At 37.1% G+C, this 143,140-nt stretch overlaps 3 protein-coding genes across 4 annotated transcripts; all 3 read left to right on the top strand.

Moving 5' to 3' along the window:
• Nucleotides 1-71,033: 71,033 nt before the first annotated feature.
• On the top strand, nt 71,034-90,301 carry rpgrip1l (RPGRIP1 like). 2 transcript variants are annotated; one of them, XM_030137116.1, is made up of 26 exons: nt 71,034-71,111; nt 71,842-71,927; nt 72,259-72,403; nt 72,631-72,941; nt 73,243-73,342; nt 73,500-73,643; nt 74,110-74,215; nt 74,507-74,653; nt 75,284-75,357; nt 75,472-75,611; nt 75,859-75,965; nt 76,681-76,731; nt 77,568-77,744; nt 79,084-79,201; nt 79,717-80,169; nt 80,622-80,764; nt 81,144-81,480; nt 82,464-82,768; nt 82,915-83,010; nt 83,526-83,676; nt 84,293-84,390; nt 85,509-85,695; nt 86,883-86,967; nt 88,514-88,650; nt 88,774-88,946; nt 88,978-90,301. In XM_030137116.1, the coding sequence occupies exons 2-25, from the start codon at nt 71,849-71,851 to the stop codon at nt 88,875-88,877; spliced, it is 3,795 nt and encodes a 1,264-aa protein (XP_029992976.1). In that variant the 5' UTR covers nt 71,034-71,111; nt 71,842-71,848; the 3' UTR covers nt 88,878-88,946; nt 88,978-90,301. The 2 variants fall into 2 exon arrangements, with proteins under 2 accessions (XP_029992976.1, XP_029992974.1); XM_030137114.1 differs by having other exon boundaries at nt 71,062-71,107; nt 71,840-71,927; nt 82,464-82,753.
• A 671-nt stretch (nt 90,302-90,972) lies between these two features.
• Nucleotides 90,973-114,608, top strand: nox5 (NADPH oxidase, EF-hand calcium binding domain 5). The gene is made up of 17 exons (XM_030137117.1): nt 90,973-91,327; nt 92,613-92,761; nt 92,902-93,052; nt 95,043-95,253; nt 98,042-98,279; nt 100,253-100,406; nt 100,490-100,662; nt 104,567-104,749; nt 104,929-105,061; nt 105,401-105,543; nt 107,063-107,263; nt 108,169-108,213; nt 108,584-108,708; nt 111,130-111,214; nt 111,358-111,457; nt 111,546-111,712; nt 114,178-114,608. Exons 1-17 carry the CDS (start codon nt 91,219-91,221, stop codon nt 114,307-114,309), a joined length of 2,499 nt encoding a protein of 832 aa, XP_029992977.1. The 5' UTR covers nt 90,973-91,218; the 3' UTR covers nt 114,310-114,608.
• Nucleotides 114,609-116,891: 2,283 nt separating this feature from the next.
• Nucleotides 116,892-142,920, top strand: ambra1b (autophagy/beclin-1 regulator 1b). The gene is made up of 19 exons (XM_030136296.1): nt 116,892-117,198; nt 121,739-121,944; nt 123,797-123,855; nt 124,045-124,228; nt 124,831-125,003; nt 125,929-125,995; nt 126,280-127,805; nt 127,946-128,032; nt 129,360-129,545; nt 130,592-130,672; nt 130,848-130,948; nt 131,349-131,459; nt 131,765-131,953; nt 133,483-133,637; nt 135,713-135,852; nt 136,283-136,387; nt 137,095-137,282; nt 137,645-137,782; nt 139,162-142,920. Exons 2-19 carry the CDS (start codon nt 121,813-121,815, stop codon nt 139,737-139,739), a joined length of 4,200 nt encoding a protein of 1,399 aa, XP_029992156.1. The 5' UTR covers nt 116,892-117,198; nt 121,739-121,812; the 3' UTR covers nt 139,740-142,920.
• Nucleotides 142,921-143,140: the final 220 nt, after the last annotated feature.

The following is a 143,140-nucleotide window of genomic DNA, read 5'->3' as shown; positions in this document are numbered from 1 at the left end:
TTTTGAAGGAAGGCATCACAAAGCTATTTTTCAGGGGGAACCCACATGGCCAGTAGCAGCCCTGAAGTACAGTATGTGAGACTTGCTGTCAGTTTTCCACCTCACACACACCTGATTCCTCATCTCGTCACCATCTCCACACACTTTCTCTCTGCCAGATTGTCATATGCTGCTCCCTGCTGTGAATTCTATCCTTTCCGTGTCTCCTCATGTTTCCCCATGTTCCCTATTGTTTCTGGATTGTTGCCTGCCTTTTGGACTTTTTCTTTTTACCTCTTTCCTCCTGGATCATCTTACTGTTCAGCTCCGACCTGCATCACTTGGAATACTGTAGAAGCGTCTGTTTGGCTGCTAACAGTCATCAATATATTCACCATATATTTGATGTTTTTCCTATTCATCATCATGCATTTGTATTTGTATTTATATTTATTTATTTAGTTACAGGACAGTGTGTATTGGCATTAGTTACAAAGAACAAGATGCATGCACCAGATTTAGCAGAGAAGCTAATTTCTATCTGTTGTCCTGGACAAACGACTAATACAACAAACATCACTTAGATTACAACGTCATAATACACTGGAAGAAAACCGTTAAACATGACAGATCGAACGGCTTCATCCAAATACATAAAATACATTCAATACATATAATACATTCTAAAAATACACTAACTTTCCTAAAGCAAGGATAAGATATAAAAGACAGAATGAGAAAAAGAGAAGAAGAGAAAGAGAAGGGGAAAAAAAGGAACAAGAACAATAAATAAATAAATAGATAAATAAGCTAATTGTGCATTGAATGTCAACTTATCCACACAGTTTTGTAACATGTATTTTGCATATATTTCACTTCTAATTACATACTTTACACAGATGCTTAATCATATGATCTGTTAGCATCATGTGTTTACATTTGCTGACATGTTCATACGTATTTGGAGTTAGAGTTTGTCTTCTGTTGCGAACTGATCATTTGTTGATGTTAGTGGGTTTTGTTTCTACCATAATATAATAGTTCTACAATAGAAGAGAAGAAGGCGATGAAGAACTTGGGAACCAGCAAGATCTGAATGTAGAACCTGTACCTGGAAATGAGTGCACAGACTGTTGTCAAGTGTGAAGGCATCAGAGGTTCCATTCAAACAATACCAAAAAAAAAATCAATTCAATTCAATTTATTTGTAGAGCCCAATATCACAACAAGGTCACCTCACAGGGCTTTACAGAACTTGTTGAATATGAAAATAAGCAAACAGTCAAATAATTATTTAAGTAAACAGTCAACGAAGATAAAATGGATTAATGGTCCGAGCATCCGTCGGTCCTTAGACCCTCCTTCTCAGCAACGAAAAACTCCAAAAAACCCAGTGGGAAAAGAGAAACGGTATAAAATTAAAGAAGGTGTTTGAGTATGAACACACAAGTACTGTTTTTGGTTGTTTCTTTGGTTTTGTTTTTTTTTTTTATTTATTTATTTATTTTTTTGGTGTGTGTCGATTGTTTATGTTTTCTTTGATTGCTATTGTTGTTCACTTTGTCTTATAGTTTACTTTATTGTGTATTCATTTTGTTGCCCTCAAGGATGTATGTATATATGTATTTATTTATTTTTGAGTTTTCTGGTATGTCAGTATAGGTGTGTATGTGCCTGTGAAGGTGATAAGTGAGGTTAACTGATCCAGGGGACTTGATTTTTCATATATTATGTTGATAGGAAACTAAACGATAGACTGTTGTGTGGAGAAAGGATGGGATTAAATAAGTTATGCTTCCTCTCACTTCTTTTCGAATGTGCAAAGGAAGTCATACTTTGTTTTCATGTATATGGATACGTTTTTGTTTGTTTCGTTTTCTTATAATCTGTTTCATTTACGAGGACTAAGTAGTATTATTTTGTTTTGTTGCATATTCAAACTAAACTAAACTAAACTAAAACTAAACTAAACTAAACCAAAGTAAACTAAAACTAAAGTAAACTAAACTAAAGTAAACTAAAACTAAACTTAAACTAAACTAAACTAAACTAACCTAAAGTAAACTAAAACTAAACTAAACTAAACTAAAACTAAAGTAAACTAAAACTAAACTAAACTAAACTAAACTAACTAAACTAAAACTAAACTAAACTAAACTAAAACTAAAGTAAACTAAAACTAAACTAAACTAAAGTAAACTAAAACTAAACTAAAACTAAACTAAACTAAAGTAAACTAAACTAAAACTAAAGTAAACTAAACTAAAGTAAACTAAACTAAACTAAAACTAAAGTAAACTAAACTAAAGTAAACTAAAACTAAACTAAACTAAACTAAAACTAAACTAAACTTAAACTAAACTAAACTAAACTTAAACTAAACTACACTAAACTAAACTAAAGTAAACTAAAGTAAACTAAACTAAACTAAACTAAACTAAACTAAAACTAAACTAAACTTAAACTAAACTAAACTAAACTAAACTAAACTTAAACTAAACTACACTAAACTAAACTAAAGTAAACTAAAGTAAACTAAACTAAACTAAAACTAAACTAAACTAAAGTAAACTAAACTAAAACTAAAGTAAACTAAACTAAACTAAACTAAACTAAACTAAACTAAACTAAACTAAACTAAAAACCCTGTCCACTCCCACAGACGGACAGGCTGTAGATGTGACCAGGACTGACAGACATCCATTTGCTGGTGTAGTTCCAGTCTGTAAGGATGCAGTAGGGTGGGGGCACATGCAGACAGCTGAGGGGGTACATCTGGTCACATGAGAAGGTCCATCCAGACAGAAATATCTTTACTTTTAATCAGAATATAACTCTGTGGACACATGCCCTGTGCAATATAATACAGATATTTTTCTCTATATTTGGTCCTCTCATTCACATGTAAACTACATTTTAGGTCAGATTATGTACAGGTTTTCTAAATTGAAGGTTTTAAAAAATATTAAAATTTTGTTTGTGTGTATATGTGTGACCAGGGAAAACTGACAGACTGGAAATACACAGAAGATTTCTCTTTATAATCATGTTTCAGTCTTGTATGTTTCTTCCTGTCTTTTCTGCACTTTGTTTTTTGTATTTTGCTGCTGTTAACACTGGAATCAATAAAGTCATATCTTATCTTAAAACAATCCCATTTTGCTGATGCCTGTTATTGTTTTGTATAATGAACCTGCCCCTAAAAAAACATCAAATTCAGGTGTATAAATCAGTGTATGACCTGCAGTAAATCGACCTGCGCATGGATACCTTTAGAAACAGACGGGACCAGAGTTATGGACAAATCAAACCATGTATAGAATACACTTCCATCGCTCTAACCAACACATACGGTACGTTTATGACTGAACTTGTTGCTGCTTCACCTTCCTGACAGAATACAGCCTCCGCGTCTGCTACGTCCAGTATTATCCACAGTGTCCAACAGAAACAATGAGTGTTTGTTCTGGCTTATAGTCATTTTTGTGTTGTTGTGTAGAGATACAGGGGTTGGACAAAATAATGGAAACACCTTAAAAAATCAACAAAATATAATTTAATATGGTGTAGGTCCGCCTTTTGCGGCAATTACAGCCTCAATTCTCCGAGGTATTGATTCATACAACTTGTGAATTGTTTCCAAAGGAATTTTAAGCCATTCTTCAGTTAGAATGCCCTCCAACTCTTTTAGAGACGATGGCGGTGGAAATCGACGTCTTACTTGAATCTCTAAAACTGACCATAAATGCTCAATAATGTTGAGGTCTGGGGACTGTGCCGGCCATACGAGATGCTCAACTTCATTAGAATGTTCCTCATGCCATTCTTTAACAATTCTAGCTGTATGGATTGGGGCATTATCATCTTGAGGTGAAGGTGTTTCCATTATTTTGTCCAACCCCTGTATTTTTTATAAAACTAAGGATGTATGAACAGTTTTTGGTGGAAAATATCTATTAAGCAAAGTATCTGTGTCGGTTTATTGAAAAGAGGATAATCAACCAGAATTTTTTTTTTCTTTTTCTTAAGACTTTTGATTGGTTTAATTGATGTAATGGTTAAACCCTTTCATGCATACTGGTCACTACAGCGGACAGTTATTTTACAGCTATTCTCTAGTATATTCATGGGTTTTGCTGTTTTAGTTCCATACCAGCCAACACAGTGGACACTCATGCACTATCCCATCCACTGCAATTCATACCATTAATGTGTGTGACAGACTGCAGTGGGACGAATAAGAGTGAATGGTTGGATGTGAATGAATATTTTATATAGATGGAGTTATAGAAATGCATGTTTTACAGTTTTTTTTTTTCAGTGTTTTAGTTTTTATTAATGTCTGTTTTTTTTTTTATGAGAACATCAGCCTGTTCAGGGACTACAGGTGGAAATTAGCACTAGTGCTACAACCTGGCACACTACATCTCTTCTTTTTAAGGTTAATGTATATGGTGCATTGTCCTTGTCTAAATAAATAAATAAAATGGGAAAAAAAAAAAAAAACTTTGCTGTTCTTGATAAACCTGATCTGCAGTAATATGTTTTAGTATAAATTAATTGCTAATTGTTATTAGACTATAATTAACAGTTTTCTTAATCAAAAAGTTTTTTGTTTTTTTTGCATATTGTCTCCATGAATTGAGTAACAGCTAGTATTAGAGTATGATAAAATGTGATAAAATGGCATTAGTGGCTTTAAAAAGGTTTTTATTTCATGGTTTTCACACAGTTTATCACTTTCTGATAATGTGTTTTAAATATATGTTTCTTTGCTTCAAAATCAAATGCATGGTGTCCAGCTGAGTGGACATTTTTGTAACTCCATGAAAAATAGGGTCATAAAAAAATTCAGTTGCATTGTTTTTTTCATGCCTAACAAGGAATAAAAACACTCAAGAATAAAATATTGACTAAGGTTCTCATAATTCACGCATGAAAGGGTTAATTTGGTTTTTGATGGTTTGGCTGTTGATTTAGTTATTTTATTGTTTGAACTTGTTTCAGCCTTTCTCTCCATTTTCACACTCAACAGTCCATTACCCTGTATAGGGCACTCATAGAAATACTCCGAAATTCAAAATTTCAACTATAGTGTGTTACTGGAGGCCATAACAAGACTTTATTACTTTAAAGTGAAATTTTTCCAATTTTTTTATTGTTATGTAAAAAAATCAAAGTTGATGAAGTTACCATATTTGGTTCCTTACCCATAAGTGGCAAAAAAAGAGAAAAAGAAGAAAAAGAAGCAAATATTAAAAAAAACAAAAACAAGAAAAACACATGTAAGGTAAAAGGAACATGTATTTTAGAACATTAGAACATTAGACCAACATAAGTGCTGATCCAGACCCCTGTCCACATCCACATTTTCCCTTTGAACATCATTCCTTCCATTAGTACCATTACTTCATGGTACCTAACAAAGCAGGTCCACTCACTGTTCATGCAGAGGTGGACCTTACAGACCCTGTAGACCACATTGGACCTGAGATTGTTGACTCACTGTCCTCACTGGAACTGTTGCTGTCACTGTCTTGTAATGTAAGTGGAAATGACCAAAAATAGTCATTTGCCTGACAAAGGGTTAAATCTTCTGAGGTTTTCAACAGCAGCTCTATCAGCCACAGATCTGTTTTGTTTTTCTATCTAAATGTTTCTGCCCTCCAGGAAACTGGTCATAAAGTTTGTAACATTACCCCCACATGGGACAAACATCCTTTATTTATTTAAGTGAAATGATCAGATTAAGTTTGTAGATCAGTGTAGGTAAAAATCCTCATACTCAGAACTTACTGGGTTTATGTTCTCTGACTGAAGTGTTTACATGAGGCATTTTATTCTGATTATTAGTCAGATGTTAAGGCTAATGTAAACAGCACAGGGCCTTAACCTTTACAAGATTTTTATTTGATCCTCACCCATGATTATTTTTTCTTTAAATCAACCGTCAAGTTGATTTTGTGCGTAATAACTAAAGTGAAAGCAAAAATCCAAACAGTGATAATTTATGATTCATAATAGAGATGATCAGCCTGCCTTATATGATTGTTTGTAATCCACCACAGTGACTTTTTAGGAAATACATAAAGAAAGATGCAAGTCTGATTTATTATCTGGATTCACAGGTCATGAATTCATTAATAAATTCTCTGACACTGATAAGTTGATGTTGACTTATACCTGACATATTGACTGACGACAAGTTAATTTCATAAATTTAGGTTTTCACATTATGGCATTTGTAACATTTAACAAAGGTTTTATGTAAATTACATACAGTATTATGTTTCTGTTTTAGACTCACTCAGCCAGCCTGTCCCTGCAGATTTACTGCGGGCGAATGCGCACATCATTTGCATTTGATTTGTCACACGGACCAACAGTTTAGTTTTATCCAAAATGAAAGTGTCACAAAGATTTACATAGCGGTGCTGAGGACCTCAGTCATGCTGTGACACAGTCAGACACCAGGCACAATCTAATGCTTTAAATCTGCAGTAACTGAGCCCGAGTGGATTTGCAAGATAAAGAGGAGAGATGGTGTGAGGCCAGCAAGGTCTGAGAAAGTTGATCTAGTAAAATATGGCTTTTGACTTTCAGTAGCTGTTTTAAAGCTTTAATGATGAATTTATGAACCCTAATCTGCATACAGTATGTCTGTTGTCTTGTCTGTTCTACATTTACATCATGTTTTGCGATGCATTTTTTCATTGTAATTAGATTTAAACAAGGCTTCACATTAAATTATGGTCACAACCTCCTGACATGAATGATTTTTCAATATATTTTAGCTTCCCTTGACAGAAGAAAGTAACAACAGAGAGCCCTTCTTCCTCTAAACTCCTTTTGGATAAACTCAGGATGGTGCCGTTGTTGAGTAATACAATGCAGAACCACAGATAGAAGGTAACATTAAAAAAAATAATAACTACTTTTGAATAGAATAGAATAGAATAGATCTTTATTGTAATTGTCACATGAACAATGAAAATGTGTTTAGCAGCAAAGCCAAAACATATATACATACATTCATTCCCTGTAAAATAAATAAATAAATAAATATAAAAAAAATTCAAAGTTCGTATGATTTTGCATTATCTAACATAACTGCTGGAGATTCACTGTCACATAATTTCCTGATAATAATTAAATTAAAGCTTAACTGAATTGCATAAATTCCTGTCTCAGTCAGGTGAACATCACTGTGTTACAGACAAATGTTAAATTATCCTATAGGACAATGTTATTTTCTAATGTGTTACCTCTAAGACTGTGTAATATTTATGATCTGGAAATGCTTAAATATTCAACTTTAACTACTTGACTGTAGATTTAGGTGCTTTATACCAACCCTCTGGTTTAATTTAGCACTGATGAATTTCAGCCCTTACAGGTGGTAGAAGACATTAAACACCGAAATGTAAAAAAATAAATAAATCTTTTGTGTTTATGTTGTGACAATAATAAAGATTAGGGTCACAGATAAACAATGTTGGCCAATATTTTGATATTGTGATCGTTTTTTCTATTTGCTTGAATTGTGAGGATTTGAAACATGTGTTTTCCAAATTAGAGATGTTTTCTGGTTTAACTTTGAGTCATAACATGTTCAGTGTGTCAGTGATCTATGGGTTTATATTTACAGGAGGAAAGTTTACAGTTAAATATCAACACTCTGACCTACACTGTCCAGTTGGTGCTTCCGTTTGTCAGTCAGATGTCATCATATATTGATGTCACATTCGTCCCTGCTCCGTTCTCCACATTTCAACTTATTGTTTGTGACATTCTCCAGCTACATCAATGAGCTAAACTCGGGCAAACTCCCAAATCATTCACAGCAGAGCGTCACTGACTGACAGAATCGCTGTCAGTCACTGGCACCGACTGCTGCAGCCTGCCGCAGTCATGGAGCGATCTGTTTTCCCGTGTAAAGGTGTGCCCAGCAGGCCTGCAGAGAGCCAGGAGTCTGGCTCTTAATGAGCCGCAGGCAGCGGCCTGACAGACAGCGCTGATTAAAGAGGACGACCGGGCCTGGACACCATTAGTGCACACTATGACGCTCTCAGCTGCTGCCATATGGGAGGATGTCAGCTCTCAGAAAGTAGGAAATCATCGTTCAGTGACAGAAAATAACACTTTAAGAGAAAAGGGTAACACTCTATGTAACAGAGGTAAAGGGGAAGGTGCCGTTTAGGGATGGGCATCTTCTGGACAGTTCTTAAAATGTTTTTATTTGCCTTTTGCAGAATCCTGCTGCTTTTCTTTCACACTTTTTTGTTTTGAAAGAACTATCCGTACCATATTGAAGTGGACAGATACACCACATTCTTTTACGTTGCATCAGTTCATGTTGAATCAATCACACCATAAACACACTGCATATCCACAGATTGGTCCTTTAGCACTAGTAGTTGTGTCACATGCATGTTTAAATGATCATATCACATGTGATGTACACCCATGTTTTCCATCTAAAAAGTTGAGTTAGAATCTTTAACCGGAATGATTTCAATCAGTCTGGAAGGAATATAATCTGTGTAACTGTGTGTAATGATACTGGATGAAAAAGTCAGGATCGTCAAAGACATTACAAAATAATCCATCAAATATTTGATGAGAATCCAAAACAGTGACATTGTCATCTAGCAGAATTGCAATTCAACTTTTTCCTACAAGCGGCACAAATTATTCCAACCAAGACAGAATATTTTGAAAACAAAACAATAGGTTTTTAGGGATGCTTTTTTCTTGCTGCCAGCTCCGGTGCTGTTGTTTCAAGTTTGGCATTGATGAAGTCTGAATAACAAAGAAAAGAGGACAGGCAGGCAGATTTACCTACACACCAAACAGTTGGCTGCCATAACCGAGCCACTGTTTGCATCCCTGCTCGGCCTTTAATGGTTACTTAATATGCTCACAGTCCCAGACGAACACAGAAACCTCCAAAGTGCAGTAAACGTTTATGAGAGATGACAGGCGAAAATGAAAGCGCTTATACCCTCAATAGGAAAGCAATCACAGCTCCATTATGCTTAGCTCGCCCTATCTGGCTAATGCTCACTGAAATGCCTCCTGATTTATTTCATGAGCTGGATACGGCCGTTTGGTTTCTGTTGTTGGGATGATTAATGCATAAAATCTGCCATCTGTATGTAAATGGAAGCAGGGGTTCGTATTATTTATGTAAGCAGAATAAATACAGCCACTGTAGGCAGGTGACTGTGTTTTTAGCCACAGTCAGTGGATGAATGACAGAGCGATGGAGTATAATTGATGATTGTAAGTGTCACAACTTTGGTTGATGTGAACCTTTTACTGCAGTCTGTTACAGTGTGCTGACAGGGCTATTAACTATTCACGGTTTTCATGCAGCGTAAAACCTCCGTCTCAGACCGTATGAATAAATAGGAGAATAATGTCCCTGAAATCAGAGCAGTCTGCAGACAGAGAGGATCCACATCTCAGGTCCTTATTACTGGATCTGAATCAGACAGAGGAGACACTGACAGTTTGAAATGTAAAGTACAGTCAGTCACTCTGAGTGGCACCTTTATATGGATGAGATGTAAAACACATCTACCCTTAGACATAAAAAACTGTACAGCTGACTGAACAGGCTTATTAGGATGAGGGTTGTGGGTTTGATTTCTGTAATCTGCCATGGTCTCATGTCTTGCTCAAGTGCTCCGTGAGATTATAACCCCCAACACACACCAACACCACCACTATCATTATGTTATGCTTATAGATTAGGCCTCATGCATGAATCTGCATATGCATAGATTTGATCAACATGGGAGATTTTGTGTGTTCTTCAAACTTGAGGTCAGTGCACTTGTGTTGCATCATGAATCACTGTTTCCTTCCACTAAAAAGCCATAAAACAAGTTGTGATGCCTGTTCATAATATTGTTGATTTTACATTGTAACATGGCACTATTATACTGATTTTGCCATGTTAGTTGTTCTATGTTCTGTTCAACTTCTCTGTTCAATATATCGTGTTCTATATTTCATTTACTATTACATATGATTAGTTAATGTGTATCAGTGTGGGCGAGTTCAGTCTAATGCTGATGAGTCCATGCGTAAACACAGTGTTCATGATGAGATTAACTGGTTGCAAGTTAAAGGTTTTGTGGAAAGAGATGCAAGTTGTCTCAATGATCCCATAAAAACTAAAAAACACTGCTCATGTTTTCATTACTGTAAAATGAGCTCATGACACAGTGTCTTTTAATGTATTTGAGAGATACATGCATGTTCCTTTGTTTACATGCAAAAAACTGGATAATTTAATGGTATGAAGGTTTATTTTGACCAAACAGTTACATAAATGTACAGATATAGAATAGAATAGAATAGAATAGAATAGAAGAGAAGAGAAGAGAAGAGAAGAGAAGAGAAGAGAAGAGAAGAGAAGAGAAGAGAAGAGAAGAGAAGAGAAGAGAAGAGAAGAGAAGAGAAGAGAAGTGAAGAGAAGAGAATTTATTTGCCATTTGCACAAATACATCGCAGTACAGGCACATTGGAATTCTTGTGTGTTTCCCTGAGTCATGGAGTTAGAAAATGAATAAAAACAGAAACAAAACATAAACACAGCTAAAACTTGTAAAAAAATAGAACCAATGGCCCTGTAGCTTACCGGCCAAATTAAAAGCTTTGGGAAATGTATCCAGATGCCATTTATTATCACCATTATGTGTATTTATTATATACAGAAATAGCCCATGTTTTGGTCATATTCCAGATCTGTAGAATCATCAGATCTGTAAAAAATTCAAATTCCAACTTGATATCATTGATACTTACTGATTTATTGGATCAATCCACTTCCTATCTGTTATAATGGGGAAATTTTTAAAAGTCGCACCAAATCCAGAATCAGATCCGGATCAAAATCATTTCAATACCTTGTGTTGACATCATCATACAGAAGCTGTATACCAAGTTTGAAGTCAATCAGAACTGTAGTTTTGGAGAAGAAGATGATTAAAATTTTTTCCCCATAAGAGCCCATGTTAAATTTTCCGTAAGTTCCCGGATCCAGAAGAAGATCCTGATCAGCATGTGGACGTTATGTTTTGGTCATCTCCCCATCAGGGCTGGATTGTAGAAATTTACACTGGATATCATTTATATTTACTGAGTTATTGCATCGATCCACTTCCTATCTCTTATAATGGGGAAATTTTTCAAAGTTGCACCAAATCCAGAATCAGATCCGGATCCAAATAATTTCACTAACTTTTGTTGACATCATCATAAAGAAGCTGTATACCAAGTTTGAAGTCAATCGGAATTGTATTTTCGGAGAAGACGACAATTGAAAGTTTTGTAATGGATGACAGACGATGACAGACACCGCCGCTGGACGCCACATGACGACAATAGCTTACGCCTATCGGCCAGTAAGCTAAAAACAGGTATTGCACAGACGAACACAAATACATTGTTATATTGGTACAACATATTGGTAAATATATTGGTACAAAAACAGTTATTTTCAGCACTGTCACCACACAGCAAGAAGGTCCTGGGTTCAATTCCAACCAGGGACCTTTCTCTGTGGAGTTTGCATGTTCTCCCTGTGTTTGCTGGGTTCTCTTCAGGTACTCAGGTTTCCTCCCACCATCCAAAGACATGTACTACAGGTTAATTTGTCAACCTAAAATTGCCCATAGGTGTGAATGCAAGAGTGATTGGTTGTTTGTCTCTATAGCCCCTTTTACACAACACTTCTGTTGCAGGAATATTTCAGCTTTATGTCTGTGTAAATGAAATGATGGGATCATTTGGTCCCACCTTTATGGCAGCTTTGTAACGCCTCTGGAGGCAGAAACAGAGCTGTGATAAAGGTGCAATCATGATTCCAGAACTCTATGTAAAAGGAACACCTCTCATTCTGCAACCAAGGTGTGATGTTTTGATGACGTATTGCGTGTACGACCCCCATGCCGACGGGGTTTAAAAATGAGCCCAGGCCGTGTACAGTAAACAAACATATCAACACACCCAGAAAGATGTCAAACTGGGCAGACGATGAGATTTACGAGCTGTTGTCACTTCAGGTGCCGGATTCTATCCATGCTAACATTTGTGGAACAGTGAAAGATGGGCTGGCTCTGGAAAGGTTAGCAACACCGCTATACTTGAGTATTTCTGATGCGGAAGTGATACGTCACACTATACGCTGTGCTGTGTCACTGCCCCATTGATTCCAGAACACAGGTCTGAGTAAAAGTCCAGCCTGTCTCACCTCTGTTACCCCTTTGGCTTGGCTGTGGAAATCAGTCAATGGTGGAAAAAAGATGGGATCACCATCTCACCTTTTTTCCACGATCTCTGTGTAAAAGTGGCTAAAATGTCAGCCCTGCGACAAACTGGCGACTCATCCAGGGTGTACACCGTCATTGCCCATAGGTAGCTGGGATAGGCTCCAGCACCCCCCGCAACCCTAGTGAGGATAAAGCAGGTTCAGAAGATGAATGAATGAATGAAATCGTTATTTTCATCCAAAAATCCACCCTTAGCAGCTTTAACAGTCTAAATGTGGACAGTTAGTTTCTGCAAATATTCAGCTGAAATACTTTTCCATGACTCGTAAAACTTGCCAAAGGTCTTGTCTAGTAGGATATTGCTGTGACCTTGTGATTCAGTTCATCCCAGACCAGTTCAATAGGATTTAGGTCAGGTGTCGGGGCAGGTAATCCTGTAATAGTTACTGTTTTCTCTCCACCATTACCGAAACAGGCCATTGAAATTGATCCATGAGTGTCAGGGATCATATGCCACATTTCCATTACGTGGAACCAGCTCGGCTCGGCTCAGTATTCCTGGAGACTGTTTCCATTACAGGATGCTACTGACTTTAGCGATGCGGTGCGTTATTTCCGTGTCGTCTGCTCAGAGAGTTGCTGAAAACTCGCTCACCGCGTGTTGTCTCGTCTGAATTTTTACGTCGGCCACCAAAGACTGAACCTCTTCGACTGAGCATGGTGTAGTTTTGGGCTGTTATCATGTGGATTAACGTACCGCTATATTTACTGTCCACTTCCACATCTGTTTTTTGTAAAACAGCGGGTCACAGAGAAAACTGTGTGACCAATCAGTGGTCTGCAGTGTTATACGTAATGGTTTAGTATCGCCTGGAACCTTGGCGGAGGTGATACCAAAAAACTAGTACCGGGTACCAGATTCCAGGTCCTTTTTCGTAATGGAAATGCAAAAAGGCCGAGCCGAGTCGAGTCGAGTCGAGCCGGTACCATGCAGTGGAATCGCAGCATTAGATAACCAGATACCATATGGAGATTCACAAAGAGTGTTGGGAAGTACCTCATTACAAAAACAGTGAGGCTAACTTGCAACAACAGTGTACATGGGGTTAAAAACAGTCCAGATCTGACAAACTATACACTTGAATTAACAAGGTCCTTTCACATTTTTCACCACCACTTTGGGGGAGGATGAGGTAGAGGGTAATCAACAATTTGCAACTTCACTTTTATTTTAAGATTTGAATAAAACAAAATGTAATGGTCCTTTAATAATATATCCTTCGGGTACATGCTTACTTCTGGCTGACCAATTCTGAGGGGATTTTTGGTTTTTTTGTTTGTGTTTTTAATGAAGCTGTGTCCAGATCACAACAGGAACAGCTTTACTGATTATTTCAGACTATGAATTATGTTAAATATAAACCTTTCTATGAAAATTCATCAGATTGTTAAGATGTGGTAGCAATAGGAAAATGCTCTTGCAACAAGGCCATTGTCTGGAGGATTTTTATTTTTATTTCAGTTGAGGTGGCCCATCCCTGCTTTATATTATATTCACATAGGTTATTCATAGCCACTCTGGATTAAAGCTTCAGCCAAGTGTAAATACAGTCATATTTAAATCTCTGAGCAGTGCAGAGGAAATTTATTCTCCGATGGATTTCACCTCCATGTCATTTCTTAACTGATGTCAAGAACGCCGTTAGCTCATCCACCACCTCCCAAAAAAACCCTCCTCAACCCTACAACAGCCTGGCCAAAGTCTCAGCTCAATTGAAGTCTCATCCAAGGAGCTTACAACTGTAATTAAATCATTAAATTCTTGTCTACGCTTCACAGAGCCGGGCCAAATTGACTTCCCACCAACCTCATTTTCTATTTGAACACCAAATAATGATTTTCTGCCAGTCTAATTACAAAGCTCAACATCTGATCAAGTCAGCATCCGGCGGGGGAATTATCATATGGGGCCAGCATTAGACCTCATTACCAACTTGAGTGCAAAATTATTACATCTTGTAATTGGAAGGGAATATTTATCAACAGAGTCTTGGCCTGGCCTCGGAGTCGCTGCTCTGTAATCACATGCATGGGTGAGCTGCACAGTTTGCCAAAGTTTTCTGGAAAACAAAGCAGGGCTGGCAAGTTTAATTGATCTTTAACCAACTCAAGACAAAGACACAGGTGATCTGCCTCATTGGCTCTAACCTTCACAGTCCCCTTTACACAGTGGGAATGTAGAGCATTTCCTTTCAAGGTGTGGTCCTATTGAGCCTTGACCTCTTTATTATATATTATTGCAAAGCCATGTATTTCACACCATCAATACTATTCAAAAAATACAATATAACAGACAGGTATCCCATGTAGCAAGAATGAATGCCACTACTAAACGGCCTGATCACAATCAAGGGTACCAGAAAGGGTGCATGTATAGATAAAAATAATATTGCTCTATCAAACAATCAGACAGGCCATTTTATTTGGCTGATATTTCTCTTTTAAAGTCCAAAATATTTTTGTATTATGGTGTCTACTAAAAATTTCACAGGCTTGTACCCCTGTCAAATCAGAAATTATTGGGTGTACAGACACTACAGCCTAATAGCCTCCATATTTAATGCCTACAATGATATACAAATGTTTCAGCACTCAGGATAATCATGAGTTCAGTTTCCTAATATTATTAAAGCTTTTTTCTGGATGATACTACCCTGTCATAAGGCTCTAGGGCAGTTACTGGCTATGTTGGGCCTTAAGTAGATTTTTGTATTCTGTATTTGTTAATATAAATTATGTATCTTCGTTAGTATTTCTGTTTTCTTGCATGGTTAATCCACTTTCATTTTGGCCTGATCACAATCAAGGGTAACAGAAAGGGTGCACATATAGATAAAAAATAATAATGCTCTATCAAAAAATCAGACAGGCCATTTTATTTTTTTGATATTTCTCTTTTAAAGTCCAAAATATTTTTCGTATTATGGTGTCTACTAAAAATTTCGCAGGCTTGCCCCTGTCAAATCAGAAATTATTGGGTGTATGGACACTCCAGCCTAATAGCCTCCATATTTAATGCCTACAAAGATATACAAATGTTTCAGCACTCAGGATAATCATGCATTGTTTATTGCATAGCTGTCGTGTCCAAAGCATGCGTGCTGAAAAATTCCATATATTGACAGAAACAATAAAATTAGACCCACATATTTTGAATATGGTGTACAGACACTACTTGGTGTACGGACTCTACAAGATTGGAATGGAAATCTGGCTTACTACATGATCACATCTCTGTTAGATCTGTAACTAAGTCTTCCTGGTACAGGAGTAAATAAACATTTGTGAACAAGTTATAACAATATATCTATGAGGCATATACGTGATATTATTGATGGAAGTATATTGGTGTATGGACACTACATGAATTTTGGTGAACAACGCGACATTGAAAACATGCGGTTCGACGTAAACATACGTTTGCCACATTGTTACAGCATTTTCTGCAGCCAGGGAGCAGACCAAAATCTGTCTAGTTTGGCATATTTAGTCATAATAATACTGAAATAAGAGGTTCCCATTCTATTATTACAATTAAAGGGCTGTAAAAGAAGGGTTTTCATAACAAAATGGTTGATGGTCTTAATACTGAAAATAAGAATTGATAATCAAACAGCTGTTCAACAAAAATGATCAATAAATGAAAAGTAATGTGATGTGTGTGTTTTGTAATAAAAAAAGACACAGGAGTTGAGTAGTAATTATTTATTGTGTTACAAAACATTATGCACAATAATTTTGCTCTTTTATAACAATAAAATTGTGCACATGTTTTCACGCTCATTGGGTCGCCATGTTGTCGGTTTTGATCAGATTTTCTTCAAATTTGGAGGATTGCAAGATCTAGTAATAAGATGGCCAAAGAAACATTTTGGGAATGGTTTTGGGGGTATCTTTTTGCAATACTGATTAATAACTGATGCAAGTATACTTGTGGACATTGATTGTTATCAGGCTGAAAGCAAAAAACCTAATGGACACACCTCAGCAGGTCCTTTCACTACATACCACCACATACATCATCTCAACAATCACCAATATTTACTGAATAAAATGACAAAAGATAAAAATGTTACTAAACTATACATTATTCTCACCAAAACTACTGCTTATTGTCTAATATGTCTGTGACCAAATCCATTCCTTCTCCTCTGTCAGAGGGAAAACAGCTATTAAATCTAAACCAATGTATTTTAACTTATGAAAGACGCTACAGGTTTTCTTACTGAACTTGCTCAACCATCCAATCAAATGATGTGAAAATGTTGACATAATTATATGATTCATGTACCTTGCCATGTCTCAGACATCAAGATCAGGATCAGGATACTTCATAAATACTTTATAAATCCCAAAGGGAAATTTATAATGTTGCAGATATTCCGACGATAGAAAATTAATTATACTTAAATCAATACAATCACAAGAACTTACTTAAAAAAAAAAAGTAAAATAGAAACATAGACTGACTTATGAATATAAAAATATCCTTCACAAATTACACTGTTGCCCGTAAAGTTGGAATAAAATATGTTTTATCTCCTCTCATGAAATGATTGTGACAATATGATTTATTCTTAATAAATAAAGTGTAGCTGGGACTCATTGCAGCATGTACTCAAAGGTCAAAGGTGATTTCTACTGCTCAATTGAATGTGTGACTGTTGTTGTTGTTCCACTTATTTCTCTTAAGACATTTCAGGTTTTTCATATTTGTTCAGCTTATTCACATTTTTTGTGAAAGGATAGCTTGCGTGTCTAAATATTTTCATGTAGTTTTACTTTTTTACACTAAAACAAAGAGAAAAATGTGTAGTTGTCATTATTTATATGTTATTATGAACTAAACTAAAGTGATTAATTGTTAATATTCATTCATTCATTATTTGAACCCACATTATCCTCACTAGGGTCATGGGGGTCACTGGAGTCTATCCCAGCTGTTTATGGGCAAAGGTGGGGTACACCCTGGACATGTCGGCAGTTCATCATAGGGCTGACATATCGAGACAAACAATCACTCTCACATTCACACCTATGGGCAATTTAGATTAACCCATTAACCAAGGGGTGTCAAACTCATTTTAGTTCAGGGGCCACATTCAGCCTAATATGATATAAAGTGGGCCAGACCAGTAAAATAATATAAATAATAGGATAAGAACTTTTGAGTGAAAAAAGTAAATTCCATAATGAAAATGTTTACATCTACAAATTGTACTTGAATATAACATGAACAAATATGAACAACCTGAAAATTATTTAGTAAAATAAGTGCAATGTTAACAATATTACGCCTTAGTTTATCATTTATACATGTGAATCACAATTTAGAGATCACAGTGGATCTACAAATACACAAAACGTTAAATAACAGGGAGAATATTATCAAATTTCCACATACTTCTCTCAAGACATTTCAGATATTCACATTTTTTGTTAAAGACTAGTCTGTAAATGTGAACATTTTCGTGTAATTTTACTTGTTTTACACTAAAACAAAGAGACAAATTTACAGTTTTCATTATTTATAGGTTATCATGATAGTATTTTACTGGTTCTGATCCACTTTAGACTGAACTGACCTAAAATGATTTAACATCCTTGATTGTTAATATCTTCTGGGTAATTTTTGCATTTTACAAACTCATTCCAGGGGCCGGATTGGCCCCTTTGGCGGGCTGGATTTGGCCCCCGGGCCACATGTTTGACACCTGTGCATTAACCTATCCGTGCATGTCTTTGGATGGTGGGAGGAACCCAGAGTACCCGGAGAGAACCCACGCAGACACGGGGAGAACATGAAAACTCCACATAGAAAAGCTGATTGTTAATATCTTCAGTGCAAGTTTTGCATTTCACAAATTCATCCCATGGGCCAGATCGGACCATATGGGGGCCGGTTTTGGCCTTCAGGCCATATATTTGACACCTGTGTCATAAATGTTTGGCCTCTGATTTACTGTCTCCCAGAAATTACACTGCTATCTCTGTATATGAATATCTATAAGTTGCTACTTTAACTAAGTTTTGTGAACTTATTTTAAGAAGCCTAATTGCACTTATGTATTATAATGTGTTAAATGAACATAAAAGATAAGCCGTTAAAGAACATATTTTCCAAATGGCAAAAATGCTGAGCCTGAGCATAAATGTATTTTGTCTGTCAGCTCAGTTTTATGCCTTTATTACACAGGATGTCCACAAAGTCTCTTTTAAAAAAATATTACAAAAGCAAATGAATCGACAAATCTGTGGAAATTAAGTAGATATTGAAGGGGTTTGTGCCCCATTTAATCCACCTCTATATGGACACCATTAGTTGGGCTGGATTTCTTGCCATGTTGGCTGTATCATAGCCTCATCAATGGTGTCAGTGGTATCAATGATTTTTTTTACTTCAGGTCGTTGTCCTGTATCATTGGTTGATACATGATAACTTCAACATAACCATAAAGAAAAAAATCCAGGGCAGTGATATCTGGGGAACGAGGTGTCCAGGGAATTGGACCATCCCTTCCAATCCACCGGTCTGGAAATGTTAGATTTCGGAACCCACCAACATGCAGTCCCCAATGTGGTGGTGCTCCATCTACCTGGAAAATGATGGTTGGTTGAAGGTCATCCAGTTGTGGTGCCACATATTCAGTCAAAGGGTCAAAGGTCAACATTTGCAGTAATTGATCTCTTGTTGAAAAAAATGGACCAATGATTCGATTGCACATGATCTCACAATGAGATTAAAAACTTTGAAAATCACTGAGTACATAGAACAAATCTGATTAACATATCACATCAATTGCTTTAGTAATACAAGACTTTATGGACACCCTCTTAGTTCACACACAAAAATGTTTTTTCTTTATTATTCAATTTAATAATTTCTTCCTAACTCTAACCAAACATCCTTTTTAAACCCATCCTGTCCATTCACCCCAGTAGCCCAGAACAAAACCATGAAAGGAGGCAAGTGCATTAAAATGTTCAAACAGTAGCAGTTGAACTATGCTTCGATAAACAGACCTGGATACGATGATGTCAGTGCTGCTGCCAAGACTTTGTTTGCCATGAACCACAATGATAAGAAACAGTGTAGCTGTTGAAGGTTGGATATTGGTATTTTCTTATGAATTGTTAATACACAGAGTTAGTTAAAAATTAAACTTCCTCACAAGAGCAATTTAATATTTGAAATTGGTTTAATTTTTTAACTTAAACTGCAGTTTAATGTATGATCCACATCTGTGCAGCATACCAAAATCCCAAAGCCAAAAAACTTATGTGTCTTGCAAACTATTATTTAGGTGAATAGTTCAAGTACCAGCATCCTGTTCTCTTCTACAGTCATCCTTCAAAGTGCAACTGATGCAAAACTTTACTTTTATTTATAGATAAACTGACTTTTCCTCCTCACCTGCGGTAAAAAATAAGTATTTAAAAATGTTACCTCCTCCAAATTCATACATTTTTCACCCCTCCACATAGTTGTAGACTTTTTTTTCCTTCTTTTTTTTCTTAAGTGAGATTTTATACACAATAACCACCTGATTATGGGTGATTAACCAGTCTGAATTATCTTCATCACATTTGTTGAGGAAGGTCAACGTGGCTTTGTATGTTCTTGGCTTTCAGAGGCTTATGGGTAATGGAGTTGTTATAACTCGGATCAGCCTCACTAAGTGGATCAATACAAAACTAGATACTAATCTCAATTTCTTAAAGCTGCGATGCACTTGTCTGGAATATAAAGCCTTCAAACACTTAGCTTAACCTGCATTGTAATTTTAAACAAACGTGATGCCTCACCACAGAAATACAACAGTTTAATTTACACTGTGTTGTTCCTCATCTAGACATCTAGATGTTGATCGGGCTGACATTTTAATTTGCCTCAAGAGAGCTACTTATTCTGGTATTGATCAGGCATGAGCCTCTTGATCAATGTCCATCTTTTAACATGGGTCATTTATAAAATGACCATGGTGTGGAGTCGCCCCATGTGTAAAGCGACATCAGCATCTGTCTGAAAATGTCACTACTCTGGACTTTTCAGCACTTATAAAGAATATTGAAAATTATTTATTGTCTTTATCAGTGTAAAGTTAGACACCAAAACAAGTTTTCAAGACTATCATGCAAACAATCACATTGCAACTGTAAAAGTTAAAAAAACAGAATTTCACTCAGATTGTAAAGGTTCAGTGTATAATAATCAGCAACAGTCTTGCAGACCCTTACCATGCCCTCACCTTCCTCAGTGACCACAAAAAAGTGCAAGCAGTTGTCATCCATCACGATCAGTTTGTCCAGGCAGGGTTTTTGATGGAGGACATGAGAACTCCGGTAGAAAATATACAGTATTTGATCACAATTGTCCTACATACAGGATGCTTGGAATACATAGTTGAAGGAGTGTGTTCTTCTGTTGAGGAGGTAACTCTTTGTTTCACTGGTAGAATCAGCAAATTATAAAGTAATGAAAACACTTCTGAACAGTATATTCCATTTCTGCAATTAGATCCGGTTGAATCCGCTTAAATCCCCTTAAATTATACAGAATTCTACTTCTCACTAAACAATTCTGAAGGTATTTCACCTCAAAGACATTTCTAAGAGCATGGAAAATGAAAAAGATCACTATCACTATTTCTTGAGAGACAGAAATGCCCTGGGAAAGGACATCACTGTCCAGTTCGATCATCAGCCAAATTTAGTAAAAACAACTGTATGTCACTGTTAGTTACATAACTAGAAGGGTTTCCCTGTCCTATGGAACGAATGAAATGTGGAGTCACATGCAGATGTAGATTCATCTGAGGTGAGACAAACATGTTTCCATTACTTTCATCTGTTACACTTTCATTGTTGTTGTAAGCAACAGTTTTCATGAAACTTGGATGAAATGTAGGGCATGGACCTAGGATGAACTTATGAACTGGGCTGGGTAGCCCACTGACAATGACTAATGTCATAATTTTATTAATTTTACTAATTATTACCTCCGCCAAGGAGGTTATGTTTTTGCCAGGGTTTGTTTGTTTGTTTGTTTGTCTGTCTGTTTGTTTGTCTGTCCATTAGTGTGCAACATAACTCAAAAAGTTATGGACAGATTTGGATGAAATTTTCAGGGTTTGTTGGAAATGGGATAAGGAAGAAATGATTAAATTTTGGTGGTGATCGGGGGTGGGGGGGCCCATGGGGGGGGCACTGATCAGCCTTGGCGGAGGTCTGCGCTCTCTGAGTGCTTCTAGTTTCATTTTGTAATCAATATGATTGCAGTTAACATTTTTCCTTCATCTTTAGGAGTAAATTTTGCTTGCACTGTCATCTAAAGAATATACACTTAGAACTTAATTTTAATCAATGTTTAGCTCTAAAGTTGTTTTCGATGCCCCACTTTTAGATTTGTGAAATATTTGTGACATTCTGGTCATAATTTATCTATTTTAAACCATAATTAACTGACATCTTCAGTTCTCACTAAAGAGGAAATTTCAGACTTTAACTTAAAAACTTGGACGTGAAATGACATTTGACATCATTACAATATGTCAAAGTGTGACATGTCTTTGTCCTTACAGTGTTCATCAAAATGTACAATGATAAAGGTTAAGTCAGTAAGACATCGTTCAAGACAGCCATTGTTTCATACAGGTAATAGTCATATGTTTATCTATGATGTACAGTTTTTTTTTCATCTCTTCCAGATGTGGTCAGCGATTTTCCACTAGTATCTAAACAGAGGAGTCAAATGTATTCACATTCATTCCTCAGGTAGAAGTATAGACACTAGGGTTTAAAAAGACTTCAGTAGAAGTTGAAGTATCAACACAACCTTTTTACTCTAGTAAAAGTGTAAAAGTACTGGTTTCAAAAGTACTTAAAGTAAATGAAAGGGGAAAAAATGCCATTGGGACAAAAGCTTAGGCGGTGCCACAGGGGTCTATAGTGCACAACCCCACCTCCCCAAAAACCTGTTTCTAAAGGCCATAATGACTATAATGTTCTATTAAAATGTTAATGTTGAAACATCTGGGATGCACTAGTCTACCTGTTTCAGCTGCATCTAAGCCCATTGAAAATGAAGGCATTTTAGTCTAATGCAAATGTATTAAAGAACCATATATGTGTCCTATTGAGCATTAACATGTGTTTAATGGAGTGGAAGATATGATGATTAGTTGAATATAAGAATTGGAATGGTGCAAACAGTCAGGTGTGATGGATCACATACAAACCAGTAGGGTGTCAGAATGGTATATGTTTATACTTCTCATCCAACCACAATCAAATTCACTCTATCCGGATGGCGCCATTTATCTGGATAGTTTTCTTTTATTTCAATGACGACAAGCCGGAATGAAAATAAGCCCAAATGAAATAGGAGTATCGAGGATATTCTTAAAATGTAAGGAGTAGAAAGTGCAGAGAATTATGTGAAAACGTAAAGAGTAGAAGGAAAAATAATTACTCCAGTAAAGTATAGTTAACCAAAACTTACTACCTAAGTGAGGTAATGAAGTATTTGTACTTCATTACTTGACATGTCTGTGTCTAACGACTGTAGATGCAGTGGGTTTCACATCAAATCTGTCCACAGAAAACACAAGACCGAAAAGAGTAGCAACAGAAAAGCCATGAGTTTAAAACCCCCCCAAAAAACAACAACAAAGAGAGAGAAATATTTTTTTTAAATAGACAGGATCTGACTTTCATAAGTTTGACTTTAATAGAGCCAAAATACTGTTGTTGAACCACCTTCTGCTCATTGGCGTCCCTCTGTTCTACTGAAGTTATTTTCTACTTGCCTCCGTTTTTCAGGCCTCTCTGTCCTATCTCAGTCACCATATGTTGTTCCTGCTGAATACAGGACACAATATGTTGTTTCTCATTGGAGTTTTATTCAAAGCATCAGTGTTGGAAATAACTTCAGCAGCTTTTATGTCCAGCACAGACTCAGGGAACACCTCCAGACAAGAGAACTTACCAAACACCAACTTTTTTATTTTAAACTGTCAAATCTTTTTTTGGGTTCACGTTTATGATTTTTTCCATGTTCACACTGAGACCATTATTTTTCTAGATGGGTTTTTCCCCCGTCGGCTTTATCTCTGTACACATTAGAACACAAAAATGACTTCAAATCAGTACAAATGATCAGACAAGACATTATTTTTGGTGGTCTTTAAACTGTGCACACTGTGAATCGTCAGATAATATTGGACGTTGAGGCTTTAGTCTGTCATGAAGTTGAGTTGTTATGACAAGGTATGATATAAACTTACCTATAAGACAATTGAGAAAGTGTTGGTTTGGGTTTTGAAGCACATTCTTTATATTTTACACTTTTCAGTATAACACAAAATAGATGTGTTTGTGTCCAAATATGTCCATGCTCACATTTACTGCATCATATACTTAGTTATCCAGCATACCTGCGTGAATTAGGTTGTGATGGATTAATTTTCACATTTCTTAATTTTCCACAAATCAGAGATAATAAGGATTTTTTTTTTTCTTCTTAAGGCTTTCCCAGAAGTCAAACTTTCAGAGACCTAACACAGGGAAAAGTAATTGGAAGTGTGTGGACAGGGCATTAGATTTATTTAAGATTAGATTATTCTCCATTTAGAGTTTGCTTTTTACACATATGTTATGTTATGCTATTTTATGCTATTTTATGCTATTGTATGTTATGTTATGTTATGTTATATTATATTATGTTATTCTATTTTATGTTATGTTATATTATGTTATATTACGTTATGTTATTTTATTTTATGTTATATTATGTTATATTACGTTATGTTATTTTATGTTTTGTAATGTTATATTATGTTTTATTATGTTATGTTATGCTATTTTAGGCTTTGTAATGGTATATTATGTTTTATTATGTTATGTTATGCTATTTTATGTTATGCTATTTTACGATATTTTATGTTATGTTATATTATGTTATGTTATTTTATGTTATGTTATGTTATATTATGTTATGTTATGCTATGTTATGCTATTTTATGCTATTGTATGCTATGTTATATTATATTATGCTATTCTATTCTATTTTATGTTATGTTATATTATGTTATATTACGTTATGTTATGTTATATTATGTTATATTACGTTATGTTATTTTATGTTTTGTAATGTTATATTATGTTTTATTATGTTATGTTATGCTATTTTATGCTTTGTAATGTTATATTATGTTATGTTATGCTATTTTACAGTATTTTATGTTATGTTTTATTATGTTATGCTATTTTATGTTATGTTATGCTATTTTACGGTATTTTATGTTATGTTATATTATGTTATGTTATTTTATGTTATGTTATATTATGTTATGTTATGTTATGTTATGCTATTTTATGCTATTTTATGCTATTGTATGCTATGTTATGTTATATTATATTATGCTATTCTATTTTATGTTATGTTATATTATGTTATATTACGTTATGTTATGTTATTTTATTTTATGTTATATTATGTTATATTACGTTATGTTATTTTATGTTTTGTAATGTTATATTATGTTTTATTATGTTATGTTATGCTATTTTATGCTTTGTAATGTTATATTATGTTTTATTATGTTATGTTATGCTATTTTATGTTATGTTATGCTATTTTACGGTATTTTATGTTATGTTTTATTATGTTATGTTATGCTATTTTATGTTATGTTATGCTATTTTACGGTATTTTATGTTATGTTATATTATGTTATGTTATGCTATTTTATGTTATGTTATGTTATATTATGTTATGTTATGCTACACATAGGTTTAAGATGTCAAAATAGACTCAGCTGCTTTTATAATGGACAACATGCAAAAAACACATGCCCATAAGGTAAATCTACCTCAAACATTAAATAAAAGGTAGTAGAGGACCTTGTGACACAGTGTGGATCATTAGAGTAATTTTATCAAATCTCTCTGACACTTCCAGAGTAGAAATCATATATGAAGAAGAAGAGAAGCTTTATCCAGGGTTCCTACAGGTTTCTACAAGTTAAATTTAAGGCTTTTTCAGACCTTTTTAGACAACTTAGAACAGAATTTAATGCCCATTTCACAATCTATTTTATGGCCATACTGGCAAAAATGAGTGACTCCTAGAATTTAGGAAAATGTATTTATTTACTCCAATGCCTTGATTCCCATCAGTGTGAGTCATTTTTCACTGGGGGCTGCAGAGTTAGCGATAATTGGTTCCTAATTTCAATATAAATTGTCAGGTTGGAACGGGTGGAATTGAGTACAATAACATAACTTCCGTTGCAGCAGAGGGAACAAGTTTATGAAACCATAACTTAAGACCTACTATATCAAATTTAATACCTTTTAAAGACTTTTTTTCAGGTATTAAATGCAGATTTGTAAAGTCAAGATTTTTAAGACTTTTTAAGACCCTGTTTATTCACATTATGTACTCACATACATCCTCTTTAATTCAATTCATCCTATTAAAGTAACAAGACATAATGTAATACGCTGATGAGCGGCCACAACAGGCCATTATTTCTACTTGTTAAATCTGACATCACCACAACATAAAACGTCGTCTGCCTCCAAAAAAATTACAGCTTCCTTAAGTGAGACATCAGTTTCAATACGTAGGGGGATAACAACAAAACATGAAGTATGAAGATGTCAAACACCTCCTAAAATCCTATTTTCTATCAGAATCCATAAAGACCCTTGGCATACGCAGGAGGATAATGTGCCAACATGAGTCAGCTTATTTCATTTGTTTCTATTATTCACTTAAAAGTCTTAAATTCACTCATCAATTTCATCCACTTTGTCTCATCTTTATCATCACATGGACAGTGGTCAAATGACAGATGGATGTGTTAATGTAAAGTAATGGCACTGATTAACAAAATACATATCATTGGCCTGGTAGTATTGGATCTGGAAACACATTATAGCTTTAACATTAGGTGAAGGGTTAAGTCTCCAGTAAATCAGCCCAATCCCCTCAAGAGGGATGGAACCATGTCTGTGTGTTACACAGTATGTGAGCTAATTCTTCAGCCTGAATGGATTCATTTCTCAGAGGAGGAGGAGACAAAAGCAGAAATGCACCATGAGATCCTGAAAAATTCCATATCTAATGCTGTTTCAAGGCATACGCATGCTTAAATTGGAGTGTAATTACTGAAATTAAAAGACCTATCTGGTTTATTCTCCGCTCCTCAAAGGTTTTTCTGTGGTAATCTGTCAAAGTGACATTTATTATTTATCTCAATTTTTACTGCTTTTCCTAAAGTGGATATGTGGTGGGTAATCATGGATTTAGGAGGGAATCAGAGAACATGTATGACCTTTATCCCTTCAGTTGTTCCCCTCTGGGTTGATAGATTGAACCAGTTGGCTGCCATCATCACACAACCTGTCCATCTGAACTTTTTCCCCAGACTACAGACGCTGAACCCCGTGGCCGAGTCCAATATGGATTCACCTGCTGAGGAAAAACATGCTTTCAGACAGCCGGCCGCTCCTCTTGTCTGTTTTCATTTATTCATGTGGTTTGTGAGCAACAGTGTGAAACTTTGGCTATGTGGATGAGAGGCATGGGTCATGAAATATTCACCCAGACAATAAACACTCCCAGGATGTTCCAGAGGAGGAGGAAAACATGGGAATAAATAGAAAACGAGAGAAAACGGATCCTGTTTTTCCGGCCAGTATGAAAGACAAACAACTCAGCATGAATTCCCTTTGCAGTAAAACCTGCATGCAAACAGAAGTCAGAGAAAGAGTGGAACGGAAAAACAAACACAGCCACGGCTAAAATGTTTGCGGGCTTGTATGTCAGATTTTACACCTTAGAGAAGATTTTCCTTCCATAACATTCCTTGACTTCCAGTATCAAGACACTTCAGCTGGATGTAACACTACTGACAGACCTGTGTTCACAGATAGACAGTTAGTTTACAGACTGAATATCTCCAACACAAGCAACACTAAGTTAAAACTCCTGCCAAAAATCTGAAGTTACATAAACAATTTAAAGCCCAATAACAGAAATACAGACATGTAGCTATTTTATGAATTTCAGACATACATCAAATTAAAATTGCATCAACTACTCCCTCCTTGTTGTGATTAAAATACAAAAAAATACTGTCCAAAGCAATAATGCACTTTGTAGCAATAGAAACTTTCAGACTATACGTGCTGCCATGACTCATCACATCTTAAAGGATCAGTTGGGTGTTTTCTGTACCTTTGTATTATCAACAAATCCTATGGAAAACACTCTGAATTCATCCAGCAAACATTATCATCTGTGCTCTACTGTTCTCTGATTAAAACACATCACTGAGCTCTGACGTTTTACTAAGTCGTGGCTTTTCTTTTTCAACAGAAGGGCTCCCAAACTGTTAACATAGATTATAGACATGTTTTTTTTTTACATTTTTTCTTGTAAGGACAAGGAAAAGCAAGTGTAAGGCACAGAAGTTAAAATTATGTTAAAGGAATGTAAGGTTTAACAATGGAGTAAATTACAGGGAATAAATTAATTCAGGTATTTGTTAAAAAAAAAAAGTATATTGACAGTGTTTACACAAATAACTATTTACATTTATGTTGTAGAATAATTGTTTACACATATATACATTTCATTATTTTTATTTGTTGTCTATAAGCAGCTAAAATAACTTGCTGAATGTGCCTTTCTAAATCACTTAACATTTACAGATCTAGGTACTGTTAGTTCCTGACTGGCTGGTTTGGTCATGTGAGATGTGTTTTTCAGGAAGTGTTGTGGTTGCTGTTAAGGTACGTGTAAAGTCAAGCACTGTTGTAAGAAGAAATCCGTCTCCATCCTGCTGTCTCATTTTATAAAGAATGAACTTTTAACCACCAACGAACCCTCACGTTACTCAAGTGTTACTGATAACATTAATAACGGCTCTGTTCCACTAGTGCTGCTTTTTTCAGTGACCGTATCAGTTGAACCAGTGTTTTTTAACCTTGGGTTCCCCACGTGGGGTCACCTGGAATTCAAACAGAGTCGCCTGAAATTTCTAGTAATTGATAAAAAAAACAAACAAAACAACCCAACTTACTATTAAACAAGATATGGTGAGTTGAGAGAGATAATCACAATCCATAAAAGACATGATAAACTGTGAAGCTGAAACTGCAGCACTGTGGTTCTGTTTATCTGTCAAATGTTCATTGTGGTCGGTTTTAGATGCTGCAGCTCTTTCATAATTCATGGTTTGAGTTCTTGTTTGTTAAGTATTAATTGTCAGCCTTGTAAATCCAAGCTGGACTGACTGTACATATCCTGACCAAGGAAAATCAAATTCTCACTTTGTGCAGTAATCTCAGCCTGGCTTTTCTACCTCTGTCCATAAAATATACATTATATAGCCTAAATATTGCCTAAAATTAAAGTTCATTTGCAACATAGTATAGCAAATATTTACATGATTGAAAACTAATTAAAAATCTCCGTTTTGAATGTCTGGAGCCGCCAGAAATGTGTGATGTTAAACTGGGGTCACGAGCCAAAAAAGGTTGGGAACCACTGAGTTTTTTTTGTTTTCATTGTGTGAGAGCAGGAGCCACTAGGTATATTAGATAATGTTTCTAGTTTCACCTTCATTGATCACAAATCAAACATATCACAGATTTATTGATTGATCAGAATCACTCTTGCATCACTACATACTTGTACTATACTCTGTCATTACGTCACAACCTGGAAACAAAGTTAAGCTAGCAGGAAATCTCCATAATTATTGTAAATATTGGAGCAAATTTACAAATTAGGCTCTTTCTTAATAAATTATATTGATGTCTGATTTGCTTTACTCATGGATGACATGACAATATATTTACATTGTGTTGTTATGACGACCAGCCACACTGAGGGAGTACCATACCTGCAATGAAAATGCACTTAAAGGTTAAACATCAACTGACTTTATTATCCCCACAGAGAAATTTGGTCTCATTTCACCTGTTCTATTACGCACCTGTTACATAGCATTAGCATTAGCACATATTAAGAACAGGGACCTGACATTGAGGACGCTTGGAGACCAATTGTAGATTTTCATCAGTACCGTGGTCAGGGGTACTGGCAGGAGAATTAATCTGTAGTGTATGGACCTTTTTTAATAGCGCCGGAAAACCTGAGAGAATAGGTAAACTCAACACAGAGTGGCTCTCGTATCTTCTTGCTGTTAGGGAATGAGTGCTAACCACTATACCACCGTGTCGCAAGCGTGCTATTTGTCAAAACTGCACCTCCTCCTTCAACATTTCGACTCCCCCAGCACTCATCAGGATTCTGTTTGCGGATTTCAGCTCCGCTTTCAACACCATCCAGAGAAAACTGCTGATCCAGAAACTACACCATCTCAACGTCCCCTCCCATCTGATATATCTGATCCACAACTTCCTCTCCAACAGACAGTAGACCGTCCAGGTAGGCACAACAACCACACCTGCACTTACCGCCAACACCGGAGCCCCGCAGGGTAGCGTCATGAGCCCATTCATTTATACATTGTACACAAATAACTCTACCAGCTCCCCACCCACCACCATATTCCTTAAATATGCTGATGACACAACCATTCTTGGCCTTCTCACAGACACAAACTCAACAGAAATTATCACAACACAGTTTCTCATTTCACCCAATGGTGCGAGCAGAACCACCTTCACCTCAATGTCAGTACAACTAAGGAAATGGTGTCTCGCAACCCACTACCCCACCTCCCCATCATCACCAACAATGAAACAGTAGACACAGTAGAACATTTTAGATACCTTGGACTCTACCAATAGACACCAAGCTCACCTTCGATCACCACACAACAGACATCCAGAAAAAAGGTAATCAAAGACTGTCAGCAATACACAAACCTAAAGGACTCCATGTTGCCCCCCACTTACTCTTATTACTGTATACAAGCATTGTGCAACCCATTTTACTCTACTGCTCCTCCTGGATGTACGTGGGGTAGGGGCGGCCATTATATATGTGGGAGTGCGGTCCATAACTAATGTAACTAATGCTGTCGTGAAATAAAAGTGAAACTTAACATTCTTTCAATGTCCAGCTCTCCTCTTCTTTTCCCCTATTATTCAGCAGATCTTTCATTAAATGTTCACAACTTCTAACCTGTATCCACTGGACCACCTCCACTGCTCTACGGGCCCCCCACAAATGCTGGGCCCTATGAATTTGTCACGTTTACACCTCCCCCCTTTACAGCGCCCTAGTGCATGGGGACATTCGCAAATTCTGACAGTGCTGACAGTTCGGTTCAGGTGAACGTTAGTCCCAGTAATGTAGGATATAGAAAACTCAATCACAACCTCCCTGTTATTTCAGTTGGTTGGTTGTCCCCCCCAAGGATGAAATTCATTGAGCAGAAGCAGGGATGTAAAAACCAAAGGGGGGGTTGATCTCCCCCCCCCCCCCCCAACAAATCCCACCTTGAATATGCTCACCATCAAAAACCGCCATAAACTCTTACACGTAACCCGGACTGGCACAAAAACAATTAGACTACAAACTCCAAATGCGCAAGACCAAAACAGCAAGGCCATCACACACATCACACATGCAGTATCACAGGACACCATACACCCACTCAACCATCATTTCCAACTCCTGCCATCTGGAAGGACATTCAGCAGCATCAGATGCAACAAGGTCCGTTTCAGCAGAAGCCTAATACCAAGGGATGCACCGATCCGATACCAGTATCCGATACTCATTGTGTACTTGTACTCATAAAAGTAATCTGATACATCTGCACTGATACCACTTACGGCCATGTGACATTCACAGTTCAGTGCAGCAGGTACACGGCGGTGGAATAATGTGTGAAGAGTGTGGAGATTTTTCAAAATAAATGACGGTGATAAAAGTAACGCTGACTGCAAGTAACGTTAAAGACACAGACAGATACGGACGCAGCATTCTGTCCATCCTCTGTGTACATTCCATCCGTTTTCCAGGTGCTGGCGGATGCGTACCCAGACAGAGAATAGCACCGGGAACCGTGGAGGTAGAGGATCTGTTCAAAGAGCGACTGTGTGAGTCAGAGAAAAACTACTGACAGATTTATGACAGCTACCCAGGGCTGGGCCGGTTTCCGTCCTACTTATAATTCTATGGGGTAAGGAGCGGTGCGGAGTGCTGGCAGTGGAAGTGAGAACAAAACTTATCACTCATTTATCTTTTCTCTACCTGCTGAAGCTAAGCTTACCGGTGAAAACACTGCAATATTAATGTCACATTAGTGTTACCTCTGTCATCTCCATGTTTGCTATTACTGACTTTCTTCTTCTCAAAAAATTTTACTCTTCTTCATGGTATTTGTCCAGTATGATTAATTAAGAGCGGCGCCCCCTGGTGGATTAATTGAGAAATGCTCATTCCAACACATTAAATGTCAGTAGCAGCACTTTGTTCCAGTCAGACTAATGACAACGACAATAAAGCACATTTACAAAAGGAACTAAGAAATGGAATGGGATTATTAAGTAGTTGTATTGATACTCGGTATCGGCAAATACTCAAATGTAAGTACTTGTACTTGTACTTGGTCTGGAAAAAAGTGGTATCGGTGCATCCGTACTAATACCCTCAGCCATCTCCACCTTAAACAAAACAAAACAAAACCATACACACAATGCACTTTACCTGCTTCCCCAGACTCTTTTAAGTGAAAGAAAGGTCTGTCTATGTTTACATGTCCCCCTGGTTCCTCCCTATGTATCTATGATATGTGTGCCTTAACCTGCTGTCTTCTATGTTCCTTTAATATGTATGTCTAAATCTAATATTACTTGATGTCAGTCTGTCTGTTTAATATGCCAGATGCAAAGTGAGATATGGAGATGTATAAGATCTATGAGGATGAATTTCCCTAAGGGGACAATAAACAAACAAACTAACTAACTGAACCAAGTCAAGTGAAGTCAAGGTGAGTGGAGCTGATACCATCACTGCAATTGTGACATTAGTTACCCCATGATACCACTTCAGTGATCCAGCAGGTTCAAATTACAATACCTGAAACCTACACACACACACAGACACAAAAATAGGATATAACCATTTATAACTGTACCACCTGTGTGTTTTCTGCCTTGGTAAGTTAAAATGTCTGCTGTGAAAAAGATCTATAAAAGGAGTAGTTCTACCAGTGGCCAGAACTGCAGCTAGGAAAAATCCTATAGCCCAAAAAACATTTTATGAAAAAGACCAGAATAACAAATTAAAACAATTAACACCCTGCGACAAAAGCCCCACCTGTAAACAATGTTACAGTCACACCTTCAAGTCACCCATTGTTTTCACAGAAATCCTGGAAAATGTAAGTTAAAATGTGTGTGATCTGTATAAGAGGGACTCACACTATGAGGAAATGCATGTTCACTAGTTATGTTCTTATGCATTCAGATCATGTAAAAAAAAAAAAAAAAAAAGGAAAGACGATGACAGTCAGTACTTGTCATAGATTTTTGCAGAGATACATTTTAGAATATAAATAATTTTACACAGTTTGGTACATTCTTAGAATTTCTGTAGCTCCTGGAAATGGTAAAAAAGTGGCATTCAAATTAGATTTACTTATTAGGCTAACTTGTGTTTCCTGCTGTTTCATAAAGGAGATATTCCACACTTTGTAGCTACAACTGTAATCATTTTCAACCACAGTGCAACTCTATGGCTCTCTGTGCTTACATTTATTGACAGTAACAAACTCTGAATGTGTACCTCTGCATTTCGATAGACTCAGGTCATTTTCAGACCCTCATGTTCAGTTAATACAATTTAACACAAGGCTCATGGAAGCATTTCTAGTGAACAGAGCACCTGCAATACCTTTTTTTAAATTTTAATTCAAAATGAGCTCAGGCAGAAGCCATTTGTAAGAAACTCTCATACACTTCCCTTCATCTGAACCAATTATCATTTTATCAGAGGCAGAGATTGATTTTATAGACTGATAATGAAGATTAAGGGAAACAATCGCTAAGGAGATTAGTGAGGCTCCGTCTCTTCACAGGATCCACTGAAATATGCTTTTATGGAAGAAGATGCACCACCCTGATATGATTAGCCCCTGGGTGCGACTCGCAGGCTGCTGGGATATAAAAAAAAATATTTACCTACTATAACAGTGATTTTTCTAAACCACAATGAGAAGCTTTTTTAAGTCACGGCAGATGCTTGTTCTTCCTTGTCAGCTATTTGTTGTCTTTCTTGTCAACATTAATGGCTTTCATTCGGCGTTTTGCTTGTTTTATCTAATCACAAGTACTTATATATAAACCAACTTCAGTCATGCAAATAATGCTAGTGAGGCAGGCACAACATTATGAGACAGATATTGCCTGTATGAACAGCTAGAAGTCTTAATAAAGAACACTACGTCTCTATATCTTGCTGTAAATAAGGCCTTGATTTACCAGGCTGCTCTTTTATGCACACATTGACCTCTCAGCCTCGTCATCTGCTCTGGTGAAAACACGACGGACGCTACGAGACGCAAAACAGGCCAATTTCCTCCTGATCAATCGCGGCTCAGCGCTCCTCAGATTTCGCTGACAGCCGAATGTGCTTACAGAGGGAATCAAAAAGCTGACATATGTTCCCTTCATTTCTATTCCCTTTGAGGAACTTGTCGAATGAAATTAGCATCTGATGAATAATTGTTGTCAGAGGAAAAACAAATGTTTATCCGGTGATGTTGCTTTGAGCTGCATATGTTCAGGCATTCCTTGTAATTACAGCGCAGTTATAAAACAGAGGCAAAGAAGTCTGAACTGCAGTGTTATTTACAAACTTAATAAGCATCGTGATGCTCCGACAAATTGTAGAAAGCAAACAAGATGCTGTTTAGCTTAGACATTAAAAACCTTTACCTGCTCTGAAGAAAAACATGAAAACCAATCTCAGACAAGTCGAAAGGTGCTTAAAAATGGCTAGAAAATACAAACCAATTGAATTAAAGTGCAAGTACATAGCACTGTTTTTCTATTTTCACACTTGCACACACACTTCCATTCATTTTTTAACGTATTCATATCATTTGCACACTGTCATCGCAACGGTAAGCAGGAAGCTAGTGAACAGACTGACAGATGAAAAGATGAAGAAGACAAGGAAAAATAAAACAGATTACCTCTCTGTATTGTCCTCACTGCAATGCATCCCTCTGAAATCTCAAAGAATAAAGAAAAAACAAATATCCACTGTGAATTGTGTGCACAAGCAAAGTAGAAGAAGAATGTGCACGTCACTTTGTAGGTGTTTCTCTAAAAAGACTTAATGATGCACAGCAGTATACACATCATAAGATTATTTTATCACACAACGGCAAGAAATATAAATATCAGCTTTAACATGTAAGAAAAAACCCCAGTATGTTACACTGTGAATCACTCATAAGAAAGTTATGAAAGTCGTATATATGTGTGTGTGTGTGTGTGTGTGTGTGTGTGTGTGTGTGTGTGTGTGTGTATTTATCTTTTTTTCTGCCTTTACATTTGAAACACATGACTGCTCATTTTTCTTCAGATGTGTTCAGTCACAAAAGGTTTTGAGCCTAAACTTGCCAGTATTGCATCATCTGGTCACATGATCAAATAGAGGTTTAATGCAGGAGAACATCAACATGTTACCCAGCAAGGATCACTGATTATTTTACAAAAATACATGCGAAAATTTGGTAGCCCTTTATAGATTACTTTAATATTAAGTAAGTAGGCAGTAGGCTTTTTTTTCTATGAGTATGTGAGTGCAGGTGTAGTGTTCTTGTTTTGACATCACGTATATTAGATACTATATATGACTTTTTTATATTGGCATTGTTCTAATTTCAATAAAAAGAGTTTAAAAAAAAATACAAGCAAAATATAACAAAAGCCACCTTGTTTAATTTTACATTGCAACTATCTGCATCCCAGCAAATTCTCTTTTGCTCAGCCTAAAAACAATACATCTGGAAAAGAAGAATAAAAACAAAACAAAACAAAAAAAAACACAGGCATGAAGAACTACAGAGAGTTGTCATTATCGTAGAGTATGTTCCAGTTGGAAGTAGTGCAAATGACCCAATCACAATCAAGGTGCACAAGTATATTTGCATCAGTTATTAATCAGTATTGCAAAAAGATACCCCCAAAACCATTCCCAAACTGTTTCTTTGGCCATCTTATTACTAGATCTTGCAATCCTCCAAATTTGAAGAAAATCGGATAAAAACTGATAAAATGGCGACCCAATGAGCGTGAAAACATGTGCACAATTTTATTGTTATAAGAGAGCAAAATTATTGTGCATAATATTTTGTAACACAATAAATATTTACAACTCAACTCCTGTGACTTTTTTGTTACAAACTAAACACATCACATTGCTTTTCATTTATTGATCATTTTTGTTGAACAGGTGTTTGATTATCAATTCTTATTTTCAGTATTAAGACAATCAACCATTTTGTTCTGAAAACCCTTCTTTTACAGCCCTTTAATTCTAATAATAGAATGGGAACCTGTTATTTAAGTATTATTATGATTAAATATGCACAACTAGACAGATTTTGGTCTGCTCCCTGGCTGCAGAAAATTTGGTAACAATGTGGCAAACAGATGTTTACGTCCAACCGCATGTTTTCAATGTCGCGTTGTTCACCAAAAATCATGTAGTGTCCGTACACCAATATACTTCCATCAATAATATCGCATATATGCCTGATAGATATATTGTTATAACTTGTTCACAAATGTTTACTTAGTCCAGTACCAGGAAGACTTAGTTACAGATCTAACAGACATGCCACCATGTGGTAAACCAGATTTCCATTCCAATCTTGTAGAGTCCGTACACCAAGTAGTGTCCGTACACCATATTCAAAATATGTGGGTCTAATTTTATTGTTTCTGTCAATATATGGAATTTTTCAACACGCATGCTTTGGACATGACATCTATGCAATAAACAATGCATGATTATCCTGAGTGCTGAAACATTTGTATATCTTTGTAGGCATTAAATATGGAGGCTATTAGGCTGGAGTGTCCATACACCCAATCATTTCTGATTTGACAGGAGCAAGCCTGCAAAATTTTTAGTAGACACCATAATACAAAAAATATTTTGGACTTTAAAAGAGAAATATCAGACAAATAAAATGGCCTGTCTGATTTTTTGATAGAGCATTATTATTTTTTATCTATATGTGCACCCTTCCTGTTACCCTTGATTGTGATCAGGCCAAAATGAAAGTGGATTAACCATGCAAGGAACCAGAAATACTAACGAAGATACATAATTTATATTAACAAATACAGAATACAAAAATCTACTTAAGGCCCAACATAGCCAGTAACTGCCCTAGAGCCTTATGACAGGATAGTATCATCCAGAAAAAAGCTTTAATAATATTAGGAAACTATAAGCCAGTTTGTAATAAATCTTTTAATAGCAGCAATGTGTTAAATTCAGCAAGAAAGCCACTGAAACTAAAGAGAGAAAACTGGTATTTTCGTCCTGCTGGAAGTTCACCGATCATCAGACAGCGAGTCACGTAACAACCTCAAAATGCAACAATAACCACACAACCATATTTATTATATAAAACCATGAATCTGTGGCTCTTTAAGGTCATGTAACTGCACAGTTACTGCATCTTTAAACAGTAGTGGTGTGAATAATTAAGAGATAAATAAGTGACACTTTTTCTGTTTTCTTCTGCGTGTTGTTCCGTCTGAAACCATAAAATCTGTACAGTTAAGCACTTCTTCAACACCAACAACTCCTGCGGTCTTGATAACAAATGAGCCACTTTTCCCTCCTGTCCAGTAGAAATGAATCAATCTCAGTGCCAGAGGAGGAAACATTACAAATAACAAGAATATTTTGCTACCAGCCCACTGTTATTTGCATTTTATCTGGTGCTGGTATCTCTGTAAGCGATGCACTGTAGCCCAAAGCTGCATCCCTTGACCCCAGCGAAGGCCTAACATAGTGCTACGCTTTGTCACAGACAGAAGAATTAGAGTAAAACACGGCACCCTGGTCCTCTGCTGGAGCACATTTTCATGATAATTAGTATGATTTCCCTAATCGTGTTCCCTCAGTTTGTAGCGTAGAATGAACATAGCTCAGATTTGCTAGTTAACCACTCCAAAGTGACTCTGCCTCATTGCCCATGAAGCAGCGACAATGTTGGTATAAATCATACGATGGCTAATTTAGCTTTGAGAGACGCCCAGCGAGAGGTAAAGGAGTGATGAGAGAGGAGCAGAGTCTATCTGGTGGACATGATAATAAGTGAAAACGAGGCTTTGGACCACCGTCGTAACATATATCTTTCAAATGTAAATAACACCCTTGGTCTCTGTCGTGCCATACGCTCCCTTCATGCAACATTAGCTGCAGCTCCCTCAGCACAGCCCCAGTCAGGACTCACCACGGAGCCATTTAGACGTCAACAGACATCTGTGTGCGCTGATAACAAATGGCTATTAACACAGTAAGCATTAAATACGCTTCCCGTGAACCGAGTTGATGGGTCTGATGGATGCGCGGGTCCACAAACAATAACCCTGCCATATGTGTCAGCAGCCAAAAGTTCCTGTGCTGCTCTAATCGTATGTGATACCTCGGCTGAAATACAGACAAAATGTGACCACGACCAATGTGTGTGAGTGGACGCCTGTCACATCTCCTTTCTGCTAATAAATTTGTTTGACTGCCAATTAAACAGAAAAGATAAACAATGCACACAGTGTGAGGAAGCCCGATCCCAGAGGTCTCACACAACACAAATATCAAACACACAATAAACAGTCTTAAGGAGTCAGCAGCAGTGAATGGAGCCTGTCACCTCTTCTCTCTTTATCAAAGCCGAAGCCCATCACGGGCCATTTATTTCTTTATCTAATAGGAAATAATGACACAGACTGCATTTTCTACCCGCTTTGGCAGGTCGTCGAGCCCTCAAGGGGGAAAAAAAACACATAAACACAATAAGCATAAACGCATAAACGCTACAGCCAGTCTATTTGGCTGAGAGTGATGGCTAGCTTGTTGCTTATCAAAGCACTATAAATCTCCATGCCTCAGCCAGAGATGGGGACGGTTATCACAGTGTGGCAGAGGCGATGCGACTGCTGCCTGACAAAGAGGGGCATCTCAGTCTGTGATTTATAGATGGAAGTGGGTGAGAGCAGTTATTTAGGGAGACAAGATGCAAGGAAATGGAAAAATAAAAGAATTATAGAGGAATAGTGTGAATGTGAAAGATGGCAGCTGGGAATGGAAGCGTCCATAGAGGTTTCTTGAACATAGAAATGAGGTTTAGATGGCAAATTTTTAAAATGAACGTTGCAGAGTGGCCTGATACTATACGCAAGTAAACATATTGTTACTCAACAGTGGAAAAAAATAGAGTAGATGTCGTTGCATAAATATATGGAGTCAATCAGGATATGTAGTAAAATATATATAGTCATGTGAAGGAAGAGTGGATATTGCTACATGATATATAAAAAAATTATTGAGTAGCACTCTACATTGTTTATAATACATTGTACACTAATTATAATGCAGTAATAATGTAGTAACAATATGTAATTGTCAAGGTAATAACTACATAATAACACATGAATATAATAATGACGGCAAATCAGTAAAAATCTAACAAAAATTAGTGCTGTCAAATGATTAAAATTTTAAATCAGATTAATCACAGGGTTGCTGTGGATTGATTTAGATTAATCACGATTATATATAATTCATTTTTAATCTATATTAATTGTGTTTCATTTTCATCGAGCAAACAGACTCAAGAAAGAAGGGAATATATATGCACTTAACGTGCTCGTCGCAAGCTGGGCAATGCGTTAGCCGAAGTGTTAGCAAAATCCCAGACTAATGTGTTCTTCACGTTAATGTGGTATTTAAAGCTGGAAGTGCTTCTGTGAGCAGAAAACTCCTTCCTGCAGAGTGTGTATAGAGTAGAGTGTTGGACGACTGTTCCATCTCTGGGTTTTTTTTCCTCATATTTCCATCCAGAGGGCCAACGTGCTGTTTAGTGTCTTCCATTTTTATGGGCTGGTTCTGCTGCCTGTCACGGCCGGATCAACTGCCCATTTGTTCATGCGTGACAGTAACTCTACTTGGACAAACTGCCCCAAATGCATTGGCAGAGACATTCAGAGTCATTCTGCGCTGCAGATGGATTGATTGTGTTAAAATTTTTAATCAGATTAATCATGATGATGGATTAAACTGTGTTAATGCATTAAATTTGACAGCCCTAATAAAAATACAACATAATGTTGAAACTATGCTTCGACTGATTCACCAACTTTCCGTTTTCCGTCAAGGTAAAAGTGTAGAAATTGCAGTATTTCTTTAATGTTGTGATTGTTATGTTGTTACCTAGAAATACTGGTAGTTTTTTGTGTAATCACCATGAACCAAAGTTTCCAAATGCAAAACCACACATTTTAATTTGAATTTATGGTACTAATAACGAACCCAAATATACAGATACAGATAAAGTTTATTCATCCACACGGGGAAATTCAATATCTAGCTGAAAAAATAAAAAATATCAAACAATTTACATGGCTACAAAGTTGCACAGATTTCAGCAATGACAGATCAAGATCTATTTTTGTTCATGCTGTATTTACAATATTTTTGCTGATTTGCTATCATACAGTGTTTTCACACAGAGAACTGAATCCCTGAAGTGGTAAACCTACCAGATTTTATCAACAAAAGAGTCATTCTGCAACCTATGTTGTTGTGTCACTGTGGTGATTAAATACTTTATTCCAGATGTAAATTATTTTACTGATTGAGGCTGTTGGTTTATGAGGCAAAATCACTGCTTTCCTGTCAGACTGGTGGTTGTGAATACAGTGATATAACTGCTTTAGGCTGACTCACAAAAGTAGAATTGCTGTGTTTTTGGTACCTTAGAATGAGTTGTTCTTTGGTGGAGTCTGCCATATTGCATTAGAGTGAAAGACTGAGCTCATAAAATCACATTGTATGTCACACCAGTTTTTATGGCATTTGGCGCGCTATACATATGCATTTTCATCCTTTCGTGTGTTATTCAACACCATTTGATCACGTGTCAATTTATGCCAAGATCTCTGGTTTAACTGCTAACCCCAAACCTAACCCTAACCCTAACCCGAACCCTATTTGACGTGGCGTGAACACACACGCGGAAAGCTTATAATGCGTACAGATAACACGCCAATTAAAGTTGACGTGTATGGCGTGTATATTTATGCAAATCATATCATATTGGAAAGTCTTTTAATTCAAATCAACAAACATGAAAAGGTCCAAAGCCAAAAACTGAGTAGAAAGAAGAAAAAATACAGCTGTTAAATATCAAGATGAGGGAAGCTACCAAGTTGCTTCTATGATACACAGTCTGTAAAGTAGAGACTCCACATATTGGTCACTACAGCTGTCAATCACCCATTGTAGGCGGTACAAAAGTCTTATTTCCTCTCAGATCAACTGAATTATTTATATTGAATAGGTGTTTTTGTTTCTTAGTAATACAGAAAACAATTGCCTACTTTACGTACATGTAACAGAGTAAATGGGAATCATTACTGCCCATGTCTGAATGTTTTTGATGAACTGAAGTGTATTTCTGTCAGAGGGCAAACCAGCTCTCTGTTCTTTTCACATTTTGCAAACAAACCCAGTGATGTCTGAGCAGTGCAGGTGGAAGAACTTGACTGTATCGAGGCTCTCACCGCAGACGTGCATAATTATCCTTCTCATCTCAGTCGTGGATTGAGGATGCTGCAGCTGAAGTACTGACTCTGATGTTTTCTAGGTGAAGGCTGTACCAGCTATGAAACACGACGAGTCCAGAGCTGTTAACACGCCACAGTCGCGTCACTCACTTCCTGTCACCACCTTGGCTGTCTAATTACTCTCCCCCTGATGGGCAGGTAATATTTTGAGGCCTCCCCTGCTCTCATTACCACTCAGGTGACAGGAACTGACAACAGCAGAGGAGCTGGTGTAAATATAATCAGGATCGTCACACAGCGCTGTGCCTTCATGCCCCGTTGATCATTATCCAGCTTCAAATGGCTGCGGTGCTCTCTTTCTGGTGGGAGGTGGCTGCTCCGAGCTATTACATCAATACATTATTAATGTGTGTCGTTACATTCAGAGGAGAGTGTGATTTTATTTGTTTAAGTGGAGTAAAGATTCAGCTGCAGCTTGTGCCGAAAGAAGAGGAAACGAGTTGGCGAGCGTAGTTCATTACAGCCCAGAAAACAAACAATGCAAACCTGTCACAGTCGACTAATGAAATGCTTGATTTGTTTGTTTTCTCTCTCGACACACCTCAAATGTCACATCCGGCCAAACACCGGCTTCCCATTAGTGGGGCTAATTAACTTTGCAACTGTCAAGCTAGCCACAGCTAACGAAAGTGACAGCGAGAAGCGCCAGAGCTGAAGGCTGCTAATAACTCAAGAGGCTAACAATGGCTGACACTGGGCCCACTTGGAAGCCCGGGAGAAAAAAGGGACGCTGTCGACATCAAATCGAGTTATCTCTCCGCGGGAAAAAAAAAAGAAAAAAAAAAAAGCCGTGGGGGGGGGGAGGCAGAGGAAAGGAGAGAAAGCAGGCAATCTCATCTTTAATGCTCAGTTATTGGCAGTGGCGAGCAGGGCTTTGTTCCCGCTGTTTGCCTCCTCTGGCTCCCACTGTCACCGCCGGTAAAGAGGCTGTGAGTGACTCTCCATCTAATGATGAATAGTGGCCTGGCGAGGCAGGGGAAGATTACTCCCCAGAGAGCCCCGGGAGCCCGTCGCCGTGATTTATGACATATTTATCTGTCTGCCATATCTGAGGATGCTGTCACAGAGTGAAGGAGGAGACGGGCGGGATGACGGGGAGAATTATGCAGCTATAATTGTCAATCATGGCTGAGATTGAGCGCCGCGCGAGGGTCGTTTTCATAAAGGAGGTGCTTAGAGCTATCACAGAGGGCAGGGGGGAGGCCTCTTAAATGAGAATGATAGCCTGCATTATATATATGCTTAGATATCCACTTCTCAAATGAGAATATTATTCATATTATTCTTCACGGGCGTCTTTGACAGAGGTGATCTCCTTAGTGTATGCCAGGACCCAGGGCAATATATATAAGGCCTAACCATATACTCCTATTGTACGTGCAAATCATATTCAGATGCCCATCACTCATGTGGCTCTTAAACGCTCAGGGCATTAACATGTGACTGTCTTCTTTGCAGATGAAGCTGGAAGTCACTGAATTAAATAAATACAGGAGGATAGCGTCTCGTCTCTTCTCACATTTACATTTTACACCTTGCTGCTGCTCTTATCCACTGCAGCTTACTTACTGTGAAGGAGCAGGTAGGAGTTTAGTGAATTACTCAAGGGCAATTTGCCAATTCACACAGCTTTTAATGGATGAACATTAAACCTCTGACTTCTTGCTTGTGGGACTGTAAGGCTAGTGGCTTCTTGAAATGAGGTAGTGGGACGTCAGCGAGGCCTGCAGCTATAAGCATGCACCCACATGGGGATGCTTACATACTTAATCACACATTTTTCAGTTTTATTTTCTTAGCTTTTCATTCATGTTCTCCAGTTTAAAGATATTTAGTCGCATTAATAAAACTCAAAGAACCCTGTTTGATGTTTTGATATTGAACATTAAGTGTAAAATCACACATAAGACAAGCAAATATACAAGAGAAAAGAAAATAGAGACTAATTAAATAAAGATATATGCTATTTGTTCCCATATATTGTATGTTATTCCACAAATGCAAACTTATGTGGCCAAAAGGCTTTCTAAACTACATTAACATTGTGAAATTATCTATTTTATCCAAACCATTATATTTTCTATCTCTGAACAAGATATAGATATGATGTCTAAACTGAATAAACCTAAATATGAAAATTGACAATAGTTAAAAAACAAAAAAACAAAAAAAAACAAGACAAACTGTTGTAAGGCCTGTGTCAGATCCATTCATCCTCCAGGTCTTGCTCCTGACAGCAAATGATGATGATGATGATGATGATGACGATGATGATGAACTTTATTTCGAACACAAGATAGAACAAAATCATCAAGGTAAACAAAAGGAAAAAAAAAAACCCCAACAGATTTCAACAGAACGTTCCAGGGTGTAACAAGCTAAAACCAAATAACGTGCAATTATTTCAAAATAGCACATTAATAGCACTTTGTGTCTGAAATGGGGTAGAAAGAAGAAAAAAGGTTATCTTATCCCAGCCCACAAATCACAAATGAAATTATATATGATGTTACATGATTTGCCTGTGGTTGAAAAAATATAAATTATAAATTGTTATAGTATGGATAATTGCACCTGAGTATAAATAGACATTACATTAAGAAAATAAGTGTAAATACAGTTAATAGAACATACAAAGATTCAAAAGAGGTGCAGACAAAAGACTCATGGCACATGATCCTCTATTTTATTCAAAGAGGAAAAAAATAAAAATATATGATTTACAAAATTGCAGCCATGTTACTTCTTACTTATTTTCTGCTTATTTCATTATGCAGTAGTTGTCAGGTTCTTCTATTAAAGGGACAGTTATATCACTGGTTTGGAGTCAATTTAAATAAGGGTTAATATAGAGATAAACAGCTAATGTTTATGTTTATGTTTACGCATTTGGCAGACGCTTTTTTCCAAAGCGACTTACAGGGGAAAACCAATTAAATCACTCAATCAATCAAATTTTATTTATATAGCGCCAGATCACAAGAAAGTTATCTCTTGACATTTTATATATAGAGTTGGTCAAAACCAGACTCTAAGCCAATTTACAGAAACCCAACAGAATCCTCCAGGAGCAAACACTTGTGACTGGTGACAGTGGCGAGGAAAAACTTCCCTTTAACAGGCAGAAACCTCGAGCAGACCCAGACTCCTGGAGGATGGCCGTCTGCCTTGACCAGTTGGGGTTAAAGAGAGAGAGTAGAGAAGGGGAAAAAGAGAGAGCGATAGAGATAGGGACTGGGGGAGAGGGGGAGAAGGGGGGAGTAGGGGGAGACACATGGAGGCGGTTGAGGATAAGTGAGTGGTGATGATGAGGGCAGGGAAGAGGCCGGACCACCGCAGCAGGTCCAGAGATAATCGTGAAAGAATCTGTGGTTGTTAATGTGGTTGTTAAGCTAATATTTTCTGAGTTAGCGTTCATAACTTAGCCTGAACATTCACATAATATACCGACCACAGTCTTGCATGGCTTCACATCAATATTTTCAGTTTGTTAGGCAATTAAACGCTACTCAGCTCCTACACGTTCAGTAGAAGATGACTATAGATCACATATATGGAATGAAAATAAGTCATGGCTCATGTTCGTACTCTCAAACAATATAAATGCTTTCAACTTTGAATCAGCAGATTCTGTTAAATTATGTTGATTTTTTTTTTTGTAGCTGTTACAATTCAGTAATTATTTTAAATGGTAAATTTACACTAGGATAAGCAAAAGGCTGTTTTTTCCCCTCAGATTTACAGACATTATTCCCTGAATCTGATGTCATAGCTGACTATTTACAGAAAATTATGAAAGATGGAAATATGTTATGTATCCATTGTATCATCTTTTGAGATGTGGTTCCTCTGAAGGCTTTTCATTTGCTGTCTAAGTGAATATTCATATTGTATCATGAGACAAGCCTCCTGAATTTCCACCCAGAACACTTTTAAAACTTTGATTGGTCTCCAGCCAGGCTGACTCTGGATAGACCTCAACCAGAAAAAGACCAGACCAGGAAATAAATGAACAAAGGAAACAAAAATGGAAATTGCTCCACATCGGATCAATGTTATAATAGGATGTTTTTACTTTATTAACCACAGACATGGCGACATATGGATTGGACAAAGGTGGCCAATAACCTCTGTAATTATTACAGTTTACCACAGGTTATGTGAGCGCAAATAGGACTATAGTTGTAGGTCTGGTCTCTAAGAAAGACTTAAATAATGGAGCGTAATGTAACATACAGTCAAAGTTAGAGATTTTACGCTTTAACAAAGGCAGCAGTGAAGAACATGTCACGACTGACGTTAAAATAAATTCATTGAAGTTGGTTTAATTCATTTACCTCACCTAAGAAAACACAAACTTTTAGCAGTAACCTAAATCTGACCAAACACAAATCCTGCTACACTCGACCACTGAACAGCTGCTTTCTAACTGGGAAGAACTGGTCCTTTAAACAACAGATTATTCTGTTATTTTACACGCACACTCTTAAATGTCTCCTTCTTCAGGCTGTAAGCTTTAGTACTGCTTGACTTTCACACCGCTGATTATTTCCTGAGTGGATGGTGTTTGTATCCACTCGTCTTAAGCTGGAATAAAACAAACTGTATTATTCCATCCTCATCTCCTCCTAAACTCCTTAACTGAGGAGACAAACATCTTCATTTCTTGTGTTTTTTTTTTTTTTTCCCACCCCATCCAAATCCCAGGCCTGGCTTTCTACTTGTAATTAAAATGCGAAAAGACTGCAGCTTTACTCGAGCTTTGATAAGAGCTATCAGTTTGGAGTTACTTTGGCTATTGATTTGATTAAGAGGCTTATACATTGTTTAATGAGTTTTCCACTCCACTGCGCTCCTTCTAATCAGGCATATTGCCAGGTTCTGGAATCCTGCTCTCTCTCTCTCTCTCTCTCTCTCTCTCTCTCTCTCTCTCTCTCTCTCTCTCTGTGTGTGTCACTCGTCCCTGCAGCGTCTCCCACACCGTGTTCATATATTGAGGAGGTTGCAGAAATCAATGGTGTCATTTGCGTTCATCATGAAGTTTTAAAAAACCAATGTTTGTATTCTGGGAACTTTTGATTGCATCAGATTAGATTAATGTTCCATACTTTGCCACTGTGTAAGTCTTTATTTAGCTTTTTTGTGAATCATTTTATATCTATTCATACACAGGAAACTAGATGCAATGTAATATCCATTCATTTTTAATGCTTTTGAATTTGTGCAGTACAGAATTATCACTTATTGCCATAAAACTGACAAAGTACTCATCAAGGAAATATCATCTGATGTCTAAACTCTTAGTTTAAATTTTAATCTTTAAACTTCAGATGTCTTTGAAATTGTGAAATGCAGGTGCATTTAGAAAAAAATATCTTAAATTTTTCTGCCCCACTTTGACTTTTATAGAATAAATGCATTTTGTAGCACATTTTAATCATTTTTGCAGTCAAATAATCAAGTTGATTTGTCAGTTAGTTTACATTATTATTATCATTATTACTATTAATAATAATAATAATAATAATAATAATAATAATAATAATAATAATAATAATAATAATAATAATAATAATAATAAGATATTCTGTATTGCATAAAAAAAGTTCACAAACGGTCTTGTAGTTTTTCGTTGTGAATAACTTTTTCATGTTTATCTGACCAACCTTTCTTACTCTTACACAAAAACATATTTACATTTGCGCTGGAGTTCTCCTCTACATGTTAGTGTTTTGTACAATATTACTAGAGCCATGTCTTTGGACAAAAGCGACTAATGGACCTCAAATGGTACTGTTTTCTCTGTAGCCCCACTTCAGAAAAATCTTTACATTACTTAGCCAAAAGTCAATCACAGAAGTATAAAAATGAGGTTTCATCATCACAAGGAGCTTTCCTCTGAAACACTGGGGGTTTGACAGCTGATGCCACTGAAACCACAGCAGATCACATGTATAATGCTGCAGTTTTAAAAAAGGATGCTGCATCTACCAGCTTTATTAGTCTTGCATGTTTGAGTCACAACCAGAATCCAAACACTGACCTATATTAAATCAACGTCGTTTATCTCAATCTTACACAGGAGGCAAATTTTTTTTTTCTTCCATTTAGTCAAGTTATAAACTTAGGCAACCAATAAATAACTGTCAACCAACTCCATAGTACTATATCATTTGGGACATCATCACACTCCCTTTAGTCTTTCAGCTTTCTTTGTAAAAACCACACCTCAGTGGATGAAATAAAACACTGTTGTTCTCTTAACTTTAATAGTAAAATGAAAAATACTCAAAATCTACACAGTTCATTACTGTATACTCTTTTTTATCTGATTGCCATGTATTCTTTTTATTTCTCACATATTCATCATTAAGTTTCCAAAACGTTTAATCCTCTAGAGGTTCACGGAGACGCTAGAGCCCATCGATCCCAGCTACAGCTCACACATATAATTTGTGTAATATGCTCACGTTGCAGACGAAGTGAGTGTGTGTGTGTGTGATCTGTTTCTGTATTTTGAAAGATTTGTCCAGTTTTGTCTATGTTTAGTACCATTTGGTCCCGTTGTGGAAGTTTTAACTGTAACCTACGTGGAGACTATAGATGAGAATGAGCCTGAGGGTAAATTTGACAGTGAATTTTATGTTAGATATTGTTGACATTTACTAACAATTAATACAGAAAAATGTTTTCAGCAATTACTTATGACTGAATTTTGAAATGTCTTCATCATTAAAATGACAAACAAAAATACAAATAGAAAATACTCCAAATTGTTCACAAAAAAAAAAAAAAAAAAGACATTGCTATGGGTGTTTTCTCTCAAATAATAGCACAAATGAAACTAGATGTATCTATTGTTATACTGCTGCAGAGACAAACTAAGCAAAAACAATCTGCATGTAAATGTTAAGTAAATTCCTAAGTTCAAGAAAATGTTATTTTGAATAACAGCCTGTTTAAAAGTAAATTGACAATTACAAAATATTCACATCCTGGACTGGAGTTTTTTAATACTCACTTTATTGTCATGTTATTAATGTAAACAGCAGACCCAAATAAAGCATTTATGTGTGTTTGTGTCTGAATGAATTGGTGTTGATGGACTGGAGAGCTGGTGCAGATAATTAACTCACTGAATGTGCAGATGTTTTCTGAGGACTCGCAATGTTGTAACTCACACATACAAACACACACTCATATACACACACAGTAACAGCAGCCGTAGCATCTGCCTGCCTCAGCTATAAGCACCTTCTTTAGCACGTAGGAGCTCAATCTTTTCCACTTGACAGCAGGGCGAGTGGAGCCATTTAGTGGCAGCTGGTTCAGCGTGGCCGGCAGTCGATGGGCTGGAAAGCCTTGTGTGCTTTAATTAATTGAAGGGAGATTACATGGTCTTCCAACCATGTAGTTTGTCATCAGAACCCATTACAGATTGATATTAGACGCTTCTCCACGGTGTCAACAGCAATTTGGAGGACAGCTAAAGTTGAAAGGGTGTGAAAGTTTTGTGCTGAGATGCACTGGGGCAATTACAGCCCACATGCATATGAGCTGATTGGTATTACCGGCAGGCTTATTTATATCTGCTGCTGTACACGCAGGACGCCACACAATGAGTGAATTAATGCAAAATGGTCAGACTGAATATTTTGTTGCTGTAAACACAATCCAAATCTGACAGTAACAATGCTGATGACTCTGAACATGCATTAACCTGGTTTACATAAATCACCTCAAGATACAAAAACATTAAGTAGTATAGTTATTTAAAGTCCTTTTTTACTTGAAAAGAAAATGTATCAACTAAGGAATCTCAACACAATTCAATATCAAATAAATATTCATCATATAGTAATCGCTTATTGGATACTTTACTCACTTAAGGCAATTTACTTTTTTTTTCTTTTTTGGCGACACATTTGACTGGATTGTCTGATGATAAGTAATTTTAGGATAATTACTTTCAAGCAGAGGTTTTTGTTTTTAAAGAAATTTCTTGGAAATAATTCAGAAAGTCCAAGGTTGAATACAGCATGTATAAAAAGTTAAAATATATAGTATCCTGTGTTAAATCTCCATCCAAACTGGCCCTGTATGTGTACACATTTTATTTAAATGATTTAAATATACATACGGAAATAGAAATAACAGCTAAGAATAAGCAAAGTGCAACAAATAAAGGTAAATAGTATTCAGGTCTGTTACAAAAGTACAAGTACAAATATAAAAAATACAAATACCAGCTTTAAATAACAAAACTCTCACAAGCCAACAGCTGTTTTAAGTGTAAACAATACAATTAAATATACAATGAGTAGATGATGGTGTGCAGTATTTACATATCTGTATAGAGAAGGCACATTGCACAAGATTTATATTGACAGTGACATTGTATGATAATGTGGACATGTTAAAAAAAAAAACAACTCAAGATTGAATGTATTTAAGTATTATATATAATCTTGTAATTCCATAAAATGTACAGGATGTATTTCTTTTTTATCCAAAACACACGTCATTTCTGTTATTACATAACTGACACCAGAAGAATTTAATATGCTTTTCACAGGAGAGTTTAAAAAAAAAAAAAAAAAAAAAAAAAAGTAAAGGCACATATAGAATTATGTTTTATAGTTCAGTGACATTTACACTTTCATATGAGAAGTAAATGAGTCTGTTTAAGTAACTATAGTTTATAATTTTGCCATTAAACATCTGAAATGAGGAGAAAATCTTTTCATTGAGGATTTTTTTGTAACTTTTGCACATTTTCTCGGTAGTTTATCTGCCTCTTCGGGACATCTGAAGCTCAGTTTCAGTTAGACTTCACAGTTTCCAAGCGCCGCTGTAGCTTATTATCTCCCTTTTTAATGACACCATACAACTTACTGCCAATAATAGTGGTCTTCTAAACACACACAGTCACAGGGTTGACTCTAAATGAAACACCACTTGAAAATCCACCCTTTAAAATCCAGCATATGAGATTTTTTTTTTTCTTCGTCTTTTTTTTTTTTTTTTTTGTTTATTCCATCACTGAAAACAAGTTTGTAACCCGGCAAAGCAGACGAGATAATTGCATGAGTGTGTTTATCTGTCTCTGTCTCTCTCATGCTGTACGTCCTTCAGTCTTTTCCCTTAAAGTTCCTCACATACAAGTGGTATCCTGTCGTCGGATAGCTTACTTGACATCTCATACCAAGTGTTTAAAAAAGCTCTCTGACAGGTTCGATGGGGAGAGAGTCGACAGATACGTTCAGGCAAAGGCGTGTTGACAGCTGAAGCAGAGTAAATAAATACCACTTGTCTCTCCTCATTGCGCGATGCAGAATAAAGCTGTGCACTTTGGCAACCTTTTCCACGGCGCAGACAATTCAGCGGGGAGCATTTTAAAGATTTCAAAGTTTAATCGCCTCCATTTTGAAGTTTTTTCTTCTTAATTGACACCCTCGTCTTCTTAAAACACTACTCCCTGATCCCAAGAGGCCAAGATTAAACATTGTTTTAGCTACGACATTTCTTTGAGGAGTTTGACTGTGTGCTTAAAAGAAGATTATAGTTTAGAAGTGAGGAAGTAAAAAAAAATAACCCACTGACTTTATCTGTAAACTTGAAAAGCCAAATAGTTTCCCCGATAACTTATGGAAATGACAAAATGTCTATCGGCTTTTTGAGAAAAATTAAAAAGTGCTCACTTAGCGTGATCTCACATGATTTATCTTACATGATCCAAGGATTTTTCTTTCCCAGACATTGACTGCCGCCACCCATTACTGTCACACAGCTCCGTCTGTGACATTTTTAGCCATCTAAGCAGTAAAATCTCACTTAACTTCCATTTGCCAGGCCAGACAGTCACCTTTGCACCCCTAAAGATACACACTGCTTCAGTGTTTCTGATTAACAAATGATCCCTCAGACAAATGGAGATGAGATTAACACCTCAGCTCAGGCATTTGTTTAAAAGTGGACAATAGCCAGAAAAGACTACACACATGCTTCGGAGTAAAAGGATATGCATTTCCCAATATAAGAGGAGCAAATACTGTGACTCATTGACCCACTTCTTTACTGTTGTACTTTAAGTTTTGATACGGCAATGTCTGTGCTTGTTGACGTCTGTTGCTTCTTTCGTCTTTACTTTTTCCGTTTTATTGTCAGTTAAAAAATGTAAAATCTGTTAAAAATAAAGTATGAACAAAAAAAAAAGCTCCTTAAGTAAGTTCTACATTATGTTATCTGACTTTTTATCATTTCCTTTATTCATATAGACAAAGTTGTAATGTTACGACTTTCAACAGAAATTATCAGATCTTTTTTTTTTTTTTATTGTGGAAAGAAAATAAATATTAAAATAAGAGGAGAGACGGACTGAATTTAAGAGCACAACAGACGTTAAAAAAAATAGAACCAATGGCCCTGTAGCTTACCGGCCAAATTAAAAGCTTTGGGAAATGTATCCAGATGCCATTTATTATCACCCAGTTCTGTGTATTTATTATATTACAGAAATAGCCCATGTTTTGGTCATATTCCAATCAGATCTGTAAAAAATTCAAATTCCAACTTGATATCATTGATACTTACTGATTTATTGGATCAATCCACTTCCTATCTCTTATAATGGGAACATTTTTCAAAGTCGCACCAAATCCAGAATCAGACCCAGATCGAAATAATTTCAATACCTTGTGTTGACATCATCATACAGAAGCTGTATACCAAGTTTGAAGTCAATCAGAACTGTAGTTTCAGAGAAAAAGACGATTGAAATGTTTTCCCCATAAGAGCCCATGTTAAATTTTCCATAAGTTCCCAGATCCAGAAGAAGATCCTGATCAGCATGTGGCCATTATGTTTTGGTCATCTCCCCATCAGGGATGTGCTGTAGAAATTTACACTGGATATCATTTATATTTACTGAGTTATTGCATCGATCCACTTCCTATCTCTTATAATGGGGAAATTTTTCAAAGTCACACCAAATCCAGAATCAGATCCAGATCCAAATATTTTCACTAACTTTTGTTGACATCATCATAAAGAAGCTGTATACCAAGTTTGAAGTCAATCAGAATTGTAGTTTCGGAGAAGAAGACGATTGAAATTTTTGTAATGGACGACGACAACGACGACGATGACGACGACAACGATGACGGACCCTGCATGATGACAATAGCTTATGGCCTGTCGGCCGGTAAGCTAAAAACTAACCCTATAGTGTGGAGGAGTTAAGGGATGAGCTTCAGCAGGTTCAGTTGGCTTTGCACCAGTGGCACCTACAAAACATGACTGAAAACACATTTACTTTCTTTTTTGGTTAAGTTTTAGCAAACCAAAATAAGATGTACTTTTACTAATCTCAATTCTGTGGGAATATTTTCTCTTGTTGTTGATATATGAATTTTCTTTAATGAGTAACCACATATGTTCACCCCTCACTTAACGCTAAAATTATGTAATTATATATTACTATATTATTTTTAAAATTAAAGCAAGTGTTTCAGAAAAGAAGAAATGAAATGCTGTGAAGAAGATGTGGTTGATTGAATTCATTTAGTGCAGCACATTCATAACTTAAAGATTCAGTGAGGAACATTTAATGGCATCTACAAACAACTGAACCAACCAACTCCCCAAGCTGCTAAAATCATGAAAAAGGTCCTTGTTAGAGCCAGCATTTAGTTTATTTAACAAGAACGAAACCATCACCTGCACTAAGTAGGTGACAAGAATGTATCCTATCGGCAGAACAGCCATACAATGAAAAAATGACTTAGGAAGGAAATTTTGAACTGCACACAAACATGGTGGTGTAACATTGCAGACTCTAATAAGGCATCCCAGTTCGTCTCAGATTCAATTCAATTCAACTTTATTTATAAAGCACATTTCATGCAAAAGGCAGACTCATTGTGCTTCACAACAGGTATATAATATAGGTACAGTAAAAAAACAATCAAAAAATAAAACAAAACAAAACAGTTATTAAAAAGAGAGTGCAATTCCAAGCAAACAATCACATGTGTGCGCGCTCGTGCACGCGCGCACACACACAAACACACATCTGAACAGAATGCTGTCAAAAAAGATAAGTTTTTAATCAGCCCTCCCTGGATTTAAGTAAGTAAATAGTTCAGATCCTTCCATGAATTCTGCACTGTTAAAAATTTCTGTGGAATTAACACCAAAAAGTTGTAAAATTACAACATTAAAAAACTGTAAGTGACATTACAAAGCAAAGTTGTTTATTTGAAAAGATTTTTGTGTTAACGACTAAATCAAATATAGCTGTAGTTTTTACAGGAAGAGTATGTCAACAAAACCAGATTTGTATGTAGAAATGATGTATTTCTATTGCTTTTAGAAAATAAAACTGTAAATTGAAAAAGAATGTGATGCCGTTTAAATTGCAAGACCATAATGTTGAAATAACAGCCTATCTGATTTTTTTTTTAATAAAAAAGTTATAAAAAAGAAAACATTTAACAATGTAACATTTTAAACTTGTACATTAATGGGTTGGTAGAGCTGGTAGAGTCCAGTAACCAAAAGGGTTGGTGGTTCGAATCCTGGCTCCGACTGTCCATATGTTAAAGTGTCCATGGAAGACACTGAACCCTAAATTGACCTGGTGGCTTTGGACACCATGAAGGTGTAGAAAATGCACTGAATAAGTGCAGTCCATTTACCATTTAAATCTACATGTTTAAAATGTTAAATCTACATGTTACTCCGTAAATATATTTACAGTTGGATGTGGGTTTTTTTTACAGTATTGTACTGGTAACCACAGCTGCCAGTTTTTTTCTGTAAAAACAACAGGATTTTTTTACACTGTGCACTGATTAATAGAACAAGTCATTTACCTCTAACTGATACAGTGAGGATTTTCTTAAACATTTCCTAAACATCCATCAGTTTAACAGAGAGCATAAGGATTGACGGGTCCAGATTGACCCTGTTCCAGAGTGATGGGCACAACAGGGTGAGAGGAGAGGTGGATGAAGTGATTACCCATCATGTCTAGTGCCCACAGTACAAGCCTGTGGGGGCAGTGTTATGACCTGGGGTTGATTCACTTGGTCAGGTAGTGTTATTTGTCCAAAAAATTATGGAAGTAAATGTTGTGACACTGCATAAGTTTAGTGCAAAGATGCCATGACAAATGTGTTAGTGCAATAAAACTTTGAAGACAGTACAACAGAGTTTTTTTGAATGTTTTTTTCGGGCTAACCTGTGTAAATGCTCATTTTAGGCTGATGAAAACACAACTATTGTTATTTGTGCACGATTACATGCTAACAATATCATAATTGGAAATATGTATTTTGCATTTATACAGTTAGATGGGTTTCAGTCACCTGTTTCCTGTCTCTCTCTGTACTTATGCCTATGAAATAAGACACTAATCCAAATATGATCATCTGAACACCAAATAAAGGAATATGCTTTTGTTAGAATGGTGTTGATCACTACTGTGGAGTTTGTAGGCTGTAGGGGAGGTGTTTTTTTTTTTTCCCATATGTAGCCCGATGGAAATTAGATGATGAGTATAGGTTAAAAAATAGCATAAATAAGGTCATGGGCACAATACATAAAGTTACAGTTTAAAACCATCTAAGTGTGGCAGTATTAAATACATAGCTATAGGAACCCATTTCAAATGAGGGGTGATGTGAGGATCATGCCAAAGGTGATGCAAAATCAATTAGCTTTTTCAGCTGATGTAAATATATTGTTTGACTTTTAATGTGATATTACTTATGTAAGATAAATAAATAATAAAAAAAGCTAAAGCTGCACGAAATATAGGACAAATGAGTGACTGACTGAGCACTGACTCACAGAAAAGCCAGATTTACACAATACTTCAGCATGTACCAACTACTGTTCACTCGCAAAGTAGACAATAATCCAAAGCACAGACTACCACACAACTGGTCAGAAAGCAAGATTATCAAAATAGACTACTTTAAGAGCATGGAGTATTGATAAATAATATTGATAAATAATATTCAAGGAACAGAACAGACATATGTTACTTCAAACTAAGGTGATGATGAGTAAGCCTATAGGCCTGTTTATGCCCAGAGTGTGATTTGATGTGAGAAATGAATTGGCTTGCTTCTCATTAAAAGTACTTCACAAATTGACAAATAAAAACACTAGAATTAGTTTTTTGTTTTTTGTGATAAAAAACAATCAAATTAGATACTGATGAGTGAGTCTGTGACAGATGACAGGGGTGTGAGCGGTGCTGTCCATGGTTCTGAAAGGGTTAATGTTGGTCACATTTTATTACCTTCTAAACAACGGTGTTTTCCCACAATTTACAACTTATATATACAGTATGCTTTTTTCATTAGGTCAAAAGGAGGCTCTTCACATACTACTTGCCTACTGTCATTTATCTTCATAAACTTTTCAGTGGCATTTCCACCTTTACATTTTTCACAAATTGCACTCCTAGTTCACTGTTGTCGCAGGTGCACGGACCTTCAGCTGATACTCCAAATGTGTTTTTGCGATCCGACGTAACACTGATGAAAGTTTTCACTATTTCCTTTATGTCCAGCTGTTCCACAATGTTTGTGTGCATGTGCATGAGTGTGAAGTGCATTAGTCAATGATTCAATGACTTTATTTAATTATTTAATTTATACATTTGGAATGTTTTGTCCTGTGATCTGGAGGGGGGTGCTGCACCACGCTGCACACCCCTACTTCCCATGGCCTTGATTAAATATGTCATGTCTGTGTGAAAAGGTATGGAATGTGTTGTAAGTTTGCACATTGATTTGTTTGCAAGATGTTGAATGCAATGTGTTTGTTAAAATACTAAAAATAATAATAATGATAGGGAAAGGCTGTGCAAATGTTTAATGATTTTGTTGAAAAGAATATACTAAGTGAATATTAAGCTACATTTTACTAAATATAGTACAGAAGACAAAATAGAATAGAAAGAAAAGTTTATTATTTGTAAGTGATTACTCAATTAACAAGCACCCAGGGTAGTTACCGTTGGCGAGTGTGACAAACAGCTGTTTGTCACTGTTAAGTATGAATACAGGTACCTTTTTTCACTTAAGCACTTTAACTTGCACATGTAGTTTGACAGCACAGCAATTTAAACAAACATATTTGCACAAACAAAATAATTGTACATGATTGTTTTGTAAAGTAGTTTATTGATTTTATTGTCTTTCCTTTTCAGTTTTTACATCCAGTGGCACTTGTATTTTAATTGTTGATTGCTTGGCCCAGGAGAAGAAGGGAGACATAAATTAGATCACAAACAGATGCAGTGCAATATAAATGTGCAATATTTAAGTTTAACTTTGTTTAGTGTCTGTGTTAGTGGATTTTAAAGTGTTTAGTGAATGGTGTTTAGTGTGTTTGTACTTACCCTGTCCTTGTGTCCAGGTCTGACAGTGAAAAGAGTCCCTGCATGAACAACAGCCCTTAAGAAGGTTCCAGCCTGGACCAAGGCAGGGAAATGTGTGGGGGAGCTGGGAGGTGTATTTTATTGGTTTATGGGTTTTTATTTATCTTTGGTGCCTGGGTTTACAGTTTTTAGGTGTATAGCTTGGGTTTTATATAGGTTAAGGTTGTGGGTTTTAGTTATGGAGGTTTTAGATTAGTTTTAGCAATTTATGTAGATTTGTAACTCTCCTGTGGAGTTGTAGTGGTTTTATCCAGTTAGTAGAACAGTATAAAAGGTGCCCATTTTTCATCAATTGTGGTTCTGCTACTGAAGAAGACACTGCTGCTCTGACCTCCATTTGCACTTGCACTTTTTGGCGTTTGCACTTTTTAGCATTAGCACTTTGTCTGAAAAAAGGATTATTGAAAATATTTTTTAAAAATTGTGGACCACGCCATCTCCTGCCTCTGCCTCATCTTCTTCCTTCACTTACCTCCAACCGCTAAATGGCCAGTCTACATCACAGCGAGCAAAGGGACGCTACACATAAATGTGTCCCTTGGCTACAGTTATGACTGCAAAATGGTCATAGATTTAAGACACAAGTACTGGTTTGAAACAGGAAACATTTAAGATGGGAAGATATAATAGAGTTATAATAACCTGCTGCACAAATGACCTATGGGATGACAGAATAGATATCTTATGTTGTAAGTGACTATTAAGTGTATGAAATCAGATCTGTATAAACACATTCATTTGGTACTGAGGTGTTCACACACAGACAACCAGCTGATTTATACTTCTGTGTGGTCTACAGGTTGGATTTCTCCTCCTTTGACACTTTCCATCCCATAATCCCTCATGATGTTCTGTTTCCCCCCTTGGCTAAATAAAGGCAAAACCCACAGAGGGTGGGCTGACCTGTCTGCGCCCAAAAAAGAACAGGTCAGTGACAAGAGTTTTCTTACAGGGCAGAAGTGACGTTCAAGGCTGTACCTCATCAAAGTCTGACCATTAGCTAAATCTCTGCTGATTAATGTTGTTAACAGAGGTCAACTGAGCCACAGCATCATAATTAAAGAAAAACAGAGTGCGTCACTCTGAGTCGACAAATGGCATCATGTGTTCTTCCAGACCAGATGGCAGTTTGACAGACACTTCACTTGGTAGGATTTACTGATCCAGTTCTGGAAATCCACAGATAACTACCCTGTAATAAAAGGCTTCTTCCATGTTAAACTCAGCTGGGGCAGTTTGTGTCTTCTGCAGGGTTTTACTGGATTTACACCCTGAATCTGACATCAGGGAACTGGTTCACAGACATACACACAGCACAGAGTTTCAGTGGTAAACATGGACAGGCTTGGGGTATTTTAACCCATGTAGACCCAAACCTCCACCAGTGACAGAAAGCATTAACTGATCTACAATGTTTCATATCTGTTGATCCACTAACCCTATCAATACATGGAAATAATTGGTGCAAAATACAGTTTATCGTCTTTGCATAGTCATTAGATATGACACATTTGGACGTTCAGAGGCTCCGTAGTGAATGCCGAAACACTGTCATCTTCTAAAACATAGATTCACCAGTAAGTTTGGAGTTTGACAAATGACAGTGAATGGAGATGCTTATTTTTGCATTCAGTTATTGATATCTTTGCTGAAAAAGTCACTTTTTTCTCTGTTTCTGATATGATATCTCTGAATCAACTATGAGTTTTTACAAATATCTAAATTAAATATAGCAAATGAAATATAGGAAAATATATGATTTACAGGGATAAATGCAAAATACAAAGGATAATAGTATAAGAAATGGTGATAAATTACTTATGAAAGGTGGATCAGAGAGAAAAATTTATTTGGGAATTGGCACAAAAATAGCACTGGGTCTGTATGGGTTAAAAGCAATTTACAAATCAGATTTTTTTAGACTTTTAAGCTGTAATTTGATTTCAGAAATGTTGATGTAAATGTTCAGTTTTTCAGGCAAACCAGTTGAACTAACTTGGCTTAAACAGAGCACAGATGTCCAATGCAAAAACTGTATTATTTGTCCTCATATGACCCTAGCCAAAAGTCACCATTATGATGTTATGTCATTGAGTTTTTCACTGATCATGCTTTGTCTTCATGTGTTGTAGGGTCTGTATGTCTGTGTTTGTGTTATGTTCATAGATAGAAGCGGATAAAATAAGGTACCCATATGAACTATTCATTTATCAACTGTTTACTCTTTTACAAACGATTTCATTTAAAGCTACAGGGAGCAATGTGTATGTTCCGCTTTCTCTACAAAAACGTATGACACAATTGAATTAGAGCTGAGGCAAAAAGAGTAGGACACTGTGGCTCAAATTGAGCCATAAGCCACTTCTACACAGAGATCCCAGAAAAAGGTGAGATGTTGATCCCACCTTTTTGCCACTACTGACCGATTTCCACAGCCAAGCCAAAGGACTAACAGAGGTGAGACAGGCTGGACTTTCACACAGCAGACCTACATTCCGAAATCAAAGGCACGGTGACACAGTGCAGCGTATAGTGTGATGTATAACTTGCCAGTCGGAAATACCCCGAGCATAGCGGTGTTGCTAACCTCTCCAGAGTCTTTCATTGTTCCACAAATGTTAGCATGGCAAGGCGAGGCAAGGCAGATTTATTTGTATAGCATAATTCATACACAGGGCAATTCACAGTGCTTTACAAAAATGGAAAAGAGACAGGTTAAAAACACACAATTACAATTAAAACGTAATCAATAAAACATAAATAATAATCAATTAAAATAAAGTAAAAGGTCAGAGTGCAGATAGAACCCTTTCAGTTGTTCTATGCACAGTTGAACACAGCTGTTTTCAGCCTGGACTTAAACATTGCCACAGTACAGGTCTGTCTGACATCATCAGGAAGACTGTTCCAGAGTTTAGCTGCATAGAACTGAAACACAGCTTCACCCTGTTTAGTCCTGACTCTGGGCACCGGCAGAAGACCAGTCCCTGAGGTTCTCAGGGTCCGAGATAGTTCATATGGGACCAAGATGTTAGAGATGTACTTGGGTGCTAGACCATGGAGAGACTTATAAACGAGCAGAGCTGTTTTAAAGTCTATTCTCTGAGCCACAGGAAGCCAGTGCAGCATGGATAGAGTCCTCCGCCCAAAGTGACAACAGCTCGCAGATCTCAGCATCTCCCCAGTTCGACATCTTTCTGGTCATGTTGATATGTATGTTTACTGTACGCAGCCCGCATTCATTTTTAAATCACACATGCAATACATCATCAAAACATCACACCTTGGTTGCAGAATGAGAGGTGTTCCTTTCACATAGTGTTCAGGAATCATGATTCCACCTTTATCACCTTTTCTGTTACTACCGCCAGAGGCGTTACAGAGCCATGACAGAGGTGGGGCCAAATGATCCCACCATTTCGTTTACACAGATGTTGTTCCAAAATAAAGGTGAAATATTCCCAGAACAGAAGTGCTGCGTAAAAGGGGCTATTGTTTAGTTCATTTCTAGTGTGAATTTTGACTTTGAAGCTGTTGCTTCAAGTCAAAATTCTTTGCTTTTCTGCCTTCAGACTATATTTTCCAGGTCATTTTGGTGGTACAACAACTCACAACAAGTTCAATTACACTTTCATCATCACTCCAGAGCGTCTGTCTTGCCGACACTGGCACTATACAACTTCTGGGTTCAGGTGAGGACCCTGACACAAAAAGAACAACAAAATTTTGCTGCTTTATGGCATACGTCACTGATACGTCACATAATTGATGGGTGGATGTGCGCACAATGACCAGCAGTGACAGGAGTTTGGCGTCCCTGCTTTTATGTTCATTTTTAAGGAATAAAGGAGATGAGCTCCAGGGGAACGTTTGCTTCCAAAAGGATTTTATGTCTGTATATTAATGAACAATACTGCATCTCTGTTATTATCAGAGAACAAATCTGGACACCAGATATTAAACTTTTCGGTGTCAATACACCCACTTTACCTGCCACAGGAGTTCCCTTTGGGCTGGTTCTAGAGGGGTTTGCCCCCCCCAGAACTGAAAAAAACAAACAAACACTTAAAAAAACAATAAAACGTATGGCCCCCTCAAATGAAAGTTGGTGAAGTTTCAGGAGGTAGGGAAAAGGTAAATGAGCTTCACAACAGCAGGAGACTTAGAAGAATTAGTAATGTGTCTAAAGTTTCACTTTCACTTTGCAAAGGGAAATGCTGATTTTGATGTTGTACAGAGATTGCAGACTATCTCACCAGAGGCTCCGAACTTTATATTACTTGATTTTCTTCTGAAACATTGACTCACCAGTAAAACCCATGGAGTTTGCTAAATGTCAGTGGATGTTCAGTCATTGATATCTTTGCTGACAAAAATAACTTTCTTTCAGTTTTGTGTTTCTGATTTAATAACCTTGGAATTTACTCTCTACACTTTTATAAACATCTGCATGATGAGTAAATTAAACATCAGAAAATACATGATTTTCACCAAAAAAAATGCAAAATTCAGAGGACAATGTTAAAATTAACAGTGATAAATCAATTAAGAAATCTTAAATCTACAGGAAAACTCATTTGGAAACTGCCACAAAAGCAGGGCTGGGTCTTTACGGGTTAAGAACAGCAGAACCAAAGCTCAGCCCAGCTACATGAAGCTGATGATTTTCATAAAATAAATCTTTCACCTGCATCCTCAGTGGTCATCTCATTACTTTTTATCAAACTAACATGAGCCAAAGCCCGTTCTCAGACATCGAGTACCTCCAGTCTGCAGTGTTCCAGCTTCCGATTAATGATGTTCCGAGGCCTCGGCCTAGCAGGTGAAAACGTGCTGCTACAATTACGCCGGCATCGAAATAACAGCCCACCAAATGGTGCTGTCAGCCCTCGGGTTTAATTGCCTTGGCACCAGTGCCAACTATAATCACCTGTCACAGCAAACAACGGCTGCATCTGTTTACACGTCTGTCAGAGAGGCGCCTTCAGGAGGGGAGACGGCGGCGGTGGAGAGCACGACCCCGGACACAAAAGGTCACATGTCCTCCTGCTTTGGAAGTCACCGGCTCTGCAGGAGGGACAGGCAGAGGAGGAGGATCTCCTGGAGAGCAAGGAGAGGATGGGGACAGAAACTGAGGCTCTCTGATACTGTGAGTTGATAGAACAAGTAGCCAGAATGTTGTGACTCAAGGACTTTTAGAACATGTTTTATTTATTAGTCTGAGTCAACATACAACCTAACAAACTACCACCACATTTTTATTGGGCTGCACATAATTGATGATGTGGTTGAACTACACTTTAATCACCTCTTCTAACAGTTCAGAAGTAGTATATAATAATGAAATATATAACAGCGTGTTTAAGTAACTAGTTCTAGAATAAATATACTTGTATTCCCCCAAAAGTAACTGAAACAAAAAGAAGTAATAAAAGTGTATTGATATGTCTGTTGTTTGTGATGTTCATACTTGTGACATGTTTTAGTGGTGAGTTTCGAGACACTTGTTTAAATATATGATTAGTTATTAATGTAGTGTTAACTAAGTTTTAGCAACAAATTTAATATGCATCATAATGTAATTTTAAGCAGACACATTTGTCAAAAAAAACTCCAGAGTAGAGGAATGTGTTTTTAAACCAATATTTACTTCCGATACTGAAAAGCATAGCTGTAGTTACATATATTGTGTGTTTATAATGATTCCATCTTTTTTTTTCTCCACAATTTAGATGCTGAAAACCATGTAGTGGCCCTTCTATCTACTTGTAACCACATTATAGGTGTATATCTGTATATCTGCAAAGCATACTTGACGTACTGATCATTTATCACATTTGACCTAACTCATCCACTTCCTGGTTTTTGCACAGGTGTACAGATTTGTATGTTATCATCATGATATTCTAAGAGTGTTTTTTTGTTTGAATGTTTTCAACTAAAATGCAAAAACAGATTGGTCTGTCACTGAGAAAACTGACAAATACACACATTTAAAACACTGGAATATCTTTCTTGTTGACACTTTTCACACATAATCTCAATGGATCCTGTGCTCATAAGGACTTGAAACCTTGTCTAACACGTTTTAAAGACACCACACATATCATGCTTCATTAATATAATGTACAACAAGGTTTGGTGAAGAGGCAGCACACAGAATATAGCCATGTTTGATGATAAGTATAATGACCTTTTCCACATATATTTAAATACCCATAAGCCAGTAACATGTTTTAAGTTCCTCCTGACTTTGATATAATGTTACCTAAAAGCACATATTTCAGTTGCAACTTGGAAAAAAATCAGTATGTTCCTCCTAATATGATAATAATCCTTCAGAGGTCCTCAGTGAAAAACATCTGTCACCTTTAGGGTTTGGACTTCCATCAGGTGTTTTTGTTTTCCTGTTGTTTTTGGTGTCATATAAAGGTAACAGAACACACACAGATATACGTCCCCTCCACTCCACCTCAGAAAGCCCCTTCTCCTCCTCCTCTGCCTCCTGATCTGACCCCCTGCTCGTCCACCAGAAGTGGCCTCTGACAGGAGCAGCTGGTCCCCCCTCCCACCTCAGCAGATTGATGAAATTTTCATAACCGCCTATCCCCAAGTCATAGTTCACCTTCAACATAATTAATGACCAGCTCGAGAGATCCTTGAGCAGACAATATGCTCAGTACGGGGCGAGCTGGAACAAGTTAACAATGGATTAAGTGGAGCTGTTTATTCTGCTTAATCTGAATGAACAGTCGATCTCAGATACGTCTGGTTTAAACACTGTTTCAGTAATATGACCAGAGGCAAATATCAAGAGAAGTCATAAGATAAAAGTGGGAAATGTGAAAAGATTAAGATTTAATGTAATCTAGGCCAAATGTGCAAAGTCTAATGATACTTTGTTCTTTTTTTTTTTTTTTAACATTTATCAAATTCATAAATAAAGCAAATGTGCTCTAAAATAAAGCTGTCATACGAAGAAATATGAAGCAGAAAAGAATTAAAATAAATGCTGTACAAAATGGAACTTTATGACAATAACAAATAAACAGACATAAAATGATTACAGATCTGAGAATTAAGAAAAGAAGAAAAATGTTACGTTACATTATACTACATTACATTACGTTTTGTTACAGTGAAAATCCAATTAAATTTGGGGTAATTTTTGTTATGCAACATTTACAGAATCAATCAGTTTACAATATGTTCAGTGTTAGATCATATTCATAATGTATGGCAATCAACTTTAATTATGCGTTTACACATCACTTAATCATCAAGTAAAAACAATGTAACTACATAATAGATACGTTTAAGATGCTGGATAATGCTTACCAAAATTAGATTTCTTCTCAGTATATGCAAATTTCCCTGAATATTGAACTGACTTACCACTTTGAGTACTCAGATGTTGTATCCTAGTTTTAGTGTTAATTTTTATGTCTGATATTGCCCTCAATGGAACTTTTAAAGCTTTAGGACAATGTTTACCATGGTTAAATTACAGTGAAATGATTTAATGAAATGACCGCTGACATGTTAGATTTCAACTATTATCATGTGACTTTTACTAGTCTGTCTTTGATGATGCTGCAGTGCTGCAGACTGTCGTGCCCGTGGCATTAATTTTTGCAGCAGATGTCAAAACTCAGACAGCTGCAGACAACATGTATTTAACCTCAGAGCAGCACGTTCGCTGACCTTAACACACTCCCTCCTCTCTTAAAGCAGAGGGTCAGTAACCATCAGTAATTAGTACTGGTCTGCCTCAGCTGCCCAGTGTGGTCATGTGTCTGGGGAGATGGCAAGATAAGAACACGTCTACTACACACAAACACACAACACACACTAAGGCAGCCTGTTGATAGTGTCTGCTTCCATATTATAAATACCTTACTACTAATGATCAGCGCTGGAGTGTAACGGAATACTTTTACTCAAGTATTCTTTGTTTCTGTGCAAATTTGTAGTACTTTTATGGTACTTTATTTGAGTATTTACATTTTTTATAGTTTTTAACTTTCTACCAGTATTTCTCAGATGCAGTCTGTACTGTTGTAACCACCATATTTATCTTACAGCTTTAGCCTTTTTCAAAAACAAGTTTTTCATCAAGACACTGTCAGTTGAAAACTTCACATTTCCAAATGCGCTGATTTTAGTAGTTTGTCAAAAACTGCAGGACTGAATGTTTATGTATGAAATTAATTTACAATTCTCTGTTTGAAGTAACATTTTTAAAAACTCATTTGGATTAGCTTGCATCTGTTTTCTGAAGTCATGAAAAGGCTATTTTTAGAAATACATTGTTCTCACAGGACAGCGATGCTACAAAAAGGTTATGATCTTGAAATATCACGTATAACAGTAAAACCCAAACAGGAACCATTTACTCCACAAGTACTTTTACTAGTCATACTAACTTTTACTGATAATAATTTCACTTTGTATTAGATTTTTAATTTGAGCAAAGTTTCTTGTGTTACTGGTGTTTAAACTGCAGGCTGTTCTTCAATGCAGATTTCATCAAAGATACAAATAAATAGTTCATATAAAATGTAATCAAAGAAGACACTTGATCCATTACATGTTTCTTCTTGTAACAAATTCCATTGAAAATAAATGAGCAGTCAATACACAAATATGATGAGGAACGTTTCTCTGGTTTCTGAAAAACGGAGGTCAATAACCTCCCATATTTTATACAGGCCTGTTCATGTAGACGTCAGGAAAAAAAAAAACCATATCAGGATCAGCCTACAAAAAGTAATAGGGGTTTTTCATGCATGACCCAGAAATCGTTTGAAATGACTGAGCTTGTGTATCGCTTCTTCCGGTTTACTTGTCAGCAATGGCTGAGGCCACATCGAAGTGTCACTGCTGTGTGCCCCTGTGTACATCAAATAAAGAAAGGCAACTATATTCATGTTTTCACGGATTTCCTTCAGATTTAATTGAGAAGAAGAAATGGGTCGTCACAATTCATCGAGATGATGGACCAAACTTCAGAATCTAATCAGGAAGTACATTCATTTGAAACAGGTTTCCTGAACACTGGCTTTCTGGGAAGTTCAGGACTGACACATGTGGGTTATGTGTATTAGTATTTGAACAGACGTTTGCAGCATTTCCCTCATGTCCTATAACCCAATAATTCCAAATCTATTGTAGGTTTTATCCCACAAATTTCTAAATTTCACAACACTGAGATCTCTTTATTTGAATCTCAGTGCTTCTCCTGTTTTTTATTAACTGTAAGTTCATTCAGATGCATCCAACTGAATCAAAGTCTATTCATGCAGCCCTATGTTACTAGCCATTACTAACTGTGACAAAAAAACTTGTTTTGTGAAACTTTTAGCTTCTTTGGCACCAAAATGTCAGTTCATCCTTAGTTCCAAGTCTGGACCAAAGAAGGGAAAAAAAAAATCACTCACAGCATTCCTGATAGACGAGGTCACAGCTTCCTTAATCTGTGAACTTTGGCCTCCCATCTTTTCAGTTCATCCTTGAGTCCAAATGAAAGTTTTTGCCAAATTTGAAGACATTCTATCAAACCATTTGTGAGATATTGCATTTTAAACATAGTGGGAGACTCCCCCTTTGATGCATCTAAGAAATATATTAATCTCGATTTTTGTTTTTTCAATAGATGACACCTCATCTGATGACCCACTGACCCCCATGGACAGAATATCATCATCTGACCTCTAGTGATCGCTGATGATGGTTTCTTATTGAAAAGACCAATAGCACAGTGATAGCGTTTGTGACCCATTAATTACCATGAGAAGCCCCCAGTCCCGGTGACTCTTACTTAATAGTCTCGCCTCCTGCATCCGTTGGCCACCTCACTCCCTATGACTATTCCTGGGTCCTATTTAGTTTTGCATTGTAAAAGCTCAGCAAGCCATGTCCATAAATCATGAAAGCCCCTTTGGCAGTCCACCTACACCTACACACAGATGCACACAGAGGGAGGCTTGCATATACTCCCTTACACTGTCCACATGCAGGGAGGCTGGCAAACACACTCCTACATACGCAGAGCAGCTGCTCAATCACTCTGGCGTTTATACTGTAAAAGCTGTGTGAAAAATGACTCTGCCAGCCAAAATCGTCTGCCCTCTCACAGCGATACTCAACACAGGAGTAGTCTAATTGTTCTTGCAGTCTGGAGGGAAGTGTTATTCATCGCCCTAAACAGCAGTGTTGTAACTAAGGTGAAACTGCTGCAATGAAGACGGGTCCCTCTGTCTTCAGTTTGGCCTAGAAATTCTACTGTAGATTCATTGAAGACAATAAAAATATTAAACTCTGGAACTAAACACCACTTGCCCACAAATGTGTGTTTATCTTGCCTTTTTTTTTCATTTTACTTTTGCAGTCAATCTGCTGACAACTAATTTGTGTTCTACATCATAATGTATATGAAAACAAGTGTGCAGAATGTTTGTAAGAGGAGACGGTTGCATTTCTCGACACATAGCAGCAGATACACTTCACTAAACCCTGTGAAGGGGGTACGTTGTCTTTAACTTCTTCAAATATTTTGCACAGCATGAGGATGACAAAATTGTCAAACATTTTGCACTTATGTCCTATAAATCATCATTTAAGTCTCAGTGATGTATAACAATATGGTTAATATAGTTTCTATTAATAACAGAGCAAACAGAAAAAGAATACACTCTGTGCACCATAGTATTGTATGTACAGTATATTTGCACAGTGTATCTGTCCACATGTCACATGGAGAATGGAGGTGCAATAGATGATTAATTTGCAGAGCAAATTTACATTACATTTATCTTTGATACAGCTTTGTCATCCATTTCAAGCTATGTAACACAAGAGAACATAAAAAATACCTTTTGGTGGTATTTTTATTTGGAGATGATTCAGAAACTATGTGAAAACAAAATGTTTGCAGCTGTCAATTCACATATTTTTTAAATATTTATTTATGGTTTGCTAACTTGATACGGTGGAAAATAAACAATTTTTTTTAGATAAAACATCAAACTGTTTCGTGTTTGCATGTCTTTATCTCATATCACAACAGAAAACATTGTATATTAAGTCAGTCCAATATTCAATAGCATTATCATTTAGCTTTGTTGAAAACTGGATCTTGATTGTGATAACACATCGTGTTAATGTCACATTTATTCACAATGACATATGGCACTAATGTGAGACAATCCAAATGACTTAAAATGCATTACTCACTTTAAATACATTACATTTATGTATTCTGTGTGTTCTCTCCCACACTGCATGAAGAAAAGAGTTCTAAATATTCACAAGGGCATACGGGAAGAATTGAAATAAGCATTACGAATTAAGATAAAGAATATAATTATGTGAAAAACAGGAGTAAACCTGATGATTATTCGTCCTGTTTGTCATGCTGCCTCAACAAGAAACAGATCTCCAGACTTGTCATATGTTCAACCCATAGACAAACTGTAAAATATGATTACACATTCACTGGCAAAAAAAATACAGTCTTTCCACATGAGACTCGACAAAACATACTGGCTTGTCTGTCAGTGATATTTTGATGTGACTATAATTAACAAACTGTTCATGATTTTTTGTATACAATTCTTCTTTTCAAACTTTATTTAATGTTTGCTTGTCATTTTTGTCCTTACAGTCATCATTACTTTTCTTTATATTTGGCGTTGTGTGGTTTGCACAGAACCTGTCAATCAAACTGTGTGGGTGGGTCTAGGATGGATTTTCTGCTCGTAGGTGGCGCTCTTCTTTGTCTGTTCAGCAGTAGTTCATCATTTAATCAACCCTCTTCTCTTTATTATAAAAAGAAAATGAGAACACATTTTGTTTTGGACGACTGAACATAACAGTTTAATGAAAACTCATGGAAATCTTTTCAAAGGGGATCAATTTATTGTGTATTGTTTCTTACAGGAAAACAAAATGCACATTCATAGTGATCAAAATTTGCAAAAATATATTTTTACAATTGTAGTGATGTGAAATATACGGATCAAACTTTGTGGAATAAGTAAGATTTTATGTATGAAACATAATGAACTGTTTCAGTGCAGACAACCTGACTTATAAACTTACAACATAAAGGTCATTTTGGGACATTACAAAGATAACAACAAGACATTTAACATTCATTATCTATCCACGATCAGCCTTTGCTGTGATGAATGAATTCATTCAAAAATCTCTGAAATTGTTTATTTATCATTATTATTTGCGGTTTTTCTCCCTACATCTCCCTATGTGGCAGTTACTGAGGCCAAATACTGGCACTGATTTTTAACCAACTCTGTCTCTTTAACATGTCAACGATAAGATAATGAGTGGTTATTGCTTATCTGTGGTTTGCCCTTTCTCATTCTGATGAAGAGGCAGAATGCCTTCATTTCCTCAGCTGCAGCAGAGGCATTTAGCTCCTCTGTCTGTGTTAACCAACTGCCACCTAGTGTCACAATGGGGAGGCTTCTGGGATTCACTAAAAATCCATCGTCTCATAGTTTGACAAACACTCATGATACATGCACCACTTCTCAAACACAGGATTACTTTGTGACTAGATGCTTTAGCTAGAAACCTAATGTAAAAAAAAAAAATTAAGAATCTTTTAGAAAATGATGACTCAAAACTAAAAGAAAAACACAAATATTAAAAAAAAAAAGAGTTATTGAATAGATACCCCACTTGTATTGAAATGAACTGTAAGTTTCATGGGACCTTTCAAAAATACTACAGTTCTGCTCTATGCACTTGGTTTTGGTTTTACCTTTGTTCTTTTTCTATCATCAGAGTAATTATTGATAAAATTAGTTGTTAACAAGATCACCTTTGTATCTTAAAAGATTTGAATTTTTGCTCAATAATGCACTTGAGCCAATGAAACACATTCCCTGTACCTATAAAACAGGCAGAAAAACCTTGAAAATACATAGTACAAAAACCTGTAAAGCACAGAAAGCCTGCAACCAGTGAAAGGTACAAAAATAATCCAGTTTTAAGAAATCATTACATGATGATGGAAGACTAGTATTTAGTTTTGTATGTTTGCAGAACAAATTCCAATGAACTTCAAATAATCCTTCTTTTGAAGAAAAATACACTCAGCCCCAAAGTCATATTTAACAAGCTCTGGCTATGATCTTTTTATTTTTTATTTTTTGCAAAGAACAAAAGTTTTAAGGCATGAACTTGGGGTCTGGGTGAGTTCGAATGGGATGACTTAATGGTAATTATGATTTGTGGGGAGATAATATCTGATTTATTTTCTGCTGTGTATTAGAGTGTAAGGGTAGATATTCAGATAGTCTCCATTATGTACCCTCTCAAATTGTATGACATCTCCTGATGTGACTGAACTGCCCATTTCTGCTCAGCAACAGGATCTGACCTGCTGCCCCCAGTGACACTCATCTGAATACACTGAATAAAAGCCAAGACAGGCGATGTTGGATGGGAAATCTCCCTATATTACAATGGGAGGATGAGATGAAGGTAAAAAAAAAAAAAAAAAAAAAGGGCCTCCATGCTCATCTGATCATGCGCTTGACAGTTGTTGCATAGAGGTGGGCATGGCCTGTTGAACAAAAGGTCGGCAGGCATCATAGAATTCAACGACAGGCTGACTCTCTGACAATCCTCTGCTGACAGACACATTTTGCTCCATCGCAGACTTGCTGCACCATCCCAGTCTCAGCTCAGCCCTGCTGCCTACTAAAGAGAGAGGGGGAGGGGTCAAAGGTTAGGGCTTGAAGAAGCAAGCTGTGATAGGAGACTGTCACGGCTCAGTGATCGCTGCGCTGCCATCCAGGAACCTGACATGTAGAGTGAACTCATTCTGTCCAGCTACCACACTCATCTCAAGCTACTAAATTAGATCCATTGCCAATTCATGAAAGGCAGACATCTGACAGCATGCCTGTCATATTCTCTGGATAATATGTACACTAGTGAGCTATCTCAGCACCACGCTCCTTATAAATAGGCCTACATGTAAAGTCAGGTCAAACAAAATGTTAAAATTGGACCAGTGTCCCAGCAGAAACATTGTCACGGGTGTAATATAATGGAAAGCAGCAGAGATAGATCTGAGACATTTACACAAGAGATGTATGTGTCAGTATGAGTATGTCAGTATGCAATGAAATGCATAGTTTAAACACCCAAGAATTAAGAGGAAAAGGGAAAAAAGAGTACACACCGCCAAAAGACAAACTTTTACAATGTGTGTGTGGCAATGGATACATAAACTGCCGAGGAGAATAAAACATTTTTACAAGTAAGAGACAAGTTGCTTCCTAAAGCGTCTACTCTACAATAAACTACATATCCCAGTAATCTGTGGATGTGGTGCATGCGCAGTTGACTCATAACGACATAAACTGTTGTTTGCAGTAGCAACCACCGCTCTGATATGAATGAACACGTTATAAAAAAAGGTAAGAAATACTCTTTCGATTCATAACATTATGGAGTACTGCTCCTTGGAATACGTAGATTTACATACTAGTGCTGTAGTTGTGTTTAGAGCTGAAACAGTGAGCTAACCCGTTAGCTGCCTCAAGAGTGCAGAAGTGAGCTAGCTAAAGTCGCGAATTTGAAATTTGATGGGTAGGACAATAAAGCAATAAGAACAGTTATTCTGACCGTTGCTCAACAGTTATTCTATCCGTCGCTGATGCATTTACATTTACAATATTACTTATGCGATATTTTTATTTTGTTAACCCAACTTTATATGTTCCTGTATTTAAATCAGTGTAGAGTCCAACTCCAGACTGCGTTGAAATTAAGCCAGATTGTTCAACTCAGTGCTCAAAACAACAATGTTTCATCTCGAACGAATGAGTCAGTATACCTAAATATCATGAAATCCCACACTGAAAATCGGCATATGTTATGTAGATAAAGAAACTCATAATTTGGTGAAACTTCATACTTTTAACGGGAGCGTTTGGCGTTAGAAACTACTCAAACAATCCAATGTCTTAGACAGTTTGAATTATTTTTATGCTGATTTGTTCTAGACATAAGGAAGTTTTGTATTTACTGATTCGGACAGTGAAATTCATCGTCATGAGATTTTAAAGTGGGGTTAAGCGCTATATTGTCTCAATAACACTAGATTATATCATAATTTTTGGTAAAAGGAGTCTTTTTGTTCTTTAGGGTAAATATGTCGACTTTGCTGGATGAGACAGCAGCAGATATGCCTGTCAGAGACATCACCGTGAACCTGTCCAAAGCTGTAGCAGGTCTGTGTTGCTTTCTGCCTTCACAACACGTTTATGCATAGACTACCCAATGATGAAAGCATACATTCTCACAGGAATATCCTTGACATTATTTCTCTGTCTTCTGTTAAATGAAATGAACAAATGCATGCAAAAACATTTTTATCCTGAGTCCAAATCATTGTTTCCACACAAGTGAACTCACAGCTCCATACTTTCCTTGCTACCTTTTTCTTACTTTTTATATTTTCCACCCTTGGTTTGTATCTTATTTAAAACCAGTTGCATTTGAGAATGTATTTAAAAAGCAGAAAATATGTGTTTTGTGAATGTTGAATATAATTGCTTACAGAACCCTCAGGTTATCCAAATGCTCGGGCGCGACAGGATATTTTACGCATGTCCAGAGAGGAGCTGGAGGACAGGTTCCTTCGCCTACATGAGGAGACCCTACAGCTTAAACAGCATATTCACAAACAAGATGACAAGATTAAAAAGTGAGATGCACACAACAGATTTTCAAATATCTTTGCCGGTACAACTTTACAGTTCTACCAAATACTGATGCACATCTAATGGAAAACAATATTATGGTTTCCTCATAGTAAATCCATACAAAGTATATACAGTTATACCTGTGGTTGTTTGTCATTCATTTCATACAACATCTTAAATTTAACCTAAATATAGCTACACAATGATTTTGTTTCTCTTTCCATTTCAGGCTAGGCACCAAGCTGATGCGGCTGGTGAAGGATCGGGGTCGGATGGAGCAGCTGGCAGCAGGGAGTGCCCAGCCGGTATCCAGGGTGCGGGACGTGGAGATGGAGGAGATGATAGAGGAACTCCAGGAGAAGGTCCGGGCACTTCAGGCTGAGAATGAGGGACTGAAACAGCGGCTAATTGTGGCTAAGCAGCAGCTTATCAACTCCCAGAGCAGGAGACCATCACCTTATGGCCACATACCTTCACGAGTCAACTCAGGCTTAAAGAAGCTGCGAGACAACACATCCTCTCCTCAACCACGCCCAAAAAGTGTGTTACATATTCTATAATTTATATTACACAGATATGACATGCTAAAGGCATAATTCGCCACAAAATAACATTTATAGAACTTTATTAAAAATACTGCCACCTTAGCTCCAAACATACCAAGTGTGTAAATAATTATATTATACACTATTAATTTCTATGGTTAAATTACTATTTACAATATTTTCATCATTGCTAGTCAGAGGACTTATTTTGTGACTGTCTTTACTACATGTAATACTAATACTGGAGAATACAAAGTAATTGTCATGTACAGTCTGAACAAACTCTTCTACTGCAGGTACCCGGAGTTTGGAGGGAGCTGGGAGGCCTCCGACTGGTGCCTTGCCTCGATATGGACACAGTCTGTTAGAGGAGGCAAGGGCAGAGATACGCAATCTGTAAGAATCGCCTTTTCCATTGAGTTTCCATTGAATATAACCTATTGGCTTAATCTTGGCTGTTTGTGGTACCCTTTAGAAATCTTGGAAACATTTTTTCTGTAACCACTTTACCAGAGTTTGTATTTCTGAAAAATTGATTGTGTTTTTGTAACAGAGAAAATGTAATCGAGTCCCAGCAAAACCACATCGAGCAGTTGGAGGGAACATCACAACAACTGCAAGATGAACTTAGGAAGAAAGAGGAACAATATGAAGAGAGACTTCTGCAGGTCCGGCAGCAACAGACCTCAAATCTGAGGTAAAGACTGGTGTTTAAAGGACTAGTTCACCTGAATCTCAGTCTATCCATCCATCTTCTACCTCTTATCTGGGTCCAGGTCACGCTTTTATTTCGTTAAGGAATAAAATGTTACAAGCTTCATCAGGTTGAAAACTGAGTTTGTGACTGGATGAAAAGATAATTCATCGTTTTGTTTTTGTTTTTTCATAACCAGCAGTTTTTGTTTTTTGTCTTGTATTATAAAGGTGTAATTTCACTGTTAGCCTAGTAGAAGTGGTAGTACAGTACATATTGTATGTTTACAGGTGTTGTACACAATGCTCTTTAATTAGAACCACACTGTAAGAACTACTGATTGTGCTTGGTTGGACATCTTCATTGTGAGAGGATGCAGGTTGCAACAGTAACCATGTATCTGAGCTACAAATGACATGTTTGTGTTTCATGCTTGATTCACAGGAACATGTGTTATGTTCTCTCTTAGGTCCCATGTCAACAGCAACGTGACAATGATCAAACTGCAGAAGCAGCTGGCTGACAGGTCTAATGCCATATTAGAGCTCGAAGGTCGATTTCTGCAATTGCAAGAGGTGAGACGCTTTATCGGCATCTCTTTTTCTCACTGAAATCCTGGAGTGGAGCTGACTCGCAACCAAAAAATTGCATCAAGTATTGACAAATCAATACTTGTATCCTTGAGAAGTAGATTTCACTTTTTTCAGAATTTTACATGTTACAGTTTGTGTACACAATGCTATGTTTCATACACATATTTTCATGAGATTTTTCACTGTTAAAAATTATTCAGAATGTCATTAGACTGATATTTTACCTGTTTTGTCCTCACTATTATTGACAAAATGTTTAATTGTTCATTTCAGAGTCAAAAGACACTGAGGGCTAGTCATGATGCAGCGATGGTGAAGGTGGACCAGCTGTCAGCTGAGCTGAAAGATGAGCGGCTAAAGAACCTGGAACTAGAAAAGAAGCTTCAGAGTTCAGCCATATCCAACATAAAGATGGAACAGGTTAGTGACGCTGTACACCAGGGCTACATGATTATTCAGCAGTTGTTTTTTTTACACGTGTGCTTTTTAGTCACTTTAAATCAGACTGTGATTTACCTTTCCCTTGGTGAGATGGGGAATGATAGATGTGAAGATGTAAACATAGTAATTTCACTTGAGTGTGGATCAAACAACTGTCCAGATAACCTTTATATGAGGGTGGGATGGGTCTGTTCCCAAATTAAATCTGGTCTGGTTTGTTTGTAGTGGGAAGATGACCTTACCCTAATCCAACCCAACTACCTGTTGAACCTCGCAGCTAACTGCTGTTCCATGTTATTTTTTTGCATAGCAATTTTTCTCTCACAGAAATCTGCGCTCCTGTAGAACACAGACCCTTCTGTCTGTCTTTCCCTTTTTCCTTCCACTCCTGAAACATCTGACCATCGGAAGACAAAACATTCCCACGGTGTTTGTAGTGATTTTCATTTGGTGTATTTCTTTTTCTTTTCTTTTTTTCACAGTGTGAAACAAAAGGAGCAACACTCATAGTAATGATTGTGCTTCAAATGTGTTATAATTTATGAATGAAATTATGGTTAGACACTCAAACTGCATAAATCATCTATTTTTAAAATCTTTGTCTCACAGTTGCAGGAACAGATCATTGAACTAGAGCAAGAGAGGGACCTGCTGAAGGAGAACAATGAGAAACTGGTGAACAGGTGCTGCATGTTTTATGTTGCTTTGTTTCGTGAATGATTTAAGATGTTAATGACATCAGGATGGATTCAGATTTAAAAGTGACTCATCACTTTTTCTTTTTTGTGTGTTTCCAGTGCTTTTGATGTATCACAGCAACAGAAGTGGCACATTAAGGAACAGCAGCTAAAATTACAGATTGCTCAGCTGGAGACAGCACTGAAGGCTGACCTTGTGGACAAAAATGAAATCCTTGACAAAATCAAGGCTGAGAGAGGTTGTTCTACAGCTTTTACTAATTGTGTGTTTATCAGTAAATAATTTTACTCTCTGCCTTTACATGTACAAACATACTGTAATTTGTAACTTGACAAAATACATGATATGGTTTTTATTACAGTAAGAAGGATAATTCTGTGCTACAAAATGGAGTATTAAATTTTATTTTTTAAAGAAAAATTTGTAGAGACAAAGGAAATTGCAATCCAGGTTTCTGATTGTTTGATGTTTTTTTTTCCCTTCAGATTCTAATGAGAAGCTGACAGAAGAAAATAAAAAACTTCATATTCAGTTCTTCGAACAAAAGCAGCAGCTGGATGATCTTAATAACCGCTTGAAGTTTTACAGCAAAGTAAGTTAATTTGATTCAAGATTAATGCGTATTTCAATATTAACAAATAATGAGTGCATTTATCTGTGCGGTGGAATACAAAATATAATGAAAATGCTTTTTTGATCACACGTGTCATTTTGTAGAATGGGGACACACTTTTTTATGTCTTAAATATACACAAATTTTACATCTGTTATAATTCATAATTAGAGTTTATACTGTTCATTCTGCTTTTGTTCAACATTTACATCATGGTCACACATACACTTCACACACTGCTTACACTTCTGAGTCAAAACATACTCACACATTAATATAAGTCAAATAATTATTAACTATTAATTAATCAATTTTTGATTTGCCTTAAACTTTGTGTGTTTGTCCCCTCCTTTATCTGCCACATGTTAATAGGTGGCATATGACACATCCATGTTTTTGGATGTGCTTCCCAGGCTACGTTTTTTTTTACCGTGGAAACAGAGGAGTAATGATTGAATTTCATTGTTGTCACTTAAAATCTCAGTCTGGGATGTACATTAAAAGTGTTTAGTTACAAGATGAGTAAAAAATCTAACATTTTAAGGCCAATTGGGGTCTTAAAGCTAAGGGAGGATGAGAGAATGTCATTTTAACAAAATAATAATAAAAATAAATTTGAAATGCAAAGCTATGTATTTGAATTCTGTTTTATGACAATGTCATTTATAATGAATTTGTACTGTATTCTTTAAAGGAGAATGAGTATGACATGGCTGAACTCACAGAGGCACTACTGCTCATTAAAGTAGGTGAAAAATAAAATGTTTCAAAACGTACAATGTTCATGGTTGTTTATTTAGGAGTCTGGTACAGGGTTCCTACGCAAGTATGGAAAGTGTGGAATTTGATTTTATAAATTTCCAGGTCCTGAAAAGTCTGGAAAATGGAAACAAACCAATGGAAAAATAGTCATGTTTCCTAGACTGTTCCCAACTTTCTATTTTCTAAAACATAAAATTGTGAATATCTAAAAAAAGAAATGGATTGATCTGTTTTTTTAAGGAGCTTGCTAGTGCAGCTAAAATGTTTGCGTGAGAGCACATACAGGAGGCTATGTATCCCAGAAAACATTTGGGCAGATTGACAAGTTGAATGCCCAGCCTTCAGCTCTTACCCTCCTCCAACCCAGTTTAAGGCCCGCCCAGGTGTCGTCGAGTTTCACTGCTGCTTCAATGGACAGGTGATGTCCACGCAATGTTTGTGAGCGAGCTGTTCAACATGCCTTGTATGATTGTTGGCAGAACTCGTAATGAGTAGATGTAAATTCTCTGATGACTGGTTCATAAATCCCAAATGTAAAGACTGGTTGACTGGTTGGAATGTTTTTTGCCAAGACATTTGGAAATTAGGGTCTGGAAAAAGTATGGATTTTTGAAATTTCAAATGTGTAGGAACCCTGCTAGTACATTTTGTTACTTGTAAATAATGAAATCAATTGCTTTATTTCCTTTAATGCTGAATAATTCATGTTTAGAAGGTTTTAGGTCTTCATGATGTCTCAGATTAGCTGATGCCTCTAAACACTCTTGGTCTTTGTGCTTTTCCTTTTGCCACTAAAATTCAAAAACCTTTTCCTCACAGATGCGTAAATCCCAGAGCAGTGGACAGCTGGCCTTCCTGAATGAGGTGGAGGAGGGCGCGAGTAACAAAGAGAGCATCATCCGAGAGCTTCGAGCAGCTCATGCTGAAACCATCCAGGAGCTGGAAAAGACCAGAAACATCCTCAGCATGGAGAGCAAGATAAGCAAAGACTACAAGGTGAAATAAATCACATGCAAAACAGCAGTCTTTTACATTGTTTTGATTATTATTTTTGAGATCATATCAATTTTAAAAACAAGAACGTTAAGAACTTTTAGCTCTACTTCATGTCTGTGATGGTGAGAAATGCACAAGTGCAGGTCTTAAAAAGCACTGAATTAAGTGAACTGAGACAAAGCCCATAAGTCCTAACTCTTTAAAACTCAAGTGTTTTTAAGGATTAGAAAGTCTTACATTTCGTTAAATTTTTCAAGATTAAGATATTAGGGAATGCTATTTTCTCTGAACTGTTACAGATAAATGTGTCATAAAATACAATCCCAATTCCAGAAATGTTGTGTGAAATGTAAATCAAAACAGAATGCAGTGATTTGCAAATCTCATATACCCTTATTTTAATTCACAACGGAACACATACAATATATCGTTTACCTTTTTTTTTTTTTTTTTATAAGATACCAAAGCAAAATGAATCATGAAACTTGAGGCAACTGATAATTAACCTATTACGGAAAAAAGGCTCTTTCTTCCTCTTTCTTTCAATGTTTAAGTGAGCAGTGCTTAACTTGTCTAGATGACAACTGTAGCAACTGATTTTAAACTTAAAATATCAAAACAGGGAAAACTCATTATTGAACAAAGCATCAGTAATATTAATAATAACAATATCTAACTCTAAAACAGGTGGAAGGTGCATTGTGTTTTTCTACTAGAGATGACCCTCAGATCATTATTTTTTTGTAATATTTTATTGCTTTACCTTGACTTTTCTTTCCTTGAGATAAAAATACAATGAATCCATTAATTCAAGAAAACAAGCTCTGCTATGACATCAACAGAAGTAAAAAAGTACAACCATTCTCAGCATCCATTTATAGGCGTATAGACCACAATCATTCATTCTTTCATTCATTCATTCATTCATTCAGTGTTTATTTTGTCTTATATACAGCAGAATTATAATAGCATGAAAATTTTCCATGTCAACACTTTGGCTGGTATTATTATGAGACAGGTAATAAATTCCATTGCGTTTCAATAAAAATGTCCCTGATTAATGCTTTGTCTTAAAACTGACTAAAACCCTCACACTATTAAATGTGAAAGTCAACATTAACTTCATGGATTTATATCACATCCACTGTGCTTGAATAGGATGTACATAACCAGAGCTAATCCAAATCTGTTGCTGTCCTGCTTTCCATGGTTTTTATTCAACATCAGACCCGCCTATGTTTTCTCATCTCAAGATTCTTACTTTAAAAATCTTTGCATATAACTCACAACATAAACACATGCTAGAGATGTTCAGTGAAATGTATTCTCTCTTCTTGAGGCGGAGCTGGAATCTGTCTTACAAAAGATGAATAGGGACAAAACTGAGTATGAACAGAGACTGGAACGTCAGGCCCAGCTGTTGGACACCAGGGCAGCAAAGATCAAGAAACTAGAAGGTATTTGTCCAACAATCATCAAATCTTAATCTTAAATTCAGCCCCTCTGGTTTCCACTTAATTTACAGTATGTAGAATATCGTTAGCCTCATAGCATAACTGCTGAAGTCATGTTTTTCTTCAAAATGTGCTTTCTACGTAACTTTACTCTTCTAACGCTGCTGCTTCATGTTTCATCATTGGCTATGACCTGAAAAAAAATGTGACTTAGGCGATTATGCTTTGAAGCTAGCGACATGTGGGAAATTGAAAAATATTTGGAGCATTTGACTTTTCCGGCTCTGTTATAATCTAACTATGAATGGATGGTCTTATGTTAAAGCAAAATTAAATTTATGTGCCGCCAGCATTTCTTCTTACACATTTGAATGCAGAAGTGCTTTTTCTATTATACAAAATTTTATGTGGAGTTGAAATTGGCTGAATTGAAGTCAGCACAAAGAATGGGATTATTTTTTTATGGATGAGGATTGTTATTGATGTGTTCTCACGTCTGTTCTGATGTTTTTCTTCAGCTCAGCTCAGAGACATTGCCTATGGCACCAAAGCCTACGTCTTCAAACCAGACATTACTGATGAAGATGAAGCTGATGAGTTTGATGAAACGCTTTGGCTTGAGCGTGGAGAGAACATTCTTGAACTTCAGATAGTCAGTGCCACACTGTCTCCATCTGCCCTGGAGACTCTGGGGGATTCTGAACCCTCCACTTTCTGTACCTACTGCTTCTATTTGTTTGAACTGCACTCTACTCCAGTGGTGACAGGCCGAAAACCTAAATATGGGTTCACATCTAAGTACATGGTGAGCATGGATGACCAGTTCCTCGACTATCTTCATAGAGGCTCAGTCACTGTTGAGCTGCATCAGGCGCTGGGGTTGGACTGGAAGACGCTTGCGACCGGACAGCTTCGGCTGCAGCAGGTTCTGGAGCAAGATGGCAAAGCTCACGGGACCATACCCCTAGTTGGTGAGTTACAGGACATCAAATTATTTCTAGTGTGAAATTAAACTGACACAGAAAATATGCTACAAAGAGCCAAGAACACATTCTGCATAAAGACGCACAGACTGAGCCGATGGTCTGTTTACTAAATGGACAAAGACATTCCTATATGTTTTGTTGACTGCATTTATGATACTCAGATTGTGCTTTTACTCTTGTGTACTTAGCAAGACTGCACTCCGCTTATAAAATACCTAGTGGAGCAAATTTTTTAGGGTTTTGATTATTTTGCTCAGTCATCTTTAAAACATACCCTTTTTAAAAGTTAAACAACCTCAAGTATAAATTCATAGAAAAGACTGGATCATATTTTAAATTGAATCTTGATTAAGAGTATGTAAATCAGCGGTTCTTAAATAATTTAAGTGACTATAACATTTTATTGCTTGTTCATCTGTTCTGGCACACTGTTTTAGGTCTGTCTGATAATGTGAGGTCTTTTGGCTCTGTGGATTACTGGTTGAGGCTGAGGATTCCCATGACAGAAACTATCCTTTTGTTTAAAGAGAAGGTGAAGGCCATGGGCTACATCAGCCCCGCACTGAACGAGGACGGACAGGTACCTGCAATAAAATTATAATTTATTTTCACGAGTTATGTTTTTGTGGCTCCACCCATTTTTCTAGTAGGTATAAGAAAACTGTATTCAACACAGTGATCACCTATATCTCAGAGTCATTGTATGACATTGTTTTACTTTTTAAAGCAACATTTGTCATGTTGCTTTAAAAAGAGCAAAAGACAACAAATATGAGCAGTTTGACAATGAAGCCTGTTGTCAACCAACATTCAGTTTTGTCCTATTATTATATTATTTACAGCTTTATTTGAGTTAAAATGATAACATTAAATTTGTGTTCACTAATACTTTTTCCTTAATGAGTGTACAGTAAAAGGATGCTTTTGCTCTCGATATAAATGTTTTTATTTCACCTCAGCTACAGCCGCCCAGCAGTGATTGGAATGAACTGTGTATCACAGTCCAACGTTGTGGTGACCTCCAGTCCAGAAACTCAGAGCTGCCAAGCCCCTATGTGGTCTACAAGTTCTTCGACTCCCCTGACTACCCCACAACAACTGTTAATGACTCCTCTGACCCCCAGTTTAATGACCTCAGGACGTACTCTGTCCTGATGGACATGGAACTGGACCATTACCTGAAGTCAAACGTCCTTCGGTTTTATGTGTTTGACTACAAAGAGGAGCAGATGGATACGTACCTGGGCAAGGCCAAGGTTCCTCTGCTGTCACTGGCAAATGATAAGGCCATTACTGGTGAGTGTCAAGGAGGCATACTGAAAAAAATAAGGTTGTTGGTTCATTTGAGAGGTGTACATGGTGCATCACTATAAGGACTGTCCATCAGTTGGTCCTCTTAATGTTTAAAATGTGATATCCCAAGAATAATTTAAGGGGCTGATGCCTTATGTCAAATTAGGTATGAAGTTACACTAATACAAGGACGTTTGGAGACCAAAGGTCAATGTCACTAGGACCTCTTGTATGTCCATTCTTATGAATGTAATATTTAAGCAAGGTCAAGAAGGAATTTCTATAAATTTAGCACAAACATTCATTTGTAGTCAAGGATGAAGAGATCAGATTTTTGTGGCCAAAGGTCAAGTTAGTGGCAGTCTCACAAAACACACATGACTGCTGGTAATTGAAAGAACTTTAATTGATGTTTATGATTCAAGAATAGTAAACACTGTTTACATTTCTGTATATTTAACATGTCATACCTGTATAGTCACTGTTTTTTGTCTGTCCTTTTTGTCTATTTGATACTATCCATGGCGCCAGTGGGAAAGAGACACAGACAGCAGTAGCATGATTTGCATTTTAAGCTACAGACACTTAAAGATATCTAATATTTTCACCTTCATGGTTTTAGAAGAAATCTATAATTCTCAGTAGATGATTTCTGCTTAAAAATAAAAAGATGTCATTAAACAATAGGATTTGAATTTTAAAATGTTCATGGTGCATAAATTCTGTGTTTTTACCTTTAAATATCCATTACTGCAACCTTAAATCTTGAAAAAAATAAAGATTTCTAGCAATGGACTGATGGCCATACTTTCCATTTATTCACTGGGTAATATTCGTACATGTTGAATGCAGTTCCCACTAAGTTATTCTCTTGTGATTGCATCTTGTTATCATTTAGCTGCCTACTTTCAGTAAGCACTCAGAGGTTGGTTGAGGTCTCCGTAGCAGGCTGTTTTAAAATTATTATTCCCACTTTTTCCCTTAAGGTGTGTTTGAGCTGATTGACCCATCTGGACTCCCCTCTGGACATATTGAAGTCACACTAAAGTGGAAGCTGACTTACCTCCCTCCACCAGGATCAGCCATCCCTGCTGAGGAGCCTAAATTCATCACTAAAGTGAAACACGATGAGGAAAATGTGGAACCAAAGCAAGAACAGCAAAATGTGGAGGAAGTGAGGAAAGACAACCTGGTAACAGATGAACATGTTAAAGAGGGAGAGCAAAATGAGAAAGAAGCCAAGGCCCTTTTTAACCTTTCTACTGGACACCATAATGTTGCTGCCTCTAAAGTAAGCACATAGAGTTTATACACTTAAATAACAGCAGCAGCTTTGAGACTGAGGTGATTTAATATTGTTTTTGCTGTTTGGTCTGTTCTCACCGCATGAACAAATATTTTCTTCACTGTATTTTCTGACTGCTTTCCCACAATTAGGCACCGTTACCAAAGCTCAGGCAGAAGACACGAGTGAAGGAGGGACCAGCTCCCAAAAAAGTCACATTTACAGATGCAACTGCTGCTGCTAAAGAGGTGAGAGACTTTTAGTAGAAAATTGGACTGTTGGTACATGAAACCTCAGATGATATTTTCAAATCACAATTGTACTCCATAATTTGAATGAATGAAAATGAAGGCACGTTATGCGTTTTTCAGACTTAATCAGATATATGTGCAGCAGTCTACTTGACCATAGAAATAGATAATGATGATATTGGAAAAAAACAGTTCAGTTCAGTTTATTTCGAATATGCAACAAAACAAAAGTAATCTTTCTTTGTCCTTAGAAATCAAATAGATTGCAAGAAAACATGATAAAACATACACACACATATACATGAAAACAAAGTATGACTTTATTCACACATTCAAAATTGTCATATAACTGATATACAGTCCTCATTTTGTCTACCTCTTTACACAGTATCGTCTCTAACAGTTATCTAATGTGTTCATGAGTACATCAGTGTCACATAGAAGTGGTTGTTCCACCATAGAAATCTGTGCAGATGACTCCTTGTTGTAAATAAGAAATTGTGTATTTGCAGATTGTCTCAGGAGCTCCAGCACCTCAAAACACTACAGTGGAAGAGGAGGAGGAGGATGAAGAGTCTCACTTTTCAGAAGGTCAGCTGGTCGCACCAAGCTCCCAGTCTTACTCTGACGATTCTGATGAGATCTCTGAGGAAATTGTCCAAGGTAAGGAACCACTAATTGATACTGATGTTTAGATGTTTTGCACTGTGTTTTTAGTATTTTTGTAGCCACTTTACCCAGGTTTCTGCCTAATCCTCTTTGGTTTTTTAGACTCTCTGTTTACAAAACACCATAACATAGTTCTGGTATTTTGATTTACAGTGTGGAAAGAAAAACAAGTGTTGAACCAGATCATTTTCATCATGGGTCAAGCTCCATATCTTCTCCCCAAACTGTAACAGACTGGCAGAAAAACAGTTTTTATAGAGACTTAAAGGTGCAAATGGACAATGTTTTTGTTTTCTTACAATGTTTCCTGAGCAGTGCAGACATAAATATTGAATGATGCTGCCAATAATCTTTAGACCCGACTTCATAAATGTTAATGGCAGCCTGCTGAGAAATGGTGTACATCTTACTCATCTTGTTGTAGCAGCTATAACAAAGCCAGATGCACTAAGAAACATGTTTAAATCTATCTCATTGACCTTTATTTTATTTATTTTTTTAAAACAGGTTGTTGTTCACACACTCAGACCTCATAGCTGAGACAGCATTAGAAAATCACTCTTCTGTATTCATTTAACTTATTCCTTTTTTTCCCTTTGTTTCCATCCAGATGTCAGCGAAGCCCCAGCAGCCAAAGAGGATCAGAGTGAATCGACTGAGTCTGACAGCGATGACTGCATTGTTCATGAACAGGCCACGGGGAGGAAGGTCAGTGAAACACGAACACGCTTCTGTTTACCTTCCACAGAACTAGAAGAAATCCTTGGAAAGAGAATGTGGTCATTGTGCAGGAGAGGAATAGAGGGAATATATTAACGATTTTTTTAGTGTTGTTGGGTTGTTATCATGTACATAGTCAGTGCTTCGTGGCAGGAGAGTACACAGCAGAGTTGATCTTCAGCACTGGAAAACACAGCTGAACTTATGTTTTGATTATGGAGTGATTTGTGAAGGTGTTTTGTTTTTGTTGAGGTTTAGTTCGATTTTATTTGCTGTACAAGCAGGAGATTGTGGTCTAGCTGTCTGTTAGCACTGAATTTATTTGGAAGTGTGTGTGGTGCCAAGTGCTGCACAAACATTGCATTAAATCTACCCAAACATACAGTATATACAAGTTTAAGAAGCACAACATCAATGAACAAAATATAGAAAATATCACTTTAAATCATAAAAAAAGAAATGCAATTTTTGTACCATAATTCAGTGTTTTACCTTTTTATTTTCTTGGTTTGTAGATCTTTCTATTTTTGTATATTTTCAAGGTTTTATTGTCATTTTGACCCTGTAGATAAAACCATTACGCGAAACAGTATGTTAGTGAATACTGAAATTACAGCATAACAACACGAATTGATAGTCATCCTCTGTTTATATTTCTGCCACTAATTTTCACACATGCAAGTGTAAGGAATAATTTTTTAGAAGTTAGTAAGTAATAAAAGGTAACTGTTAAGGTAGCAGGTAAACACCGCAACATGGTATCACTGAAAGAATATTAGATCAGTTTCAAATGGTAGAAAGTGATTTGAAAATATTGATGGAAATACGCCTTTTCTGAGTTTCATCCATCTGAGTGGAAATCATGTGGAAATTATTAAAATAACTGCACCTCAAATAACTAAATAAGAAGTATGTAAGAATTATGACTGGCCTGTTCAATAAATCAAAAAGTTCCTGAAATATATATGTAATCTCTTGTTTTGTAAATTAAAGTTCAACTAAAAATAAATTTAGTTGAATTCTTTAATTCGCTATAATATACAATGTTTCTGCTTTGAAATTAGGTTTTAGTTCAGCTTTAAGCTGATAAACTCTGTTTTCCTTAGCCCTCTGAGCGACTGCAAGTGGAGATTATGTCTCTGAGTCTGAGGCCGGAGTCGAGGGTGGCCCAGGACGACAGCGTGGTGCGTTTGTTTGTGGAATACTCCCTGTTGGATTTACCCACAGAGGAAACACCCCTGTCCCTGCCTAAACCTCCACAGGGCAAAAGCACCAACTACAACTACAGCAAAGGTACGAACATGCAACCTGGAACCAAGAAGTTCCACAGTGACTTTATATGTGTATATTCTGCCTCTAAATTTTATGATAAATTCCCATTATACATCATAATGTGAAGTTTGTGGGCTGACAAAGAGCAGCTGTTTCCTCCATTTGTGGCATAAAAGATGTTGTATTTTAGAGAAATGATCAAAACACTTTCTCTGCTAACAGTACTATTATTAAGACAATGAAAACCTTTGTCTACTCTGTCTTTTTTCACTCCTTAAATGTTAAATCCTTTGAGGGCTTTACCACATCTGTCTATATCAGAAAGTATAATTATGTAGTCAAAAACTTCATAACTTTGGCAACACAAGTTTGTATGAGATTTTTAACTTGAATAATAACTGTGATTTTATTGATACATATATGGCTGTGTCAGTTTGCTAATGTCTAAATTTTACTGTTTGTATCTTTATATTTGTTGTAATAATAATACGATCAAACTCAGGTCAAGTTATTGTTACCTTTCCATCCTCCAACAGGCCATTGACATAGAAGAAATATGTAACTAACATAAAGAGTTTGGTCATCAGAATGGGTTGTGACCTGCTGCAACTTTTGTCTTGCTTAATGTGACTCAGGTTTAATGTCACATAGTCATAACAGGTGTTTAGAGTTTTGTACCTAATACAAGTGTGTGCTGATTTATCAGCAAATTACCAAAAAGAAAATGCAAATTTGTTAGTTTCCATTCACTATTTGAAGGAGTCGGTTAACCACAAGCAATAGTAAGATACATTAGTAATGTCATATTTGTATCTGCCCTTTTGTGTGAAAAGTTTGGGGTTAAAACTGAAACAATAGTTGATAGTTATCAAGCTTTTATCCTTGGTTGGTTCAGCCTTTATTACTTTAATGGGCTATAAAATAAACAGACATAAGTTCAGTTGGGTTCGATTTAATAACCTAATACCTGAGCTGTTGACTGAGCCACTGATAGAATTTTGTCCAAAATGGTTAAGAAGTGTTTGTTGGATGGATCATTACTTTAAAGATTAAAAACAACTGGGGACAATTTTCCCTGCTACTAAAGGAGACTGAGACACTATTGACTATTTTAGTTGCATTCTACCAGTAATCCAGAATGCAGCGCAGTGTCATTTTGTGTTTATAAAGTTTGGTCAAGTGGTCTGATTGTTGTTCTGCCTTCCCAGTCATTCCTGTGGATGCTGAAAACAACTGGGAGAGACGTCAGCTGCTGAGGGGAGTCCTGCAGGGTCGAAACCCTCAGATGGAAAGGTGAGGAAATGGAAACTTTTGTTTTTGCTTGTTTGTTGGATACATATGAAAAAGGTGTGAGACCTGCCCAAGTCAAGACATTAAAAAATAAACAAAGCAGTCTTTATTATTATAGGTGAGAGGTGGTTGTGGAAAAATGTACCAGCCCAAATGTATGTAATAAAAACAAAAGAAAGAAAGAAAGCAAACTGGTTTGATTTTGCCTTCAGTCTATTGCTACAATTGTGAGAGGATTTTTGTTTTTAAAGATATTAATTATGAATTAATTAATGTAAGAATTTGTTGCTTTTCTTTGTCGTATCAAATATTAAACTGGTATTTTTAGGTTTTTATTGATAGTTGAATACAACAGAAGATTAAAATACATCTGCCTGGCATGAGGGAAGTTTGTATTTATTTGTAGATGAAGCCATTATTCGATTAATCACAATAATCTATAAAATAATTTATTTTCCACATCAAAAATGTGGCTCAACCATATTCTTCAAAGGAAAGTTCAATATGTTTCACAGATTATCGCAGTTGAAAGCTGTGTAGGGTAACCTGTTTTAATGTGGTCTTTACCCACAGATCCATAGTGCTGCACTGTTTGACAGCTGTACCCATACACCTGACTCAGCTCTTTGCAGATTTACCAGGGTTCCTGCAGGGTCTTAAAAAGTCTTAAAAGTCTTGAATTTCTAAATCTGCATTTTATACCTTAAAAAGTCTTTAAAATGTTTTAAATTAGATATGGTGGGTCTTAAGTTATGCTGCCATAACCTTTTGGCTGTGTTGTGTTTAAATGTGTCCACGCTGCAAAGAAAGTAACGTTAGTGTGCTCAGTTCCACTTGGTCCAACCTGACAATTCATATTGAAATTAGGAACCATTTCATTTAATAGGTCTTATGTATTTTATTTTATTTTATTTTATTGTAGTTTTGTTGGTTTGTTTGTTTTGTTTTTTTTTCTCTCTCTTCTGCCCAGTTTACTCAGTTCTGGCTGTAGTTATTGTTATCATTATAATTATTACCATGGTTGTTACTGTTTGTATTGTTGCTACTTTCTTGTGAGGGTCTTCGCCACCTTCTTCCTTCTTGCTCTCTCACCTTCACCCCCCCATGTCAGGTCCGGTTCAACAAAACTCATAATAAAGACAGTAGAATATCAAGGGGAGCTTCATATACTTTATAAAATTTCCCTTGGCAAAGCAAATTTGTTCAGCACCAAAAGGCAGCCAGACTACCATTCTGCTGTTATGATGCTGGACAAGACAAGTTAAAAAAAAAAAAAGAAATTAGGAACCAATTATTGCTAACTTTACAGTCCCCCGGTGAGAAATGATACGTAATGGTGGGAATCAAGGCGTTGGAGTAAATAAATACATTTTCCTAAATTCAAGGTGTCCCAAATTTTTGCCAGTTTGACCGTGAAATGGGCATTAAATTCTGTTATAAGTAGTCTTAAAAAGGTCTTAAAAAATCTTACATTTAACTTGTAGGAACCCTGTTTACATCACATGATACTGAACGTGTGTGTAAATATTCAACTGTTGTTTCTGGACAGAATCCGCTTCACCTTGGTGAGCGAGCCACCAGAGGAAGAAGAGCAAGAGAGGGAGTGTGAAGATGTGGGTGTGGCATTCCTCAGGATCTCTGAAATCCTAGAAAAACAGCAGGACCTGATTGAGACCAATGTGAATGGTCAGCACACATAAGCATACATGCTCTGCTTGTGGCTTGAACTTGAAAGCTTAAATGAAAGCCTTTCTGTTTCTGTTTTTGTGCTGCGGGTTCTCAGAGTTTCTCTGTTTGTATGTCCTGCAGTGGTGGACGTGGATGACAACAGCGAGGTGATCGGTGTCCTGGTTGTGTCTGTGGAGGGACTGGAAGCCCTGCAGTCCATCATGAAGGACACAGAACATGAGTGAACCACCGTCTCCTGAGGCAAATACGCAGACACAAACACACCAGCAGAAAGTCCCTGATGCTTCAATAATATACCAAATAAAGATGATGATGAGGATGAATATGACTCCTTATATGTTAGATAAAACATCCAGGGTCAGTTCCAGTGACCGTACTTGAAAAGTGAATAGTGTTTTAAAATGGCTAAGTCTTTACATTAAGTAGACACTTCAGCAAATAATGTGCCCTTACACTGAACCTGTTTACATGCATGCCAATACTCCGATCATTATCCAATTTCTGGAGTTGTCAGATTTTTCAGGTGATGTAAGTCATATAAACAGGATAATCTCATATGTTTCATCAGATAACGGCCATTATCTGATTATGAGAAATCGGATTAAAACACCTGGATTTCCCCCCAGTACTCCGATGTCTTCCTGCATGTGCACAGGTTAATCTGATATTTCATGCTTTTACATCTGCAGATATATAAAAACATTTAAAGTCATAGAGAACGGAAGTTACGTAGTCAAACATGAGCCATGACTACAAGAAGTTTGAGTCTGCCATCACTGTACACACATGTGCGTTCTCCAAAAGGAATCCTATAATGGACTGGAGGGTCTAAACCAGGGTTTTCGGTTGTTGCATTTCTTAAGTGCATGTAAATGCATCAGATCTGATTATTACAATTATCTGATTACTCATAGTTATCAGACTTTTAGGGTCATTTAAGCAGGGTCACTGTCATGACACGTGAGCATTTGCAGCTGTTCATGTAATATCTAACATTTTTCGAACCACTAAGCACAAAACTGAAGACATGGAGAGCTAAAAACATGAGGTAAAAACTGTTCCATGTTTTTAGATGTTAGTTGATCAACATTTTTGAATGTAACTGAGTTCTTGCCAGCCAAACATTTGTCATTTTGTCCAAAAAGGGACTATGTTGGCTGATGAATGGCTGCCATGTGGCAGTCTTAGTAAAAGTTGAAAGTTGAGGCAGAAAATGTAATACTTGAAGTGTAAAGAATATTGTATCTCCATGACAACACAGCTGAGGTCTGTTTCCTAATACAAATCTCAGTACATGTACTTAACTTATGAACATATGTTGATAAAATGTACAGTAGATGCCTGAATTCTTTATTTTTAAAATGTGAATATAATTTATAGTTTTCTTGTGTTAATAGAAAGCTGTTATTTAAAGTATATGAGATTTCTTATTAGAAGGGACTGTGACTGTTGATGTGATTTTTTACTATAGCTAAGGTTTGTACTGAAGTTTTGGCTGTGAGTGAGTCTGTTAGTCAGTCTCTTACGACTGTTCTCTTTTTTAATAAATTAATTCAGTTGTTTTTGGCAAAAACCTTCGAAATGTGCCTTAAATGTGCTGTACGATGCTTTGTATTGTACACTAATAAAGAGTTTTTTATCTGTATATATAGCGGGTCGAATGTATTTTGCATATTTAGTTTGCAGTTGAAAAATAGCAAGAAAAAAGGAGAGAAACATCTACTGTACTCAGAGGTCCACATTCTCCCTGAGATAAAACTATTTATATGTTTCATCATATTTTTAACCCTTTCATGCATAGTGGTCACTATAGTGGACAGCTGTTATCTTATATATTCATGAATTTTATTGTTTTAGTTCCATATCAGCCAATAAAGCGGATGTAACATTGCTGTAACTTTGCTGTTCTTGATAAACCTGATCTGCAGTAACATGTTTGAATATAAGTCAATTCCTTGTTATTGTTATTAGACTGTAATTAACTTTTTTTTTTAAAAACAAAAAGTTTTTTTTGCATATTATCTCCATAAAGTGACTAATAACTAATATTAGAGTTTGTTAAAATGTGACAAAACATCAGATTAGCAGCATTAAAAAAAATTTCAGTTTCACACAGTTGATTTGTAAATACATGTTTCTTTGCTTCAAAAATTAAACTCGGTGTCCAGCTGAGTGGATATTTTTGCAATTCCATGAAAAATAGGTTCATAAAAAAAAAAATTCAATTGGTGTGTTTTCATGCCTAAAGAGGAACAAAAACACTCAGGACAAAATCTTGATTAAGGTTCTCATAATTCATGCATGACAGGGTTAAAACCTGGTCTTGGCAAAGTAAACCATTAACTCTATCTAGAGATATTAGTGGTCCTGTTGTAATGGGGGTTTTAGTTTGCTGTGTGATACTTTTTAACCCCTGCATCATTAAACGCTGCTGTGTTTGATCAGGTTTTGTACTGTAATCTCCTCTGTGGTCCTGTCCTTTACTGCCTCAGTATCCCAGTTTACCCACAGACATGGTTAAAGTTGTGGTCTTTAAATGGGCTGGGTGAGGTGGCAGCTCAGTGGATGTCAGCTGCAGCTGACACAGCACAAGGAGATCGAAAAAAGACTGAACAGCTCATATCAACACTAAGCAAACAGGACACAGCGGAGGACAGAAAGATTACTGCCACAGGTAAAACTGCATTTTGTTTGGTTTGGTAGATTAGCTATTTTTTAAGTAAAGAGTCTTTTTTCTATTTGCTGCTTAAAATGTTTGGCGTCTGTGTGACATGTAAACAGTTGGTGCACCTAAAGTAAGATCATTAATGTATATCACATTAGCATAGGCTTTTAGTGGTCAAAGTGCTTTGTGCAGTACATGTTGAAGATGGGTGTTTATGCAAAAACTCATTACCTTATAATGCAAATTATTACAAGAAACATCAATTATGAAACGTGATTTGTTTTAGATGCAGATTTTCATCCACTTATTTTTTGCATAACTGTAAATCCTATGTCACGGAGGGCGGAGTTAGATATGTACTGGTTACGCAATGTTAAAGGTGCACAATATGCATTTCTTTTTTTTTTTTCTTTTGGTGTAGGTCTCTGAGACATCTGACATACATTTTAAGCACTGTCTGTGTTATTTTCTTTCTCTGTTGCTGACATCACCATGGCAACATCCTAAATGTTGCTGGAGTCCATCAATAGTCCTTTCTCTGTAGCATTACAGCAGGACGTCTACAGAAATTCAGCTGTTCCTGAAGGTTGGCCATTCGATTTGAGCTGTGCCTCAGAGCTGCTTCATATTCAAAATAAAAGTAATATTTGTGATGCTATGAGAAAGTGTGGAAAATATGGTCCATCCACTAGTAAATGTAAAGAAATGTTGTAGTTACCCTTTAAAGGACAAGTTCTGAATTACATCACATATTTAATGATTTCTTTTCTCAGATCAGGTCCTTTATTTATGTCAAAGTCCTAATACTACACTGTGAAAATACTCCACTGCAAGTAAAGGTTACTAAAATCAAAGTGTTTAAGTATTATCAACAAAATGTACCCATAATATGAAAACTAAATGTTGTCATTGTGCTGCAAAATGGTTCCTATGTGTTTTAATATAATATATGTATAATATTTTGGATTCATATTACTGTTCCATTAATATGTATGTTATGTATGTGTATTTTACAATAGATATTTAAGGTTGAACTACTTTATGTCCAATGATAGTTTAGTACAACAATACACTGCATCCTGAGATCATCACGCCTGAGCTACAAATCTCTAAAAAGTCAACTTTTTGTGAGCTCAGAAAAAGAGGTTAGTGTTCTGTTTGTGACAAGTGTGGTGAAATAGAAAAATGTAGTGGAGTAAAAAGTACAGTATTTTCCACTGAGATGTAGTGGAATACAGGCTCTATATGTATCTATTTGGAATAGTGGCCGTTGTTGTCATACTTTCTGTTTCAGAGTCTCCAGCAATAACACAGCAGGTCACCATGAGCCTGGACGAAGATGCACGTTGGCTGGAGTGGGTGACCAAGCAGTTTGAGAGCATCGCTGGAGATGACAAAGAGATTGACCTGGATGAGTTTAAGACGGCGCTCAAAGTCAAAGAGGTGAGTTAGGATTTCAGTTTCATGCTCTCTAACATAGCATTGTTTTTTTTTTTTTTGATACACCATCATTAGCAGAGATGTGCTTACAGTGACTAGTGTGTGTGTGTGTGTGTGTGTGTGTGTGTGTGTGTTTTGTGCAGTCATTCTTTGCCGAGCGCTTCTTTGCTCTGTTTGACTCGGACGGCAGCAGCTCCATCAGTCTGGATGAGCTGCTGAAAGCCCTGGACCTGCTCATCCATGGCAATGAGACGGACAAACTCAACTTCCTGTTCCAGGTCTATGATGTGGATGGTCAGTGGAACTAAAACACATGTAATACGACAGCTAGGATTTGACTGATATTAGCTCTATGAAGAACAAACTATTTCCAGATTTTATCCATGAAAATTGAGAGTAGATATTAATAGTTGATGTATTTCTTTTCCTAACCTGCCTCATTCACCTCTCATCAGTTTAATTCATATATTCTCCTGAGACCCAGCAATGTGTTTTTGTCCTCTGTAGGGGACAGGGGTTTCACAGCTTAACCTAAAAAAAAAAAAATAAAACACTGTCTACTGCAAAGGACATTCCATTAAAAAAAACAAAAACAAAACTGTTGCATAGGGTGGTCCAAAAATTTTTTTTTAAGATTCTCTGGATTAGAACCCTGCATTTGGTTCCATATCTGGCTAAATTACTTCGGTCCAAATTTTATGCAAATTAATTAATATTTAGAGGTTGCACAAGACACATGAAGATTGCTTTATATACTATAACATAACTAGCCAAATGAATAAGGCATATTAGAATAATTTGTAATTTTATTCTCAAACTCAAACTGCAACTCGCATAAAAATGTTACTTAGAAAGTCCAGGAACCACTTTTGCTTTATCGAAATTACAAAAAATGTTCCTGTGTTCTTTGACAACTTGGAGCAAGTACTGTTTCTGATTGTCATTTTTTGTTCGGCTACAGTTGAAGTCTTGAATAAGCTTCACCCCTCTTTCAGCAACATCACTGACAACTTTTCTGGAATACACAATGTTAGCATCCTTCTAAAAGTCTTTATCATCAGCCCAGTCTTCTGGAGGAATTCTTAAGAATGTTTGTGGCAGATCCAAAGTTTCAAAGAAACGCATGGTGCTGGTGGTGACAAAATTCCTGATCTGTTTCCCTTCATAATCTGCTTGATTAAGGGCATCCCAACGCTTTAGTAGAACCTCTGAACCTTCATTTTCCATCATGTTGTGAACCATCAGCTGTTTCTGCTCTTGTGTCACACTGGAGTCACAGAATGCCAGGCCAACCAATTCTTCACTCAAGTACCAAAGATGTCAGCGGCCTTACTTCATACATATATTGCTAGATGAAGCACTAAAACCTTGGTTTTGATAGTACTGCTGCTTCTCTTAGCAGGTCAGCTCGGCTATGCTGAAAATGCAAAATTAGTCAATTTCCAGGAAACTTTCAGCAACCTGTGTAACCTCTAAAACATCTCCTTTTTCTTCCAAATTTTTTCCTAAATCATCTTTTGAATGCCAAAACCTAATGCTGGGTTCTAACTGAGGTTACTTGAAACTGTATTTTTTACCATGACTGTTGGACCACCCTACTGCTGCATCATTTCTGTTTCCAGTCAAGGCAATAATTAAATATAAGTGAAGAAGAAAAAAGCTATCCTGCACACTGTCCAGTCAACTTGCAAAAAACTTTAATGTAAAGTTTTTTGCAAGTTGACTGGACAGTGTGCGGGATACCTTTTTTCTTCTTCACTCGTACCTCATGCTCCTATGCACCTGTCCTCTGAAGACTTTAGGTGTGCACCACCCTCCATACCTAATAATTAAATATAAAAAAGCCAAAACTTTTACTTTCCTGAGTCTCAGGAGGATATTTCACCAACAGGTTTTGAGTGAGAGCATCCATGAACGTATATTCACGTGTTTGTTTTACTGTAGGACTATACTAACAGGAATTTTGTGCTTCAGTACATTTTCGATCCATTGATCCTTATAAGACAGTCTTATAAGTCAGAGTTGTAAGGAGCTTCATACATTCATTTTTACCTCTGCTATAATTATAAGTGTATGCAGATATGTGACGAATGAAAGGATAAAACAAAATAAAGCCTTTTAGTAGTGTTCAGTTTCCATATGTACACATTAGTTTTGAGAATTGAGACAGTTCTGTTCTGAATTAACTATTCAATTAGACAAATGTTTCTCCATATCTGAACTTCCCAAACAGAGGAGGAACATTAATTTCTCTCGGTTTATTAGACATCATGTGTGCTTACAGGCAGCGGTTCGATTGATCCTGATGAGCTGAGAACTGTGCTCAAGTCGTGTCTACGTGAAAGTGCCATCTCGCTGCCGGAGGAGAAGCTGGACGACTTGACGCTGGCTCTCTTTGAGTCGGCAGATAAAGACAACAGCGGCTCTATCACCTTTGAGGAGCTCAAAGCAGAGCTGGAGAATTTCCCAGAAGTCATGGAGAACCTCACCATCAGGTCTGCAACACTATTACTCACCTGTTAAAAGTCAAGTTCGCTGCTTTTAACAGCTACTCAATCTGGGTTAATTCAGCAACAAACCTGTTTAAAAGCAATCCCTGCTGTACTCACTTGTATTCTACTTAATAATAATTTGCTGAGCTCAAATAATTTTCTTACTCACTATTTTAACTGTATTAAACAAATAGAAGCTCTTCAAGACACGAGTGTTCCAAAGCAGTAGTTGATGTAAATTAGGGATAGACTGATTTTTGGATTTGATATTCACAATTTAAGAACATCAAGACTAGATTAGATTAGATTAGATTAGATTAGATAGAACTTTATTGATCCCTTGGGTAGAGCCCTCAGGAAATTCAGGTTCCAAAAGCAGCACAACACCGAGCATACACACGAGAAACCCCACAAGAAAAAAAGCAATACAATAACATAACTACAAAAAAAGTAGTGAAAAAAACACCATTGCACATTGTAAAGTACTAGCAGTAATCAGTACTTACTTAGTCCAGTAATCAATAATGGATTATTTAAAGTATCTCTTGACTCTGTTGCAGCTACCTCTATATTTCTGTTGTCACCACTCTGTTGAGACATGTATTTATTCATTTAATAGTGGTTGTTATTTATAATCCTGTCAGTTTGAAAACTGAGACAGACATTATTGAAATATTGTAGTTTTTTTTTTTAAATTTTCACCATCACCATAAAGGCCTTTCAAAACAAGGTTTGTGTAATTCTATAATTTGACACCAAGGTTCTATGATGAAAGTTGTATTGGTTCTTGATCAGGAATTTTTTTGTGAGCAGGTGTAAAAAGATGGAAAGATGACTGAGAAACACTTGGAAGACTTTCTGGATGTATTTCACAGGAAACATTTACTGGAATAAAAATCTAGCTCTGAATGCACTTCCCATCACACAAAGTTTTACAGTACAAAAATCAGATCAGACATATAGAGTAAGTACACTTATAACCTAGTTATGTGTCAAACCTTCAGGACAACAAAATAACTGACACATATGCGCTTTCCTAAAGGAGACAGAAGCAGATGGTTTATGCACAATACACTCAAGGGATTTAAAACTGCACCACTAAATTTTGAACTTAAAACAAGATAAGAACTTTTTTTGTGACCAATTTTTTCAATACTCTCTCAGTGAGTAAAGACAGTGTGCAGATTTTTGACACCAGAACTTGTTGGAAATCGCTCCTCTGACTTTTGGGTGTTGTCTGAGTCTAAAAACAATAACTTGTGGTGTGTTTTTAAATCCCTTGAGTGTATATCTGGGTATCTTGCATTGTAGATATCTTGTCTGCAGATCCAGATGGAGGGCAGGGTGCAAGACAAAGGGCCTGATTTACTAAGACCACCAATAATCAGGCGCAAATGTGCTTGCTCGGGCTAAAATATGCATGTGCTGTTGACTTGCGTGTCAGAGATGATCAACTAAGATTGCCTGCGCAAATGACACCAGGCACAAAGTCTTGGAGACTGCCTTAATTAAATAAGGATTTTGCGTGTGCTACTGGTTGTCGTCATGGAGACAGTGCACTGTAAAAACTGCTCTGGGATATCCCAGCACTCATAAATATGAAGTTGCTCTTTTTCCACACAGAGGGGTGAATTGGCATTTCTCTGTTGTTGTTTATCAGTGGTGAAGTGTGTTATTAGTGAAATAAATACCTTCTCTCTTTATGTTGCTCTGCATGGTGAACAAAAAAGTCTGTGGGCATGAGAGAAAACCCTCCACATCAGTGCTTATGTAGAAGGTTCAGGAGCCCAGTCACAACACTGTGGACATCACTGTTTGTGTGCGTTTGTTTTTGTGTGTGCGTGTGTTGTGCAGCGTTAGAACCCGTCCCGTTTGGTCTCCCTTGCGTGCGCGCACCCATGGCGTGAGAGAGAGAGGGACGTCTCTCAGTAGTCGGTCCTGGTCTAATGATGAGGTGCCACTGGTGGAACTGGGTGTGGGGGGCAGGCCCATAAAGTGGGCCTGTAAAGTGGGTCATATGTCTCAAATTATTATTTTTTTTCTTCTGTCATTCCAAAAATGTTGATGTGATCAGAACAGATTGGTTATCTGCGTTGCCTTTGGTTGTGCCTATGCTCCCTCCTCGCCACAACTACTGCAGCCAGTTTTGCGCGAAGTTAAAACCTGCTTTTCAGACGCGCTAAATATAGACGCAAAATCAGCCACCGCAATCAGTTTCAGGTTTGGTAAATCACATTGTACGTGCTAAATAAATATTTGCATTTACTCCTCCCAATAATTTTGCGCGTTCTGGTAGAAACGCCCATATTGCATATTGATCAGGGCAAACACGCTAAATGGGTTGCGCAAGCTATTTTGCCCATTTGAGAGATGCAAACCTCGGTGCACCCTGTTAGTAAATGAGCTTCAACGTGTTTTTGCATGCACAGTCAAGTTTGCGCATGTTTTTACACATGCAAACCTTTAGTAAATCAGGCCCAAAGTGTTTAGGTAGCAGCACACTGTGACTGCAACTTAACCTCAGAACCAAGAGATGAATAAAACCACAGATTATGTTAGAATTTCTCAAATATCAGTGATCAGTCTCCTTGTTTACTTATGATCAGTGTTAGTTTCAGTCAAGTCTTTCATTAAACACAGTGATTCTCTCAAACTATCGCTGTTCCTCAGTTGATCTCTGTGTACGGCATCTATCCTCATCAAAGAAATCATGAATATAAAAGTGGAATTCTTCCTGTTGTTTTAACTCATCATCAGTCTCTCCCTCTCTGACTCATGCTGATGTCATCAGTGCTGCTAACTGGTTGAAGCCTCCTGATCTGGACCAGAAGAAGAGACAGACCCCACGCTACCTGACGCGCGCCTACTGGCACAACAACAGTCGGAAGCTGCTGTTCCTGTGCGTCTACGCCTGCCTCAGTCTGCTGCTGTTCATTGGAGCCATGCTGCAGCACAGCCACGGCGGGGCCTGGTACATGGTGGCCAAAGGCTGCGGACAGTGCCTCAACTTTAACTGCACCTTTGTCATGGTACGACACAAGTCAGTGCAGTACAAATCATCTGCACCTGCATCAGCTTAAACACAAAACATCCCATAATTAGCTCCTTACTCCAGCAGATGTAAACTCTTACACTCCAGAACATCACCTATTACCGCCAGGTTTTATCTTTTATGATAATTACTTTCCTTTATTCGTGTTTGTACTGAAATAAAAAATACATGGCCTCTTGTGGCTTTAAGGTCTAAGCTTTCAGAGATGTAATAGGTAAATATATGTACAAGTCCTTTTGTTTTTTTTTTAGAGTTGAAGGATTACTGTCTGTCTAAATACTTAAGTCTCATGTAAACACTCAGTCATTTTCCTCCTGTTCAGACTGAACATAAAAAGATGGTCTTCCAAGTATGTGATGGGCCAAATGCAGCTCTAAACTACACTTAATACATACCTCATATTTCATACTACATCTCATGCACTTCTTTTCCTTTGTATTTTTATTTATTGTTTTTTTTTTATTGTCTTTTTATCTTTTGCTGTACAGTGTCGTTGGGTTTCATGAAAAGAGCTTATAAATAAAATGTATTCTTATTCATAATAATAATAATAATAATAATAATAAACATCATCATAATAATAAGAAGAATAGGCTTTCTGTCTAAATCTTAGTTGGGTTATCCTTTGAAGTTGTCTTTTTTTATCAGTCTGTGTTTTTTTACATCTTTCTTTCCCTCCAGCTCAGGACAAAATCCCTGTCAGGTAAAAGAAAAATGATTTGACCAACCCGTCATTATGTACATATAAACACATTAGGAATAGGCTTTTAATGTGAGTATGAACAAATGAAATGACAAAAAAAAAACATGTAATAATGTCATCTGGGCATTTGACCTAATTATGGAATATTCCTTTACAGAACTTAACATGTCCTTGTAAAACAGCTTAACTGTTTACTGTATTTACTATATAGCCAATGACTGAATTTACTTTTTTCTATGAGTATTTAGTTTTTTACAAATTGGAGGTACTTAGTTTAGTATTAGTATGTCGGAGTTTAATATTATATTTTTTACTCCACTGCATTTGTCTGACAGATTTAGTTGCTTTTTAAATTATCTTTTTTCATGCCTTTCATCTCCAGTGAAAGCCACATCTCTCTCAGTGCAATGAACAAGGTCCTGATGCCAAAGAGATGTAGAATAAAGCTTAACTGCATATTCATTATTAAATATCCATCCTCTGTGCTGAAGTGTAATCAGCTGCATGGAGGACACACCTTGACATCAACACTTAAATATATTGCCACAGGACTGAATAATGTCCATCAGATTTCTCCTTTTATTTAACCCATTCATGCATGAATTATGAGAACCTATGTCAAGATTTTTTTCCTGAGTGTTTTTATTCCTCTTTAGGCATGAAAAAAACAGTGCGATTGAATCTGTTTTAATGAACCTATTTTTCATGGGGTTAAAAAAAATGTCCACTCAGCTGGACACCATGTGTTTAATTTTTGAAGCAAAGAAACATGTATTTAAAATGCAGTATTAGAAAGTGATAAACTGCATGAAAACTATGAAATAAAAACATTTTTAATGCAGCTAATAAGATGTTTTCTCACATTTTATCATAGTCTAACACAAGTTATTACTCACTTCATGGAGATAATATACAAAAAAAAACCTTTTTGTTTAAGAAAATTGTTAATTACAGTCTAATTACAATTAGCATTTGAATTACATTCAAACATGTTAGTGCAGATCAGGTTTATCAAGAACAGCAAAGTCACAGTAATGGTATGAATGTCCGTGTACGGGATAGTGCATAAGTGTCCACTGTGTTGGCTGATATGGAACTAGAACAACAAAATCCATGAATATACAAGAGAACAGCTGTAGAATAGCTGTCCACTGTAGTGACCACTATGCATGAAAGGGTTAAGACATCATTCATTGTCTTTTACATAATTACCATCTTAGATATAAACATTAAGTGTGTGTGTGCAGGTGCTGATGCTGCGTCGCTGTTTAACATGGCTGAGGGCGACATGGGTGGTGAGGATTTTACCACTGGACCAGAACATCTTACTGCACCAGATTGTGGGCTACGCCATCCTCTGCTACACTCTGGTTCACACCACCGCTCACGTCTTCAACTTTGGTATAAACCTGCATTTATTTAAACACATGCAGCGTTCCAACAGGTGATGCTCTTCATTGTGTTTCTTTATTTGTGTTCTTCAGTCCAGCTGTCAGAGAAAAGTGAGTACAGCTTGTGGGAGTTCCTGCTTACCACACGGCCGGGCATCGGTTGGGTGAAGGGAACGGCCTCGGTGACCGGGGTGGTTCTGCAGGTGGTCATCTGCCTCATGGTGCTCTGCTCCAGCACGTTTGTACGACGCAGTGGACACTTTGAAGTAAGAGTCAAACTGCAGAGTATAGTCAGTGTGTAAAATGGATCAACAGGATAATCCAAAAAAGTATGATCATTTATTATGCAAATACTCAGAATACTCCAGGTGTCCCAAAAAAATGTGTACACCTTAAATAATAGTAAAGTAGGTGTTCATTAAAAGGCATTTAATTTTCAAAATGTAATAGAATTTACAAACATCATTTTATTGTTTTGTCACCGCCTGTTCTCAAACTGTTGTCCGTTCTGGTCCAGACACTGCTGACAACGCCAAGCAATGGAATCGCACACATCACCAAACAATTCCCTTGGTATTTGCCTGCATTCACGTTCAATGGCTGCTCTCAGTTCAATTCACCTTTCCTCAAAGTTTAGTCTGGCTGCCATCATTAATTCCAATGGGTTTAATCTGCAAAGAAAAAACAATTGAGTTATCAGCTGCTAAAGTGTGTATACATTTTTTTGGGACACCCTTTATTATAACAAGCGGTAACCCATGGACACATTTGGTGTTCAACAGTCTCTGTCATGTAAGCAGAGGAACTTACATGCATGTATTATACATATTTGAGTAGGTATTTAAAAGAACTTTAACATTATGTATAACACAATTTCGGGAGATAAAATTTTTTGGTGAAAAATGTTAAATTACTGTTCGAAAACACATGGACTTGAAACACACATGAATTTTTTAAGCTTGACGCAAACATTCAAAACATGCGGTTCTCGAGAGAAATTTATATCAAGTAGGACAAAACCTTTTAGATATTATGTTCAACTATGCTGAAAATAAATTTTGGAGTAAAATATTGAAAAGTCTCTGTTTTATTGATATGAGAATGCGGTAACGTGGACGACTCTTTACCATTGTATGCATCAGCCAAAATGTATCAAAAGATTATTACTTTCTGAAAGTTTCGCTCAAATATCTGAATTGTAAGTAACTTGAAAATTAACAAATGGTATTTTTATGGTAACACATGGACAGGGCCTTTTAAACAACCCACAAATATTCAAACTCATAAATATCAATAATATTCACAAAATAATGAAAATCTAATATGTGAAAATTTAACAATATAATCAACAGACTGAGTACATTTTTTACAGTACAAATTTTGTTGATATAATTTTTGGCGTCAAATTCGAGCTATGGTTATGGTGTAAAAAGTCGATAAAATTGGTTCTAAGTTTTATTCCACAACTGGTATTTTTAAAAGGATACCAGTTATATAAAATAGAGGTCTTTAGCTAAAAAATGAGCCCACTTGATAAATGATGTGTACAAATTTACTTTTTCGTGTTTATGTTCACTTTCGCTTGATCTGACCCATATACATCATTATCACATCTTTATTTGCTCAGATACAGAAACCTTTAACTACTCTGCACGTCTGTCTATTACTCCTTATCAAAAAGTAGAAGAGAAGCTACAATCATGTTAATTAAAAGAAAAGCAATTATTGGAATTAAAAATATATATTCCTCACAGAAAAAAGACGCGAAATCCAGAATATAGTTTACTATTTTTGGTGTGATTGTGATGCAGCTGAAACACACTAATATAATGATAATCTGCTGGAAGAGTCAGTTTGTGCATATTTTGAGTCTAATACCATTTAATAATTATTATTATTATTATTGTTACTATTATTAAACTTTTATTTAACCAAAAAAAAAAACATTTTATTTAAATCTTTAAGTGCATCTAGGCTGAGACAAACAATATAAAACAGTTACATACATACATACTCATAAATACAGACTGAACGGTTTGCATAAGAAAAAAAAAACTTAACAAAAAACAATGCACTGTAGAATGATAAAGTGTGAAATATATTCATCAAGTTTGCTACAAAGCATCAATATCAAGTAAAATAAGTTAAAGACATTGAAGTAGTCATGAAATGTCAAGTTAAATACAGTTAAATCAAGAGCACATTCCTTTAAATCCTCAAAATTTCAGGTGCAGGAAATTAGATTCCATGAATTCCGTACACATCCTTCAGCTGTGGCATCCATTCTGTCTGCAGTTCTGTGTAGGATACATGAGTGGCTCCCTCTTGTGGCTGTAGTAAATAATTGCAGTAATACAAACATTTCATTCATGTCAGTCAAAATAGATGTTTTTGTGAATGATAAAGGATGTTTTCGGACTCTTTAGTTTATCAAAGGTATGATGTGTTTGAAGGCAAATGTAGTGGAAACTGGGTCCTTTAGGCTTTAGACATCTTGCATACTGTACGTAAGGGTAAAATCCCGAAAACAAATCAAGAAACTTTAGTTTTCCAAGCAAGAGGCAAATTTACTTTTGTATTCCAATGTTGCATCCACAGAAAAACAGAGATCTGATCTTCTTTTGGCATGGTATGTAGCATTTACAATCAGAATAATAAATCCATTTGAGCTTCTCTCAAAATAAGTTAGGAAAATTTCAGTTTTCCACTACCTTAGGTTGCTTTACATATATTGTAAAATCATTTTTGTTTGTTTCTTTTACAACGTGTTTTTCTTTAGTTCCATGCAATTCCTCCCTTTATGTGTTTGCATAATTTCCATCTATATGCAACAAAATGTTAAACATGAACAACAAATAAATATTGAACGAAAATAATTTCCATTAACTACTTTCAATTATTTTTATTCTTACCATCCAAAGGCTTTACCACTGATTTGACTTATCGAATATATGTGAGAGGGATATACATGTTATACTGTGTATTTCATAATGATAAATATTTAAAGCATCATATTTTACAACATAAAACACAGATGCTCTGAGAAAATCTAATACATTTTCATTTCCCATGACTATATCAGTTATCTTTCCTATTAATTTCTTAATCTCTTATATCCGTCATAGCATAATAGACATCTTCATATTTAGTTTACTCTCACGTAGCCTATGTAAGTTGGACCTGGAAAATCTGTATTTTCACTTGAAACAACAATTGCTCTATTATTAAAAGAGTTTCTATCAACTAATCACTGGTCCATCAGCATAACTGGGCAGAAACTAAAACAATCAGATTAATCTAGAGCAGGAAAAAAAGACAAATCTAGTGTAACAGAAGTAAAAAGAAGCAGAATATGTTCTTTATCTCTTTCTACCATTGAAAAGTGTTTACTCGACACATTGTTAGCCTCATAATATAATTGCCTAACTCATACACTATATGGACAAAAGTACTGGGATACGTTGAATTCAGGTGTTTCTTTTCTATCAGGGGTCTGGGATACAAAACAGTAATGACAAATGTCATAATATAGTTTTATATTGTGATAAATATCATATTGATTATTAATATTGATGTGTCAAATCAGCATAAACAGGACATCTTACAGCTGTAGCCATGATGTGTCCCAATATTTTTGTCCATATAATTTATAAACATCAGTATTTCCTTAAAGTTTAATGGGAGATTTTTCTTCCTAAGTGAAATGTGAAGAAAGGAGATAGTTTGTTGTGGTAGAAAATTATTATGGAAAAAAAAAAAAACATCTCTGAGGCATTTTGGAAGAAAGATAACAATTTAAACCAAACTAACCAATGCAATGCAATGATATTTATCACAATATAAAACTATATTACAACAATTGTCATTGTTGTTTTGTATCCCAGACCCCTGTTAGAAAAGAAACACTCAAATTCAACATGTCCCAATACTTTTGTCCATATAGGGTATGACTTAAACAATTATGCTATGAGGCTAATGACATGCTGAAGCAACACATTAACAAGATTTTACAAATATAAGTAAAATCCTCTATGTTCAAGGAAAACAATCTAATTTCCAAATCCACTTCAGCAAAAAAAATTCTGAGACTAATGTTTCTGGGCGTTGTTGAAAGATCAGATGCACCTTCACACACCTGATGTTTAATAACACTGCCTGTTTTTCCCTCAGGTGTTTTACTGGTCTCACCTGTCCTACGTCTGGGTCTGGTCTCTGCTGATGGTGCACTGTGCCAACTTCTGGAAGTGGTTTGTGGTCCCAGGGCTGGTTTTCCTGCTGGAGAAGATTGTAGGAATAGCTGTTTCTCGAATGGGAAGCCTTTATATCGTAGAAGTCAACCTCCTGCCGTCTAAGGTGTGGAAGACTATTACTAATGTTAATTACACACATCTGTACTCTCATCTGATGAAAAAAGCTGCTCTCTGTATAAAAATGTTATTTCTGGTTTCAGATGGAATTATGAGATCTAAAAATGTGGTCACAGGTAACAAGTATTACCCTCTATGTTTCTCCCTCTCTGTTTTTCTCTTCAGGTGACTCATCTGGTGATTAAGCGTCCTCAGTTTTTCCATTTTAAACCTGGTGATTACATCTACATCAACATCCCAGTGATTGCCAAGTACGAGTGGCATCCATTCACTATTAGCAGCGCCCCAGAACAGTCAGGTACAACAGAGCTCTCATAACTACAGGTACCGTCTTTGGTTCTTTGTGCTTTTAAGGCAGTTTGTTCATTTCTTTCCTAACTCAATAAAGATTTCCTAATTGCTTCAGGAGTCAGTAACAGAGCAAAACAAACCCAGTTACCTTTAATTTTGTTGCAGTGTTTCATTATAGGAGAATAAAAACATGAAATAGTATGACTCATCTCATGTTTTGATTAATTTTCTGAAATGATATTAAAAGTGTTTGATGATTTAGGGTTTTTATATTCTTCTCTGAGCCACGTAGTTCTGTAGTTAAACTGAATGATTAGTATCTCCTGCTGTGACATTTGCGATGCAGATTCTCTGTGGCTTCACATTCGCTCGATGGGACAGTGGACCAACAGGTTGTATGAGTACTTCAGACAACCAGAGAGCCAGACGGTCAGCCCCAAGAGACTGACCACCAGCCTGAGGAACCGCAGACAAGTGATGAAAGCCCAGGTTACAAACAACACCACTTCTCTACTGGGGATGTAACGATATGAAAATTTCATATCACAGTTATTGTGACCAAAATTATCACGGTTATCATTATTATCACGGTATTGTTGAAATTGTGCTCAAAATGTTCAAAAAGTACTAATACACACACTGAAATAATTTAACCAAGTTGTATTTAAAATAAATAAATAAAATAAAATAAAATAAAATAAAATAATAGGCACAATGCACTTCCTCTTGGCAGAAACATTCAAATATTAACCCTTTGTGGTCTGACCCTATTTTGTCCATTTTTTGAGTCCTTTTGATTTTGCCTTTATATATTATATAAAAAAATGTTTACTATACCCATGTTTGGGATTTTTTTTTTCAGTACAACTTCATTTATATCATCTGTCTATTATTTTATTCACTTTAACCTACTATATCAACATAAAAGGCCAGAAAACACACAAAAAATATATAAAATCCGATTTGAAAAATGTATATAATTTATTGCATAAATAACACAAAGATGCTTAACAAACCTTTTCAAAGACTTTAAAAGTGAATATTGGTTCCAAATATTAGGTATATAAAATTAAAATTGTCATAAATTAAAACTATACTCATATATTTGACATAAAAGCAGATCTTTACATAGGTGTTTTTTCCCCTAAAAGTGTGGTAATCAAACAGGGTTATCATGATAATTAGAATTTAAACAGTAATTCTAACCATCTGCAATTTTACCGCGGTTTATCGTTATACCGGTAATCGTTACATCCCTAGTCTCTACAGATCACTCTCTATTACAGGAGTGTCAAACTCATTTTAGTTCAGGGGCCACATTCAGCCCAACATGATCTGAAGTGTTCCAGACCAGTAAAATAATAGCATAATAATATAAATAATGTCAACTCTAAACTTTTGTCTTTGTTTTAGAGTCAAAAAAGTAAACTTATTTTATGAAAATGTTTACATGTGCAAGCTATCCTTTAAAAAAATGTGACTAACATGAACAACTACAAACAAACTGAAATTTATTAAGAAAAATAAGTGCATTTTTACCAACTTTATGCCTCAGTTTATCATTTACACATGTGCATTACAACTTCCAGATCACAGTGGATCTACAGTTACACAAAATGTTTAGTAACAGGTAGAATATTGTTAAAATTACACTTACGTCTCTGAAGACATTCATGTTGTTCATATTTGTTCAAGTTATTCACATTTTTTTTGAACGCATAGTTTGTAAATGTAAACATTTTCATGTAAAGAGAAAAATTTGGAGTTGTCATTATTTATAGGTTATAGTTTTTTACTGTGTGATCCACTTGAGATCAAATTGCTCTGCATGTGGAACCTGAACTAAAATGATTGTTAATATCTTCAGTGAAATTTGTGCATTTCACAAATTTATCCCAGGGGCCTTTGGCAGGCCCGTTTTAGTCCATGGGCCATATGTCTGGGCCGTGCTCTATTAGCAGACATCTTAACGGTGTTTAAGGTCTGTTTCATTTGGGCTCTGTGGCAGGAGGAGCTGTTCCGGTCTACAGACTGTAATGGCACGGTGGCCACTAATGAGGATGATTCTGTTGAGCTGACCATGTACCGTCAGAATGGCTACAGATCTGGTCCAGCGCTGGAGTCCACGTCTGAAGATCAGGAGCCAGTAGAGTCTGTTCCTGATGAGCTGGGGCCAGCAGAGAGAGGAGAAGCTCCTCCACTCAGGGAGGTAAACTCTGCACTGGAGACTCATTCTACCCACCAGAATTCAGAAATGTTCTCAGTTCATTTCACAGACTTTTGAAGAAATTTAATCCAAGAAGTTCTGTCAATATTCTTGGGACTTTGCAAAATCTTCTCCTCACTCTCCTCCAAGTATGAAGAAAAATTTTATCATCATTATATATAATTTAAGCCTCACCAGTTGTTTTTTTTTCCTTGGACTGATGTGAAATGTGCAAATTCAAGAAACCAAGAAGATAATTTGCAACTTATATTCATGTAAATACTTGTTTCTCAAAGCAAATTATTCAGTTCCTCATTAATACCCACATGAGGAAACTTTACATTTTCAAAATGTATATATCCACTAGTTTTCACTTTCTTGCAGCCATATTTTGAGTCAGCATGATATTAAGGTAGTTCTACCATTTTTAGAAATCTGGCATAAGAAATGGACTGACACATTTCTGTTAAATATAGCTTCAGAATGAAAAACTATCATGCTGACTGTATATTTTCCCCAGAGGGAATATTCGAAATAACCTGAAACTTTTTATGGGAAAGTGTTGCATTCACTGGAAATATCTTTCAAAAGGAATATATCCCCCTCAGACCCAGGAAAGTAAAAGTTTTGGCTTTTTTGTTTTGATTGGAAACAGCATGATGCAACAGTTTCCTTCCTTCTGTCCTTCCTTCCTTCCTTCCTTCCTTCCTTCCATCCTTCCTCTTGCCTTGAAGATAAAAATTAATTGCTGGGTCTCAGGAGGATATAATACAATTACATAATGTATCTTTTTCTTTCTTTCTTTCTTTCTTTCTTTCTTTCTTTCTTTCTTTCTTTCTTTTCTTTACAAAATTAAACTATTTGACCAGACTTTAATTAGTTTTCATCTGGTTCTTTTTGTGCTTCAGGTTTCTGCCAAGTTTGGTGAAAACCACAGGTTCTGCAACATTAAGGTGAGGATGTACCCTATTTATCTTGTACAATATAAACAAAATATATATTAGAGATTTCATTAAAAAAATGTAAAATATGTTGACTTTGGTGAATCTGAGTCGTCTCAACAGAGAAGACAGTGACTGTGAGTATGTTGTTACAAAAATCTAGATGTATTAATAATGTAAAACACTTAATGTGTGAAGTGCTCACAGAATATTAATCTGAACATACCCAATTCAAGTTTACCTTCTGTTACTAATCATACTTACAATAATTATCTGCTTCATTTCTTTAAAGGCAGTTGAAGGTTAAAATATGTCCAAGGACCTAGATGTGCTTTTGAAATTACATAATTAAGACAAAGAATGAAGTGTGTTTGTATGTCAGTGTTACATAGATGGACCCTATGGGACCCCCACAAGGCAGATATTTGCATCAGAGCATGCTGTCCTGATTGGGGCGGGTATTGGGATCACACCTTTTGCCTCAATTCTTCAAAGCATCATGTGCCGGTAAGATGTCTATTCTCATCTGATTTTTGTTTTTTTTTTTAACACTATTTGATATGTTGTCATCAAACTTATAATAGTTTATTACATATGTGCTGAAACGGTGCCTTTTGTTATTTAGTCTGTGATTCATCTGTGGTGTGCATCATGTGTTTTGTCATTATTTCATGGCTGTACCAAATGATCAAACCACTGAATGTTTTTTGTAAATTACAAATATCCCTTATTTTAACTTATTTTATTGAGGTTTTTTTTCAGTCACAGGTTACATGTATACAACACGCCTTTGTATGTGAAAAGATATGAAGTCAGTAACCTAAGTGACAGCAATATATAAAAACAAAATAAAACAACCTCAACAAAGAACAAAACAGACAACAAGCAAACTGTACATCAACATTAAAGAATACAATTATACAATCCTATGTATGTCAATCAGTGTAAACATGGTCCATCTCAGCTTTTAAGGCGCCTCATTACGCACATAATGTCAGGCTCCTATATCTTCATGAGTAAATAGGTTTAGCTCATTCCAGTCCAGTCCAGTGGGGGAACAGCCACATATGTAAAGATACAACTAATCAGTCAGGGATAGTGGGGAAATTTAGATCTCTAGCAAATGAAAGAAAAGCGGTCCATGTTGTGTAAAATTTGGTCTTGCAGCCCTTAAGTGTATATCGTATCTTCTCTAGATGTATGCAGTTCAGGATGGATTTAATCCAAAGAACATGGGATGGAGGAATTGGAGATTTCCATTTAAGTAAAATCAGACGTCTTGCCCAAATATCACTTTTGAGCTTGTGGGGGGTCTGAGGGATATGCCCTCTTATGGTACTTTTTTACCAGTTTTCAATGCCAATTACTATCTCATCCTTATTAAGAGTGCTCAAAACAATATTGACAAAATGTTGCAAAACAATATGACCTCCAGTCCACTCACAGATCTCCAGATGAATGTTGCTGTCCTTGCATCTGTCTGTTCATATCTGCTTTTCCCCACAACTACCAAATTCAAGCGCTTCAATCAACGCTGACTTATTATCTTTACAAGTGTTGCTCCTGGCTTTATTAGGTGTATTGGCATCTAAATGACTATCATAAAGTTTTAATTGGTTTTGTTAATCACAGTAATCCAATAATCTTGACATATGCTGTTCTTGGTTCAAGACCAGGAAACTGTTGGTACACTCTGGAACCAATTCTTTGGCTCTCAAATCACTAAGAACTGCTTTAAGATTTGGCACTGGCCCATAAGCCGCATGTGATGGAAAAGAGTATAAAATATATATATATACAGTATATCCGTTGCCAAGGAGATACCATATGTTGCCATGTGAGCTCAACGGTATCCACAATCCCACCATGTTCCTCCTGTTGTTGCATGTCAGTGCATCTGTTTTCATGACAAGTGAGCAAAAAACACCTGCTGATACAGCCAGAAATTGAGGGATAATCCAGTTTATTTTGTTTTTGAACATTGTGAGAAAATAGTAAGAGGCTGTAGGCATTAGCCATGAAAATACTACATGTCCAAACATGCCTGGAAAGAGGACAGTACAGGTGGCGGCAACAGGAGGAGGACTTAGTAGTCAGCTGTTCAGTCCAAAAGCTTGCTATTGGAAGCCTCCAGCTATGTTCAAAGATTAGAGACGCTGCGTTTGGTACCTGAGACCATGGAGTCAGTCGTTTATTCAGTAGCAGTAAACCTTTTTTTCTTTACCTTTAAACTGTGTTTTTATACAGTGAATGTATGAAAACTTGTCCAGCAAATATTTGTCAAAATTATTTATATCCCTCAAGAATTAAAAAATCGATCAAAAACCACTGCTACAGTTCTAAATAATACTGTGATCATCCCTCTGTCAGACATACTAATTGTTATTTCTGATAATGGTTATACTTATATGATATCTATAAATCATTGAAGCTCCTTTGTAACTGAGAATCTGAGGTAAACTATGATCCAAAGGTTTGACGCTGTTTTACTATATTTGCAGCAGGTCAGTTGAAGTTATTTTGTCTGAAACCTTGCAAATACAGATTATCTCATTTTCTGACTGTAAAGATTCAAAGATTCAAAAGTTTATTTGCCATTTGTGCATATACACATAGGAATTCTTGTCTGGTCGTTCAGAGAATCAGATAAAAAATACTAGAAAAAACACATAATTCTATAATCTTTGAATCTAAACAGTTTTAATAAGGAACACAATATTTATTCTTTATAGGTATTTTCTTTTATTACATCCATTGGACAAACCCAAGTCAGACTCTGAGGCTATAGGAATAAATTCAGTCTATGCAACTAGAGCAGACACTGTTTTCTTTCTAATTTCTGTGTTTGGACCTTTCTATAAATATTAACTTTATACAATATTTGACATTTGTCTGACTAAAGCTTTTTTGTAATTTTATGTCAAACAGTTACCGGAGGAGGAAGCAGAACTGTCCCAACTGCAACTACTCATGGTGTGAAAACATCAAAGATAGTGAGATGAAATTACGGAAGGTAAGAAAATACTGGATACTTATTGATGAGAGTGAATATGTTTATAGACTCTCTAACTGTACCTCTGTGAAATGATTAAATTAATTAAATGATTGTTTTTATTGATGGTAGATGTGGATACTAGTCTGTTTTGGATCCTGCAGGTTGATTTCATCTGGATCAACAGAGATCAGAAGTCATTTGAATGGTTTGTTAGTTTACTCACCAAACTAGAGATGGACCAGGCCGATGAGGAGCCAGAGGGTAAGAAACAAAGTGACTTATAGGAAATATAAAAAAAATAGAGGTTTCCTGTGGTTGAGGTTTCCTGACATACAATGATATTTCTCAGGTCGGTTCTTAGAGATGCACATGTACATGACATCAGCGCTCAGTAAGAATGACATGAAGGCCATCGGTCTGCAGATGGCACTAGACCTTCTGGCTAAAAAAGAGAAGAGAGACTCAATCACTGGACTGAGGACCAGAACCCAGCCTGGACGCCCTGAGTGGGGGAAGGTGAGGGAACACATATGTATCTGTTTATTTGTTTTATTACAGAGGAACATCAGTATGCAAAGTTTGAGAAGGATTAGCTCAACATTTCAGTAAATATGCTCTTCATTCTCAGCCAGAGGGTTTATGAGATGGAACACTGCTCTAATGTCATTATATTACAGTGTTACAGTTTAATGTAATGACAGCACAGTTGATCCATTTCATTCTACACCAAGCTTAGCAAAAGATTGGAAAGTAACCGAGCTCCCTCTTTTCCTTCTCTTTCTTTCTTTCTTTCTTTCTTTCTTTCTTTCTTTCTTTCTTTCTTTCTTTCTTTCTTTCTTTCTTTCTGTTGTTAGTTGATCCTCAATACAATTTTGCGATCCAGTTGTCATAAGGGTTGTAAGAATATATTGACACAACTGCATTGCAATATTATGTTTGTGACACATTGCAATACACTCTGTATCATTTTTAATTAAATTTACATGAAAATAATTAAGGCAGACAGTGGTTAATTCTGTGTTGTGTTTTAACCTTCAACCACAAGATAGAATTACTATGATCCATGTGATCCATAGTGATAAATGAGACAGGAATTAATGTGAACGCTCTAACTGTTTTCTTAAAATTAGATTTTTTATTTTGTTATTTTTATTTATTTTTTTTAACCCTGTCCTGTTCAGCAATTTGGCCTTCAGTATAAGTGTACTGGGGCCACAAGTTGCTTGACAGTTTTGATCTAAGAGGGTTTTGACCCTCAAATCAATTCCCCCTATAGGTTGGATTTAATTATTTTATTACTGTATGGATATTACCTGATGGGAGAACAGGACAGGGGTTATACACAAACAAACACTGATACAGACCTGAAACAGAAACAAGCAACAGGCAAAAACAGAACAGTCGCAACAGAGATAAACAGTAACAACAGAGATAAACAGTAACAACAACAATAGAAGAATATCAGTGAATTTGAAGGACAAAATAGTTCAATATCATAATAACCAGGAGCAAATAGGAAAGGAAAAAAGATAAGTAAAGAAGTAAAGATAGCAACAAAATAACATTAAAATTAGAATTATATTAAAATTAGATTTTAAAATCAACATATTGCCCTCCTTGCAGTATTGCAGTATCGTACAATTGTAAGCCCTGTATCCTTCAGATTCAGAACACTTTATTCATCCCCAAGGGGCAATTCAGTTTGCAGACATGGGTCACAGCAAAGGACAGGACATTAGGCACTAGACGCATTCCACAATTCACACAGATCCATCAATGTACAGGACAGCTGAAGGGTCCAGCCATAAAGTGCAACAGTAGCAATAAATATATAAAATAAATTTTAAAACCTTAAAAATAACACATGTAATGAACAGTATATACCCCACACTAAGCACTGTCCCTAGTGTTTAAAAGCCTGATGGTAGAAGGAATAAAAGAAGTTCTTGCCACTATTAAGCCATGAACTAAGCCCCTTTAGCTAAATAGAAAAATATGGAAATAATGATTTAGCAATATTAATTTCACCCTAAAATTAGCCTTCATAAGGTAACTGCACTAACTCCCTCAATACACATACTAACACACTATACTAAAATCCAAGAAATATAAACTACTGGGGCCAGGAGTAGGCCACTTCAAACACTACCACAGTGTAATGACTATAGTTAAGGTCAAGCAGGGCCAATATAGCGGTGAAATAGAGCAAAAACTGAAACACAGAGCAGAGCATCAGGCCTGTATCTCAGCAAACCCCCACCCCCTTTGGGAAGAGATGAAGAGCCTGACCACTCTGGGGACAAAGGATCTCATAAGTCTGTCTGTGAGCAGACCGCCGTGTGCAGTCCATGAAATTTATCGGCATGGGGGAAAGACAAGGCAGTTCTTTACTTTAAAACTATCCTTTTATTCCAATTTTTATTCTTTTCTAATTGTTACCTTTATCTTATTTTTATTGCAGTTAAAATCTGTGACTGTACATCCATATCATTTTAATTTTACACAAAATAATGAAAATAACAAAAAATACCATCCTTGAAGACCTAAAATAATGCATATAATTCCCCCCCCCCCCTTTTTTAAATAGCGCAATATTTGATAAAACAACCCCTGATTTTTTATGGATAACATGCAACTTATTGTGATTTTTCCTTTGCTCTTGGCTACTGTGTTTCACTTCCAGAGCAAAGATGAAAACACTTCAGCTCTGTTGGTTTATGATGACCCATTATCCTCTTGACCATGTTTTCAGACATTTTCAGTGGGGTGTATGCTCAGAAAAATTAGAATAGTGTCCTGTATGTTCCTTGGCTTAATAAAATACTTGACAAATAAAGTTTGATCAGAAGGAGAGAACACAAACCCTTTTAACTTCAACTGTACCTCTCTGCCTTTTCTTGCTCATTTAAGCGATACTGTCACAGGTAGGTTTGTGTCGGAGATATTTAGTGCATACTCACAGTTTGTTTCCTGTGTGTCAGGTGTTTCAGAAAGTGTCTGAGGAGAAAAAAGGGAAAGTCCACGTATTTTACTGCGGTGCTCCTGCTTTGGCTAAAGTAATCAAAGCCCAGTGTGAGCACTTTGGGTTCAACTTCTACAAGGAGAACTTCTGAGGAGGTTACCTGCTGTTTGAACACACACACCCCTGCTGCGTCATTGTGTATGTATGTGCCTGTTTGTGTGTGTGAGTGTGAGCATGTGTACTGCCTCTGCTATTTTCTTCCAGCAGCAGCTTCATAATAAAAGTCTGTGTCGTGTTTCTGCCTTGTCTTCCTGCCTCAGATTATTGGACTGTAGATTTTCCATCATGTTGCCTGATTCTAACCATATATGCACTGGTGTGGTTTTTCTGGTAACATGTCATTTACAATGTACCTGTATAGATATTTGTTGTATTGATTCATTTACTGTATGTCTATATTTAGATAATAAATCAGATACAACATTATGTAGCCTGATGTTGGCTCTTATTTGGCTCTTTCTGTTTTTTTCCCACTGATTTACTTCACTCATTACATTAATAAATCTCATGACTTTTTATCAGAAAGTGATGACAACATAGATTGGTTTAGCAACTCCTCTTTCCCTTAAACTCCCTCATTTGAGACAAAAACCTGACTGTTGGATCCCAAAACCAGCTGATAACACCATGTAAGACAGAAATGTACACAAACAAACACTCTTTTATAGATTTTAATCACAAATGTATTTCTCATAGATACTACATCTGGAACAACATTATGGAGCTAATGTGATGCTAAAACCTGACAAACAAAATGTGTTTTACAAATGCCTAAGATTCACTAACAAATATAGTTTGTTTTGCAGTTCCAAAACACAAACAAATGAATGCATTTTCTTTGACAAATACAATGTACATATAGAACCAATATATAACATATTTTAATACATGCTTAAACAAGAAATACACCTCTCATCTATGTTTGAACTGATGATTTTCTCACAGATGTTCGGAGTAATTCTTAGTTCTGTCAAATAACGGAGCCCTTTTAAGTAATTATTAATATTATGGATTAAGAATGAGAATTTCATAGATTTATCATCATGTTGGCTAGAAAAAAAGCAGGAAATGCAAATAGCAGCAGCTACAAAATCAGCTCTGCTCTGGGGATAATGCATCTCACAGGAATTAAATACAGTAATGAGTTAAAATAGTCCATTATATACTGAGTATAACTCAGCATAACTTTGGTGTGTTTCAAATGACTCTGTTATTGTGAAGGGCAAATGCAATGCAATGAGTAGAAAATCATCAACACAATGGAAAGCAGGCTGAAAGTCAAGTGAAGTTTTCTCTCTGATAATTTTTTTGTACTTGCAAGACACGCTATATTTTTTATGTTCTATTAATAAGCTGTATATTGTAGGTAAGTAAACCACACTATGTTTCTTATAATGAATCCACGGGGCATAAAATACATTTGGTTTGTTTGGAAAGTTTTGGAAGGAAATTAAATAATTCTTGGAAAACTGGTTAGTGAATTTATTTGGGAATTTATCCATTTAATTAGTTTTTCATTCTGATGATGCTTCATGTCATGCTATGAATTTCTTGACAAATATGATATTCTTGTAACATCAACGAAATATGCCTCTGGTATTTTTGGTGCAATCCTTTCTGGTATTTCAACACTTCTTTAAACTCTTCTTTGTATTCATTATCATCTTCAGTGGCTTTACTACCACTGTAACCTGTTGTTTCTGGGACTGGTCAGATCTGTTTCTCTTGCTAAGAATAAGAGTCTTATGGATATTGCTTGCTACTGGAATAACATTATTTCAGACCTGGGCTGCAAGAAAAGCTGTTGTCTACCTTATGGATAAATAACGTTAAGTAAGGGACTTTTTTTTCCAATGTAAAAATGAATAATTTTTATCCCTCCATGATACTTTTACAAATACAAAAAAAGACAATGCTGTAGGCTGCTCTTTTTGGCAGTTGGTGTCAAATATTTCAATGATATACTGTATATCATTTATATCTAGGAAGGCTGTTATCACTGTCATGGGAAAAATCTGTGCTGCAGTGGAATTTTCTTTCCCATTTTAAACAAAGATACCATAAAGTCCATGAGCCCAATTTAACACACAACAACGAATAAAACCACTAAACAGATGGATTTATCTTTTTCTCTGTTATTTTTTGTATTGAAGTCCATTTGAGGGCCCCTGCTTCATGCAGAGCTTTACAGGAAAAAAAGAATACTGGATTTCTAGATGTACAAAAATATAATCTGGAATCATTAACAATATATTTGACTTAAAGAATCCATTCTAGAGGCTACGGACACTTGTTTATGTTGCATGTATTTGTGCCTTTTATTCCATTCACGGTTGTTAATTGAGAGGTAAATATTTTTTAAAAAACAGGATTTAGCTCTAAAAAACATTTTCCCCTCCTACTGATACAAGCCGCTACTATTAGGCTTCCCAATCGATCCCAGATTCATGGAACACCTTGATGATAATTTCCAGTTGATTTGATACTTTTCAGATTAAATTTGAGTCTCTTAAGATAGTTAATAGATACAGATTATAGAAATAGATAATATATTTCAGTTCACTATTTGCTTAATCCAAAAATTGAAGTAAAATTATTGAATGGGAAGTTGAATTTTGGGGGTTCGATTGATTGTAATCGATATTCTATTGATAAGCCTGTGTGTAGCGAGCTACTAGCTAGCTAGTTACGCAGTAGCAGTTTCGCGTCAAGCAGCTAGTAAAACATTGGACCAATGCCTTAGAAAACACTCAATCTTTGCCTCCCTTGGAGAATATGAATGTTGTCCATTGAGTTCAGTGGGCGGTTTTCATCAACGTTATCGCTAAAAACCGATGGTAACGCCAGACATTTTTCTATTTGCAGCGGCCACATTTTCCGTTTTGGCCGAACTAGCTAACTAGCTAGCCTAGCTCCTGTTAAGACTGCCTGGTAGCAACGCCTATGATGGCACAGTGGGAGAGCGATTTAAAAAAGGAAGGTAGGCCATTCATTTCGGTGTTAAACATATGATTTGTGTCACTATGATTGACTGTAATTGGTAGTAATGTATTTACGGGTGTAAGTTACTGCTCTCGTCATTAAAATCTGAAGTAACTTCGCGCTCCATTTTCAGAATTGTTGGCTGGTTAGCTGGCTATATCCGGAATGGGCTAATTTAGCTCTTTGGTTAGCTGCCTCTGAACGTTTAAAATGGTAGCTAACATTGCCAACGTTAATGTTACCTTTGGTGAAGTGTTAACACTGTTACTGATCGAAGTAACGTCTTTGTCATATCTGGTAGATAGCTAGTTATCGAGCTAAACGGTAGCACATATCTGATATAAACTGCTGCCAGTCACAGATTGGTATCTGCTGGGTAATAATGTATCACATTCAGCTGCCTTACTGTCAGATGTTTATTTTGGTGTGTCTAGCGTTTAATATGTCTTAGACTTCTTCTATGTAGTGTGAAATTAATCATATTCAAAGACAGACCTTCACGGCTGACAATAACAAGTGTCACCAGTGAGTTTACATTGAATGGGTAAGCCTTTAGGGGAACTGGTCCTTACACTACCATTAGTATGAAGTGGAGAAATTTTGCACTCAATTTATGTATAAGGACATATGTTTTACAGCAACTGTTTTTAATGCATAACTTTCACTTGCTTGCAGTACAAAAACATCATTAAAACACCATCTGTAGGAATGTAATTGCACATAACACAAACTGTATATATGTTAACACACCACAGTCAGTGTTTGTTTTACCATCTTGTTTTTGCTCACAGACTGAGAGAGTAACTACCTGCAGAACTACAGAGACATATTTTCAGTTGTGACCAGGTCATAAGTTAACTGTTTCTTAGATACACACTGAAGTTTTATTTAAAGTATCTGCTTGCACATTATATCCAGATATCCTCAGAAAACCTCTTTGTGTTTGTTCTCACCTTACACATAAATGTGAAGACTACAGGTAAGATACAAATGCAAAGCTAATTGGATTCCAGGAAGATGGGTTGTTATCTGATGATAGAGATCCTTCTCTGGAATTGTGGAGCTTTGACTTAATTTTCTTTTGTTGGACAAAGGAATGGGGTCTATATGCATTTACTGGTATAGGGAAAAACCAGGGTTCTCAAGTGTCCTCGTAAACAACCAGCCAATTTTCCAGGAAAGTACATAGCCTATGTAATATAGAAAAGGTAAAATGTCATGAAGATTATTTGAACATTCTTTCATTTTCTTTTTACGGAGAATGAACAAAGAACTCCTACGCTATCTGTCAGAATCCCCCACGATGGATTTGGTTGTGTTTTTCCACAAACCTGTTTATTTCACATTCTGAAGTTTTGCATCTTTGTCACACTTTTCATCCCTGGTCATACCTGAATTTCGTATGGAATGGAAATCACATAATGAGAGTATTTTTGAATAGGTTGTTTCCTATCAAATGGACATTATGTGTCTGAAAAATGTTAGTGTCATTATCCTTTAGATGTAACTATGAGTCACTGCTGGCTGGTAACTGGTTTTTATTAGGCTTATATGTTAATGTTGCTTTTTCCCAAAGTTATTTTAAATGGTTGAACACTACAATTGTAAGCATGTTTGATTGAGCTGCTAAGGTTTAACTGCTGCATACTAGTTTTGTCAGAAATAAGTTTAATGTCTGTGATTCAACTCCTCCTGGTTCAAGATGTGTGTTGGGTAATGAGTGTTTTGTTGAAGACTCTACTAGATTTTCTAAGTAAAGGGAATAAGTGTGATTTGTTGAATTGATAACAAAGACTGGCACTTAATTATCTGCGCTGCATTATTCTAAGATTAATTTGTTATGATATTCAAGTGTGTAAGAGAGTATTTCTACAGATAAGCAATGCAAAGCTGCTTAGTAGTGGATTGCACAAATCTTGTCTTCAGTAACTGCTAGATATTTACTGAAGGGGATTTCAAGAAAAGAGTGGATTGGAAATTTCTCCAAATGACACTTTGCTCATTAATTCATGTCTTGTCAGTCATTATTGTTTTTCTGAAACTTATTTATCCTTGTTGACTTTACTGAACTCTGCAGTCCTGAGGCTCATTCTTCTACACATCCAAAGTATTCAAAACAATCTCAGTGGGATGTGAGCAGTGTGTCTGCAGTGCTTGCTGCAAGTGGCTGAAGCAGGTGGTATCATGGACAGCCCGGTAAATGTTGTTGAGACTTTGCTGCTATTCAACCTGAACTGGTAACATTTTTCCAGTAACTATGAGTGTCCAGTTGTCTGATTCTGACCTTTCACATAGATGTTTAAACTAAATGACAGATACTCTTACTGAAATGTGTAATATGTAATGGAGGACTGAGATTCCTCTGCGAGTGGTTGAAGTGTCATTGGGTTGATGTATGACAATTAGAATTACATTTAGATCCTTTAATAACTGACTTTTAATTCAGTTTTTGCAGTTACATTTCCAGCAAAATTCATAACACTGTTATAAATGCTCATAAATATTCTGAAATGCAACCAGATTCTTAGAAATTGCATTGCTTGTAGTGTAATAATGTAACAACGGGCTCAACAATATCAGCAGCAATTTTGGAGTCTCAGCATACCCTCTGGAGTAATACAGATGTGATATTTGCTTGTGTGCAGTTGTGAAATTTCTTGTGGCTATTTGATTACATGGTCTTTTAAAATCTGTAAAAAGCAGCTCCTAAAAACCTCAACCCACTAGTGCTGACTGTAAGGCCAGATTAAACATTAACAATTAATAACTACAATAGCTAAATTACTACTTTGTGTAATAATTAGCTTTCAGAACTGGCCTGCATTTTTGTCCCTTTCTTATCCATTGCTCCGTATCCTTTCCAGGTTATAGTTGAAGTTGGCTTGTAACAAATTTTTACATAATGGATTCTTAATGGACTTTTATATAATAGTTTGCATGGTTTCTGTTCACCTATTTTTAAACCAGCTAGATGATACAGACAAAAATTTTCATTCCAATTTCCACATTTTCCACTATTTGAGGTTTACTTGGTGCTCTATTAATGCCATCTTGGAGTGCCTTCATTCTATTCTATGGCTTAATGGCCCCCAACTGTCTACTCTCAAGGCATGTAACTTCTGATATTTGACCAACAGATTTTTGATGAGTATAATTACATTTTATACAGGGCAAAAGGCATATACCCCAGGACCACACTATGTTTAATGCTGATAAATGTTTTTCTTCATGTGCTGGATGTGTGTTATTCATCTATTTATACTCAACACGTACTTACTCAGTTACTTGTCAGAAAGTTGTCCACTAAAATTTTACGGTCTTGACAGCCCCAGTGAGCAGGTCATGTCTTATTATTCCTTTTAGTTTTTATCAGTACCTCCACTATCAGCTCACTAATCTCAGTCACTGTATTGTTTGAAGCTTTCAGGATTGCATCAGTCTGAGTACTCTCTAAAATTATTTGGCTAATGGTGTCTAATGAAGTGTCAGCTGATCATTCTTGTTCCAATGAAATGAAACGAGCCAACTTACACCTTCTTGAATTTCATTTGCTTCTGTGGTTTTTAAAAATATGGTTTCCAGACAAGGCATTAGTTAAAATGAGGGCTTTTATTGTTAAATTTACTGTTACATCTTGTACTGACCACCATTCATTGAGCTCTAATGGAGATCACAGGAACTGGGCTTTTCCCTTGTAGGAAGGCTGCCAAAAATGCCAGCATGCAGAGCTGCACTGATCTGATCAGACTCTCCACAAGGGCTGTGCTGCATTCCTGATGGGAAAATATTGGTGTTGTAGCAGGGTTACAAGCAGTACGATAGATTAAAATATAAAAATGTTCCATCAGTAATTCTTAACTGTGTCTTAACCTTTTTATTGATCAGTTTGTTCAGGGAGATAATTTGATGTAGCTATGCTGTTGAACACAGCTTTAGACTTTAAGTGTATTCTAGATGTAACTCATCAACTCTGCCTTTTATTTGGTAATATATCATTAATGTTTAATAATGTCTCTTGCATTGAAACATTTCCTGGTTTCACTTTGACCTACTTTACTCATTTTAGTTGTGACTGGCTGCTGTTCAACATGGAGTGGATGAGTATAAAACAGAGCCTGACTACATTTAAGTTGTTTTTACTTCTAAATAAGTACTCACTAGTGAAGTAGAAATATGTGACTGTTACTATTGTGTCCCTGAGAAGGTTTTGCTTTTAATTTGACATTTTGCAATCTTAGTTCTATACAAAATCTAACTTGACTAAAATTGCAGACTGTACTAAAATGCCATAAAGGGAGTAAGGAGTTCCGTCTATTTTCAGTGATTGTTTGAGACTAGTCATACTCCGACCTGCCACACTATTTTAGTTGTCCAAACTTTTCCAACCACAGTCCTCACAATAACTAGACATTATCATATCATCAGAATATCTAGACCTACTCCATGTTGTTTTCTTGTCATTGTTTTAGCTGTGTTCATGAAGTGTAACAGCCAGCAGTCTTCTTGTACCCGCAATGAACTGTTCTGTACTCTTTCAGCCTAGACTCTGCATGGCGACGGAGTGGCCCCAGTAGGAGTGAGCAGCCAATCAGCCAAGGCCACCGGTAGCATTATGGCGTCCCGTCAGAGGAACTCTGTCCGGATCCTGTCCAACCGGGAGCGAGGCTCCCAGACTTTTGGCTCACAGCGGCTCCTGCAGCTGCTGGTGGAGGAGAAAGTGCGCTGGATGAAATGGCAGAGTCAGGTAAGTATCCAGGAGAGTTTGGTGCAGACCACCCTATCATTATTTCGTGATATTTAGTGTTAATACAAATGTGACATACAATTAATACTCATTTTCCCCATGTACTGTGTCACATAATCATCATGTAGTCATCATCATGTTATCTATTTACATTTTTTTAGAAAAACACCTCATTATTATGTTGAAATTTTATACCTTTATGTAATTTGCAAGCATTTTCCAGTCACACTTTTTTCCCCCATGTTTTTGTATGATTCTATTCTTTCTGGGTGTTTTGTATGTTTTGCATATAGATATCAGCATTTCCTGAGCTCCTGTCACTCTTTTATTCATTTTGATTTTCTATCCTGTTAAACCAACCAGCATCTCGTGCCAAACATCATTTTTTAATTTTGGGGAGCCATGATTTTCAGTCTGGTTCAATGCAAAATAAAATTTTGCATTGAAAATAAAATTTTGCATTCGCTTTGTAAAATTTTAATGGATTAATTAAGAATTCTGTGCTGAATTCATTAAACACGTAAAGCAACAACTTTTTTCCTAAATCCTGTTGTTTTTTAAGTAATTTGCTTGCAGTCAGTAATTTGGATAGCAGATGATTAAAGAACTGTATTATTGAATTTGTAAGATTAATAAAACTAGGATGTTTGATCTAATATCCACATGGCTACTGACTGCCACATTTTAATGTTTTATGGAGACACTTCTGCCTACTCTTCATCCCACTTGACACCAAAATGACAGAATTTGATAGAGACTGGATTTTATAACAAATGGCCAAAGGTGAAATGCAGTTAAGTGTGGCAGGCGCAGCATCCAACTCAGTCTCTGCCAGCGACAGTCGCGCTATCTTGTTACTACAAGCTGCTTCAGACATTATTAATGTTGCCATTCACTGCTTTAGTTCATTTCATCCTCATGTTTCACAAAGAAGTGACCTCGAGCTCTGTCATTTGTGTATTTTAGGTCAAAACCTAGGCTGAACTAACAGTCAAGCCTCTTTCTCTTTGGAAGTCCTTTACTCTGTCCTCACTGCTCCAACACTAGTCTTATTGTGCAGGTACCTCTAAGGCCTGGGTTAGACCACGAGACTATTCAAATGTTGCCCAGTGAAGACTTGTTCAGAATGAATGTCCAGTCTCTGCTGCCCCATGAGGAAATGGTTTAATCCAGACTATAGGGCTCAGAGGACAGTTATTCAGGGACATTTTCCTCTTTTTGTCAGTTTTTAAAAAATGATTGCACTGAGTGGTGTTAAATGATGAGGTGTTGCATACAAAATCTAAGCCTGAGAGGTTATTGTTTTGTCTATCAGACAGGAAAATCCTTAAAGCTGCAGGAGTTGAAATCAGGCAAAGAAAAGTAACTTTGGTGTTGAACCACAAAGTAAAGAGACAGTCTGATGGAATCTCAACAGCAGTTATTAGGAATTTATAACGGCAAATATCAGTCATGTATATAACAGTTCATCACTAAAGAATTATTAAAAAATAGGTTGACAAAGTCAGAAAAGAATAAAAATAAGTTAAGAACTTCAGAAACAAACCAGACATGTAGCCATTTAGGGGAATGTACTTTCTTAAGATGGTATTGTATTCTCTCCACGGTGTTGTAGTGTGGGTTATGTTTGTCTTGCACAAGATGCTGTGGGTTTGAATTTATTCTAGTGTGTCAGATTGTATTCCCTCATAGCAGATCATCAGGTTGTGTTTTAGGTTAATGTGTCACATAAATTGTTTATATATGTACAACCACTCTACAGTCTACTGTTCTATTTTTGTCTTATTTTCACTATGTTCGTATTTTTAGAAAGAGCTGCTTTTTTGATTAAAAATCTATACTTATCTGACAGAAAGTGGAGCTGCCGGACAGCCCTCGGTCAACGTTCCTGCTGGCATTCAGTCCTGACAGGTGAGGAAACGCATCAGTCAGTTATTTTTGTTGAACTATAAATGAGTATTCCTGCAGTATTTCTGATGTGAACTCCAAATGTTGTTTCCGAAGAGCCACCAGACATTTACACCAGACACAAAGCAATGATCAGACAGACCACCAAGGCTAGTGCTTGTTTTTAAATATTTCTACTGTGAACTCTTCTAGGACCCTTATGGCTTCCACACATGTCAACCACAACATTTACATAACGGAGGTGAAGACTGGAAAGTGCCTACATTCCTTAGTGGGCCACCGTAGAACCCCCTGGTGTGTGACTTTTCACCCCACAATTCCTGGCCTGGTGGCATCCGGGTGCCTTGATGGCGAAGTCCGCATCTGGGACCTGCATGTAAGTACTGTGTGTTGTAGAAGGATCCAGGTTATTTCTGAAATGTCGTTTGTCTAATGTAAAAAAAAAAAAAAAGAAAAAAAGTGTAACAAATGATGATGCGCACAATGTTATTATAATAGTAATAATAATAATAATGTTGATAATAACAATAATAATGTTCTCTTTATCTGTGTCATAGTTATTTCTGTTAAGTTCTGATGTGTTTTCATTTGCAAAAAAGCCATTACAGCTGTCAAAATAATGAAATAATGTTAGTGTAACTGTCATTACCCTTCATGTACTGATGCTTTCTGTTTCTGCCATTTTTATTAACTGTTACAAATCGACAATCAGTTCCCTTTAAATTTCAGAAAGTTGCAGTCATTTAATTAGTTTTTTGGATTAATTCAGTTAATATATCAGTTCTTTGTGTCACTTGCAGGCATACAGTCATTATTAGATTTCGCTTCTTCCAAGTGTAAAAGTGTTTTTTTGTAGTATTTTTTTCCAAATGGGTTTATGTGCATGTTGATAACAAAAATAACAGCCTCTTGATGGAAACTCTGTGAAAATGAAATAACATTTTAGAATATAAAATGTAATGCTGGTTCCGTCTGCAGGGTGGTAGTGAGAGTTGGTTTACAGAGAGCAATGTCGCCATTGCATCCCTGGCCTTCCACCCGACTGCTCAGCTCCTTCTGATCGCCACCAACAATGAGCTTCACTTCTGGGACTGGAGCCGACCGGAGCCCTTTGCTGTCGTCAAGACCGGCAGTGATACAGAGAGAGTCCGGTGGGTTGAATGGATCAGCTAAGTGCTGATAACTATGATGAGAAATATCAGTCTGTGTCATTGTGGTGACCAGTGAATAGAGTATGAAGCAGAGGGAGATGTTTATGAACAGACTGATCACATAGATTAGTGAGTTGTAGTTCAGTTCCTTATAATAAGAGTCTGTATTTCATGCCAAACACAGTTCATGTTATGGTTTCTCTTCAAATATTCAAGTTAAAAACCTCTGTTAATATCTGTATTTTTTATGCATTTGCTATGTATATTAACTGCTATAAAACAAGTAAAATAAACCTTTACAGTCCATCATAATATACAGTCCATTATATTTACTGCACGCATGTAGTTTTATTAATTTGATTTTAGCAACAGCTGTTTGCATGAATGTGTGTGGTAAATTGTTCATAGGGCTTCTTGGTTCAGCACAATTTTCAACACAGTTTGATGAAAAATAAGCAGCTGGAGAGTTTATAAATACACATGGCAATGATAAAATGTAGCTTGGTTCAAATTTGATAAACACTGGTGATTGAACTCAAGTTACTTTTGTAATGTTAATTTTTTTTTAAATGCATGATAAAATGTAAGGCTGTGTATCATTTGATTTGTATTTGATGATTTGTAATGTGGATTACATTTTTATTTTTACTTTAGTTTATTATTTCAGTTATATTGTATTTTTAATAATTTTTTTGTGTATTGTTCATTTCGGGGGAGGTATTCATATAAGCCTTTGGTTTTTTTTTTTTTGCTTCTAACATCTCCTGCACAGTCTTGTTACTTGTTTGAATGTTGTGGTTTTTCTTTTGTTTTTTTTATTATGTGCAAATAAATCATAAAATGTTCAGAGTTTTGGGTTAGGTGATACTGATAGACCAGAACTGTGCTTTGCTGTCATTGATTTTCATCTATGTGATCTTTCCAGGCTGGTGAGGTTTGACCCTCTAGGCCACAATCTGCTGACAGCGATAGTGAATCCGTCCAATCAGCAGGTAAGAACTTTTGACTGTACTTCTGTCATTTATCACCATATATGATAAAGGTTTGGCCTCTTATTGTTTTAGTTAGTGAAAACAAAGACTTGGAAAAAATATTTTATTAACTGTAATTAAAATGTTGTTCATTTTCCTCTTCCGTTGGTGCTGTGGATGTCGGGTCGCTGAATAACAAAACTACTGATGCAATCATAAAGCTAAAACTGAAATCATAAACCAAACTGAAAGACTAAATAAAAATAAAAAGACAATTTTAAACTGATGGGGTTTTTTTTTTTCAGAATGAAGAAGACTCTGAGGTTCCGATGGACAGTGTTGAGATGCCTCACTTCCGTCAGCGGTCCTTCTTGCCTTCCCAACCAGTTCGCCGTACACCCATCCTCCACAACTTCCTTCACATTTTGTCATCTCGCTCCCCGGGGGCTCAGACAGGAGGCGAACAGTCACGCCCTCTGGGTGAAAGTGGAGGCAGTGTTGGAGAATCTCCCAGCATGCCTCTGGCCCAGTACCCTGGTGCTGAGCGTGGGCCTCCTGCTCCTGGCTGCACTCAGCACCTGGGCATGGTCTGCCTTTGTAGTCGCTGCTCTGTCAATCGTAACCCTTCTCTGGCCCCCGAGGGCTCCTCCGTGAACTCATCTGATCCTAGGGTGCCATCTGAAGCTTCCCAACCTCCCCCAGCTTCCACGTTCTCTTCAGCCCGAACAGAACCCAGACAACCCTCAGAGCGACCCTCTGCCTTTACGTCAGTCTACTACAGCGCCAGCACTTCTCTCAATCCTCCTGTACCAAGCGTCATTGAGCCGCACTCCACCACCAGGCCAGCACCTGAGTGGTCAGTCAGGGAGATCAGAGTGGGTCCAGGCATGCTGCCTCCCAGGACTTCGTCGTCCTCCTCCATCAGTCTCCTTTCAGTGCTCCGTCAGCAGGATAGCTCCTCCCACTCTCCAGTCTACACCTCTGCTACTGAAGGACGGGGCTTTCCCCAGCAAGGAGCAGAGGCTGGTGGCCGAGACAATGCCGGTACAAGCAGTGGGCATCACCCATTCTGGGACGGCTCCCGCAACACAGCATCTTTCCGTAATGTACTTCAGTGCAACTTGAGCCGCTATTTCCTGGAGTTTGGAGTTGACCGCATGCAGGACCTGGAACCACCTCTAGGGGGCAGCATCACAGATGGAAACCAGGAGCAGAGCCAAGAACTACTAAATAATAACATGGACCCAGACAGGCCAGGGCCTTCCTCATCTTCCTCCTCCTCCCCTACCCCAATCATCCACTATCAGCCTCCACTCCCTCCTCCTCCATCTTCTCACAGCCTGGAAAACAATGTTCCTCCCCCAGCCTCTCGAGGCCATCTGAATCGCTGCCGGGCATGTCACAACTTGCTCACTTTCAACCACGACTCCCAGCGTTGGGAACGCACCAACCAGACCTCCTCCACCTCTGCTTCCTCTCTGGAACCCCCCTCCTCCTCTTCTTCCTCTTCTTTCCCCTCTTCCTCTCCTTGGCAGCCTGAAGAGAGCAGAAGGACACTAGAAGCCCAAACCCAGGACAGGAGGGCACCTGCGGAACCTAGCGAGCAGCCACCACCCCCTGGTGGAGGAGCGGGAACAGGAACAGTGGCCTTCCCTATAGCTCCGCCCTCTAGCCAGCCTGGCGAGCAGACAGTGGGCTTGGTGTACAACCAGGACACAGCGCAGTGGGAGAGTGTGTATCGGCAGGCCGCTGCCGGCCGATCAGCAGAGCCACCAGAGGCCTTAAGCCAAGAAATGCCTGTTGACCCCCCGGATGAGGATTCACTAAGAAGGTACGATGGCTTCATGTTGTTTGGACCTCAGCTCTGCACAGACACTGCACTGACAGTGAGCCAGTACTCAGCACTACATCCCTGTTGTTTTTCAGTTGTTACCGAGTCATTACATCTGTCCTGGTATATTTTTTACACAGGCGACTGTTGGAATCATCTCTATTATCATTGTCGCGCTATGATGTGGCAGGATCAAGAGATCACCCAATCTACCCTGATCCAGCCAGGTACACTATTTCATGTATTACAAACTACCCCCTATTAAACTTTATTTAGGTATAAACAGTAAGTATTCAACCAATAATTATTGTTTGAAGGCAAATCTCAATATCTTTTTTTATCATCATTATTAATCTGTATTATAATTTCAAATCTGGTGATTAATTCTTTAGTTGATATACCAGTAAATTATTTTGGTAGGCTTATGGTCTTGTTTACTATATTCTGCTCTATTACTGTAGATCCCATTGGTTAAAGGTTAGTATGATGTCAGACTAGCCATTAATGTCTCTCAGTTCTTGTGGTGGTCAGTTTCAATTGCACAAAGTGCTGAGCATCACTTTATTAGGTCCGTTTTAAAAAATCCCACCAATTTTGATGATTGGGTTAAAGGCAATAAGTTCTTGTAATTCATGCATCACATTCCACATAAATTGACATATTTACTCAACATATTAACTTGCATGGACACATTGTTCCAGCCCCTAATGTAATCTCTGCTGTCTGTAGAATAACACCAAATAGAGAGGAGACTTCTAGAGCAGAATGATGGGGTCACTGGGTTTGTACAGTGGTGTCTCTTCCAGTTTAGACAGGATAAGAAAACAAGTTTGGGATTGGCTTTCCAAATTTCCTGGAACATGTGCAAATGAGTCTTTTGCGTTCTTCCCCTAATATGGTTAAGGCTACATTTTTGAATCAAGTTTGTTAAACAAAACAGTTTCTGATGATCTTCTGCTAAACACATTGTGATGTCCCTGACAGTAATAGCACATCATCAATAAATAGATACCTTGGTCCATCTCTTTAAGCATTAACTCTATGTTAGGGTGAGTTTTTTTCCATGCATGTTTTTAACATTCATTCAAATGATAAACAGAAAACAAGGGCTCCCACTCTGTTCACAAATGTGTGGATGGGAGGGTTGTAGTACCAAATAGTTTAGGAATTCCCTGGAAAAATGTAACAACTTAAAATGTAATGAAATTTTTGACCGAAAATGTAATAAAACCCAGTAATATAATAATTTGACCAAAAATGTCAAACACTACTGACTTCCATTGTAAAGACATTTTTATAGATGTTTTGATGTCTCATAACATTGGAAGGGGTTTTAATTATTATATTACTGATCCCCCCCCCCCCCCCCCCCCCCCCAAGTCATTTTTGTTGTTTTAAAGTTATAAGTAGAAGTATAAGTCAAGTAGAATAAACATCCAAACCAATTTTATTTAAATATGAAACTGTAAAGTTTTACTGACATAGCTCATGCCCTGTTCACACTTTCCTTAGTTAGCAGTTGAGTAATGTGAAGATCTCATCTGTCCTGTTTAGGCTTTCTCCTGCTGCTTACTACGCCCAGAGGATGATCCAGTATCTGTCAAGGCGGGACAGCATTCGCCAGCGTTCACTTCGCTACCAGCAGAACCGCCTGAGGGCCATGTCCTCTTCAACAGACAACCAAACCAGTAACCCATCTAGCTCCATGGACAACAGTGACGTGGACTTTGAGGAACTGGAGTAAGTTTCATTCACCATCTCTTGATCTAATAAAACATTTTTCTTCTTAAATTAAATGTGAAAGTTATTTTGTGCTTGCTTATAGTTTAAAGTAAGATGTGGCGCACATGGACACAAAGTAATGTTTTCTATGTGAATACAGTAACTCTGGAGTTGAAACACTATGGTGTGCAAGTATTTGAGATGTATCAAGACAAACATGAACACGCTTTGCCCTATATACAGTTAGTTATGTTACAATATGTATTTTATGTTTATGCCATGTTAGATCTGCCGGATGAGCACCGAAACGAGGAGCATAAAAACTGTAACTCCAGTATTAACTTACGAGATATTACAGTCATCCTTATATTTATTAGTTTCTGATATACGTTTACTTGCTCCCAAAGCGTTAAATCAGAACTGAATTTGTTGGCACATGCAAAGTGTGTGTGTCTGCTATGTCTTAAACTTTGTAATAGACAGCCTTCAAACAGTACTTTTGCTCTGGCCGATGCTCAGACTGTCTTTTCGAGCATTTATTACAACAATTACTTTTGAGTTCATTTTGAGCTGTTCAGCCGTCATGATGTTCCGCAATCCTTAAATCTTGATTAATAGTAAAGTACTAGCAAGAAAAAAAGATTTTTACCCCCTGCAAAGCTGTCGTCATTAAGCATTTCCATCGCCTGACTCAGCTACAGACTGTGACTTACAGAGAGCAAAGACACACCGTTTAATAATGAGTTTGCACACTGTGCTCATTTCACTGCACTGACGTCTCCTCACTGTTTACAGAACTTCTGTCACTCAACACTGTTAATCAAGCAGCCATTATTTGAAAATGAGCTTTGTGCACACAGTAATAATGTTTTTGGGTTTTTTTTGTTTTTTAAGAATGAATTTTACACTTCATCCACACAATCACGGAATTTGGCATAATTGGGTATATGGCCCAGGTATAATGATGCCAGTGGAATTTTTTTCATTGTGTAGAAACTGTACGTTATACGAAAGCATTGTGCTGTTGGTGTTTTTGTCATAGTCATGCTCTTTTCTGTTTTCAGTGACAATGGTGACAGAGCGAGACACAGGACGCCACGTAATGCCAGGATGTCTGCACCTTCGCTGGGTCGCTTTGTTCCACGGTGAGTCTGTTTTAAAACCTACATGTATCGCCCTTCATTGCCTCATGTAGGAAACTGGACATCAACCATCCCTTCATAGTTGTGAGATTTGATTTCATAGCATTTAATTTTTATCGGTCCATGTGCAGAATTCAACAGAAATGCTTACATTATTTTTGTCCTATTGTTTTTCAAGGCGTTTTCTCCTCCCTGAGTACTTACCGTATGCTGGAATCTTCCATGAAAGAGGGCAACCTGGCCTCGCAACACACTCCTCTGTCAACAGAGTTCTAGCTGGTAAACACACATTTTCAGTCACTACCACGACTATGATTAGAGGCTCCTAATGCCTAAGGCTTAGCTCTCATTTCTCATCTGTCTGGTATGTTAAGGGTCAACTATGGTGATATATTTTGTATTTTTTTAATAGATATATGTATGAAATCATAATAAAACAAGCTGTGGATGAGTTAGGTTTTGGCAGGTTTGCAAAAACTCAAAAATCCAATAATCCGAACTGAAATGTCTACAGTACAATTTTGATATTTTTTATTACAGTCTATCACATGTATTAGTTCATTTTGTCTTTTTCATTATTTTTGGTTTCAGACAGTTTATTTTTTTGTTTTTGAGCAGTCTTTCTAATAGAAGTGCCTGTCAGTTTGCTCATTGACAGTTGTTTTGATTGTTTTCCCAGGGGCATCAATCGGCGATGGTCAGTCTGCAGTTGCCAGTAACATTGCTAACACAACCTACCGTCTGCAGTGGTGGGACTTCACCAAATTTGACCTACCCGAGATCAGCAATGGTACAAAAGAATTAATTTTATAAAAATATGTCCTGTAGTTTGTAGAAAGTTTCTGCCTGGTAGCATTAACAGCTTTAAGTGACAAAGGTTGAAGCATTTAGTACTGATGAATAATTTTATTTGCTTGATTTTTTATTTAGCTGTAGCAGTTTTTCACTTAAGAGAATCAAGTTGTAGTGTATTATTAGAACCAGTTTTCATGGAGTTTAGATGGAACTTGATCTAGTACAAGAGAAAGTAAAATGTCCTGAAACTGTTGTTCATTAAGGTTTGTGGTTCAGTGATAGTCCTTCTCCTTTACGCAGCCTCAGTCAACGTTCTCGTGCCAAACTGTAAGATTTACAACGATGCAAGTTGCGACATTTCTGCGGATGGCCAGCTGCTTGCTGTCTTCATTCCCAGCAGTCAGCGGGGTTTTCCAGACGAGGGCATCCTGGCCATCTACTCTCTGGCTCCGCACAACCTGGGAGAGATGCTCTACACCAAGAGATTTGGTACAGTTTCCTTCTGAACGTCAGCCTCTGTCTGTGTGGTACAAGCTGTTCTATGTGTATATGAACTATGCGTCACAGAATTTCCTTCAGTTTAACAGTGTGTTTTAACGGCTGAGTCTACTGACAATCTCTCTAAAGTAAACATCTATACTTAGTTAATGGTCACCACTTTCACCTCTATGATGGCAGTATTCTACTCCCTGCAGTGCAATGTAGTCGAAATCATGCCTCAGAGTGTAGTAACACATGCATTTCAAACACAATTTTAGACAAACTGGGTTTTAAGATATTAACCACACCTGAGACACCCCGAGGAATATTTTCTTCACTATTCAATCTGTAATTTGCTTTTATTGCTCCAGAAAAGCTATAAATTAAAACATTACTAATCCATGAAAAAGGCCCCAAACTCTGAAATGTACATTATTTTCTTAGATTTGTTACTCATATTTATACCATTTGAGGTTGTTCACCAGAGTGGCCTTATTTTTTGGCAATGGCTACTGCTACAGAACTGTGGCATGAAATATAGGTTTGTCTTTTGCCACAGAGCCAATCAAATTTTAGCATTTGTAGTTTGACAATAAGCTAGATCCACATTTTGTTGCCACAGAGCCAATCATGGTTACTGTTCCATGAAGTCATTAGCCTCTGGTTGCCACAGCACTGTGGTGATATATGGTGTTCGAAATTATGTCAATCCGCAGAAGTTTAATATTGTTTCGGCTTTTCATCCACATGACACTGGTGTTGTCAGTGCCCTGAAATGGTATTTTTGGAGAATGGGTCCCAGAGCGGAAACATCCCACAACGCCGCCCTCATGTTGCCATATGGATAGGTAAAAGGATGATGCCATGTGACCAGAAGAAGGAAAACCCAGATGTAACCTCATGCACATGCTCACTGCATTCTTCTGTGATTTTAGTGTATCTGTCTGTATTTGTGTACAGCACCACATATAGGTGTGGCATACGTATTACAGTTTTAACACAGTTTTCCCGTTTCCACCTGGACACAGATATTTCTTGAAATGATACACGTATAGACACAAAACTTTTTTAGAATCTGCAAAAGAAAAATACCACAAGCGTTGTCATCTGGACGTAGCCAGAACTGGTACCTTAGCCTTTTCCTGTAACTGAATAGGCATATGGCATGTGCGATGCTTATTGCCACAGCACTGTGGCAGCAGGGTGACAGGTTACCACTCTACACATGATAGAATGAGGGCGCTGATTGGCTCTGTGGTAATAGACGAATGAGAAAGTTAGTCCCATGGGACTGTGGCAATAGCCACTTTATTTTGTTGTTTTACCAGTCATGTATGTACGATGCAAAATGTATACCACACAAGATTCATCTTATTTGGACTTCTTTTATGACATCACTAATACCTCTGTTATCAACCCAACAGTGCAGTGAAATTCTATTCACTAAAATAAAAAATGTTTTTTAATAAATCTGTTTATTAAAAATTTGTCAACTTTCATTTTTTGCAATGAAGTACTTAAACTTTTCTCTTTTACAGGTCCAAATGCCATCTCTGTCAGCTTGTCTCCAATGGGCTGCTATGTGATGGTTGGCCTGGCATCTCGTAGGATCCTGCTGCATCCCACCACTGACCACATGGTGGCGCAAGTCTTCCGCCTGCAGCAGCCACATGGAGGAGAGACTTCCATCAGGGTAAGACTGCACAGACTATTCTGGTCTAGTATCACTGACACCAGCACAAATGCAGTCACCAGTTGGTTAGTTTTACCTGTTTCATGTTAATGTGGCCCATTATAATTGCATTAGTAAGTGTAGATAAAAGAGCCACGCACATTCAAAGCCAAATATTTCTTCGTAACTTCCCCATTTGCTGCTTGTCATTATGCAGAATAAAGTGTGTACAGAATCTGGTGTCAAACCTTTAAACTTAAAAAATGAACTGTCTTTACAAATTCACATATACTGTCATTTTACATCAGAGAGAAGTTATATTATTTGATACCCAGGCTGCAACTAATGACTATTTCAATTGTCGACTTGTCATCAACTACTGTAACAACTAGCCAACTAGTCAGATTAGTCAACTAGTCAGATTATGAACCGCGAAAAAAAAAAAACACTGGCTCTTATTTATGTTCATTGTGGCAATGAAATACTGTAGCATCCAACTGGACGTCGGAAGGACAGATGAGGGTTTATTCCACACCGATCCACCACTTTATTGGAAAACTAGTATTGGTTAATGTCGGCCGTAACTATGCCAAAATAACAGAAAGAAAAATGAATGGGAAACTTAACTGCTGGCTTTGTCTCCCTCATCTGCTCTCTCTTTTCCTCTCTTTCCCTTTTCTTGTTCATACCTCTGTAGCACTCACCGGCTCACTGGCTCCGCCCCCATACTTTTCTCATCCACTCACCTCTCCTTCATAGCCCCATACACACTCAATGCAGACAGTTATTGCCAAACTTTCAATCAGTAACATTAACAGAACAATTACTGCAGAGTCACTGCAATTCGTTTCATGTTTAGAATTGACTCAGTCAGAGCAGTAACATGTTGCAGAGTAGATGTCTGCTTTTTCTGCGAAAAGCTGTCCATGGCTCCTATACTCTTCTTAATGCTGCATAAATTTTGTCATGAAATTGTCAGACAAAATGACAAGATTTCTCTTTAAACTGTTTTGATCCTTTACACACACACACACACACACACACACACACACACACACAGTAATAGGCTTACTACTTGCATGGGAGCTAATTATCTTACGAGATGCATCTAAATCTTCCAAAAACGTGTTTCCTCTGTAAATGTTCATGAATAGCTGAAGTGGCCCCATGGTACACCAGGCTCAGCTTACAGATCTGACATGTGACAGTTTTCATGGTTGTATCACATATGAAATGTTCCCAAACTCTGGACCATTTATTTCTCATAGCCTCGCTTTAGCCGGTACCTACTGCTGCTTCTTCTGTTCCTGGTCATTAGTGCGCATGTGCTGTCAGTGCATCAAAGTTTTGGGAAAAGTGTGATGTCTCACTCTGAGCTTCATTTGGTTACAGTGCAACATTGTTTAGCATGGGGCTGCATGCTGTGGGATACACATGATGATGTCACTAACGACCTGTCGACTACTAAATTAGTTGTTGACTAATTTTGCCGCCGACTAGTCATTGCAGCTGTATTTCACCGTTTTTTGTTTTTTTTTAATGAGCTCATTTATGTCTTTAATTTATACGTCAAAGTGCAGTGTTTTTATTCCATCTAGTAACACGTTTGCAGGAGTTGGAGAAATTTTACAAATATCTGTAAACTCTGTTATCCTAGTGCGTTTCAACTTGATTTCAGTTCAAATTTTATTAAGAACACAAAATAGAGTAAATGCATAATGGTCTAGGGCAGTGATTTGAGTCATCTCTTTGGAGACTCTTCAGTCAACAGAGATCTTCAAACCAGGTCAATTTAGTTTTGTTAAGGCCTGGCTAGGACTTTTAAGTTAGATGTGACTTTACATGTAATGACTTTATTGAACTGTAAGTCCTGTAATTGTATGTTCTTTACAAGTGACCGCGGTTAGAGATGAATAAAAGAGTTTTCATAAAGAAAGCTGCACCAACTTAAAGCTTCAAAATAAACATTCACAGTGTTTCCTTTTATGGTCATGATAGTGGAATTCCTTACACGTGTAAAAGTTGCTGCTGGTACACATCAACAGTTTGTCAACGGTCTGTATGGTGTTGGTGTTGAATATGTCGGTCTGTTTCAGATGGTGTTCAACGTGGTTTACCCCATGGCTCCAGATCAGAGACGCCATGTCAGTATCAACTCTGCTCGCTGGCTGCCGGACCCTGGGATGGGCCTTGCTTATGGAACCAACAAGGGGGACCTGGTCATCTGCCGGCCTGTGTGAGTCTCCTGTCTCAAACTTTTCCCTAACTTGTTTCAGTCGTTATCATCATTCTGAGGTTAGATTTTTACTGAACATGTAGATCTCATGGGCTCTGGTCTCCTACTTATTAGTGGTCTAACCAAATCTGAGTCATTTTGGGGCTTTTGTGTCTTTTATCCTAGATTTGCGTCACACTAAAAAAAAAAGCAATTGTAGAAAATCCTCTTGTCTGTTCTTGTGAGCTGCTTCCCTCCCACCCTCCACAATGAGAAGTGAACTGATGTAATTATCCTAATAGTCAATCAGCACAGGAAGGCCGTTAATTGAAGAAGGTCAATTAGAGCTTTTAATGAGGTCGTGGTCTGTGTGATTCCACGAAAAAATCCTCCTCTGCTTTCAAGACTTCCTGCATGAAAGTGAATTAACAAGCGCTGTTTGTGGGTTTAGGTTTTACCGTAGTGATGGTGAAAGTCCTGGAGAGTCCAGCAGCGAACCGTTGTTCTCAGTCAACAACAGTGGAAGCAGCCGGACCAGGGGTTCTGACAGACCAGGGTGAGAACCTCCAGCTGAATATCTAATATCTATAACTTTATTTTAAGGTTTTTGAGTCCAGGGCAAGAGACAGTAAAATATCGTTCATCCTAAACTCCTGGTTTTGTCTTTCAGCTGTCGTATATTATTGTATTCATTTGCTGGGAAAATGATCTGTCCTCAGAAAAAATAAAAATAAGTACAATGTCTTTTCAGGCTGCAGTTTTTATAAATGGGGAAGAGTCTTTTTCACTCCATCTGCCATTCATTCATTTCAAAAATGCTAGAAAATTACAAGACTATTTTTTGTAATTTGATTTGTCTTTTAATCAGTGATCCAAAAAGCAAAGAAAATAATCAGATCTTCACATATGAGAAGTTACAACTTGTGAAAGTTTTTGTTTTTATACTAATTAAATTAATATTTGAATGATGATCAGACGGTAGCTAAATCTTCAGCTGACTGATCTGCTGCTTGTTGCAGCTCTAATGTAACTCTCCACAATAAAAAACAATAAAGAACATCATTTAGCTGGGAAGTAACTTCAGTATAGTAATTAAGGGATACTCTTATTATATACATGCAATGTCCCAGTGCATGTATTACTGTACAAGCAGAGTTACAACTACTTCAAAATAAATGAATAAACGGAGCAAGGTGTTAAAATTACAAGTTTATTGTATTTTGTTACTCAACTAAGCCACAGATGGTTCTGATTAACTTTTAGGCCAAACCGCTCCGGTTGGAGGTTGGACAGAGACATGGGCTTAATGAACGCTATTGGTCTTCAGCCTCGACACCCTGCCCCCTCAGTGACATCACAAGGAACGCAGACGCCAATCATCCAGCTACAGAATGCTGAAACACAAACGGAGAGGGAACTATCGGAGCCCAGCACATCGCAGCCCACGCTCAGTACTGAGACACACAAACACACTGCCACCGCTCTTAATATTTAATACTAATTATGAATAGAAAGTGTCGACAGAAAACAGACTATGCTCTGCTACCTGGTTTAGTTTATGAGGTTTATTCTAGATGTGCGTACTTTTTCAATGTAATAAGCCATTGATCTATGCCATCAAGCGGTCAATCATTTATTTTTTCAGTACACTTTCAAACATGTTTGACATGGCTGACATTTAAGCAAATTATTCATTGTAGTTTCAGATAAATAATTGAACAAAATGACCAGTTTTCTGTCGGTTCAGCATTGATGCCATTTTCACTGTATGTTATGTATTCATTTTTAGACCTAATATCCTTTCTCCTTTCAGACACTGTGTCTCCTGAGGCTCCATCCACCAGTCGTGCTACTCAGGGGCCGATGGAGGCGGCAGCTCAGGCCACCGGAGCTCAGTACGGAGCTCAGGGGGAAGCTTCAGCCGAAGCAAACACCTCCACAGCCAGCACCGGTACCGCAGATTTTCAATGTTTGTTTTTATATACTGCACTGTATTTGTTTGTATACTATCCAGTTCCTAAGTATGTACACTATCTGACCTTTACAAAGAGATGTGGTTTAATTATGTCCAAGAGTTGCTGAATTAAATACATTAGACAACAGTGCGTTGCATTTTAAAGTGTTTAAGTGTTTGTTAGAAGGATTAGTGAGTAAAAACAGTATGCAGATACTCAGAGGGGTTGGCTGGTGGCGTCATGAGGGCCATTCCTTTGCAGTGCTGTCTGAGCACTTTCCCTGATTTAACCTCATTAGGGCTCTGTTGCAACTCTACAGCTAAATTCCCTTGATAGGATTTAATAAACACCGCTTTCCACTTTGTTTCACTTTCAGCCCTGCTCAGCTCTGTTTCCAAGTTCTTTATAGGGTTTCCACAGGTCCTTAAAAAGTCTAAAATCCAATAATCTGTTGACCTTAAAAGTCTTATACGAGGGAGAGTCAAAAAGTTCTCAGACAAATGTTATAATTTCAAAATGCGCAGTGCACAGCCCCAGTAATTCTACAAAGAAGGAATCTACTGATGGAAACATAGATTGGTGTTTGACTCAAATGGAGCTTATGTAGAAAAATAATTTTGTTATTTTGATAAATAAACTTTTTATTACATTAGTCTGAGAACTTTGTGACTCTCCCTCGTATATGACTTCATTGGTGTTAACTTCAGTCTTTTAAACACAATCCAAGTCATCGCATTAGGAAGTAGATGTTATCAGAACACCTCCAGGTAATGTCTCCTCATAAAACAGACAAAAACAAAAAAGAAATGCTTGATAGTTTTTCTGTTGATGTTATTTTGAGAGCAAGATTAATGACATTTGGCTTGACAACAGCACATTTATTGCTTAGTTGAGGCCTGTTAAACTCTACTAAACACCTGCCATCACCCAGTTCTGTCTTACATTCATATCAGGAGAAACAACAAAGTCAGACTCAGATTTTTCTTCATATCCTTCATTCTTTTTTCTTTTTTTTTGGCCATCATGGTTGTGAAAGGGTTTTAGATTGCTAAGTGAGATGATCTTCTATTTCACTAAAGAACACTATATTTACCTCCACCAAGGAGGTTATGTTTTTGCCGGCGTCTGTCTGTCCGTGTGCAAGATAACTCAAAAAGTTATGGACGGATTTGGATTAAAATTTCAGGAAATTTTAATACTGGCACAAGGAACAAATGATTACATTTTGATGGAGATTGGGGGGGGGACTGATCTGCCTTGGCGGAGGTCTGCCCTCTCCGAATGCTTTTCTAGTTGGACATAAAGTAATGCAGAAATAAAACATATATAGTTGACTAAGTGTCTGATCCTGACGTTGTGGCCCCTGTCTGTCCAGGAGAGTCCCCAGAGTTCGGCTCTGGTGAAGATGCTCTCGCACGAATCCGCCGGTTGATCGCTGAGGGTGGAATGACGGCCGTGGTCCAGCGGGAGCAGAGCACCACCATGGCCTCGATGGGTGGCTTCGGAAACAACATCATCGTCAGCCACCGCATCCACCGCGGCTCCCAGACGGGCACCGGGGCCTCTAGACCCCCTGCTGACCCCACCATGACAGCCCCCTCTTCCTCCTCCTCAGGTCCTCTCCTGCTCACCCAGCCCCAGACACACACCTTCCCCCAGACCGGCCCCCAGGCTTCTAACCCATCTGAACAGCTCACCCCCATGTGGGGCCCCCAGGTGCTGTCGGGCCCTGAACCCTCTGGCCTCTCTCTAGCTGTGGACATGGACGAAGTGTTTGACGGGGGACGGACAGATGACGACTCCCTGCCAGGTCCCTCCTCCTCCTCCTCATTGCTCTTGTCTTCCCCCTCTTCATCATCATCATCCTCCTCTCATAGCAACCATCCCAGTGGCGGCGGCGGCAGCAGTCGAGCCAGCCCCAATAGTTACCCCGGCGACCCGTACAGTAGGTAGGCCAAGAGAAGCAGAGCGATGGCCGATCGTTTCGCAAATGGCGCTCCTAAAAAGCCTTATCTCACAAAGAATGGGTGCTGCTTTGACTCTGCACAGGGTCTCCCGCCTGGAAAAGAAGGGACACAAGAACCTACCCCCACCCCTCCACCCTTAAACCTTCAGTGGCATTGGCGTGCACTTAAAAAAACTGGACTGAAGCTGAACCGCGATCATTCCACGTCAGGAAGGGCTTCTACTTGAACGGAGGCCAGTTAACGCTGAGCTCCTCTCCGCCCATTTCTTTAAGTATCAGCGTGACGGAAGACAAGGTTCCTTTTATTAAAGTGCCATGTCGGGAGGGGGGAGGGGGGCTGTGGTATCTCTACACACATTTACTCCAACGTGCTGCATTCAGTGCCATGTGATGTTGAAATTTGGTGTGAAATAGTGCGTGATTGAAGTGTTTAAACAGTGAATTCAGCACTACTTTATTTTGAAGCCTGTTTTTGTACCATGTGTAGTTATGATGTTTGAAAACAAGAATTGGAGGCTGGACTCTGCTTTATGGCCTGAGATTCATGTGTGGGACGTTACTGTGTTCATGTGGAAACCAATCATCTATGACTGAACGGAAAACTGAGACTGAATGAACTGAATCTACTGCATGTCTTTTCAATGATGCTGCAGTTCATGTTTCCAAATGAAACTTTTTTTTTTTTTTTTTTTTTTTTTTTTAAATTAAGGCTGAAGAGGAGAAGAACATTTCCTGCTGGGTGAGCAGGGGTTTCATTGTGCCCCGCTCCAAACCCTCCACCCCAACCCTCTTAAATCCACCCGGCCCAGTTGCACTATAGTGTGTTTGGTTAGAGCAGCCTGGATGATTGAATGAGTGTGTGTGTGTGTGTGTGTCCCTGTTCAGCGTTGACATGATCAAACTTGACAGAAAGTCAGGAACTGAACTGTAGAGATGATCGAGACATGAACATAGATGCTGATCCTAGTCGACAAAACTTCTTAAATTAACAAACCAACAAATCTTTTTAAAGGAGTGTGTCATTGGTTTTGCTAGTTTTAGGCCGTTTATTATGTGTCTGTTTTTCTAAACAGTGCTAAAAAGTGTTTTATGAATCTAATTTGCATCTGTATTTAATGTTTTTTTAATACCTACAGACCTTTATTAATGAAACTGTGTGAGTAAGGTGTTGCTCCACCACGTGCCTCCAGAACAGTTTCAGTGCTTCGGCGTAGAAAGTGCAAAGTTTAATGGTGACAAATGGTGAGGCCAAACCGTCAATTTGTTTAGTCAACCTATAAAACTGTACGGGGCTCCAAGCATTAAATCCACCAGTACTTACAGAAGAATAAAAATGTCTCACAAATACTTGTTTTCATTTTCAGTCGTGTCCTGAAACAGCTGGACAGTTTATACAAGACAAACTGGAGGAAATGGACACTTCAGGACTGTTTTGAACGGTGAATAAATCCACATTTAGTGCTCACTTTAGAGAGTCTTTGTCAGTGGCATGTATCCAAATAATGGAGCCCAAATAAACTCCACTCTGCATCTATATGGGAATGAACAAACCTGTCACTCAGTGCACCGGCATGGTTCAGTTCTGTGTTCTCACTGATGATGTGGAACAGTGTTTCACAGTGGGCTGTAGATGCAGATGATCGCTGGGAGCATCAGTGTGGGTCATTTTGGGTGGTGATCTTTTCCAAATCATTCTAAACGTATGATATTTAAGTCATTTTTAAAGCTCAGCCAGTCTGCTTTGAGAGTGAATTCTTTTCCTCTGCATGTTAGAGTTCAACATGAGAGTTGGTGGGGGTTTATTACAAAAGGTAACTGTAACAGATTAAAGAAGAATTTTGGCCTTAAATGTAATCACCAAATCTCAGATACTTAATTTGTAGTATTGGTGTTAAAACATGCATATATTATAGTATTGGCATTTTACTACTTTGAGGAAACTGTTGAGGGTTTGAGGTCACTGTAAGAAAAACAAACATGGAAATGTGTGGTTTTTAAATAGTGAATACTGGAGACTGATGCAAGCAAATGGAAATGTGGATAAAAGACATCATGTCTGAGCGGGGTTTGTGTAAGTGTGTGTGTGTGTGTATATGCCTGACTGTGTTTTAGTTGGTGGTTGGTTCGTCTGTTTAAGCCCCCATGTCCCCCTCCCTCACCGTTTCCTCTCCCTTCAAACTCCTGCAGAAGAAAACTTGAATTTTTGATCAAGCGCTACTTTTCCTTTCCAGCCTCTTTATGGGACTGTACAGCCACGATCGCTCTGTGCTGTTTTTTTTTTTGTTTTGTTTTGTTTTGTTCTTTTATAGTCACATGTGCTTAGCCATCCAGCTGCATAGGTAGTGTTTTAAGTTGTGTATGTGTGTGGTGTGGGGGGTGGGGGTGGGGGTAGGGGGGAGTCATGGACCTACAACAATGAAGATATGAGGAGGGGGAGCCCTAACGGGAGCTGTGCAGTGACACTGAGCTGTTTACGTTTTATTTTTTATTTAACCTTTATTTCTGCAGGTTAGTCCTGGCGAGGACAGCAGCTGCATGTGAGAAAATATGTCTGAGAGAGAAACCTAAACACAGCAGGTGATCTGAATGCTCCTCCTGGCTTTACTTGATCAATGAACATTTAAAGAAAAAAACAAAAGAAACAAAAAAAAAAAACACAGTTTATTGGGATGATCTCGTGTCTGTTTTGTGTGCGTGTTTGTTCGGGTTATTGGAGGGGGATTTGTCCCCTCCTTCCCTGTGAATGATTAACAGCGACACCGTATTCAACAATGCAACTGGTATAAAATCAAAGGTACAACTGTGTCACCAAATACCCCTGCTATATCAGACTGTCGAGTTTGTACAGCAACTCTTTGCTTTGACTTTTAGACGTGATGTAATTAAAGAGCTTTGAGAGTTTTTCTGTGATCAGATGAAATTGTTGAAGATTATTTAGTAAAGCTTCTGTAGGTTTCTCCTCGCTGAGCTGCCTCTGGTTGGACAATAACAGTTTTACAAATTCAGCTGTGATAGCTGGGAAACACAAAGCTCGTGCCGAGGTGTAAACCCTACAGATCAAATCTTTTATCTCCTGTTTATCTCAGCTTTTATTAGCAAACAGCAATGTAAAAAAACGCTCAGGTCGTCATTACAAAAATAGTTAATAAATTATCTGGCTGAACCTGACAAAGTTCTTTGTCTTTCAGTTTGAGTTATTTTAGTACAAACCTAAAAGTAATGATGATTTTATCAACTACAGATGTGATACTGGGTTAGATTCTTTAAATTATTGTGTCATGAACTCAAATCAGTCAAAAAATAGATTAATTCCATGTTACTTGTTACTGATTTCATCCTTGTCATGTAGTGTTCTTTAAACAGAAATTCACATTCTGGTTGGAGCTTC

The sequence above is a fragment of the Sphaeramia orbicularis genome, chromosome 6 (assembly GCF_902148855.1).
Source record: "Sphaeramia orbicularis chromosome 6, fSphaOr1.1, whole genome shotgun sequence".
NCBI lineage: Eukaryota > Metazoa > Chordata > Actinopteri > Kurtiformes > Apogonidae > Sphaeramia > Sphaeramia orbicularis.
Note: the sequence above shows the minus strand (reverse complement) of the source record. Positions and strands in the feature narration are given on the sequence as shown.

Bases quoted from the DNA above. Each gene is read 5' to 3' on its own strand.
- rpgrip1l (XM_030137114.1), top strand. From the start codon at position 71,087: ATGAATGAACACGTTATAAAA. The intron at 76,732-77,567 runs GTAGGTGAAAAA...TTTTCCTCACAG, and splicing joins AGGCACTACTGCTCATTAAA to ATGCGTAAATCCCAGAGCAG. The intron at 88,651-88,773 runs GTCAGCACACAT...TATGTCCTGCAG, and splicing joins GATTGAGACCAATGTGAATG to TGGTGGACGTGGATGACAAC.
- nox5 (XM_030137117.1), top strand. From the start codon at position 91,219: ATGTCAGCTGCAGCTGACACAGCACAAGGAGATCGAAAAAAGACTGAA. The intron at 100,663-104,566 runs GTAAGAGTCAAA...TTTTTCCCTCAG, and splicing joins GACGCAGTGGACACTTTGAA to GTGTTTTACTGGTCTCACCT. The intron at 104,750-104,928 runs GTGTGGAAGACT...TTTTCTCTTCAG, and splicing joins TCAACCTCCTGCCGTCTAAG to GTGACTCATCTGGTGATTAA.
- ambra1b (XM_030136296.1), top strand. From the start codon at position 121,813: ATGGCGTCCCGTCAGAGGAACTCTGTCCGGATCCTGTCCAACCGGGAG. The intron at 129,546-130,591 runs GTAAGTTTCATT...TTCTGTTTTCAG, and splicing joins GTGGACTTTGAGGAACTGGA to TGACAATGGTGACAGAGCGA. The intron at 136,388-137,094 runs GTGAGAACCTCC...ATTAACTTTTAG, and splicing joins AGGGGTTCTGACAGACCAGG to GCCAAACCGCTCCGGTTGGA.